Genomic DNA, 144,179 nt, shown 5'->3' with positions numbered 1-144,179 from the left:
GATTTGACGAGAGCAGAATGGAGTGGAGACAGCTGGGTCACCATTCCACTAAATGGTATGCTGGACGTCTAGCCCAGCGCAGTAGAACAAGGTAAGGGAAAAAACATATAGGAATTGGAAAGAACTTTTTAAAAACTGGTTGTAATTTGCAGATGATATTACTTAGGTAGAACACCAAAAGAAATCTGCAAACAAATCTTTAGAATTAATAAATATTTCATAGCTACAGGTGTGATGGTACACACCTGTAGTCCTAGCTACTAGGATGTTGAGGGAGGATCATGTGAGCCCAAGAGATGAAGATCAGCCTGGGCAACATATTAAGATCTAGCCTCTAAAAAATTAAAGATGATAAAAAAAAACTTTAAAAATGTGTCATTTGTCTCCTCAATACTCTATTGATAATACTAAAATCAATTGTATTTCCATATATCAGCAACAAGCAATTAGAAAATGAAAAAACTAAAAGATGCCTTTAAAAAGCAACAAAAAAGACTTTAGAAAAAGTTAAATAAAATATTTTTAGAATAAAATTATAAACTTCATTGAAAGACATTAAAGAAAACCCAAATAAATGGAGAGACCATATTCCTGGGCAGGAATGTACCCCTATTATTGTAGAGTTTTTCTGAAAAAAATTTTAAATAATTCTCCCTCTGAAAATTCTTAATATTAGCAAAACGCATTCAAAACACACATCAAGAAGATAATAATATGGGCTGGGGTTGTGGCTTGGGCTGGATTGTGGCTCAGTGGTAGAGTGCTCGCCCACCACTGGGTTCGATCCTCAGCACCACATAAAAAAATAAATAAATAAAATAAAGGTACATGTCCATCTACAACTAAAACAATATATATTAAAAAAAGAAGAAGATAATATCCCATGATCAAGTAGGCTTCATCCCAAGGATGCCAGGTTTTTTCAACATACACAAATCAATAAATGTAATCCATCACTTAAACAGAATTAAGGACAAGAATCCTATGATCATCTCAATAGATGCAGAAAAGGCCTTTGATAAAGTCCAGCACCCATACATGTTAAAAACGCTGGAGAAGCTAGGAATGGAAGGAACTTACCTCAGCATTACAAAGGTTGTATAAAACAAACCCAAAGCCAACATCATAGTGAACAAAGGAAAATCTGCAAGTATTTCCTCTAAAATCAGGCATGAGACACACATGTGCACTCACACTTCTATTCAATATAGTCCTTGAAACACTAGCCAAAAGCAATCAGGCAAGAGAAGGAAATTAGAGTTACAAAGAGGAAAAGAAGTACAAATGTCTCCATGACCATGCTCCGAAATCTGGAAGTCTCAAAAAAACTCCACCAGAAGACTTTTACAGATGATAAATGAATTCAGCAAAGTAGCAGGACACAAGATCAACACTCATAAATCAATAGCTTTCCCGTACAGTGATTCAACCAAGGAAGAAATCAGGAAAACCAACCCATTCACAATAACCTTAAAAAAAAAAAAAAAAAAAAACTTGGAACTTTAATCTACTCCTCAAGGAATTGAAAGATTTCTACAATGAAAATTATAGAGGACTGAAGAAAGAAATTGAATAAGACCCTAGAAGATGGAAATACCTCCCATGTCCTTGAATAGACAATCAATATTGTCAAAATGGCCATACTACCAAAAGCAATATACAAATTCAGTGCAATCCCCATCAAAATACCAATGACGTTCTTCACAGAACTATGAAAAATAGTCTTAAAAATTCATTTGGAAGAATAAGAAACTAAGAATGACCACAGCAATCCTGAGCAAGAAGAACGATGCAGGTAGCACCACAATACCCGATCTCAAATTGTGCTACAGAGTTACAGTAACAAAAAGAGCATGGAATTGGCATCAAAGTAGACATGAAGACCAAAGGAACAGAGAGGACCACACAGAGGCAAACCCCCCCAGCCTTCTGACACTTGACAAAGTTGCCAGAAATATAAATGGCGAAGAAAGCGTGCTAGGAAAACTGGATGTCCATATGTAAAAGAATGAAACTAGACCCCTAGCTCTCACCCTACACGAAAGTCAAATGTCCATCAATAGATGAATAGATTAAGAACCTGTGGTGTGTACACACACACACACACACACACACACACACACACACACTCACACATATATACACATACACAATGGAGACTGAAATGGAGTGAAGCAAATTCCATGCATGTATGGCTTGGTCAAAATGAACCCAACTTCTGTGTATAACTATAATGACCTAATAAAAAAATAAAATAAAAATAAATGATTTACTATAAGTAAACCATTTGATCTGTAATCAAAGTTTCTAACCAGTCGTGGTCTATACTTGGGAATCTTTTGAATGGAAATAATCTAACCTACCACCAATTGTTTCCAAGTGTAATTACTTCTACGAATAATGACCTTTTATCAATTAATAATGTCAGCATAATTTTCAGTTTGTTAGCTTAACCAAAGGCTGCTTAATTTTGTTTTATTTGTTTTCATAGTTTGAGGTCCATCCTTTCTTCTTTTTCCCCTCTTAAAGTTTTTCACCAGTCCTCTGATAGTTCCTCAGCCCCGGGAGAAGTCACCTAACAGATAAAAGTACTTGCAGAGGGCAAGAGGCAAAACAAGTGAGCTCCGTGCAACAGCAGAAGCCCCCTCAACCCCGAGATCCCGGGCTCTCAGGCAGCTGCCATTGCTGAAGTGCCGGAGCCTGAACCCAGGTGGGAGGGGGGAAGTCCTGAGGCTCTGAGGGAAGGGGAGAGAGGAGGAAAGGGCGAGAGGCAAAATCTACTTCAAGGACACATCAGTGTCCTGCCTGTGTGGTGGCAGAGGGTCCCCTGTGAGGGAAAGGCCAGAGAGAAGCTGCCAGCCCCTCCAGGCTGCCCAGAACCTGCAGGCTGTGCCCTGGCCTTCTGCGTGTTCTGTTTGTGCTACAATGTGTGTCTAATTCAAAGTCAACTCATAAGGCCATGAAGGATTCTGGCTCTACTGAATTTGGGATGATGGGAGACCACACAAAATCCAATCATAGCAAGTAGAGAAGTTCGTATTAGAAACTAGGTTGTCAATTGCAGAAGAATGGAATCCTACTTAGGCCTTCTCAGAGGATTTAATTAATAAAAGTCATTTGACGGAGGTTCCAGGGATTAAACTCAGGGGCCTTAATCACTGAGACACATCCCCAGCACTTTTTAAGTTTTATTTTGAGAAAGGCTTTCACGGAGTTGCTTAGGGCCTCATTAAATGGCTGAGGCTGACTTTGAACTCTCCACTCCTCCTGCCTCAGCCTCCCGGGCTGCTGGGATTACAGACATGCACCACCACGCTTGATCAATAAAAGTCAATTTAATAATAAATGTCTTAAGACTTAAAAATGGCAGGCATTATTATTGTCCTTACCTTACAGATGGGGAAAATGAGTCCGACAGAGAATCGTAACATGGTTTGTAGGGGAGATTCAATAGCAGGACTGGACGTTCACCATGAGACAAGAGGAAAAAATGAGGAATTCAGTATTTTAAGTTCATTGTCTTTTTTAATGAAGACTTTTTTTGTTAAGCTTAGCCAAGAAGTTAAAAGAAGAGTGACTTTATTTTTACTCTCATGTAAGAAAATTCTCAGTAGACACATGTTCTCTGCAAAGCCTTAATGCAATATTGCTGTAGCATCATGCTGGGCATAAATTGCTCATTTTCACAAAGCATGACTCAACTAGCACAACAAGATTTTTTTTTTTTCCTCTTGTAAAGTCCTTGGAGCTTTAAAGAATCAAGAGGAATCACTCAAAGAAGAAGTGATTTTCAGATGGCAAATTCTTTGGGGAAGAGGATGGCTGTGTAGGACACAAGATACCACAGAGATGTGAAGACCGTTCACACCATCAAGGCTGCTACCAGCCTTCCCTGGTGACACTCTGGAGACACCTGGAGCAGGTCGACGATGCCTGACATAGATCCTCAAGACCAGGCCCTTGGCTCTGCCCCTTCCCACACAGCCAGGAGGCATGTGGCCACAAGGCCACGAAGAGGACTCACCTGCCACCTGCCAACGCTGGTGCACAGCCCACCGGCAAAGGTAGTGCTGTCAGTACCCCTTCACACCCTCATCAGAAAAGTGTGTGAGCCAACACTGCTGTCGCACCTCAGCTGGGTTCATCTAAAACCACAATCACAAACTGCTAATCACACTAAGTAGATCAAGCACTGTTCACAAAATTGAAATTTTCAAAAGATGAAATAAAGAATTTTTTAAAGAATTTTTATTTTTTTCACTTCATCCTAAAAACCCTGTCGATCACACACACATGCCAAAACTATTTTGCTGATATTTTAAAATCAAAGTCATGAGATTAGACATGCTTCATTATTTTGAACATTGATTTAACACCTCACAATAAAGCAAGGTGAAGTTCTGTTCTAAATGGTGTTTATTTGTTGCTTGCATTTAATATCTATCAAAGTTGAAAAAGAAATGACCTTAGAAAGATCCTTAGAGCCAAAGAGAAGAAGGAAAAAGGAGGAGGAAAGAGGAAAGAGGAAGGGAAGGTGAAGGAAGAAGAAGAAGAAGAAAGGATTGCCCAAGATTATTAAAACCAACTCCTGGTTAGGCATGGTGGCACACACCTGTAATCCCAGTGGCTCCCGAGGCTGAGGAAGAAAATCGCAAATTCAAGGCCAGTCGATAAAAAATAAAAAGGACTCAGTGATTAAGTGCACCTAGGTTCAATCACTGGTATCAAAAAAAAAAAAAAAAAAAAAAAGACCCACTCTTGAGTTTTCAATTGCACCCACCAGTTTTGCAGAAGTTTGTTCTGGAATTAATTTGCTAGATTGGCATCTCCCCAAATTGTTCTTAAAAACCAATTAGGAGTCATATTTATATTTGTAACAGTTGGGTTCAAACTGTAGTTTAAATCTTAGTTTGGAAGAGTTCTAAACAACATGGAAATTTCAACCTTTTAAAATCCTGGGATAAGAGAATTTTTATAGGTGACATAGCTTTAGAAGCAAAATCACATCAGATGGAAACATTTCCAGACATCCACCAGGAAGAGGTAGATTAAATATGTTTATTTTTCTGAAAATAACTATTAAGGTAGTATCCTCCTCTGTGTACATCTCGGACATCTGTCATTATAAATGTCATTGATAGCTGACTCGGTAGCACACCCCTCTAATTCAGCTCACTACTTGGAGGTTGAGGCAGGAGGATGGCAAGTTCAAGTCCAGCCTGGGCGATTTAGCAAGGCCCTGTCTCAAAATGAAAGATAGAAAGGGCTGGAGCTGGCGCTCAGCAGGAAAGAACGCCTGGGTTCAACCCCCAGTTGTGAAAAAACAAAACAAAATGAGGTCTGTGATTTGAATCAGGTCTCTGTGACAGAAAAGTGTGTGCCTGTCTTTAAATGTATTTAAATGCTTTTAGTTATTCTACCAGAGATAAACGGTAGACTATGTGAATGGTACAAAACATCTTCATGGTCACTCTGTGATGGCTTTTAAAAAGGTGCCTAAGTTTTCTGGGGTCTTCCACCCACCAACAGAATTTATGTCTCCTCCCCTTTAGCCCAAGGAGGTTTGGGGACTGCTGCTGTGGGTGGGTGGGTGGAGTGACTTTTGCCCTCAATGAGGAAAGGCCCTAGAGCTGTGCAGTTTTATCTTGGGCCACTTGCTCTGGTATCTCCAGCCACCACGTAGGAAGTTGGGCTGCTGGGTAGAGATGGCACAGGGAGGCAGAGGCCAGAGGAGCACCGCATGCTACACCAGCTGTCACCGAGACCACGTCAGAAGGCCCTGCTGGTCCGCTCCCACATCCTCGCCTGCCACAACAGCAAGAGACAGTGAGTGATGGTCGTTATCTACTGGACCTTGGGGAAATTGGTCCTGCCCGGAGGACTCCGCACACATAAAAACTCATTTAATCCCACAATAACCTACCATCGTTTTTTGAAATGAGGAGACTGGAAACTGCGCATCCACAAGGCAAAGAGCTGGGCATAGTCCCAGGAGTAAGGCCAGCAGGAGGCAGGGCCAGCAGCCAGGGGTCTCTCAGGTCACCCATGCCAGGCTGAGACCCATCTGGCCTCCTCAGCAAAACAAGCCTTGTCTGATAAACATTTGCACATTTACATATGCATATATATATGTATATGGGTGGGACAACTGGAAGTCTGCACATAACTGTATGAAGATGTTTGCATATAAAATACAGAAATTTATCCATATACATATGCAGCTAGCTGCCTGCCTGTGTGCGTCACCAGCCCCAGGAAGAATAAAACCCAGGTGTACAGGGTTCGATTCAATGTCTATGTACACAAATAAAAGAAAGTATATACATATATATATAATAAGTAATACAGTTTATAAAATATATTAATGTATGAATAAATGTAAATATTTCCCAAACGATAAAAATTAAGAAAATTTATTAATTAATAAAAATAAGGAAACGAGAGTATTGAGAGGCTTGGCTGTCAGAAGTTCCGACAAGATGCCAGGTGCCTGTGGAGCCCACGTCCTTCGGAAAGAAGGGGAGGAAGGCCAGCGGTGGACGCAGCAGAAGTGCTAGGATCAGGAGGGACACTAGATGTGGGAGATGGAGGAGAGAGTACCTGCAGAGAGAAGCTGGAGGTTTCTAGAAAACACAGGAGGAAAAGTAAGTTGAAGCAGGAAGGCTGTGAGTTTGGACGTCGTCATGTTTTTCTGAATGTTCCTCTGATACCTCAAAAAGAGATGGCTCACACGCAGCTGCAAATTCAGAAAGTCAGGGGCCGAAGTCAAGCTCGGGCATCAGGGGCTTTCTGAGGATGAGACCATAAAGGAAAAGTGTACTCGGCCAGGAGACAAGCAGCTGGACAGGGCCTGGGAGGGTCTCCTGGTCCAGCACATGAGGCACATTGCCCTCTCCATCAGTTCCAGGGCTGCCAGAATTTTTATTTTTACTCATTTCGTGGTCCTGGGGATTGGACCCAGGGCTGCTCTACCACTGAGCTAGATCCCCAAATTCCCTCCCACTTTTTTTTTTTTTTTTTTTTTTTGGGGGGTGCTGGGGATCAAACCCAGGACCTCATGCTTACAAGGCAAGCACTCTACCGACTAAGCTATCTCCCCAGCCCCCTCCCACCTTTTTTGAGACAAGGTATGGCTAAGGCTGGCCTCAAACTTATGATCCTCCTGCCTCAGCCTCCTGACTCTCTGCAATTACAGGGGTGCACTGCTGCAGTCAGCCTGTGTCTGGAGTTTGAAAATGCATGCTAAACAGCACGTGTGGGATAATAGCCTCCAAGAAGCAAGCAACAGTACTCATTTTACATTGGCATGAGAAGGTTTTGAAAATATAACGAACCCCCAATCGGCAAGGATTTCCAATTCCGAAGAGATTCTGAAGTGCACAGAAATATGCAGTGCGCTGCGCTGGCCAGTGCAGGGCCCTGGCAGGCATGAGTCGGTGTCATCTTCGGCAGCAGATGCTCTGACAGGCCCAGCCATGCCTCTTGGTTCTCTTCTCGTTGGCTTTTTGTTGCAGAGACTGGAATGTTAGACACTATTCCTGAGACTTGACGGCTTGAGTGCGAGGGGTGGTCTAGTTCCGCCAGCAAGCCTGTCATTTGTGACAGGAGTGAGCACAGGGAAGGGCTCTTCATGGCGGCATGATGCCAGAGGCCTTCGGTTATTCTGGGGCAGCTCTGGGGACACGTCAGTCCCGAGTGTCGCAGGCACTGAGGAGATGCGATGGTGACTGCATCTGTGACAGCTAACTCGCCTGGGAATTTCTCCTGGCTGGTTTTGCTTCTGTCTCTGTAGCATCTAAATCTTGGCCCAGGTCCTCCTAAAGATCATGCAAGCTACCCACAACCTCTTGGTTCTTTTCTTCTGAAACAAACCAGAAGAAATCCCTGATCGAGATCCACTCCATCTCAGACTTCACACAAACACTGCTGCGCATTCAGTATTAAAATTCTACACCATCGGTTTTATCTTGGATGGACAAATTGGAACAATTTGAAGCCAGATGTACTTTCCTAAGGTAATTTAGATAAGGTATTCATTAGACCTAAATATCTAATGGAAGCCTTGTACTTGACTTTCATTTACGGTTCTGGTTATAGCAGCCCAGGGCTACGATGGCTGTCGCTCGATGTCTGGGAATGGGTTGCATCTCTCCTGTTCCTCTGTGACTCTTAGTTCGTTGCTAGAAGTGATGTCTGCGTGCCTCCCATGTCCTTCACCAAGACCCTAAAAGGCATTCCCCCATATTTAGAAGATGAGGGGAAGGCACTGATTTAGGCTCTCCCAGAAATTTGCTCCCCATGGACTGGCTCCCTGAATCCACAGAAGCCTCTAGACGGGATTAGCGCCATCTTTGTTCAAAAGTTTGAGGCACACTATTCCCAGGTCTCCTAAAGTAGTGTTCTGGTCTGGATGGAGCTCAGCTGCAGGTCTTCATTCCTCCCCACCCACCGATGGGGATTATTTTGCTCACCAAAAGTCATGAGGTGAGTGGCCCCAGCTGGTACAGTGGCCATAGGATGTTATGGTAACCATAAGGCAACTCCAGCCTCCCTCCTCCATGACAGGAACAGGAAAGAGGGAAGCAGCCAGAGGAGAGGGCCATCCTCTTTACAAGAAAGAAAAATTCCCCAGGAAATCCCTCGCAGGCACCTGCTTACATATCTTTGGTCAGATCATGACAAATGGCCACACCTCACTGTAAGGGAGTCTCAGAAATGGTTGTCTAGTGGCTGTCTAGATCATGACAAATGGCCATGCCAGTCACACTCAGTGTTCTGCTAATACGAAAGAAGGAGTCTGCTGCCATATATAACTAAAAAGGACCAATAAATAAAATTTTTTTTAAAAAAGAAGGAAGGAAGAGAGGTGTCATGGGCTGAATTGTAGCCCTCCCAAAAAATATATTGGAGACCTATTCCGGGTACCTCAGAGTGGGACTTGATTTGGCAATAGGATCTTTATGGAGGTTATCAAGTTAAAGTGAAGTCACTAGGATGAGCCCTGATCCAACAGGACTAAGGAAATCAGAACCCAGCAACAGACGCACAGAAAGGAACTCTGTCCACAAGCCAAGAACACTCGTCTGTGAAGCTAGGAGGGCAGGTTGGAACAGAGTCTCTCTCTCAGCCCTCAGAAGACACTGACGCTGGGGACATGCCCAGCCTCCAGAACTGGAGACCATATGTTTTTGTTATTTATGTCACCCCATTTGTGGTACTCAGTGGTTGCAGCACCAGGACTAACATAAGAGGGAAGATAAATCGGGTAGGCAACCTGCAGTCTCTGAAATATTTTTTAAATACACTATTTTTAGAGCAGGTTTAAGTTTGCAGCAAAATTAAACAGAAATCAGAGTTCCCACATAACCCCTCCCTTCACACACACACACACACACACACACACACGCACACACACACACACACATCCTCCCCCACCAAATGTGGTCTATAGCATAGTGTCTACGTTGACACTCATAATCATCCAGAGTCTATTAGAGTCTATGTTAGGGTTCACCCCTGGTGTGCCTTGTATGGGTTTTGACAAATGCAGGAAGACATGCATCCATCAGTGGAGCATCATACTGAATTAGTTTTTCTTTTTTTTTTTCCCTAAAAATCCTCTGTGATACACTATTCATTCATCCCTCCCCCTTACTCCTGGCAGCCACTAATCTTTTCCCTGCCTCCACAGTTTGACCCTGCCTAGATGGTTATAAAGTTCAAGGGAAACAGTATTTTGTCTTTTCAGACTGGCTTCTGCCTGGTAGTATGCATTCTTTTCATGGCTCAGAAGCTCGTTTCTTTTTAGCACCATAGAAATCAGATTCGCGTGAGGTACGGTGGTGCATGCCTGTAATCCCAGCAGCTCAGGAGGCTGAAGTAGGAGGATTGCAAGTTCAAAGCCAGCCTCAGCAACTTATTGAAGCCCTAAGCAAAAAGGGCTGGGGATGTGGCTCAGTGTTTAAGCACCCCTGGGTTCAATCCCTGGTACAAAAAATGAAGAAGAAGAAGGAGGAGGAGGAGGAGGAGGAGGAGGAGGAGATTCAGTGCTTTTATATTTTCTGTTTCTTTCCTCATCGTGCTCATGATTTTCTTAACCAAACGGAGCACATTTTGAACTGCCTTAGTGTCTTTGCGAGTTCCATCATCCCTATCACTTCTGAGTCTTTTTCTAAGGACTGTTTCTTCTCCTGATTGTAGGTCAAGTTTTCCTGCTTCATTGCAGGCTTGCTAAGTTTTCAATGAGTGCTGTCATTTTTAATTTTACATTACTGAGTGCTGGGGAGTTGTGTGTGTGTGTGTGTTTATATTCCTATAAATAACATTGGGGTTTTGTTCTGGCACAGATAAGCTATTTGGAATTAGAGTCTCTCAAGGTTTGCTTTTAAATTCCAGTAGGGCAGGTCCTAAATTAACTCCTCTACTAAGTTAATACCCTCTGAGGATTCTAGCTGATGAACAAAGTCTTTCACTTTGGTTGGTGGGAATGCAAACTATTGCCAGCACCATGTGGGATCGGAATAGTATCCTTCACCTCTTTCCGGTGGTTCTGGACTGAGCCCTGGGTAGGTCCCACATGCACAAGTCCACACCCAGCAAAGATGGGGTCTTTCTGCATTTATCTGGTGCCCTCTCTATATACAACTCCCTCCTCTTCACCACTCCGCCCTTGGTTTCCCTAAATTCCAGTCTTGATCTTTTCGACTCAGTAAGACACCAAGGGTCTGACGAATTTCTGCCTTCCTGAACCATGGTCCAGCAACTGCTCCCAGTTACAGAACTCTCCTTTGACCTTCTTTCTGGATTTCAAGTCTTGGGATGCCTTTTGTCCAGTGTCTAAAAACTGGTGCTTCATACATTTTATCCAAAATCCTACCTGTTTAAGGCTAGGGTATCTGGTCCAATTTCTCCATCTTGACCAAAATGCATGGATTTGAGATCCATTCCCAAATCACTTAATAGTCCCCCAAACACAAAAGGACGCTAAAAGATAAAATATAAAAAATAAACCTCTCAGGAAATGAGCAATATTTATATGGAAATAATATCTCTAAATGTTCTTGAGGGATACAAAAGAATACTGGAACAATTGGGAAGAGCGGTCATGATTTTCTTCCCTCCCCTCCCCCTCCCCATCTTCCCTCCCCCCTTCCTTCCCCTCCCCTTCCCTCCCTTCTCTGTTTTTCTCTTCTCTTTTCTTTTCTTGCAGTGCTGGGCATCAAATCCAAGCCTTCCTGCATACTAAGTAAATTCTCTTCCACTGAGCTACATCCTCAGCCTGGGCCATCATGCATCGTGGTTTTGAATAAGAAGTCTTAACAATATACAATTATTGTCTTTAATCTCAAAATTGATCATTAGCCTAATGAAAATACAGAATCATTCTATACTAGACTTCGGATCCTGAACTGATCTTAAAGTGCCAATGGAGGACAGTGGAGTTTAGTGCCAGAGCACTGGCCTAGCATGTAACTTTAAAAGCATTAAAGTTACAATGGAAAAATGAGCAAAAAAATCAAGAAAAATTTGAAAAAGGAGAGTAAAAACTGGGAATGAACCTTACTAGATATTAAAGCAATAAACTGTAACTATTAAAACATAATGACAGGGCTAGGGTTGTGGCTCTGTGGTAGCACGCTTGCCTAGCGTCCATGAGGCCCTGGGTTCGATCCTCAGCACCACATAAAACTTAAATAAAGGTGTTGTGTTCACCTACAACAACAACAACAAATAATGACATATGACTAGCATAGAAAATTCAGAAGTCCCCAAACATTTAGTAAATGATCAAGTTGCAATCTCAAACTCAAGGAAGACAGGTTATTACAAATAATGGACCTTGAGCTGAGGCTGTGGTTCAGTGGTAGAGCACTTGCCTTGAACGTGTGAGGCACTGCCAGGGTTCGATCCTCAGCGCCATATTAAAAAAAAAATAAAGATATTGTGTCTGTCTACAACTAAAAAAAAATTTTTTTTAAATAATAATAGGCCAAGTGCTAGGCTAAGTAGCTGTCTCCTGAAAAAAGTTGGATACATAACTTATACCTTTCATTAAAACCAACTTTAGATAGATTAAAGACCAATATTATAAGAAAAGTGATAGGTGCACATCTATAATCCCAGTGACGTGGGAGACCGAGGCAGGAGGATTATAAATTTGAAGCCAGCCTCAGCAGCTTAGTGAGGCCCTACGAAACTTAGAGAGACCCTGTCTAAAAATTTTTAGAAGGGCTGGAGATGTAGTTCAGTGGTTAAGTGCTCCTGGGTTCAGTCTTTGGTACCAAAGAGAGAGGGTTGAGGGGAGAGAAAGAAATTGCTGGGTGTGTAGCATATGCTGGTACTGCAATCCCAGAAACAGAGGATGAAGCTGGAAGAGAGCAAGTTTGAGGCCAGCTCAGCAACTTAGCAAGATATTGTCTCAAAATAAATACAAAGGGAGTGGCTCAGTGATAAAATGCCCCTAGGTTCAATTCCCAGACTGCAAAAAACAGATAATAATAACAACAACAAAACCTAACATCATAAAAACACTACTAGGTTTCACTGCATTAAAACCATTTCCACACCCAAAACCATGATAATCTAGAGCCAGGAGGTAGCTCAATGATGGAATGTTTGGCACATGCAAGGCCCTGCGTTCAACCCCCAGCACCACACACACACACACACACAGATAAATTTTTAAAAAATAAGTCCTATCACTGGATCACTGGTCACATTTTAGGGAACCTGAAGTTCTTAAATTTATGGCAGGAAGGATTAATAATGAAGAGCTAAGAAGTCATGAAATGCCTTCATATACTCTTGTTAATTCCATGAAATGAATAATCAAAAATCAAATGTAATTCAAAGAATGTTGTGGAATTCCAAGGAAAATATAAAAAATCTTCTATAATTAAATTACTTTTAAAAATAATAAAAACCCCTTAAAAAGCATTAGAATCCTAAAGTTAGATCATTTTAAATCAGTAGTTTCATCTGGGTTCAATCTCTGGTACCAAAGATAGGGTGGGTAGAGAGAAATTTTTTAAAATATGGCAATTACAAATAATAGGAACCAAACTTTTGATAAAGGCAAACTAAAACAATATAAAGATCCAAAAAGTAAAACGAAAATCAGACGTTATTAAGACGTCTGACCTCAGACGTGTGCAGTGTGGCTAGCTCTGGGAAAGAACACTAACTGGTTCGTGAAAGTAAATTCTTGACCTTGGCCTTATCAATTTAATCCATCTTCAACTGCTGGGGAATTCTTTTTATTATTTTTTATATTTCTTTGTATGTGTGCTGGGGATTGAGCCCAGGACGTCACACCTGCTGAACAAGTGCTCCACCACTGAGCAACACCCCCAGCTGGGATTTTAGCAGAAACCTCTCAGCGCTGTGTTCTTCTGTGTGTGTCCCAGTTAAAGCTCTTTCTTCCAGGCTATCACAGTAAGCTGTCACCATGCCTTCATCCCCACATGTCCTTCCCACTGCTGCTGGAATTCCCAGCATAAATCTGATGATCTCACTCCCTTGCTGAATGCCTTCATTTTGTACTCATGAAGTATTAAAAGTATTAAAGTTCAAATGCTTTTGTGTGGCTATCTTCATTTTTCACTTCCTTTCCCCAAAATTTCTTTTCCCCCAAATAGGGAAATTACTTATCCTCTTCAGCTGTTGCTCTTACACCCGGCTCTAGCTGGGCACATTGAGTTCATCCTAGATATTTCAACTTGGGCTGGCCATCAGTACATTGCTCTTGGGACAGCTGCGGCACACAGAGGTTCAGACGCCATCCGTGGCCGTATTATCGGCCAACTAACAAGAAACATCCAGAAATCAGCTGTAAGAAAGAACGAAGATGCACAGAGATGCTGGGCTCAAATTAGGAACCCGAGTGCTGGACCCTGGCTCTCCTGAATCCACAGAAACTCTTATTAGATGTGTTACAATGTATTCTACCCTGTAGGCTGACATAAACTGTTTCTGATACCTGCACCAAAGTCAGCTCTAAACCCACTGCATATGGCAACTTGTCAGTTGAACCACATCCTATCAGCCAGTTTCATTTCCCAGTGTCCTGACCACACCACCACACCACCTGCTCAACATTAGCTATTCTCTCCAAGTTCAGTTCGAAGAGTCTTCTGGTGCACCCACCTGGGACGCTGCTTTCTCCTCTGTTACAAGAATACCTGACATCTACCTGAAGGCACAGTCTTATTGGTCTATGTAACTCCACCTTTTACCACAACTGGTGCACACAGGGCAGATGGCTGATTAGACATTTCAGACAATCAGCTTATTCCAAGCGAGTCAATCCTTGCCCCTCAGGCTCCCCAGAGCTGCTTCAAAAAGACATGACCAACTAATCGATTCAATAGACGACTGAGAAAGCAGTTTTTCACCAGTGCACTTGTTTGGACATAGAGGAAGTATGAATTAAACTGACCAGCAGGCAGCAGTATCAACTGCAGAGGCCAAAGCCCCAGGCTCACTCTCCTCAAGGGCCTGAATTACAGTCTTATACCTGGGACAGCTGCTGTCTGTCCACTTTTTTAATAGCTGCATCCATTCATTCTGCTAGATTCTTTTATGTCAAAATAGATGTCAACCACTTTTACAGTATTTGCTGCTTACAATTAAGTATTTATGAGTATCCCTACCCAGAATGCTTAGAACCAGAAGTATTTCAGATTTTGGAGGGTTTTTTGTTTGTTTTATTGTAGAATATCTGCGTAGACTTTACTAGTTGAGTACCTCTAATCTGAAAATCCCAAATGCTCCAAAACCCAAACATTTTTGAGTCGGAAAAGTTTTGGATTTTGGATTTGCAGATTAAGGATTTTCAACCTGTGTACATATATCATCTGGAAACTGAGTTGGGGGAGAGGGACTCCTTTTAAAAATTTTATATTCAACCCAGTAAACAAAGAAAACAGAACACCAGTTCTTCGTAGCAAAGATGATTTATTGAACTTCATGGAGAAATGTAACATATTTTTCTACAACAAAACTATTTAACTTTAGATTTCATGAGGAAATATGTTATTAGCAATGTATTTTCACTAAAGCATTGTTAACTACAAATTACATTAGATTCTGGGGTAGTTTCCTTTGGTGTTCTCAAAAAATTTTCTAAAACATATTTGATATTTCAACTAAAGGTGGAAGTTAAAATAAATTCACAGACTTACAAAATGTGTGATTTGTGCTTAAAAAAATTTATAACTAGTTGTTAGATAGTCACCATTTCAGAAGTGATCAACAGTCAATGAGATGTTTTATAAATATTCTGGAATATCTAAAAGCTTTATCCCCATTCAACTGATAACATACCAAAAATTAAAATGTAAGTTGGTGCAAATAATACGAATATTTTAAAATTAATAAATATTACAGTGAAAAAATAAGTCCTTTCAAAGAACTGTAAAGGACACTTCCTACTAACTTCTTATAAAACGAAAGTTAAATTACTTCTTTTTAAAATCATAAAACAGTACTGAAAAAACAGATGTGCTTTGAAAGTCTATAAATTTTCTTCCCCCACTTTAGAAAATGTTTTGAAAAGCAACAGATTCCCTTCTTTAAAAAACTATTACACGCATCACAACTTCTCCAGCTGTCATTTTACTATAAAAAATAGTTACAAATCAATGTTAATTTAGATAAAAGTAAAATGATTTTTTAATTTTAGCATGATTAAGAAAAATGGATTAATCTTTAAATGCAAATAAAGCCAATTTGAGCTCTAATACTTAAAACCGAATATTATAATTATTACTTTCATTTAGTTTATTTATAGAATGATTTTGTTTTTGTAACTAAATTATCCAGTTAGGATCACCCTAATGATTAAACAGAAAATCCTAAACTAGATCAGAGTACCTGTTTAATTGGTTTCCCACATTCTGAAAATATTTTAAGTACAATCATCTTTTGGCTTAATTTCATCTAAAATTATCAAGGGCAGCAAAGTGTCAGAATTAGTTAATGTGCACACTGCAGTTCAAGTCCATGGCTTATATTCCATTAATGTAAATAGCTTCAGAGGCAAGCGTGCTATTTTCTATGTGCAAAGTCATAAGTTCAAAATAAAAGTATTTAGGGCAAAATATTTTTGAAAACATTCTTTCCATCACTGAGACAGACAAGATACTTTTCAATATCTAACTTTTTTTTTTCACATTGAGGAATAACTGTTTATAGTGACCATAAATTTTAAACATTTTAAAAATTGATAACACAATACTATTACAGAAATACACATAGACTCAGCAATTAGAGTAATGCCCTCAGAGCTACAATCCAAACGCAAGCTGAGCTCACCCATCGCTTAGTCACTAAATTGCTCAAGGTGAGAGGGGAGCAAGAGATAACCGGAACCCTGTCACCAACAGTGTGCTCCCCCAAATTACAACTCTTCAGATGCTTTCAATTAGTTTTTTGCTGCTTAAAGAAAACAAAAGAAAATATAAAGCACCTTGTGAAGTCACTGCATTTGCCCTCAGTTGGACTTACATCAGGAGGCGCATCCTAAACAGAATTTCTTCTTCAGTCCCAGGAGCCTGGGACTGAAGGGTTCCTGACTGACAGTCCAGCATGCTCTCCCAGGAGGCCTCCTTCACGGGGCTCCCAGTGGAAAGAGGTGGTGATTCATCCTATCCTTGCTTCATGTTCAATCTCACTTCAAAACCAACTCTTCCCTCATGTTGTCACAGTGACAAACTCAATTAAGTAGATATACGATACAAAAGCAAGCATGACTATGGTAACCGTGAGGTGTCAGGATGATCCATTATATTTGAGATTAAATCTTAAGACTTATCACTCTCATTCTTCAAAAGCATTTGTAGTCAAAATGAGACACAATAAAGCTGTTATTTAGCACCAGCATGTCACTGCAGGCTTTGCTTCAGGTTTCAGGATGATTCCGTTATCAGGGGGTTGACTAAGCATTAATGGTTTGTGGCTTTTAAGCTTATGAGCCAAGGTCATAAATATAGCTTCCACATGGTCATTATCATTGGGGTTTTTGGCAGAGGTTTCAAACAAAGGCATACTGTGTGTGTCAGCAAATTTTTGTGCCAGGTCTGTGGGTACCTGAATGGCACTTCTCAAGTCACATTTATTCCCAACGAGAATCCGTGGTATATCATTTGCTAGCAAATGTTGTTTGCATTCCTCGATCCAAGATGGCAGGCTGTGGAAACTAGCCATGTTGGTCATGTCGTACACGAAGACAACAGCGTGCACGTTTCTGTAGTAGTGCTGCACCATGCTCTTCCTGAACCGTTCCTGTCCTGCCGTGTCCCACAACTGGATCTGAAAATGAAAACAAAGGAAAACTGAAAGTCTGTCAAGAAATGTCCTCATTTCTTCGTGGTCTCTGGGAACACCCCACTGGCAATGCCTGACTGCTCCCTCCTGGAGGCATCCAGTGTGGCCTCAGGGATCGACTGCATGACACTAGCTGAGTACCTCACAATTAAATCCTACTACAAGTGGCAGGACAAATATTTCAATTTGGTATTTTCTAAATTTCTTTTTTTCTTTTTTCTTTTGGTGCTGGGGATTGAACCCAGGACCTTGTGCCTGCGAGGCAAGCACTCTACCAACTGAGCTATATCCCCAGCCCCATTTTCTAAATTTCATTACATCAAATTTGTTCTGATAAAAATCATACCTCAAAAATTTATTTTAAAAATGTTAAGAGAAAAATATATCAGTTTTTAACAAACATTCCATTCCTATAAATTTGGTTATTATATGCTCCTCTCTACCTTTCCTAGTCTAACTTAAAATATTTAGAACTTAGGAAACATGGTGATAGGAGGTTCAGCCCTCAGATCAGCACACACACACACTCTGTGAGGTGTGAGTCACTTCAAAGTGCTAAAAACTCACTTATGTAATCCTAAACATTTCTACCAACAAAACTATTTCAATATCTCCTAAGGGGAACATGGAAGGAATTCAGGGAAATGATGTCCAAGGCTGAATATAAGCCATGTTATGATTCACATGAAACACTGAATTATGCATAAAACAAAGTTAAATGACGAGGGTACCAGTCACTGCAGAAAGGACTAGAGGCAGATTTGCTTAGATAACTTTATACTGAAAGATTTGCACGACGTTTAGACATTCAGAGAAGCGCTGAAGCCTGCACTCCTACCTCCTCACACGATGAAGTGGAAGTAGAGGGTAACCGCCTGAGGGGACTTGTACATGGCCAAACCCCAGATCAGAAGGTGTGATCTCCTCAGAACCAGCTGGGTGGTATGAATGTAAGTCCTCACCCACTTTTGTTGCTGGCAAAAATAAAAGATACTACACAATCTTGATTCCTTGGGCTCTCCTAGCACTGGGAGGTATTCTAGCCATGCGTAGGCATTATGGGTTTCCAGACAAACTATTGCTTTTATGACTTACAAAAAAAAAAAAAAAAAAGACCATTTGGGTCAGGCATGGTGGTGCATACCTATGATTCCAGCAGCTTGGGAGGCTGAGGCAGGGAATCTCAAATTTGAGGCCAGCCTCAGCAAATTAGTGAGGCCATCTCAAAATAAAAAAAAATAAAAAGGACTGGAAATGTGACCCAGTGGCTAAGTGCCCCTGGGTTCAAACCCCAGTACCCCCGGCAAAAAAAAAAAAAAAAAGAGCTTTGGCCATGTCCCCTGCTCCTCTCTTACCCTCTCCCTTTCTGCCTAGAATGGGATTCAATGCCTGGAGATACAGCAGTCATCCTATGAGCATGAAGCCAGGCCCACAAGAAAGGCAGAGCAGAAGCATAAAGCCGACATCCAGCTGATGGCTGCCATCAGACAAACTGCTACCTCTGATCTCCCAGGTGTATGGCAACAGCAACACCACAGACGGCTAGACTGCACAGCTGAGTCTCTCTTACATGTGGCTGAACGCAATCTTGGTCCTTCTTCCTCGCAGACCGCTTAAAACCCACACTCCTTACACCCACATAACTCAGAAAGCACGAGGTTTCTTGAGGACTCCACTAGACCTTGTTGCAAGGTAAATCATAATAAAATATCCATTTTGTGATATAAACAACATAATTAGTAGATGGGCCATAAAGACTCAGTGTCACATAAATCAGCTGTTTGCAAAATACACTAACTAACATCAACAAATACTTACTCAACACCTAGACAAACCTGTAGGTTATAGCTATACTTTTAGGCCTTAGTTCTCTCAATGGTAAAAGTAAAACTAGTTCCAGGTCTTATAAATGCATACTAAATACTAGTTACAGTGACTTTGCAGAGAGCCAATAGAGCAAACAAAAAATTCATTTAAAATACAACTCATTTCTTTTCCTTCCTTCCTTACCTCCTTCCCTCCCTCCTTTCAGGGCCTTGCACATGCTGGGCAAGTGCTTTACCAGCAAACTACAATTCCAGCCTTTTTAATTTTGAAAAGGTCCCAATAAGTTTCTGAGGCTGGCCTTGAACTTGCATTCCTCCTCCCTCAGGCTCCAAAGTACCTAGGATTACAGGTGCATACCCTACACCCAGCTACAGCTTTCCTCTTCTAAAAAAAAAATACACTTTTTTTCACCCCAGCTAGCATACTAAAAATAAAAACACTCTACATACAATTAAACATGTTTCAAACTATAGACGTCAGAGCTTCCTTTGGTCAACTGATTTTCAACAAGAGGGCCAAAACAAATCAATAGGGGGTAGACAAGCTATTTGAATAAATAGGACAACATATTCAAAAATGAAGTTGGATCTCTACCTCTTACCACATGCAAAACCTTTCTCAAAATGGATCAAATCCTAAATTTAACAGCTAAAGCTTTAAAGGTATAAGAAGAAAACATAGGGATAAATCTTTGTGACCCTGGATTAATGGTTTCTTAATATGATACATAAAGCATACACTGCCAAAGTAAAGGATAAAGGGGGCTGGGGGTAGGAATGATAATGGGATGAATCAGACATTATTCCCCTATGTGCATATATGATTACGTGACCTGTGTGTAACTCCACATCATGAACAAGAAGTTATACTCCATTTATGTATGATGTGTCAAAATGTATTGTCACATATAATTAGAACGAAATCAAAAATTATTAAAAAAAAGTTTCACCAGTCCCCCAAAAAATCAGATTTCGTCAAAATAAAAAATGTGCTTCAAGTCACTAACAAGGAAGTGAAAAGACAATTCACAGAATGGGAGAAAATATCTACAAATAAAATCTATCTCAAAAGGGTCAAGTAGATCACCCCTCAATAATAAAAAATAAATAAAAATTTTAAAATTGAGACATTGCTCCAAAAATATGCAAATGGCCAACAAGCACTCAACATCATCAGGTGTCAGGGAAACGTAAACCAAAACCACGATGGGGACTGAGGGTGCAGCTCAGTGACTGGTCCTTGCCTGGCTTGCACGAGGCCCTGGGTCCAACCAGCACCAAACCATCTACAATTTCAAAAGTTAAAATCACAATGAAATACCACTTTACCCACACAAGGATGGACCTAACAAAAAGACGATAACCAGTGTTGACAATGATGTAGAAAAAGTGGAACCTTCACACTTTGATGAGGAGGATATAAAAGAGCACAGCCATTTTGGAAAGGAGTTTGGCAGATCCTCAGGAAAGTAAAACAGTATATTATCCAGCCACAAAAAGCAAGGGGTATTGACACGCGCCACAGTGAGGGCGAACTCCCAAACAGGCTAAGTGAAAACGCAAGACCTTCGGTTTCTGTGAACTATATATAATAGACACATTCATGAGACAGCACAGAGGGTGGCTGCCTGGGCTAGGGAGAAAAGGACCAGCTACTGAGCGAGGGGTTTCACTCTGGAGGAAGGGAAATATTTTCTCACTCTACAGAGGAGGTGCCTGCACATCGTGCACAGTCTAAATGTCTCTGAATTGTTTCACCTGCAAACTGTTTCTTTTGGGGCTGGGGAGATAGCTCAGTTGGAAGAGTGCTTGCCTTGCAAGCACAAGGCCCTGGGTTCGATCCCCAGTGCCACTAAAAAAAAAAAAAAGGTTCCTTTTACGTTATTTGGATTTCACCTCAATAAATCAGGAGGAAAAACACTAAACAGACATGACATATGATCCAACCATCCGACCTCCAGGTTCATACCCAAGAGAACTGGTTCACACAAAAATGTGAACAGAAATGTTCCCAGCAGCATTATTCATAATAACCAAGAGGTGGAAAATAACCCAAATATCCACCACTGATGAAGGAACAAAATGTGGTGCATCTTCACTGTGGGACATTATCTGGCCGTTAACAAGAATAAGTACTGGTACACGTGCCATGGATGAAATCTGGAAGATTTGGAAAGCGGCTAGATATAAAGGGCATCAGATTCTAAGATTCCGTTCACGTGAAGTCTAGGCAAACCTTTGGGATCAAGTGGGTTTATGGTTGCCAGAGTTTGAGGGAAAAGGAACAGGGAGGGACTGTCAATGGGATGGAATTTCTTTCTCTAGTGAAATGTTCTGATATTAGACACTGACAATGATCGTAGCCTTGTAAATATGCTGAAAACACCAAACTGCATATTTTTAAGTACCAGGGATTTTTTTTCAGTTCTGGGGATTGAAACTAGAAGTGCTCTGTACCCGAGCTACATCAACAACCCTTTTTATTTTGAGACAGGATCTCACTCAGTTGCTCAGATTGGTCTTGAACTTGTGATCCTCCTATCTCAGCCTCCACAGTAGCTGGGATTACAGGCATACATCACCACTAAAGCGTGAATTTTGTGGTATGTCAATTATAGCTCAAGTTTTAATGATAAAAGAAACTTCAAGCTCTTTATTTAGCATTTAGAAGGACATTGATTTTGGTAACAAATTGAATGACCACATAAAAGCTATCCAAAGAAACTGGAGCTGATTTTTCTCCTTAAATAACGTTTCCTGGTGTTCGGGTGTTCAAAATCACTCAAATGATGAAGGACAATTTGCAATGTTTTAAGTATACTCACGGACTGGGATGGTACTCAGTGACAGAGTGCCTGCCTGGCATGAGCAAGGACCTAGGTTCCATCCCCAGCACCACACCCACAAAAGTACACTCAGGTTAAAAACAAACAAGTAGATAAAAAGAAAATACACCCAAACATGAACAATGGCTGTCTTTGCAACCCCCCCCCGTCGCCCTTTAATCCTACCTTTCTGAGTACGCATTTCTTTTATAAAAACAAACTCAAACTTGAGAATTTTCACCCATGGAAACCCCTTTGTTTGGGGTACTGACTGGGCAGCTTTGCACCTCTGCCACGGATCCTGCTGGAAACCCTATGCATCCTAATCCTACCAAGACTTCCAGGAAAGAAAAGTATGAGTAAAAACTTCAGGGGGTAAGTCGCTCGGCCTTTTAAGAGGCTATTCAATCTTAAAACCAGGGCTAACTGTGCTACATTATGCCCCCCACCCATGTGGCTACTGCCTTGGAGCAAAAAATCTCTCCCCACTTCTCAGGACTGGGGAAGGAACCCAGGCCTCATGTGTGCTAGGCAAGTGCTCTACTACTGAGCTACACACTCAGCCCTCTCTAAAAATTTTTTGTATTTTGAGACAGGGTCTCAGTAAATTATCCAGGCTGGCCTTGAACTTTCGTTCTTCTGCCTGACTGGAATAACAGGTGTGGCTGCACCCAGTTGAAAAGAGAAGTCTTAACTGTCCTTCTCCACCCTGTCCCACCCAGTTACTACCCCTCCTGAAGGAAGGAGCATTATTAATCTACTAATTATTTCTTTGGGGTTTCACATATCACAGGTACATTCCAGATACTAGGCTAGATCCTTTACATGCATTATCTTCCTATGTTCAGCACCATGGAGTAACGACCCAATCTTGCAGCAAAGTTGAGGAAGCCAAGGTCCACCAAAGTTAAGAATTCACCCAAGGTCACAGAACAACTACTAAGTCTTAAGACCAAGATTCGAACCTGGGCTGCCTGAATGTACAGTGTGCACAGTTGCCCCAAGTCTAACGTCCATTCCCACTTCTGTTAAAAGCACCTCATTTTCCTTGGGGAACCATCCTTCCGCTGCTTTCAATTCATATGAACCCCTGGCTCTTAGGCTGGGCATGTGACCTAGACCTGACCAGTCAGCACTGAACCCCACCCCGTCACTGCCCGAGTATAGGGCACCTAACTTCTGGCACGATGCAGGCCTTAGCACCAAACTCCAGCAATTCCTGATCTGTCAGATGATACCCAAACCAATTTCTGAGCCAAGGAGTCGCAAGATTCAAGAGTATTCTTCATAGGGTACCCCAGCTGCTAATATTCCAATTCACTGAATTCAATGCAATCAAACCAAACCACAAGGACCAAGTAGATCTTTAACCACCAACACATTTTAAGAGATAAGCATTTTTTTTTTTTTTTTTTTTTTTTGTACCAGGGATTGAACCCAGGGGGCACTTAACCACCGAACCACATCCCCTACCCTTTTTTGATTTTATTAGACAGGGTTTTGTTGAGTTATTTAGGGCCTCATTAAGTTGCTGAGGTTGGCTTTGAACTTGCAATCCTCCTGCCTCAGCCTCCTGAATCTTAATTCTTTTAAAGTACAAGTTGACTTCAAATTCTATTCTCTACAGCTACATCGTGCGTTTCATTCTCATCTTTGCTTCCACACTTCACCTTCATATCTATAACGACCTCCCCTGTGCTCCAACCCCAGTCAACCAATATGCCCCAAACACATGACCAAAACGGGCTTTTAAAATTCAAAGTTCCAGAGAGCGCCCTTGGTCTCCAACTGTGCCATCCTCATCTCCAGGTCATCACCAAAAGCTAGCTGGTAAAACCTCGGGCTTCATCTTCAAACTACCTTTCCTTAAACTACCCCTGTCTTTTCATAAGCTTCCCTTACCAGTTTGATTCTGCGTTTCCAGTGCAGCCTGCCAGTGGGTCTCTTGTCTTCCTACACTCAACACTGATCCCGGGAACCTACCTACTGCATGGCTCAGGACCTAGGCTAGACACTGGAAGTGCACGGGATTGCCAGACATGGATTCCGCCATCTGACTTATCAGGAGAGCACGACACACACAACACAGTGAGATGGAGGTCACTTGCAGGGTCTACAGGGAGTGCACAGAGGAGTGGAGAGGTGTCCTTGGTGGAGATCACAAAGTTGAACGAAGAAGAATGACATGTGATGAAATACGGGAAGGGGGATATTCCAAGCAAAGAACTGGGGAAAGAGGGGAAACACAGTCCAGCACACCTTTTGCTTGACCATAGCATCCGTGAAGGAAATAAATGGGAAATAACGTTAGAAAAGCAGCCTGGAAGCCAGGTGCCACTGTGGCACCACCTATAATCCCAGCTGCAGTGGAGACTGAGCAGGACAATCTCAAGTTCAAGGCCATCTGGGCAATTTACCAAGACCCTGTTTCAAGAAAAAAAAAAAAAAAAGAAAAAAAAAAAGAAAACAACAACAAACAGACTAGAAGAGCAGTCTAGAGCACAATGAAGGAAGACTTGTGCTATTATTTTATTTTTTTTGGTACCAGGGATTGAACTCAGGGGCACTTGACCACTGAGCCACATCCCCAGCCCTGTTTTGTATTTTATTTAGAGACAGGGTCTCACAGAGTGGCTTAGTGCCTCACTTTTGCTGAGGCTGGCTTTGAACTCACAATCCTCCTGCTTCAGCCTCCTGAGCTGCTGGAATTACAGGCATGCACCACCACGCCCAGCGGCTTGTGCTGTTTTAATAATTGGAATTTAATGAACACAATTTTAGAACCATCCAGGGTGTCTAAGGCAGGGGAAATTTATCTCCCTGAATCGCACTAGTCTGGCATCTTGGGCAATAATGAACAAAATAGATGAAGACTAGGTGTAGGAGCTCAGCTGGCTTGCGATGACAGTTCAAAGAGATTTGAAAAAACTAGAGGAGCTAGGGTTTTGAAGACAGGAGAAATTATGCAGATAGAAGACCAAGCGGCTTTAGAAAGCAAAGGAGAGGGAAGAAGGGCTGGGCCTCACGACAAGGAGGGTGACGCGGGGACAGCCCGGGTGAACTCTGAGTTTCCTAAGTTTCATTTGTCAGGAGATCTTACGATCTTTCCCAACCAGATACCGAACCCTCAGACTGGGTGTGCTCAGTGATAGAGCACTGTGTAGCACGCTTGAGGCCTTGGGTTTGACCCACAGATTGTAAAAAGCAGTAACATTTGAAAATCTTTCTGAGATTACAGGCCATAAAAACTGGAAGCAGACCTTTTTCGCTCCTCAAGCACAGTTCAGCAACCTTGGCTTTTTTTTTTTTTTTTTTTTTTTTGGACAACAATTACTCATCAAATATTTGATTCACCAACAAAGGCAGAGGAGCCCCTGGTTATTCCCCTTCAGTTAATATTAACATCTTATATTTAACATGGCAAAATTTCCTTCCTACTTCTGCAAATGAGGAAGCTACTGAAATGTTCAAGCAGGAGTTACTGACCCCAAACAGGAGGATGAATTAAACGGAAAGACACGAGGCTTTTATGATGTGCCTGTCATAGATGGGAGAAAGGAATATTGCTAGTCACGATGGGGACAAATGTAGGCAAGGAGCATATGGCTTAGAGTCAGGAGAAGAGATTTAAAAGTCAAATGCACCTTTATTTAAGGGATTACTTCTATAAATTCTATTCAACTCCCCAAATTCTGCATACAAGACTTTCTACTTTCAGTTTTACATACATAGTGCCTAGAATTAGCTTAGTGAATAGCATTTCATTTCGTGAAGCATTTTAACAGCTCCTGAAAGGGCACTGCTTTAAATCATGGACTGAAAATTTTCTAGCCCACAATTATAAGGACACAACACAATATCTCACTTTAACCGAACAAAAAATACATGGAATGTCATTGTACTAGTAAAGTAATATAGCATTTTCCACATTTAAGACCAAAAAATTTTAAGAAGTGCCAGTTTGATCTGGCTTATGATATTCTAAGGAGATATGAACACAACATGAACATTTCGCACTAAGGCTGAATCAAGGGTTAGCAAAACCAGGGCGATAGTAGCAAATGGGATAAAGATTTTCTCCATCCTTTTTCAGTTAAAAAAAAAAAAAAAGACTCTAAAACAGTTTTGTTCTTTCCAACACAGCTGTATCTCTTTCACAGCTGACTTCTCTACAGAAGTCTCAGAATATTTCTGTAACTTAATAAATCACAAAAATTCACCCATAAAATCTCAAGTCTTACTGGGCACAGGAGTACATGCCTATAATCCCAGCAACTCAGGAGGCTGAGGCAGGAGGATCCCAAGTTTGAGACCAGCCTCAGCAAATTAGCAAGGCCCAAAGCAATGTAGTGAGATCCTGTTTCAAAATATAAATATAAAAAGGGATGAGGATGCCACTCAGTGGTAAAGTATGCCTGGGTTCAATCCCCAGTACCAGGAAAAAAAAAAAAAAACCTCAAGTCTTACAGATGAAGGCAAAAGACAATGCCTAGGGTGCCTCAAAAAGAATCAACACACAAAACAAAGTTCTCAGCTCCATCCTGACTGTGGGTCTGGCCTACAGATCCCTGCCAGCCCTCACGCCTGTAGTTAAAAATCCTGACACTGAATAATTTCAAAGTATAGAGATTTACACAGCTACTACTTCCGGAGACTGGGAAGTACTCACATATGGAGCCCAGATCTGATGGGGGCCTTCTGCTGCACTGTAACAACGGGGAGGGATTGGCATGGTTGAGGCGGACCAAGCCTGCTCTTACAACAAAGCCACTCCATGATAACTCACTAATCCGAGAACGGACAAACCTCTACCTCCGTCAACCCACGAACAATTCATGAACGTATCATGAGGACAGAGCCTTCATTACCCAATCACCTCCCAAAGGACCCACATACATTAACATATGAATTTGGGGATAAAGTTTCCAACACATGAATTTGGGGGACACACTCAAACCATACCACTGTTCTTAACCTTTTCTTTTCTTTCTTTCTTTCCACTTTTTGTAATGGGGATTTAACCCAGAGGTACTTTACCACTAAGCTACATTCCCAATCCTTTTTATTTTTTATTTTGAGACAGGATTTCATAAGCTACTGAGGCCCTCATTAATTTGCTAAGGCTGGCCTCAAACTTGTGAACCTCCTGTCTCAGTCTCTCAAATCACTGGGATTACAGGTGCATGCCACCTTGTCCAATTCTTAATCTTTCATAGGTTCAAATTTGAACCTAGGTTGGCTGGGCCCCAAAGTCTGAGAACTTTCTCCTAGAACTCCTGTTTCTTGCATTATAAACTCTCAAACATCAGAAGCCACATTTTCTTCCCTGATAGGTTTCTGGGCTTACTCTAATTTTGGTAAATGTTCATTCTCTCCTTATTCTGTTTTCCTGTACAATGTTCACCCCCCCCCCCCCCCCCCCGCTAGTGCTGGGAATGAAACCCAGGGCTTCACGTGTGCTATGCAAGCACTATTGGATAATAAAAAAATATTGTACATTTAAAAGGCAAAAGGGAGCCAGGAGGGCTAGGGATATAGCTCAGTTGGTAGAGTGTTTGCCAAGCATGCAAACAGCCCTGGTTCAATCCCCAGCACCAAAACAAAAAGGCAGTGATGCCTGCCTGTGATCCCAGCTGCTCCAAGCCTGAGGCAGGAGGATCACAGGTTTAATGCCAGCCTCAGCAATTTAGCAAGGCCCTAAGCAACTTAGTGAGACCCTGTCTCTAAATAAAAAATAAAAAGGTCTGGGGATGTGGCTGAGTGGTTGAGCACCTCTGGGTTCAGTTCCTGGTTTAAAAAAAAAAAAAAAAGGCAAAAGGACCTAGAGATTTCCTTTACCTCAGCCTTTCTCCTTTACCATTATTAACAATAAAAGTCCTTTGTGGGTGGGGTAGGGCAGTAATTAGGGAACTGAAAAATGAATTGTGCTTGCCTCAAGGATACAAGGATAAGATGACCCAAGCAAGCCTGTTCCCACTCATCTCCAAGTGGCCTGAGGTAAAGATGACCACAACTTAAAACAGAAAGTAAATGTGTAGAGTAAGGGAAGACAGGGCAGTTCCTGGGCTCCCTATGCGCTAAGGAGAGGTATTGGGTGATGTTTAATGGGTGTTTGAAAGGAAGTATGTCTAAGGTGTACACTATCAGGACTCTGCCTTGTCACTGATCCTCAGTCTCCACCGCCTTCATTCCAACCCCTCAGAACCCCAGCCCTGCCCTCCTCAGGCCTAAGACGATCTCTAATATTACTCAGTGTCCCACTCTCCGAAGCCACCAATAAGGACTTAAAGGTAAAAAAAGTACTGGGAGAGGATCTGGGTTGGCACTGAGATATGCTTTTGAGCAGGGCACGGTGGCACAGGCCTCTAATCAATCCCTGCTACCCAGCAGGCTGAGGCAGGAGGATCACAACTTCCGGCTGGTCTGAACAACTTAATGTAACCCTATCTCTCCATAAAAAGTGCTGGAGATGTAACTCGGTAGTAGTAGTAGGGTGCTTGCCTAGCATGCACCAGGCCCTGAGTTCCATCTCCAGCACTGTCAAAAAAACAAACAAAAAATAAAAAAACAAAACAAAACAAAAACCTTTTGGCACCCAAGTAGGAATTATCGTACACAGAATGTTTTTGTGGGAAAATGGATTATTCCAAACAAATCAATGTTATACAGAAACTCCTGTAGCACAACTGTATGTAATTACCTAAGTACTTCCTCAAAGGCAACAAGCTTTACTTCCAAAATACTTTGGGCAGTGCTCAAATGAATGCTTAATAAGTAACATTTACTAAACAAATTTGCTCTGCTTGATAAATTTCACTGTTTTCCTTTCGGTCATATTCCACTGACTCCCAACCAGCATGAGACACAGTCAATGAGTCAGTGAATACGCTGCACATTCTTGATACTCAGAGAGTGGTCCACGGACTCGCTGCATCCGCATCACTTGAGGGGCTTATCAAACCAGAATCTGCATTTTTAAGAAACAAGATCCCCAGGCGAAGCGCATGCACGTTAAAGTTGGAGAAACATGCCTTAGAATTTTGCTCCCTATAAATTCTTCCCACCTCCACATCGGCGTGAGAAAAAAAGAAAAAACAGAGCATGCCCCGCAAAGGGCCAGAAATCAGCCCACGGAGGAGTTGGGACACTTGTCATGCGGGGTGTTCTTCTCCCTGACAGCCCTCACCCGCTCACCTTGATGCGCTCCCCATCTATCTCCACCGCTCGCTCTCGGAAATCCACCCCAATAGTGGCCTCGGTGCGGTCGGGGAAGCGGCCGGCGCAGAAGCGGTAGGTCAGGCAGGTCTTGCCCACATTGGAGTCGCCGATCACGATGATCTTGAAGATGCGGGAGCGGGCCGGAGGCAGGCACCCCGAGGCCCCGGACACGGTGCAGCTGGAGGAGAAGCTTGCCTCGAGCGACGACTCCATCTCCGAAGCCATTCTCCCGGCCCGCCTCAAGCTGAGGCGGAGGAGAGAAGCAGGGAAGGTGAGGAATTACGCCACCGCCACCAGCGCGCCCAGCCCGCTGCCTCCACTGCGCAACGTCCCGGGAGCCGCCGCCCGCCGGCCGCGCAGCGCGCGTGCGCACCGCCCGCCCCGCCCCGCACAGGTGTGGCGCCCGCCGGCGCCCCCACCGCACTCGCGCGGGAGCCCGTGCGGCTGGGCGGCGCCGGGCCGGAGAGCGGGGCAGGCCGCGTCCTTAGGTACTGCGGAGCACAGCGCCCCGGCCCCGCGCCCTGGCTGACCCGGACCCGCCACGTCCGAGGTTGCCGCCCTCCGAAGGAAGCCGCGCGCGTCCTCCGGGGCGGGGAGAGGAGGACCGCTGAGAGGAGGGAGGTGCCGCCGGGCTCTCTCGCGAGAGGGCCGAAGAGCCGCCTTGGCGGGGGCGCGCGCCCGCCCAGCGACGGTGGGGACGTCCGCAGGCTCGGCCGTCGGCCTCGGCGCCGCCTCCCGCCTGGGTTGCGCTGCCCCAGCCGCGAGCTGGCGCGGGCTCGGTGGCTTGCACCTGGGGCCGCGCGGAGCCTCGCAGTCCTCAGCCTCGCGGGCGCGTTCTTGGCCGTCAGCCGGCGGGGGTGGCGCGGAGCAGGTCCCTGGGCGTCGTCCCAGGGCCACGTGCAGGTATCCGCGGGCTTGGCCGCGGGTACCCCAGGCCCAAAGGGTAGAGCAAATCACATGTGGGCCACTCGGGGGCCTGTGATCCTGGACTGTCTGGTGAAAATAAAACCCATTATGCCCCAGTTAAGTGTTAGCGTCTGGCTGGCGATGATGTAGCGGTTAAATAGCAGGCACCCGGCTTGCCTTTGTCTACCTAAGGAAGGTGTTAGTAGACGGGACCGCGCAGCCTTGAGGGATGTCTTGGAATTCTTCCAAGGAAACCTACTACACGTTATCATACCAAAGGTCCCAAACTGCAGACATGCAGCTTTCTGTTAAGAGTATTGTCTTGTTTTGCAACCACAAGACTATTTTACTTTCTGTTTTGAGCAGGTGGTGATGTCATTTTGAAAGTCAAGGACTAGGAAAAGCTAGATCTTAGAGTGAGAGAACGACAGAACTCTAGAAGTTGTAGAAAAGGAGATAAGCAGCTTATCCCATGAAGTGAAAACGTAGAACAAATGAGTGGTAAAATCTAAACATGCCTAGAGTTGCCAGAAATTTACAAAATTCTTAATATAATTTCTGTTTCTGAAGAAAAAAATACAGTCACGAGTATACCAAGTTATGTTATCCAGAAAAAATGCTTACCTCGTTTAACAAGTATACCAATTGTGCTCACCTACTTTCCTGTCAAAGAAACTAGAGTATGGGCGGGAATATCAAAATTGTTATTGTTCCTCTCTAAGGTTATTTCCACAAAGATGAATCGTCTAGCTAGGCGTGGTGGTGCACACCTGTAAACCCAGCGACTTTGGAGGCTGAAGCAGGAGGATCTCAAGTTCCAGGCCAGCAGGCCAGCCTCAGCAATTTAGCGAGACCCTGTTTCAAAGTAAATAAAGGACTGGATATATTTTAGTGGTAAAGCACCCCTGTGTTTAATCCCAAGCACCCAAAAAAAATCATCCAGAAGGCCTTGGAATATATTATTCCCCTAATCTACTCTATTCCTGTCAAAGGATGAAGTCCAAAGATTTAAGGAAAAAGAACAGTTAAAGTATTCAAAGCTGTGGATAATCGGACTTTCAAAGGATGGTGCATGAACATCATTGCACCCCAAGACCACCTCTCCTCTCTTTTTTGTATTCTAACTTTCACTTTAGCTCTTAATAAACTGTAACCCAAAATCCTTTCCATGATTATGGTCACATTTAAAAAACACTTTATTAGACAAGTTTAGTGATACATATATCATTTTGTATTTATCTGGAAATACATAGAAAGTTTTCGCTGATAGAATGATGTGATTTGTGGTATTTTTTTTTTTTTCTTTTCAAAACAACCCTGGGGAGAATGGATAAGGTAGTGATGTGGGTGAAACAAATGATTGTGTTAAGTGATTTGTTAAGAAGAAGAGGAAGAGGGGCTGGGGGTATAGCTCAGTTGGTAGAGTACTTGCCTCACAGGTTCAGGCCCTGGGGCCAATCCCCAGCACCACCACCACCTCTCCCCCAAAAAAAGGGAAAAGGAGAGGGCAACAACAGCAAAGAAAATCTGTGAGATGGGCCATTATGGGAAGTTCCTCCAAGGAAGTAATGTTCAGAAGAGTCATTACACTAGTCTTGTTTGTTTATGATTAAATTTCTTCATAATAAAAGTTGCCTAAATAGAAATAAAATCCTTACCATGTTTTTCCAAATCTTATTTATTCTTCACACCCATCTCTGTACATCTCCCACTTGTTATTCCAAGTTGAACATTCTCTTCTTTATTCTAACCCTAACACACTTTTGGAGATATTGCTCATTTGGCCTTAGAATACACCTTTGCTAAGTTTCATTATACTATATTAGATTGTCAACTCTTGATACTGATTGGAAGTACATTATTTAGCAAATGATAAATAAATGAGTTAAGTGGGAAATTTCTTGTGTAAGAATCCAGTTTGACCACTTAACCAATTGTACACACACAGTTCAGCACCATTTAGACCAAAAAAAATATTGTTGACACTTGACATTATGACACTGCAATTTAAGAGTGTCCACATGTGACTACAGCATATGCTACTCTTCTTAAGTGATTAACCCCAGAGGCCCCAGAATTGACCCGAGAGGAGATTTTACTGTTGGGAAGAGTGGATGGTTATGTTGTCCTACTTCCTGAGAGTTTGTTTTGTCCTTAGAGTCTTTCACTAGCACTTGACCTTAAAGTATTAACACTTCCTTTAATACTTTGCTACACAGCTGGGGAGAAATTAAATTTGGATCCTTTATCAATAACTTAAACTAGAACATTATAATGGTTTAGGGTAAAGTGAGTATGTATTTTTCTAATAGAAAAATATTGTATATTTAAAATAGAATAACAAGGATAAGCTTGTTATAAGCATAACAAGACTATTTGAGCTGCTTTTCTAGAGATGCTGCCTCCCTATGGTAAAGGCCATTTTTTTTAATGGTCTCACTCAGCAATAACTTTTAGACAACTTCACTCTTTTGGTTCGGGTCTACATAGTACAAGGGAAAATTCCCTTAACTGTCTACCTCAGGGTTTTTCAATGTCGATGGAATTAACATTTTAAGCCTTGTTTTAGGTTCCTTCCTGTGCATTGTAGGATGTGTATCAATTCCTTTGACTTCTATCCAGTAAATACCAGTAATACCCCACGCCCAGCTATACAACCAAAACTCTCCTCTCTACTGCCAAATGGCTCTGGAACAGACAAACCCCTACTTCTGAGCCACTGGTCTACATAAGATCTCTTCTCACAATTCTGATTCCCTGTCCATCCCAGGTGATGGTAGGAATTCTCCCTTAAAAACGGAACTTCAGTTACCCAGAGAAGTATAGCACTGGTCTTATTGACCTACCAGATTACCGTATCACTATGTTTAATAACCTAAACATCATGGAAGAGTTTTAATTTTAGCATGGTAAATACTATCATTTTATAGGTTAGCTCACAGAGTTTTAGAATTCTTTAAGGCCTATCTTCATAAGAAGGGTCACTGAAGAGTTAGTGGAATTTGAACTGTATACTCCACACTATGCTAGTGATTGGGGGAGGGGAAAGATGCAAAATAAAATGTGATTTTAGCTCATGAGGAATTTATAATCTAACTGCAGAAGCAAGTTAATATGTAAACACTAGTAAATATCAGAACAACCAGAATGCTGAATTCTACCCTAGAGGTGCTTCGCCTGGACTTGAAGAATTCTAGATAGGCGAAGAAGCATGCAGTAAGAAGGGTTGGAAATGGCTCCTTTCACCTGGAGGCAGACTGGGAGTTCAGATGGCAGACCTCCTATAGAGGACTGTGTGCTGGATACCTGTGCCTGTGGAGGAGCCATTCCTCATAAACAAACCCAAACTCTCCATAAGCAAGCCTTGCAAATATTTGATGTATGTGAAAAATTCAATTGTGATGGCCTCTGTTGTTTGCTCCTCCCTCATTTTTATTTCTGTCTTTAAAGTGTTTCATTATTTAGTATTTCTGTATTTGAAACCTCAGCAGGCAAGCAATGGACAAATTTTAAAAGGACTTAAGTAACAATAAGATTTAGCAAATGTATTAAACTATAACTTGCATATGGAGAAGACATGTTAATGTCCATGAAACAGTTGTAAAAACTGATTTTTAAAATTAAGCTCCACAGAAGAATATCAATGCCACGTAACACTTTCTGATACCAGACCACAAAATACCACCAAGAAAAAAAAATCCTAAGGTGGGGAGAGGAAATCCATCTAATTGGAAGCTAAAAAGAGAATGTCCTAAATAATTCCAAGTCAGGAAGAAAATCACAACCATAATTGCAAATTCACAAACTATTTAGAAATTAGTAACTATAAGAACAAAACAACAACTAAAGTAAAAATGCAACACAATTCAGCCAAAGGATACTAGATACTTGATCCTGTATAAAAAAATAAATAAATAAAGATCTTGAGCTGGAGATATAGCTCAGTTGGTAGAGTGCTTGCCTAGCATGTGTAAGACCCTGGGTTCAATCCCCAGCATAAATAAAGGTCAATCTCAATAAAGGTAAGTGTGTGGGTAATTATAAAAGCTAGTACTATTGTAATGACAGTGAAAATCTCTACCTTTTGTTTTATACATGCATGATTTAAGAGACAAAGTACAATTGACCTTTCAAATTATTATTCCATTCAATGGATTGATCCACTGATTAAGTTATGGCTCTTATAATTGAATAATTTCACCTCAACATTTTGCATTAACACAGGAACTTTTGGGGGACACCTCATATCCAAACCACAGTATTCTTCCCCAACCCCCAAAACCTCACGTCCATCTCCCAAGAGTCCCATAGTCTTAACAGTTCCAGTATTTAAGTCCAAAGTGTCCTCTGAGACTCAAGGTAACCTCTGGGCTTTGAGCCCCTGTAAGATCAAAAGCAAGTTATTTATATCCAATACATAATGGCATAAAGTAAACATTTCCATTACAAAAGGGAGAAATCAGGGTATAGAAGAGACGGAACCAAAACTGGGCAAATATTAGGTCCTGTAGCTCCACGTCTGGCATTGGGACACATAGTGTTGTGATGTTATTTCTAAAGGGACTGGGCTGCCCTGTTCCTATGGCTTTGCCTGTTGCAGTGTACATGGCCTCTACCTTAGGCTGTGTGTGTCCACAACCAGTAGCTTTCTTGGACAAATGTGCCACTGCACTGTCATCTCTTAATCCCAGGGATCTCCATTCCAGTTTTGGTTTCACCTTCACAGCTTCATGCATCTCCTTCTTAGGGGCATCCTACAGGGATCCTAATCCTGCTATACTTTTCCTGGCCTCCCAGGCTGTCCTTTGAAATCAGCAGAAGTTGCCATGACCCCTTAACTCCAGCATCCTGCATAACTACAGAACCATGTGGATGATGCCAAGGTCTGCTGCCCCTTGAGCAGTAGCTGGGCCCATTTTGACTTTGCTACAGCAGCCTCTGAGTGCCTGAGCTGCTAAGCACAGTGAACCAAATGAACCAAAACAATTTCTTAAGCACCCCATGAAACCACATCTTCCTTGACTCCAGTTTTACACCCACTCCTCTGGTCAAACTTCAAGTTTTCCTCACTGCTTTCTGCTCCTGATTATCACACTAAATTTGGCTAAAAACTGCCAGTAAAATGCATGCTATCTCCTGAATGCTATGCTGCCTTGAAATTTCCTCCACCCTAGTAGTCCATTAGCTTTAAATTCAGCCTCACAAAGTAAGTCTGAGAACATGAGCAAAAAGCAGACAAGTTCTTTGCCAGATTGTAACATGAATGGCCTTTAGTTCAATTTCCAATAGGCTCCCACTTCCTCTCTGAAACCTCATGAGCGCAGTCTTTACTATCTGCATTTCCTCTGGCATTCTGGTCTTCTGAGTTAACACCAGAATCACCCATTAAACTCTGCTTACAACATTGTAAGGCTTCACTAGCCTGCATCACCTAACTTCCAAATTCTTCCTGCAAACCAGGCTTCTGAACCACATGGTGAGGCTAGTCACAGCAACAATCCCACTTCTTGGTGCCAATTTCTACATTAGTGTCAGTTTCTCATCATTGTGACAAAAATACCTGACAATAACAACTTACAGGAGGATAAGCTTATTTTGGCTCATGGTTTCAGAGGTCTCAATCCATGATCGGACAACTCCGTTACTCTGGACCCAAGGTGCAGCAGCACATCATGGTGGAAAGCCATGGCAGAGAAAAGTTACTCAACTCTTGGTGGCTGGGAAGCACAAAGAAGGAAGGACTAAGGGACAAGACATAACACCCAAGGCATGTCCCCAGCAACCCACTTCCTCCAGCCCAGCCACACCCCATCTTTCTACAGTTACCATCCAATACAGTAGTCCTCTCCAAGTATCAATCCATCAAATAGGTCAATCCACCTAACAGGTTACAACTCTCATAATCTAGCCATCTCACCTCTGAACATCCTGCATTAGCACAGGAACTTTGGGGGGACACCTCATATCCAAAACACAACAGATATAATAATTCTAAATTTTTTGTAACTAATAAAATGACCTTTAAATATATCGAGCAAGAAAAACAGTAGAATTTTCCACACAATTCTCAGTCGTTGAAAGTTTTAGCAAATAAAAATCAATGTATGGATCTAGACCCTGGAAATAGAGAGTAAACAGGCAAACGATTGCCTTCATGGAATGTCTGCATGGTAGTGGAGAGATAAAGAAATTACCAAAATTATAAATTTGGGGCAATAATAAATGAAAGAAAACAAAGCAGGATATAAGGTTAAAACATGATGGAAAAGCTGTGAGTAATAAGAAAAGGATTCCTAAGGATCTGACATTTATGTAGAGATATGAAAGAAATGAGGAAGCATATATATATGTATGTGTGTATATACACACATATATATACACACATTTATATATACGCACATGCACACACACACACACACACACACACAGGAAAATAGCTTTTAAGAAAAAGGGAAAGGGAATTGCAAAGACCTTGAGGAAAACAATAGTTTCAAATAATTCAATTACACATATTTATTACTATCATTATTGTTATTGCTACTGGGGATTGAACCCAATGGTGCTTTAACACTAAGCTACATTCCCAGTCCTTTTTATTTTTTATTTAGAAAAAGTATTTAAATTGTTGAGGTCTCACTAAGTTGCTGAGGCTGACTTTAAATTTGTGATACTCCTGCCTTAACCTCCTGAGTCACTGGGGATTTCAGGCGTGCACCACTATGCCCAGCTATTATTATTATTATTAAAGTGCTTGGTGTGGAACACAGAGTATTGTACATACTTGGCAAGTACTCTTACCACTAAGTTATGCCCCCAGCTCCATACTTAATTTTTTAAAATTGACTTAGAATAATTTTTTCCTATTCTAAGTAGAATGGAGAAAACTTACCTTTGTATAGGTGCAATTACCTCTCTCCTTATGTTATAGTTGTTATTAGTTAAGTCTACCCATGTTGAAAACCTCATAGAACAATGCTGTCATTTTTGCTTTCAGCTATTTTAAAGAACTCAAGAAGAATTTATTACGTTTACAAAAGTATTTGCCATATCTGATGGTCTTCCTTTATGCCTGATGTTTCAGCTTTCCTTCTGGTATCATTTCCCCCAATCCAAAGAATTTTCTTTAGCAATATTTCAGAACAGATCTACTGGAAACAAATCCTTTCATTTTTCTTCATCTGAGAATGCCATTATTTCACCTTAATTCCTGATGGATCTTTTCAATGGATATAGTATTTTGTGTTGATGGTTCCTTTCAGAACTTTAAAAATGTTCTGGCTCATATGGTTTCTTTTTCTTTTCTTTTTTTTTTTTTTTTTTTGCAATGCTAGGGATTAGAACCCAGGGCCTTGTGTTTGTGAGGCAAACACTCTACCAACTGAGCTGTATCCCTAGCCCTCATATGGTTTCTAATGAGAGTTCTGTAGTGATTCAAATTGTTCTTTTCCTATAGATAATAGATAATATATTTCATTTCTCTGGCTGCTTTCAAGGTATTTTATTTTTTAGCATTTTGATTATGATAATGTTTGGGCGGAAATTTATATGTGTTCATCCTGTTTGGGGTTAATTGAGTTTCTTATATCTGTAGCTTGTTTCCCAAATTTGAGACCTTCTCATCCATCATTTATTTTGAAATTTTTTCTCTGACAACATTTTTTTTAATACCATGAATTGAATCCAGGGGTTCAACATCCCTATTTATTTATTTATTTATTTATTTATTTATTTATGGTGCTGGGATTAAACCCAGGGGCACTCTGCCACTGAGCTATATCCTCAAGTTTGCAATCCTCCTGCCTTAGCCTCCCAAGTAGCTGGGATTATAAATTGCTCTGTCAACCTCGTGTTATGTCCTGCAGATCCTGGAGCTTCTATTTGTTGGCTTTTAAATTCTCTTTTTTTTTTCCTCTATTGTTCAGATTGGTTGATTTCCATTGACCTCCTCTCACGTTCATTGTGTCAAGTTCACTCTGCGATTGAGACCATTCAGTGAGTTTTTAAAAATTCCTTTGATTCTTTTTATCTTCTATTTCTTTACTGGTAATTTCTATTTTTCCACTGTTTTCAAAAGTGCTTATGAGGGGCTGGGCACAGTGGTGCACGCCTGTAATCCCAGCAGTGGGGAGACTGAGGCAGGAAAACTCCAAGTTCAAAGCCAGCCTCAGCAACAGCGAGGTGCTAAGCAACTCAGTGAGACTCTGTCCCTAAATAAAATACAAAACAGGACTGGGGATGTGGCTCAGTGGTTAAGTGCCCCTGAGTTCAGTCCCCAGTGCTTATGATTGCTGTGGGAGAGCTAAGAAAGTCAGGAACTTGGACAGGTCTGCCATTTTAATAAATTAGGCTGCCACAATTCCATAAGAAGAGGCAGAAGGCATGAGACTCCTGGATCAGGGCTAAAGGACAGTTTATTACTCATCTTAACAGAAGGAGGAAAGGTTTTAGCATTTATACCAGTTTCCTGAGTCCTGGTTCCCAGAGAGTGATGCAAGTAGAGCCCAGTGACACCTATGTATGTAGTGGGCTTTTATAGGAGAATAACTGTGGGAAACTCTTAGCTTTATAAAGGGCCTGCAAACCTGCCCAGCCTCATCTGGGAGTGAGACATCACTTTTTCAATTTTTAAAATCCTAAACAGCAAATAAATCTTGACCCCAGAGAAAAAATTATGTCTATCTCCAAGGGTAGTTGTTATACAAATCTTCCTGAAAAAGACAGTCCAAAAAAAAAAAAAAAAAAAAAAAAAAAAAAAAAAAAAAAAAAACCCAGCTAATGCTTTTGCCTAAAAGATATATAGAAAGGGACAAGGGACAAATAAACAATTTTCTCCCAACAACCCAACAAATGGTTGATTTAAAGCCTTCATCATCTGGGTTCTCTCCGTGTTGGTATCTTTTTTCCCTAGGTGAACTGAGATTTTCCTGGTTCTCTGTATGCTTCATAATTTGGGGTTATATTCTGGACATTTTAAGTATTCTAAGACTTCAGTTCTTGTTTAAATTCTGTTGAGAATGTTGATATTTTTGTTCTGGCAGGAAATTAACCTGGACAGCCACGCTACAGGTTCCATCTAGTCTTCTTTGGATAAGAAGAGGCACAATGGTATTATTACCTACCAAAAAAGAAAATACAAAACAATGTCTATTAAATTCCAGGAAATAAACTAGAGAATAAACCAAGAGAGACCCTCCTTCTCCCTCCAGAGGAACTTTGCTTACCTTTCAAGATAATGAGTAATCTTGCCAGGCATGCTGGTTTACGCTTATAATCCCAGCAGCTTGGGAGGCTGAGGCAGAAGGATTGGGAGTTCAAAGCCAGCCTTAGCAACATTGTGAGACCCTAAGCAACTCGGCAAGTCCCTGTCTCTAAATATAAAATATAAAAAGGGCTGAGGATGTGGCTCAGTGGTAAAGCATCCCTGAGTTAAATCCCCAGTACTCCCCAACACCCACACACAAAAAAAGAATAATTTCTTTCCTGAGTGGGGAATGGGTAGTTTGCCAGCAACTTTTACAAAAGCTTAGAGCTTATTAAATTCAGGATCCTTCTGTGATAATGGCCCTCTGCAGTTGAAGGAAGTAACTGGTCCCCACCCAGTCACAACATAGGAATTAGGGCACAGGAACTGACCCCAGATATCACTGTAAATGCTTTTTGTTTTCAATAACTAAAATTTTATGGCCCTACCCCAGAGGTCTGGAGTCTTTGTCAAAATGTATATGCAAAACCATGGCAGGCTGTTAGCTTACAAGAAGGGTAGTCTCAAATATGTCACAGTTTATGACTTAAAAGGGAGAATGTGGCAGGACATGAAGGTGAAGAAGTGGCAGAAGCAAGTCACTCGGGACCACAGCTAAGGTAACAGAGGGACTGCTGGTGTCAACAATACTGACAGCAACACCCTTGGAGAGGAGGACAGGACGAAACATACTAAGCTTTTTCCTGATAAGTGACCAGAAGGACAGCAGATGACAGTCAGAAGAAAGAATGATATAGTCTAAAAGTCTAACAACATGCACCTCGAGGGAACTAGGATTTTGTAAGGAAGAAAACATGTTCTGAAATTGGCAACGGGGAGTAAGCAGCACACCGACTTCATGTGGAGGTCTTGTACGTGGGGTGAGTATTGCGTCAGAAGCAATATTATGAAATGACTAGGTTTTGATTAGATCACAAAGATGAAAGGAATGTGTAGAAAAGTGGTTAGCATAGAGGGGATTTGACTGCAGATGGTGCAGTGGAAGGATCAAAATAGGTGAAGAGGAGTGAAAGGCTAGATTAAAGCATTATGGTGTTCAGATTCTACATAATGAACTCGAGCTGGTGAGAGGTAAAGAGGCAAAAGGTATGATGCATGAAGTTATTTCTAATTGTTTAAAAGTAAGTTCTCATAGTCCTCTGGGATTGTTCTCTTAAAGGAGTTTATAGCTTTTTTGTTTTCCTTAGAAAAAAGGGAAGGAAGGCCTTTGAGTTACATCCCCAGTCCTTCATATTTTTTTATTTGAGACTGGGTCTAAGGTGCTGAGACCAGCCTTGAACCTGGAATCCTCCTGCCTCAGCATCCAAGTATCTGGGGTTACAGGCATGGGCCACCGTGTCTGGTAAGTTTATAGATTTTAATTCTGTCTCTCAGAACTGTTCTGTGAGGCGGTTTGCAAAGGTGAAGCAGGTGGATATTGTGATTTGGGAGGGCGAAGCAGGAGCACAGTGAATTCTGTGGACCTGTCAAATCATCTGGGGTTGTGACTGGGAGAACTCTGTGTGGCTTATTTAAATCTAAGAACATTGGGAATTGCGGAGGCTTCCTCTGCAGATTAAATCTTGGGTGTTGCTGCAGCTGGACAGGCAATCTTCCAGGAGCATAGAAGTCTCAATGGGAGTGGGAAAGGACTTGGTGATACAAACATCTACCTGGGAAACCCAAGAACAGCAAAAATCATTTGAGATCTCTTCTCAAACTTCATCTTATCAAAAGGGGATTATCTGAATATATTACCTGAAATTACATTTTGCCTGGTCACTTGCCATCCTCTTCCAAAGCTCCTCCCAGCCTCCATCTTCTCAGCACTAATTACCACCTGTGAGGTGTTTGTCCCTTTAGGATTTCCTTTCAGTGGAGTATAAAGACCTTGAAAACAGGACCCAGAATAGTACCTGGCACATTGTACTCACTTAATAAGTATTTATAGAATGAAAGAATTTATACATAAACTGAAGAATATTAGAACCATTAAGCACCTTCAGTAAAAAAATCAGTAACTTTAAAATCAATAGTTTCTATATACTAACAAAGACCAGTAGTTTCTATATACTAGAAAAATACAGGAAAAAATAGTAACAAAACTTTAAAATAACCAGAAATAAACTAATTAGAAACTAAATAGCATTCAAATGTTACTGACAGAAGAACTGAATGAATGCAGAAGAATACCATATTGCTTGATGGAAAAACATAATGCTGCATAATACTGTAATGATGCAAATTCCCTCCAAGCTAATCTATAAATATAATAGGATAGCAATCAAAATTCCAGTGGAATTTACAGAGGAAAGAGGGGGCAAAATTTGACAAAATGATTTTAAATGTACATAGAATTTGCCGAGACACTCTGCTTCCCCGAGAAACAGGTAGGAAAGGCTATTTACTGAACCACAGTACGTAATGCCAAAACAAGGGGAACAGTCACTACTTGACAATTAGGGTGTGGTTTAAACAGATTACGATTTAGACACATACCTGTGGAATATCATGGAGCTTTTAAGAATGATTTTAGGGGACTGGAGTACAGCTCCGTGGTGGAGCACATGCTAAGTATGTGCAAGACCCTACGTTCAATCCCCAGCATTAAAAAACGTATGTGAAGAAAAAAAAAAAAAAAACTGGACGATCAGGTTCTGTTGAATGAAGGAAATGAACCAAGGGCCTCACACATGGTGGGCAAGTGCTTTAACACTGAGCTAACTCGTTTTCCCAAAAGTGGGATGGCAGTTAAGCTCTTCACTCCTGCCATCTGGTGGCTGTCACAGGAAGGTGTCATATTTTTTTCTATCACCTTAAGTAATAACACACATAACATCATAATTAATAAGTTATATTGGGCTGGGAGAGTAGCTTAGAGGTGGAACATGTATTTAACATGCAGGGGCTGGGTTTGTGGCTCAGTGGTAGAGTGCTTGCCTAGCATTTGAGAGACATTCGGTTAGATTCTCAGTACCACATATAAATAAATAAAGGTCCATTAACAACTAAAAAAATATTTTTTAAAAAATCTTCAGACTGGGCACAGTGGCACATGCCTATAAACTTGGCTGAGACGAGAGGATTGCAAATTTGAGGCCAGCCTCACAATCTTAGCCAGGCCCTCAGAAATTCAGTGAGATCCTATCTCAAAATAAAATGTTAAAAAAAGGGCTGGGGGTGTGGCTAAGTAGTAAAGCACTCCTGGGTTAAATCCCCAGTACCAAATAAAATAGTCTTCAGTATCTCCTTGTTCTAGACATCATTTTATAGTTGAAGTATTAAAGGGCAAAAAAAGTTTAGCCACTTGTCTAAAGTTCACACTGTTAGTAGAGCTTAATAGTAGCACACATTGGTTGAACCCTTTTTTCTGTGGGGCGGACAGTACTGGGGATTGAACCCAGGGGCATTTCACCACTGCACTATAGTCCCGGTCCATTTTATTTTTTGAGATCCAGGTTGGCCTTGAACTTGCAACGCTCCTGCCTCAAGCTTCTGAGTCACTGGTTACAGGTGTGTGCCACCATACCCTGCTGGTTGAGCCCTTTTGCTCAGTACTTTGTATGGAGAGTCTCAGTTGATCCTCACAGGAGCCTGTGAGGTAGGCTTGATTTTTACCCCTATTAGCCAGGCTAATAAGGCTCAGCGAAAGGAAGACACTTATGCAAAGTTGCATACTTGGGTAGATCAGACATTCAGAACTCTGCTTCCTCTCTGGGACCTCCTCTGCTGTGTTGTACTAACCCGGCCTCTGAATTGCCCTTGCCGCTCACCCCATCGCCTCCTCCCACAGTGTGTTGCTGACAACTCAGCATATATGCCCTGCCTTCATGTTATGCTCTTCATGGTTGAAAAGAGAATATAAACATTTACTGCAGGAAACAAATAATCTCACCTCTTGCTCCCTGTAAGACCTTGTTAAAATAGAAACTTCAACTTACATTTAATTGGTCAAGTATCCAAGCTACTAAGAACCTTTATAGATAGTCTTCCTTGAGTCCTGGCTCTAGCTTACCTGTGCTGTGTCCCCACCCATGAATCTTCATACATCAGAGCTTGGAGCTGATATCACCACGTGCCGTTCTCTCTCCTAACTTGGGAGAAAAGGGAAAAGGGTCTCCAGATATGGATCTTTCCCTCTTTGTATATCACAGGGGGGTTGAAGGTAAGCTCAGAAATAGAGTGAATGTTCAGCATTCACAAGGCCCTAGGTTCCATCCCTACTACCACAAAAAAAAAATAAAAATAAAAATAAGTGCATCTATGCTACTGAAGCCAGAATTGGGGACAGACAGTTAGTGTAGAAATAGGGGATGGGGTCAAATCGAGGAAACGAAGGCCATGAAAGCCATCTGCCTCTGGAAGTTGGAGACTGCCCCTGGGAGAATGGAATGTCAAGGATCTCAGGAGCCCACTGATTACCAAATTTACCTGCCTTTATCAAGGACTGCAAGCAAGGAGCTGCTGATTAATGCCCCCTGGGTCCTTGCCTGGCTGAATCACTTTGGCCCTCCCCCCGCCCCATTCACTTCTTACTTTTTACATCTCACCTGCAAAACCAGGCCTAGTCACTAGGCAGGAAGGAGAGATAAGGGGGGAGAGAGAACTGGAGAACAAAAGAGACCTTAACCTATAAAAGATGTAGGGTGCGCTCACTTCTTGGGACTTTAGAACATCAGTCATGGACCTTTAAATAAGGTATTATTACCTTTAAATAAAACCGGCTTAATATGCTTGCCTTGGCTGCTTCTCTAGTGTTCAAACTTCAACATTAGAGGAAGCAGAACTCGTCACCGGTAAACGGCAGTATCACTACTAAGTGTAAAAGTTGTGCAAAAGATAAATCTTTTATTTAAAAGCAGAATTAGAAATCTTAAATAAATATTGCCAGTAGCCTCTGAAGCCCTTGAAAACCCTAAAAGTATCTTTTAGAACTGGCCCTAAAATAAATACACATCTTTACATAATCTACCTTTTTTTTTTTTTTTTTGCGGTGCTGGGGATTTGAACCCAGGGCCTTATGCTTGCAAGGCAAGCACTCTACCAACTGAGCTATCTCCCCAGCCCCAGCAGTTTTAATTAGATTATGTAGGGCTGGGGAGATAGCTCAGTTGGTAGAGTGCTTGCCTTGCAAGCACAAGGCCCTGGGTTCAATACCCAGCACCAAAAAAAAAAAAAAAAAAAAAAAAAAAAAAAACTGCTCTTTCTCAAGAACAATTCAAAATACAATTTTTTAAAATTTTGTATTAGTGTTATTTCCTTTGTTTTTCAGTTGTATTTTCTGGTGGACTGGGTAAATTAGAGTTCAATTGTTACTCAAGCCAAAATGTCATCTTCTGACTACAACTTGTCTAAAGTGGATTAGTCACCCTATATGAAGATGATTCTGCAATGTTAATATATTGAAGCTGGAAGTCTAATTTAGTCTGTGCGAAATGATCTCCCAGAACTTGACCACCAGTGTATAAACTTTAAAAATGGAGTTTCTGACCTAAGCTACAAAGCAGGCCCCAACCCTGTTGTCTGCTATAATATACAATTATATGATGCAACCTGTTAGTCATATGCAAAATCATAACTACTATGGGTCACAAGGAAATACAACTGGTTTTGGTCTACATCTTTATAGGTTGATTTTGTTGATGGAAATTGTCTACAATTTTTACTAATCAATGTAAGGGCATGAATGCCTTCACAGTGCATTTTCCATGTAAGACAAAACTTACCCATTTAATACTCAGTAAGCATTACCTTTGTAGAAAGCCTTATGATTGGGGTAGCAAGGGACATAAAGCGAAATTCATTGGATACACTGGTAAACACCTGTAATCCCAGCTTTGTGGGAAGTTGAGGCAGGAGGATTTGCAAGCCAGCTTGAATGTCTCAAAATTAAAAGGGCTTGGATGTGGCTCAGCAGCAGAGCACTTGTCTGGCATGTGCAAGGCCCTGGATTCATTCCCAGTACAGAAGAAAGGAGGAAAGAAAGTAAAACACATGGGTCTTTGATCCTAATCTAGTTTGGAGAAAAGATCTCTACAAATAAAAGGTTAAGTCATCAAGAACAATATGAGCTTTCACAAACATCAGGTATTCTGAAGTTATGTGAGTAGTAAGGATAGTAAAGCTGAATTTCCAGGAGGGGAAGCATTTCTATGGGTTAAAATGCTTACATTTGCTTCTCAAACATCTTAGATGCTCTGACCACATTAAGAGTGCTCATTCCGATGCTTAGACCAGAAACCTGAATGGAGGAGCACAATATCATGGTAAAAATCCTACTTTTAATGTTGGTACAGGGTTTTACATAAAGTTCACATGGTTCCAAATATATTTAAGTGTTCAGTGAATGTATTTCCTTTGAAACCTTAGTACTGTTCTGTTATAGGTTAATGATAGAAATATAATTTTCTGCTCCTTTAAGTGTATTCACTCAGCAACAAATACTTACCAGGTTATCTACTATATATTTGGGGGGTTCTTTCCTATCAAGAGTTCGTAATAGTCTAAAAATAAGATAAATGCTCAAAAAAAGTTGATAATAATACACGTAAAAAATAACTAAAAGATGGAATGTCTTATGAAAGATCACAGATAGAATGATTTACATCTAGTTGAAGAGATCCTTAAAAATGGAACTTGCTTAGTGGCAAAAGAGAAACGGTGACTCCCGCCAGAGTGAGAAGCTCGAGCAAAGACCCAGCGTGGAGAGCAGGAGGAGCGTCTGCAGAGCCACGAAGAGCCCAGCTCTCGGCTCTTCTGTTCACAGATGACTGGAAAGCAGAGGTCCAGTTTTTAAATTATGAGAAGCTGATGTTCCAACTGAGAAAGACACTGCACAACAGTGGCAGTGGCTCTCTTGTCTTTCAAAGGTACTCTTTTTTAACAAACAGCCAGCTGGTCCTCTTCATGACATAATTAGTAAGATGAACCCTGAAGTTCCCACTAACAACAATGAAACAGCACACAAGGCACAACATTAATAGAAGCTAATGCCAACTTATTTTGGTAAGAAAGGTTTATTTAAATGTTTAAGAGGCAAAAGTCCCAGTGCTTGCTGTAATGATTTATTCCAGTAATAAGAGAAAGTTTTAAATTGGTTTTTCTAGAACATCTCCAAGGGAATACTATTCAAAAAATTTTGAAAAGGAATTAACCATTGCTATATACAACACCACAGATGAATCTCAGAATAATTACACTGAGCAAAAGAAACAAACCTCCCCGAGACGAAACAGGAAATACTGTATGATCTCATTTATATGGAACTCTGGAAAATGCAACAAAATCAGGGAGAAGGGAGGAATCACAGAGGACCTTTTGGGATGAAAGATTTGTTTACTACTTTGATTCTGGTCATGATTTCATAGGTTTGTATGAGTGTCAGCTGCACCATAAAATATTTAAAAAATGTACTTCCCTTTGAGGGCCATCAACTTCAACTCCTTTCCTTTTCTTCCTGTCCCTTCCCTTCTTTCTTCACACTACTGGGAATGAACCCAGCATGCCAGGCAAGGTACACCCCCAACTCAACCTGGTCTTTTATGCCATTTTATGTCAAATCTAAGTAAAAAATTAGTATAAGGCTTTAAGTTCTATGTGTATGTTTTAATTTATGACCATGTGAGACAATGACAGTGGTGAACTCAGAAGTGCTTACATGATAAATTTAGTGATAAACTATTATAGGTAAATGATTAGCAGCTTTGCATAAGGTAAAATGATATCCAATACTTTATTCCTGTAGATAGAAATTGCTCAACTCTATTAGGAAATAATAAAATATTAGGGAATATTTAAGTTCAGAGTATAAACAGTGGAATAGAGAGTCTGGTTAACTACTGCACGATAATGTAAAAACAAGCAACTCATTACAGACAAAGTCTAATTTTAATCCACTTCTTCATTTTGCTGTAAACTACAGAGACAACACTACCACGTTGAATATGGAGTATATCATTAAAACATTTTGAACGGTGTTCAAATTTTTTAGTTAGCCATTCAAGGATCGATCACACAGAAGTCCTCAACCAATTACATTTCTTTTCTAGGGTGTGATTATGACTACCATACTGCAGTCTGCGTTACCCTCAGGAATTACATGCCTCAATCCAAGCAGGTGATTGGTGATCCTATGACTACTCAGGATCAAGACTTCCCATGTAAGCCACAAACACACACACACACACACACAAATAAATAAACTACTTGATTCCTGCCCTAAGATTAGTCTACTCAAGGAAATAGACAACTAATAATTTGAATATAGTATAGTGGATGCTATTAGAGCAGAAATACAGAAAATATATGCCAATGAGCACCAGAAACACTGGAGGATTTAGGGGAGACTAGTGGAAAGTTTATCTAAAATGAAAACGTCAAGACTTGAGAACTGAGGAGGCTAGAGAGGTAAGGACAGAGCAGATTCTAGAAGCAAATGGGAAGTTTTTGCAAGATTTTAAATCAGGAAATGAAGTAATTAGTTTTGTGTTTTAGAAATAATATTCTGGTTGCAGTATGGAGAATACATTAAAAGGAGATACGATTAGAGACAAAAAGATAAATAGAGGTTGTTAGAGTAATTTAGGCAAGAGATGATGGTACTGTTTAACTAGGATTATAAAAGTAGAAATGGAGAGAAGTAGGTGGATTTGAAAGATGTTTTGCATATATAATAAATGTGACTTGCTAAAAGCTAACTGTGGAAAATTAGGAAGAGGGAAAGACCAAAGATAGCTTCCATGTTTCAGACTTGACAACTGAGTACATGGTGGTGCCCAGAAAGTTGAGGAGCAGGTTTTGAGGAAAGACTATAAAGCTGTTTTTACTGCTGTTGAGCTGGAGGCACTCATGGTATTTCTGAGAACAGATATATATTTGACAATTGGCGATATGTTCACTAAAGAGATGTGGAACTCCTCAGAACATAGATTATCACTGGCACCATGGGAGCAGATGAAAGGCACATCAGATCTCTTTCAGCAAATCTGCTCACACTGACTACAGACACACACAGACAGCAGAAGGAAGATGTTCAGAAGGAATAACCAAGGAGGCTCCCTGCCTTCTGCTTCAGGCAAGCAGGCAGGCAGAACCCACTGCTGTGCCCTTGGGCTCCCACCCTTTTCTGTCTATATGTTTATTGAAACACCCCTCAAATGTCCCGGAATATGATTATCTTTGTCTCTCCTATTAAAAGATCTTGAGGCGAGGGTCATATCCAAGAATCATCTCTGGATTCTCAGGACTTAGCATAGTGCCTGATAGATGGTCTTTTTAATAAGACTTTTATTAAACAATTAATGATGAGAAAATGTTCTACAGTACTTTGTGTTCTATGCATTTCATATACAAGGCCTATTATACCCATGATTGTGTCATATATAAAGCACAGATACTGATCCTTATGCTAAAGAGCAGGCAGCTCTATGGAGAAGAGTCTGGGTTATGTTTCATGGGTGCCGTAACTGCCAGAGTTTAGGGGATCAATCATATGCCACAAGGTAGTTCGGCAGAGACTACACTGAATACTCTTCATTTTTTGAGGAGCAGCCCTTGCAGGGACCGAGCAATTACTCTACACCACAAATCTAGAGACAAAGACAAGGCTGAACACTGCCTGGAACCTCCGGCTTATCAAAACAACTTGGCCAAAAGCTGAGAAACTTTAGTCCTAACTTTTCAGTTCCATTATATCTGTCACTTAGACAGATATAATGCCTTAGAAGGCATCACCCTTGCCATCCAAAAGCATCCTCCTTTCTTATCTCCAGAATAAAAACCTGGTAGTGCCCTTCCCCCACCCCCACAGAAATGTTCTTTCTAGCACGGGCTTCACAACCTGTTCCACTATAAACCAACTCCCCTGTGCGCTCAGTTTTTTGGATGAATGTCTTCCATTGTCTTGACTTCTTTCCAAGATAGTTTCCTTTGCAGTTCCTTCAAATTCTATGTAACAGAAGGTTCAGAATTGGTATTGCCATTATGTATCTCAAAGTCTCTTCTCAACCACTTCATTCTCCAGTAAAATCTTTGAATTTTTCAAAGCTCATTCCCTCCAATTGTCACCTTTACCCTGCTTTGTCCTTAGCCAACACCCACAAACCTGCAGATCTTTCCCCCACAATAATTTATATCTGGAACGTGTTACTACTTTAAACCCTAATTTATTTAAATCATTTACCACTAGATTTCACCCTTGATGTGACAAGTCTACTGAACACCAGGCACCAAAGGTCTAAACACCTTGGCCACAACTCCCCACTTTTTATAAACTGGTTGTGGGTGCTGGGTATGCCTGACCCTAACCTCATGAGTGCCTCCGTTTGTTCATTTTTCTCAACTAAGACAGGCAATGCTTTATTCATATCACCCAAAACAACGTTTCTTATAGAGGGAACTTAGAAGCAAATGTACAGATGAAAACTTTCCTTGCCATTAATATTGATTCCCTCTAAAATACTTGTACTACTTTGCAATTTCTTAGTACAAACTAAAATTTGTTGGACAGAGTTGCTCAGGATCAGAATGAAAAGTTTGCCAAAAGAAAAAAACCAATTGTTTAATGCTAACAAGTAAACAATGTGGTTTTCATTAACAACTAACAGCAACACCTACCAAAACCACCTAAGCTATGTACATTTTCACCAATGTCTGTTTTATCCTGGCATCACAAATGGAATGCTTCGGTGGGAAGTGTCATTCGTTACTAGAAATAACTGCAAGAATGTGAACACTCAAATAACAGGGCCTGTGTGGACCCCAGGCTGGGCCTTTCACTTGTGCTGTGTGTGAAGACGAGCCACAACTGTGTCAGCTCGTCACCTGGAAACATGGGTGCAAAATTAGAGCAGTTCTTACACCATCCGAACTTCAATAAACTGCCCTCAGGTTGGTGCAGCAGTGTGCCACACAGGCAGTAACACAAGCCAACTCTGCGAAGAAGTCATCATGGCTGTCTGCTAAAAAAAAGAGAGACCAAAGTGCCTAGGATGCTCCACAGAGCAGAGGGAGAATCCTCTTTGCCAGGTGCAGAACAGCTTGGGCTGCTGGCAGGCACATTCTCAGACAGCTTGTCACAGTACAGTGTGCTATCCACCTCGAGACTGCAACGCTTCTGGTTCAGCTTTACACCTTTTGGGGTGACTGATTCAATTGTAGCTGGCGACTCTGTGGACTGTGGCATAGCTTCAACAAAGGCAGGCTGGGAGAGAGCTCCTCCTGGCTCCCATTAGTGTTTGTGGCTCTCTTCCTTAACTGGAAGAAAAATTATAGAGGAAGTCACCTTTTTATACCAAGCTTGTTCATATGCATAGAGCAAAACTATCCGGAGAGTATAGTCAAAGGCTCTTAAGTCATCCACCATCACCTAACAAAGGCCCATGTTGTCCGTGGCCGGGATGCAACACACACTCATGGTGTGCAGCATGAAGGTGACAAGGCCTTCTACTGGCTGAAAAGGCTGCAAAACCCTTCCCACAGGATGGTGGGAAATGCTAGAAAACCCATCCCACAGGATTCCAAAATAGTTATGTCAGTGTGGCATCAAAGTTTCACCCATTTCCCTTCTGGTAATATGAACTCGTTGTCCTTGGCTGCTTCTTCACTTCAAGGATTTCTGATTATTGTTTTTTCCACTTCCCTTCTTGTTTGCAGTTCTTTCGCTTCAGTCTCCTCAACATCACTTTCTTCACTTATAGAAATAAGTCATCAGAGGGAATATTTACTGAGTTTTTGTCACTTTCTTCATGGGGGAGCTTTTTAAGATGAAGGTGACTCTGGGTGACCTGCAATGCTTCTCTCTCCTGTATTCCCAGGTGGGCAATGGTTTTTCTTGCCAATTTTTTGTGTAATCTTCAGACCTTTGCCCATTTATCCCAGCTTCAGTTCCAACCATTCTAATGAATCAGATATTCTGGAATCTCTTTCTCAACAATAATATGATGATCTTGGCGGTCACAATGACCTTGGGCGTCAGGTTTGATGACATTACATTTCATGCCTGCACACACTCTTTTGCTCATCATAGCAAAGAAGGAGTCTGGGTCAGGTGGAGCAAGCATGGTGGGAGCCTCTTCCGGTTTATTCTTGGCCCCCTTTCTTCTGTTATCTGGCCTAGATCTCTTAATTGGCCTCTACCAGAGCTTCCAATCCCCATCTGTATTTTCCCTTGCCTGCTGTTTCCCAACTCACATTTCTATATTCAGCCTGACACTAACGCCCTCAACTCCCTTCTGTCCTTGTCCTTCTCTCCTGTTATCCAACTCACAATTCTGAGTTAGTACTATCATCTGCGTGGCCCGTAAGCCATTCAGTTGAGGTTCCAGAAACAAACCTAAAATCACTTGACTTCCAGGATTCCGAAAATCAACAACAGTGATCAACACTGTTCATGAATACTTTGCCTCTAGTCAGCTCTACTCTAAACCATCTCTGTTCTCATCAAGCCCACGATCACCTTATCCCCTCCTAATTTACAAATAATCACCTATCACTTCTTACTTAACAAAAAACACGGAGAGAACTTAATGTAAACTTCTCTTACAACTACAAACTTATTAATTTACCCATTCCCTTGCTGTTCATTTTAGAAGTAGGTATCTTTTTCAAGGCTCACATTTTGCATCTTCTTCACGAAGGACCCAGCTCTATCAATTCCCCCTCCTTTTCTTAGAACTTTAATTCAAAGTACGGTCATGCTCAAATCTCTCAGATTGGCTCCCTTCATGCCTTTGCAGTCACATCATTTTTCTCACATGGTAGAGAAGGCCACAGCTTAACTCTCTTCCTATCACAATGCGTACTGTGCAGATTAAAATCCTGCCCAATGCTGAGGTAGATTATATAGGTAAAGCCACCCATGTCCCTCTCTCCTCGAGAGAACTACTGTCTCAAATTTTGTGTTTATAATTCCAAAGCTTATTTTTACTTTATATGACTATATATATGAACCCTATTTAGTATTGTTTTGCATTTTAAAAAAATTTATCTGTAGAATATATCATGTCAGTTAACTTGCTCTTTTGGAGATCACCATTGTTTTGGAAGGTCATCTTTGATTCACTTAATGCTAACTTATTCATTTGAACAGCAGAACATATGACTATAGCACAAAACGATGAACTTTTTTTTTTTTTTTTTCGGGGAGTGCTAGGGATTGAACCCAGGGCCTTGTGCTTGACAGGCAAGCACTCTATGAACTGAGCTATATCCCCAGCCCTGAACTAAACATTCTTGCACACAGTTCTCTGGAAAATGTGTGGGGATGTTTGTAGCGCATAGACCCAAGTGATACTGCTGGTTCACAGGATATGTATGTTTCATTCTGCTTAATAGATGTTGCTGAGTTCCTTCACAGTGATCATTTTATATTTAATTTCTATCAATTTATCATTTTATATCAATTTCTATTTAACAGTGCCTGAGAATTCCTACATTGTTTTACAACATCCTCAACAAATTGATACATCTTTATATATATATATATATATATAACATATATTTATATATTTATACACACACACACACATACCACACATATATATCTTGGTACCAGGGATTGAGCCCAAGGGCAATTAATCACTGAACCAAATCTCCAGCCCCCAGCCCCAGCTCCAGCCCTTTTTAAATTTTGAAACAGGGTCTCGCTAAGTTGCTGAGGCTTTGAACTTTCCATCCTCAGGCTCCCAAGACACTGGAATTACAGGTGAGTGCTACTGTGCCTGGCTTTTTCCTAGCTTTCTGACTATGGTCCTTTGGTCTCTTTTGCCAGCTTCTCTATGTTCAGTATTTTGGAGTAGTCTTGTCCAGCCCATACCCCACACAACTTATTCAACTCATTTCTTCAATTTCGGACCAAGCTGACCATCTAAGCATCTTCACTTAGATGTCCCAAATGCATCTAAAATTGTCAGAAATGGAGCTCTCCTTCCCACTCAGTTTCTTCTTCCCAGTTTCTCTCTTTAGAGACAAAGCATTAAGCCAAAACCCTGGACTCAGTCCTACCTTCTTGAAGAACTCCTATCTTCTTGCTTTCCTCTCCATATTTATGATTGTTGTCCTAATTACTTCTTTTCTGGAACATTTTATATTATCCAGTTTTTAGAAGCAAGCACTTTGCAAGTAATACACAACCTGGGCTTGACTCCAGATGTTATCATTTATAAACTGAATCACTGGCAAGTTACAACTGCTTCTTTGACCCTTTTTCTTTTAATGGCAATACCACCTAACTCCTGTGGGGTTTTGGTTTGTTTTCTTCTTTCAGTGATTTAAATAAAGCTAAATGCAAAATATTTGCCTAGCACACAGTAAGAGTTCAGAGAGTGAATTACTTTTTATGATCACTTATTAGCCCAACTATAAAGTCTCTAGATTTGTCTTTGTGCCTTCAATCTTGCTTCTTATCTTATTGCTAGCAGGATCATTTCAAATGTGCACCATCTTCAATTCAACAATTGTCCTTCATTTAAAAAAGATAAACTTAGCTTCTTTCACCTCATCCCCAGACCCCCATCTCCAAATACCACTGATTGAATTCTAACACTGAGCTTATCCCCAGATCTTTTGTTTTTTAATTTTGAAACAGGGTATCACTAAATTGCCTAGGCTGGCCTTGCAATCCTCCTGCCTCAGTGCCACTGTCCTAGGCTACATGCGTTCTCTGAATACACCATCCTGTTCTGTACTACCAGGCAAACAATCTCATCCTGAGTTCCAGCTATCCTAGAATTATGGTTCCTTTCATGAGATTTATAATAGTGATTCATTCACTTATGGAAAATGCAGTCCTACAGGGGAAAAAAGAGGCACTAGATTCAGGTTAGGTATGTAGTTTCATGGAGTAATGGATCTACCTGTTCTTATTGAAAAAACCTGCTTATTCTGTTTGATCTGGTATTCATTCACTTAAAAACTCAAGTGCCTATCTATGGCAATTATAATTAAAAAGTTGTTTGAATGGAGTCATTACCATTCATCTAATAAAACTTGAGAGGTGATTGTTTTTTTCTCTCAGGTAGAATAGTTACAGCATGAAAAGCATGGACTGTGAAACTAGAAAGCTCTTATCGAAGTTCAAGCCTACATTCTGCCACTTACTGTAAATCAAGTCAAAGTTTAATATCTTTGCACTTCCATAGTTATTTGCCCTTTGATCCCTTGGGAGGGGGAAACCCAACACTATAAAATATTTCAGTTGTTCTCAGTTATGGATCCCTAGGGACAGAAAGGGTCAGGAGAAAAGGAAGGGAAGACAGAAAAAGGCAGGCAGGCCAATCACCAACAATCACTCCAGATCATTTATATCAGAATCTTTGCTAGTGGGCCTGGGCATGTGAGTTCCCTTAGGACTCTTAATATATAACAGTGTCAGGATGATAACTTAAAGGATTCAATCATCTAACCCAAGTTGAGATCAACTACAAGTCACAGGCATTGACTGTGATGGACACTGGCTCTAAGTGTCCAGATAGAAATAGTGGACTTGGACCTTGGGTGTCTTTCCTTATAATGATTAAAAGCAGAGATACCAGGCTATTAAAAATGTTTTCTACATAGGTGGTGTGTGTTATTAGTGTCCTTCTGTTATTTGAAAGATGAACCTTAACAATTCTTACAGTAACTTAATTGCAATGGGCATGATGTTACCTGGGTGGCTGGTTGCTAAAGATATGAAGGATGAGTAGATTCACTGCCAACCAATGCCACTAAGAACAGACAATAGAGAGTTAGAGGATGGTTCTCCAGGCATCTGCTTCCTACAAGACCAATCACACCATTCGTCTGAAAAACTATAGGGGAAAAAAAAAAAAAGATTACATGTGAAAAATATATTCTTAACACAAAGTATCAGGGATGGTAGTATTTTGAGGGAATTCCTTAAGTTCAACAGAGAGGGACAAGAGGAAGATGAACAGGAATACTATACACCAATTATAGATAAGGATAAAAAATTTGTGAGACTTTGCAGGTGACCTGAAAGTTAATAGTACTTTATTGCTATTTTCTACAATCTGTAGGGCAATAATATTCACAGCAAGCTTAACAAGGGTTTAAATATCTACTATGCACTGTCCTAGTCACTATCTTTTTATACCAAAATGTACCCAGTGTAAATCCTTAAGATTTCACACATCACATTAAAAATGGATTTACATGAGTCTGAACCAAAGCATCAATCATTTCACTTCATATTGTACTTTTTCTCAATTAAAAAGCATCCTAGCAGGTGAATGGGAAAATGCTATGTTAAATGGAATGTTTGAAAAAACAAGCAGGCTCTTAAATTTTTTTTAAGCCATAAAAAATTACAAGTGAAGCAGTTGGCTTATTCTTAGGTCTATTTTAATGAGTTTCTGAACAAATGTTAAGTATACAATAATGCTAGCTAAATACAGGTTTTTTAATACTTCTATTAATTCTTTTTATTAAAAGAATGAAGAATTCAAATTTAGTATTCTAGAGTTCAAACTTGGAAGGAAGACTAATCTAGGAGAGAGGGATATTATTACCTACTTCTTTAAATGGCCATCTTTTTATTCTAAAAAGTCAAGCAGCAGTATGACTATTTGAAGGCAAATAAGCAGTTCATAAGATGAGAGGTGGTAGTTAGTTTTCTATTACTATTGAAGTTTTAGAAGAACACTTTACCCACTTGTGGTGAAACATTAAGCACACACCATGGGCCAAAAACTTGTAAATCAAAGTAAACACTGCAAATTTATAAAAGCCCAAAGTTAGAATCCATCTATGGTAATTTGGGCTTAGAATGTTAGGAAGAAAGACTTGTTTTAATGCATGGGAGAAGATAAATTTAATTATTATACTGAAAGCAAGCCATAAAGACCCAGAACATACTTCAAAAGTCTCTTCACTTTCTGTTATTCCTAAATGAGAAGGTAATTTGTACTTTTTGAGGCCAAGTTAAAGATTTAGCAGCAGTAGAAATCTGTATATCACAGATAGAAAAAAATTCAAGCATTTCATGATCATCAACTTTTTTCAGGTAAAAAGAATTATACCACTTGTATGGAATAATGCAGACACTTAAACTAAAGGAAAAGGCCTAATTTTTAAAATGTGAAGTACCACAGTATGGTTTTGTTAGATTGCTTGTATTTTTGGTTTAAGTAGCCTTGAAACAAAGTCCAGGTTTTGCTTTTGGCAAACAGAATTCGATAAAGAGCTCTGAAGACTTCCAATCTTGTCTATACTTGTAAAGTTAGTAAAAGTTTTAATTTATATAGTACCATTTTTTTTTTTTTTTTCTTTCTTCTGGCTATAGTACCAAAATGACAGTGTTTAAAGGCAGCTGGATAAACCAACAGCTAGAAACTTTCAGGCATTCTTTCTTATAAATATACTACTCCCTCTCCTTCTGCTCATTTATAATGTCATCATAAGGGGGTATGTCCTAATGCAAACAGCAGTTCATATAAAACCTAGAGTATATAAAAGATAACTCTTCTGTGCTGCTAAAACAGAGCATTCTTTTCTCTAGAATCTCCTCATACTACCAATATTTTGACATCCATTTCATAGGCTGCATGCTGAAAGTTGAAAGTGCAATTTGAAAAATAATAACTTTTCCAAAAATGTTTTATTGCTACAGGTTGAGAGATTTTTTGAACATCAAAACTGGAACAAAATTTAATGTTTTGGCTTCCCATGTTGCAACACAGCCACAGCCATTGCACGGGACCTTGTTTCTTATTTAAACTTAGCAGTGAATTCAGCAACATTTAAAGGACAGCAGAATATAAAGAAACCTTATCTTCAACTTAAGAAAGAAAAAAAAATAAAAGGAGCATAAGCTACAATAGGAAGACTGCATTCCATCAGAAAGTTCTTTGAATTTTCTTATTAACTCCAGAATTCAAGGATGGCAATTTTCAAAGACAAGTGTATACTCATCTTGTTCAAGTCTCCACTTTTTAGCTTTCCCCACACACACACTGCACATGGCAGCTGAAATATTCCTAAAAGTTGTACAGAAAAGAGATTTCCCTGCCTTTATCATAACCTACCTGAATCTGGATCATTCTTTTCTGACCTCTTCATTATCAGTTTTCTTTTTACAGCTCTAATAGCAACATTCCACGAAGTACGAACACTGAAAAACAGGGCCAGATAGAGCCCACAGAAAAGCTCTTCACTAACATCGGCACTACTTTTAGTCATGCCATGATAGATCATACTTTATTGTTGTGCATAATAAATACAGAAAAAATGGTGAAAAAGTATGACTCAACTATCTAATTAAAGCTGAGTAAACTACCCTACTCAGATTTTAGTCTTTCAATGAGAAATGACAAGAGTAACTGAATATAAAGAAAAACAAAAAGAACTTTACTTTCCTATGTTAATACAGGTCAAGGGACCCTTTCTTATCAAAAGGGTTGATAACACCAGTTCTTAGCAAGAAACATAAGGCACTTGTTTAGATTACAACATCACTGCAATTTTTTCCACTTGTTTTTCTAACCCTGTTTTTCCCCCACAGTATCATTTGAAATTAATGAATGAGGCAAATATGAGATGATTTAGTTGATACTACTAAGAGCAAGAGGGTACAGTACAATGTTTTAGGGGTGATGTCTGGACATAAAATGAACCCAGTCAAGGTCCTCTGACACCAGACAATGTATCCACTATCAAGTAAACCTGAAAGAAAATAAAAGATTTATTCAATAGTTCCAGTAAAATCGGGTTGGAATACAATATACATGTTAGGAATTTAGCTCCTCATGGGTGGCATCTGCATTTAGAGTTCTGAGTACTTTTCATTCTAAGACAATCTACATCATTTGAACATTGTCAAGACAGATAGATGAATTTCATTTCAATATACAGTAGAGTTTAAACAGAATTCACACACATACCCCTACATATGGCTGGTGCCTCCTCCAAACACCTCAATTAGTGGCAGAGGTAGCACTAGTGTTCTTTCCCAACAATAAGAACTTCTGTTGCCACTCATAGGAGAAGTTTAAAAAAAAATTTAATTTTTTGCCATCTGTTAAGATGTTCCTGAGACAGGGCCAGTTAATAAAACAAAACAGAGCACTGGAGTTCCGTTTGTAATTCTCTTTATATCACTAAACTGTTAGACTGGGATATGGAATGCAGGTCATGTACTATGAAAGAATCAATGAAACAATCAGGACTTCTGAAAATTCCCTTTAGAGTATATACTCTATATACTAAAAGTACTACAAAAAGTTCAATTATATATACAGCTGATTCATTTTACTTAACTTATTTGCTCAGATCTTGCAAATGCAATGAGAATATTGAGCCTGAGGCTAGTTCTCAGTGTACAGGTTTGACATGTTTAAGGCTCATTTTCCCAATCAAAAGAGCAGTTTTGTTTTCCTTTCAGATCATGAGTTACATTCATAGTACCTGCCACCATCCCACCCTCAATGAAGTCTTAACATCGGGGCACATTCCACTTCATTGTCGAACTTCCCTGACACCAGCATTGGCCCAGTCTAAAGAACTCCCGCTGCACTAGCTTGACAGTGCATTGCATGTTGCCTCTGGCTTGCACCTCTGTTTCCACCTGTGTATTTTCACAGAAGCCCAACACAGATTAGTGGAAATATTCACACAACTGTTTTTCAAAACAATTTATTGCATCATATTTGGTACCTTATGTTTGACAACAAAAAAAGAAATTACATCTGTAACTGCAGGAAAAAGAAGCTGGTCTGTTATTGGAAAAAAAAAAATCTTGGGCCCTTTAAAAATTACAAAGTCTTGGGCTTGCCTGAAACAACTGAGCAAGAAATATATTCTTAGAAATGTAGGGCTTCAAGTATTACAAACCTGTGACACTGTGGAAAAATTCCAGAGGTATCTAAACTGCAGCACTTTTTTTTCTGCATATCGTGAACAAGGCCTGCTGAGGTTTTAACTATTAGTCTCTTGATCAGTCATAGAATGGTAGTCAGGAGTTCTGTCTGTAACTTCAAGCCATGGTGGATTTTCTTTTTTTCACTCTTGGGTGAAAAATTCATGCTTGCTAATTAGTTGGTGCCACATCACAGTGCATTTGGTTCTTGCATTACAGTTTTAACAAGTTTGGCCAACACAATGCTAAAAGGTTTGCATTGTTATTTTAGTTCTTCAAGTTTTAGTTAAAATTGAGATTGTTCCAACTGGTTCCTTCAGTTAAAAACTGTGGTACAAGAACACCAAACTGATCATGTACAGTGAATTTTGGAAACACAACAAGCGTATTGAACACCTCCTAGGTTTCTTATAATCCTGCTTGGTATCTATATGTCCCAGATTCTACAACATCAAGCATCTGTTGTAGATTTCTCCGTAAATAGTGATTCACATTGCATACTTCCTATGGTCAGAATCAACCCCGTAACAAAATCAGTCAGATGCTAAAGCCCCAACAACTCTTTGTGCTCAGTGAAAGAATCCAGTGCTAAAACAGCATTTATGCTGTCTGAGATATAGTAAAATCTCACAAGACAAATTTAAAGTAATATTTCTGCCACACACCTGCTTTGTTAGCTGTAATAGCCTCCAGATTTTATATAAATTAGTTTAAAAACATGGTGGGTAGGTAGGAATAGGATAAGGTATCTTTTTTTTTAATCCCTCAATTTTAGCAGCTTTTAATTTTTTAAGAAACTGAACCTATGTCCTGTAATGTTAGATATTTTATATATACTTTTTCAGCAGGATAAAAAACGTAAAACACTATTTGAAGGCAAGAACATTTACTCCTCTCATTCTTTGTAAGTTAGAGCAATGCAGCAGGTGCGTGACAAAAATATTATACACTAGATATGGTCCAAAGTCATCCATTTTCTTGTTTAATGATGTTCAAATTTCATTGGCCAGTTCTTCAGTTTCTGCAGAACTATCTCCATTAACTGTGATCTTCATATCCTCTTCATATCCAGGAGGCATAAAAGCCAAAGCATAAGGGAAAAGCTTATGACAACTTGCTCTATAAGCTTCAGCAGCTTCTTTACAGTCTCCTAGGCTACCAACACACAAGGCTTCTAATACCTCCATACAAGTCTAAAAAGAAAAGAAAGGTCATGTTACATCTTGTTCAAAAAAAGGCTTTACTGCAAATTCATGAGACATTTTGACATTAACAGATTTCCAAAATAAAAAATAATTGCTATTTCAAAAAAAGGTGGGACAAACTTAAGGGGAAAAAATGTACTCTTGTGCACCCATTCCATCAGAATGTTCTTTAAGGCCTTCAAACCATTTCTTTCAAATTGCAGGGTTTATACAAAAAGCATAAATAGAGACAAATAAATAAACAAGGTCAGGACTAAGGTGAGGCAAGCAAGTTATACAGGGTGCTGAATTTAAAAGGATACTCAGCAACTGCACGACCCTTCACTTCATGCCTAGCCTAGCCCTCTGTATAAATGTTAAAATTTACAATGCCAATGTCAGTGAATACACAAAGGCATTCTGAATATTTTGGAGGCTTACAGCCACCCAGCAAAATCAAATACTGGTTCTCAAACTTTGTATTCCAATTAAGGAACGCTCTTAAGGACTATCCACAAACTAAGCACAAACCAAGAAAAAGTAAGTTCATGAAAAATCAATGATTCTTTCAATCACTCCTAAGTCTGTTTGTTTCTTGTATTTTTAAATGATTCATGCTGACTTGCATTTCTCATGTTTTCTTTCTTTACCTTTTCACTCGGAAAACACTACTTAGGCCAGGCACACTGGTGCACACCTGTAATCTCAGCAACTCGGGAGGCTGAGGCAGAAGGATAACAAGTTTGAGGCCAGCCTGGGCCTCAAAATAAAAAATAAAAAGGGCTGGGGATGTAGCTCAGTGGTAGAGGACCCCTGAATTCAATCCCCAGTACCAAAAAAAGAAGGAAGGGAGGAATGGAGGGAATGAGGGAAGAAAGAAACCAGCCCTAGAAAACACTATTTAGTTTCCATATGCATAATATTCTACAAACTTTGAAAAGCTACCAAAGACCTTAAATTCAGGTTCTAATCTAAAAGATGCATTAATGTGCAACCAACAAGTTTAATTAATATTTCTTAAAGATATTTCCTTTGATATTAAATGAATATACAAAACTACCTTTCATTAACAACTTCTCTATCAGGCTGATCATAACATGAGGCAGCTGTCCTTTGTTTTTAAACTAGAATCAACATTTTGCCACATCCTCATAACATATCTTTTGCTCTATTTAAGTTTTTTTTAACTTAGTTCCTGGTATATAAATTTTAAGTAGGTCAGAATCTTCACTGAGACCACTGCTTGCTCAGAAAAGGCAACATTAACTGAAACTCAGAAATAACTATGGAGTCTCTGTATAACTTTACTAAAACATATCTCTAAAATAGTTATTCCGGTTTAAAGATGTGAAGCTAGTTATGAAATGCCAGGTTGTCTGGCACATGCAAATACACACCCTAAATAAATTTAAGATAACCTAAGTTTCTGTCACAAATTCATAATGGTTTGGATAATAGTATACATAAATGACAAAAAACAATGATTTCTCTTGGAGATAAAGAAAAGGTAGTTAGGTTTTCTTACAGACAAATTAATTAAAAACTCTTTACCTGGAGGTTTCTGTTAGTGAGGGATTCATCAAGGGTTGTTGCCAACTCTATAGCTCGTTTTTGACTAGAAGGATCTAAATAATATACCATTTTGGCAGCTAAACGAGAGGAGAAAAAGGACATTTATTTTAAGGTGAAAGCAATATCTTATCCTCTACTCAATCAAATATAAAATGCAAGGTATATGTACAAATAATGTATTACATTTAAAAATGGGAAGACATGCCAGGGGTGGCACATGTCTGTAATCCCAGCAGCTTGGGAGGTTGAGGCAGGAGGATCACGAGTTCAAAGCCAGCATCAGCAAAAGAGAGGACTAAGCAACTCAGTGAGACCCTGTTTCTAAACAACATAGGACTGGGGATGTGGCTCAGTGGTTGAGTGCCCCTGAGTTCAATTCCTGGTACCCTCTCCCCAAAAAATAAAAAAATTAAAAATTAAAAAATGGGAAGACATTGTTATTTAAAAAACAAAACAAAAATCCTGAGAAAGAGTCTAACTTTCCAGAGTAGGAGTACAGATTAAGATATATTATCCAATAAAATACTATGGAAATGTGCACAAGGAGATAAAGAAATACAAATATTCTAATCATATTTGCCTTTCTGTGGTGGAACCATGGAAACTTTTCTTTCTAAAATAAATATAATGATTTGGTGGTGAAGGGAATACTTCATAAAATGCAAGTGGGAGAGGGAGATGAAGGAGGATACCAATCTCCATGGTATGAGACAAAAAGCAGAGTTCAGGTTACCACAAGGCAATAACAGCTGCTGGGCTTCTTAGTCAGGCATTTAGAAAGCATACTATTAAAGCACTATTCACAAGGTACCTCAAAGTCCAGGCCTTTGCTCATGGACACAGACCTTTACCTTAGATTTTTGTGAACTATGAGATGGTCTTAGGTGTTTAGCATTGACAAATCTAATACCTATATAAGCATGAGAAATGGAATATGATGGTCACAGGGAGAGAATTTTAAGAGTACAATGATAGAAGAATAAGAAAGCAAGCTCCACCTCCATTGTTATGTACATGTTTAAATTCAGTTATACTTGTTTATAATGTCAATGGTGAACCAAGAGAAATAAGTGATCTTGATTCACAGTAAATTTTGTCTGAAGACTTTAAAAATGTATAGGAAGCAAATTTAAGTTGCCTGTTTTCATAGAATTAAAATATAACAGCCACCCCACCACCCTGGCTGTTTTCCTCCTGAGCCATCCCTTCCACCATGATGTTCTGCCTCACCTCTGCAATCATGAGAAAATAAACTTTTCCTCCTCTAAGTTGTTCTTGTCAGATATTTTGGTCACAGTGATGAAAAGCTGACACTAACACAGAAATTGGTACAAAGAAGTATGGTTATTGTGACTAACTTACCAGATCTTTGGAACTGGTTTGTAGAAACAATTTGAAAAAGTTTGGAGACACAGGCTAGGGAAGCCTTAGAATGCTGTAAGCAGAGCTTACTGGGCAATTCTGGAGTGAGCTTAAAAGACCAGAATGCCAACAGGAATGCAGATAGTAAAGACTGTGTTCACGAGGTTTCAGCTGAAGAGGACAACTCTACAGACAAACTAAAACCGTTCATGTTACATTCTGGCAAATAACTTGTCTTCAGTTTGCCATGTCCTGAGACTTTGTGAGGCTGAATTTAAAAGTGACGTACTAATTGTTAGATTTGGTGGGGGAAATTTCAAGGCAGCACAGTATGTGCGGAGTGGGGCGAGGGGGGCATGGGTATTGCTGGAAACTTTTAGCCATCCTCGTACACTGTGAGAAGCAGGAGCATAAAGCACAGAAGGTTTGAAAGTCTTATAGTTTGGCTAGAAAAAACTGTAAAACAGGTGCCAGGGAAAATGTGATTTCTGAATAGAATGCCACCACTAAGAAAAGGTCGGTGCTTTGCACAGACACAATAGGAAAGATGTCTTGAGGGCATGTTAGAATTGGCAAGACCTCACTCTTGGCAGGCTCAAGTATATATAAGTGAAAGCTTGTTTGGAATATTCTACACCAGGGCTTCCTGGAAAGTCATTTCCCCAGGATTCAATTCACCATGTTCAGCTACCCAGGTACTCAAAAGCTTCAGTAGCAATGATCCAAGGAGGCCCAGATACTGCTTTGAGCTGGCAGCAGACCTTGGCATCATCCACATGGTGCTGGTTCTGCAGGAATGCAGGGTGCTGCTACTAAGGGGTTACACAGGCCTCCACCCAGAGTTCAAAAGAAGGCCTCAGGGGTAAGCAGAGTGTAGTAGGGTCCAAATTCCTGTAGGCATCTCAATAGAGTGTTGTGTGAGGCATGGAAAAAGAAGCCAAAGCTGAAGTCAAGATCCCGGAGATTAAGAGATACCAAGAAGGTTGGTAGGAAAGCTGAAGGAAGTGAGCACAGACAGGCAAAGTGAGAGGCTATCTGGGCTACAACTGACCAGGTGACAGGAATGGGGCTGCCCAAACCTTTTGGAGATCATATCTCACTACCATGAGTCCCACATCCTGGATGTGGAGCTACAGGACATATCTGTCCATCTGGGTTTCAGACTAGCTTTGCCCTATAGCTTCTTTCTATACCTCTATGCTTTTCATTTGGAACGGAAATGTTTACTTTGTGCCACTATATATTAGATGCATGTAACTTGCTTTTGATTTTACAGGGGCTCATAGTCAAGAGTTTACCTTGAGTCTCAGGAAACTGTGGAATTGGACTTTTGGGTAACGCAGTTAAAGACTATGAAGACTCCTAGAGATGGACTGAATGTATTTTGCAATGTGAGATGGACATAACTTTTGGGGCCCTAGAGCAGGATGTTATAGTTTGAATCTAGAAATGTCCCCCCAAAAGCTCGTATTTTGAAAGCATGATCCCCAATGAAGAAATGACCAGAGGTGAATGATTAGATTATGAGAGCTATAAAACCTCATGAGTGGATTAATCCATCCAATGAAATAAGAATTTCAACGCACTACCAGGTGGTTAACTATAGACTGGTGGAGCATGGCTGAAGATAGCAGGTCACTAGGGGCATGACCTTGGAGATTATATTTTGTTCTTGGCTCCGACCACACATGCTCTGTTTTCCAGTTGCTATGAGATAGATGATATAGCTTCCTTATACCATGATGTTCTGCCTCATGTCAGGCTCAGTGCAATGGAGTCAGCTGACCATGGACTGAGATTTCTGAAATCATAAGCCCCAAATAAACTTTTGCTCCTCTAATTTGTTCTTGTTAGGCATTTTGTCACAACAACAAAAAGCTGACTATACAAATCCCTCTTCTTGATAAACAGATAACACTTACACCTCCTTATAGATAAACAGCCAGATCTCATCCCCCACCTAACACCTGTGCATGCTTCTACCATTTTTACAAATGGAAATCTGTAATCGACATGACTATTAGGTCTAATAAAAATGAAACATACTTGCTTTTTAAAAAAAAAAAAATTCATATTGCCTCTTTTGAGATTAACTTGTCACTATTTCATTAAAATTTTGTTTTAGAAAGCTGATAAAAAGACAAAGTAAGGTGATTACCTGATAATCTGTGAGGCAATGAATCAGAATTCCTTTTCAGAAAAGTTTCATTAAAATTCTTTGGATTCGTTGCTCCAAAAAGACGATTCATTTCTTGTTTTAATACTGTTCTAACTGTATCAGGTAAATCTTTACTTTCACACACTGTTGAATAAAGTAAAAGCAAACTCAGTATTTAGATACTATGATAAAGTTTGTAGTAATTAGATTATCTACATGATGATTTCAATGAAACAGCAATTATACACAAAGACCAATACCTATAGATAATTCAACATCTAAAGAGCATACCTATAAAAATTTAAATATGTAATATTGTTTTATCACTCTCTCCTCCTTCAGTATCTAATTTATCAATTAAAACAAAAATATATAGATGATTGACTTCAGTAATCTTTATCTTCAGGAACTATATAAACAGAGCTATTAATAAAAAGCTACTCCTTAAGAATCACCAAAGTTTGGGCTGAGATTGTAGCTCAGTGGTAGAGCACTCAGCTAGCATGTATGGGGCACTGGCTTTGATCCTCAGCACCACATAAAAATAAAATAAAGGCATTGTGTTCACCTACAACTTACGATTTTTTTTTTGGGTGGTGCTGGGGATTGAACCCAGGGCCTTGTGCACGTGAGGCAAGCACTTTACCAACTTGAGCTATATTCCCAGCCCCTTAAAGAATATTTTTAAAAAATTTTTAAAAAGAAAAGAAACATCAAAGCACTTTCCCATAATAAATATACTCGAGTCATCATATTCTTGGGATTTGGAGGTGAAAAAGTAGACCCCAAACTCTCCAGACTGAATCCAAGTTATGCTTTGTTTCATTGTTATTTTGGTACAAACAGTTTGAAGTTCTGTAGCCAGACAGACCTGGGTGTGGATCTAGGCTTGAATAAGTCATAATCTCCCTGAATCTATTTACTGGTATATATAATGGGGAAACAGTTAACCTAGAAAGACTACAGTAAGGAAAAGCTATGTATAAAAGTGCTAATTGGTATTCAATAAATTGTAGTGACTATTTTTATCACAATTTGAAAAATAACAAATAGATTTTCATTATGGCTAATAACTATGGTGATGGCTTCCAGATTTTGCCTTGCAATTATGCATCTGTACTGGGAAAAATATACATTCCATATCCATATTATGTGCAATACATGCTGGCATTTTCCATGTTTTATTTCTCTTTGAGGTTTTCAAATGCTAGTAGTGGTCCACTATTAGCTGATTTTATTGTCCCACTAATGGATCATGACCTTAAGTTCTAACACTGAACTATGAGGAGGTAAACATCTAAGTGAACTATTCTACATAAAATTATTAATTGAATAATTCATCAATATGCCCTTTGCTGGTTAACAGCACTTTATTCTATTGTTATATAGAACTGGATGGCCCAAATAGATGAGTTACTAAAGAATATACTGCTATACTTTCAAATTTGTTTTGGCAATTTATTAATACTTGTTTCTTGGGAAGAAACAAGTTTTGTTTTTTTAAAAGGTTCTGAATCTCTAATTTATTAGACAGCAAGGAAATAACAGGTTTGGATTATACTACAAATAGAGCTCAAACTGCTCATAAATAGCAACTGGGCTTACTTGGGGGTAGAAAGAAGGGGAAATTCTTCAGACTACTGCACAAGGACACAGAGACTCCTCACCCTAAACAAAGTATTAAAGAGTAAACAGGAAAATTTCTGGTAAGACAGAAAACAGAGAAATCCACATACTAAATAACATGTCCACAGTGACTTAACGCATCCCTTAAGGATAAGCATGCATTTGTAGGAAGCAAATAATACTTTCCATAGAAAGAAAAGTTGTCAAAATAGGTTATGGCCAATTAAAATGAACATTACCTTAAAAATTATAGATCTTGTATAAAATATAAGTTATTTCCAGGGGCCTGGGTGGTATGCCTAAAATGCTTTGGGGACATTCTCTCTCTCTCTCTACACACACACACACACACACACACACACACAAAGTAACTGTACAGTTTACATCATAACTGGGGGGATGGGGTGCTTTATGATTTTTGTTACCTACATTAGTTTATTTTCCTCAGACTAATATCCCCAGAAAAACTAAAACTGTTAAGAAAAAAAACTCTACCAAAATAAACACAAACTATAAATACATAGGTAATAAATCATACACATATCTATAAAATTCCATTTTCACTAATAGCTGCTTACAAAACCATACCTTCATTTATAATTTTACAAAAATTCATATTTTAAATCATATAGATTTTAAGTGTAATTTCCAGGAAGACAGTAACTGCCCCACATAAGGAATGCCTTAAGAAATTCCTTTTTATTCTTTGTACTGGAGCTTCCTACCACTGAGCTACATCTTAGCCCTTTGCTCTTGTTTAGTTTCATTTTTAAGTCAGGATCTCACCCTGTTGCTCAGGCTGGCCTCAAATTTGGAAGCCTCCTGCCTCAACCTCCCTAGTGGTTAGGATTACAGATTTGCATCACCGTTTCTGGCCGGCCTATGGAATTCTATGTAATGAAATTTTACCTCTACCTCTCAGAAAGGAGCAACAACACATGGGACAGGTTTATTAGAAGACCCATTACTGCTAAAGACTAGTGGGCAAAAAAGACAAAACAAAAATCCTTTGAAAGTAGTCAACTAGCAAAAAAACACTGGGGTTTCAGGAAAGCAAAAATGTCAGATAACCCAATTAATTGTCTTTCATAATTAAGAGCAAATACTTCATCAAGCATCCCCACCGGCCTGTAGTCCCAGTGGCTCAGGAGGCTGAGGTAGGAGATCACGAGTTCAAAGTTAGCCTCTGCAACAGTGAGGCACTAAGCAACTCAGTGAGACCCTCTCTCTAAAATATAAAATAGGGCTGGGGATGTGGCTCAGTGGTGTCCCTGAGTTCAATCCCTGGTACCAAGAAAATAAAAAAAGAGAGTAACTTTCATGAATCAAGGAACAATAACTGAGGAGGGGTTTGAGGTGAAACAAATAGTAAAATTTCTTCTAAGGAGTTTTTTATTTCAGTCCTATTATATCTTAAAATTGAAATAATGTTTGGTTCAAGCTATTAGTTTATCAGCAGACAGAGTTAATTAAGTAATCACCAATGGTTATAAGTCACAATGAGAAGAGGCGATTCTTAGCAAAAAGAATTGCCTTAAGTTACCAGGCTAGCTGTCAAAAAAATGCTCATATTTTCAAAGTCTAATAATCATGTGTTACTAGCTGGTAGGACAATCTATGAAATGATTACACCTGAAATAGCAAAATAAATGAGAATATTAAACAAGGATTAAATAATAATTTAATAACAATTTAACAAGGTTTAAATAATAATGATAAAAGATCAAAGAACATTTGAGGTGACACACACAAATACAGAAGAAAAATAATCTTGGCATATAAAAGAAAAATGAGGTTGTATAAATGAGAAAGAGAGATATAAAATTCACTGTCAATCCAGGCAGCCAGATAGTACTAATTTTTAAAGTATTTAAGAGAATATAAACCTGTAAGGAAATAACAAGATAAACTGAATACACAAACTTCTGTCTTTTACTTAGTACTGGTCAAAAATGTAATTAAAATTGCTTAAGTTTACAACAATAAGCTGGAGGTGGGGCACATGCCTGTGATTCCAGTGATTCAGATGAGGCAGGAGGATCCCAAGTTCAAGGCCAGCCTGAGCAACTTAGTGAGACCCTTAGTAATTCATTCAGATCCTGTCTCAAAATAAAAAGGGCTAGGAGGGTAGCTCAGTGATAGAGCTCCCCTGGGTTTGAACTCCAGTACCATAAGTAAAAATAAAAATAAAAATCTGATGAAATGCACGTTCACTTCAAGAAAATTTTACAACTAATAAAACAGGTATGTACTCTGGTTTTTTCCCTCTATACTCCCCAGAAAATTGTGCTCATGTGTGAAGGTTTTTTTATAAAGGAATTATAGCAATACTTAACATAATAAATGTATTCCTGAAAAATTACCTCTAAATCAAAGTACCTATTATATTAAGTTAAAGAAATCTTGGGACATAATAAAAATGCCCCCATTATCTTATATTCTGCAGTTTCACAAATATTCACTCCTCTTCTTAACAAAGGTAATGATAAACAGACTACCCAAATTCTTAAAGGCCTTTTAAGAGATGGCACATCTCTATAACTGCAAATAACCACTGCCTAAATTCAAAACAAGGATCACTTTTTAAAGTCTCTTTGTAACAATGGTTTCCGCTAGAAAAGAGCAAAGAGCATAGTATAGATATTCAATAATTTAACTACTTATTAATAATTCTAAGCCCATGAGCATTTAATTTTCTCAAATAACCTATAAAAAGAAAAGTCTGTTAATTACACTATTATAAGCAAAATTAAATAAATATGTAACCTTTAATACATTATTTAACAAGAACATCTCCAACTTCGAAGGATTATTTTCACCCCATTATCTCTAACTTTAATTTTCTGATTATGTTTTTGTTTTTTTGTTCTTGTTCATGCGTTTGTTAATGTTCCTGTGTTTGTTAATGTTCTGATTCATGTTGTTGTTGAATTTCTGGGGGTGGGAGGACAGTACCAAAGATTGAACCCAGGGGCATTTTACCCTGAGTGAGCTAAATCCCAGCCCTTTTAATTTTTTATTTAGAGACAGAGTCTCACTAAATCGCCCAGGCTAACCTCAAACTTGTGATCCTCCTGCCTCAGCCTCTCCTATTGCTGGGATTACAGGTGTGTGCCACCATACACAGCTTTAAAGTTCTTTATTAACACCCAAAAAAGACTAAAAAGAAGTATCCTTATTTCCCCTGAGGTATAGGTTTTCTTCATTTTCTATAATGTTATTTTAATATGCTATCTATAATATTATTACTTTGAGAAATTTTCAAAATTGAGAACATTTTTATGATTCCAATTCTAAATTTTAAATTTTTGACAAGCAAAAATATAATATTTCTAAAAGATTTTAATCTTTGTTTTATTTATTTGGTGCTGAGGATCAAATCCAGTGCACCTCACACATGCTAGGCAAGCACTCTACCACTGAACTACAACCCCGGCCCCTCATAAATATAATTTTAATAAGGATTTACTTTTTCTTGGAAGTCAAAATAAATTTAGCACTTTTTTGTGTGTTTGCAGGGGGCAGGGAGGGTTTGCTATTGCTGGGGATTGAACCCAGGCCTGTGCAAGCACTTCATCACTGAGCTAGACCTCAGTCCAAATTCAGCATCTTTAAAAAGTTTGACTGAAATGCCTGGTTTATTTTCATCACTTTTATATAATGTATGGAGCCAAAAATGAGAGCACAAATTTAATAGTATTTTCAAATTCTGTATATTGCTCTGTTCTCCTTTTCTAGTTACTTTAAAACTAAAATCCAAAACGTTTTGAGCACTGACAAATTGCCTAAATGGAAAATTTCTTATCTGTCTTTGACAGGTCACAAAACACTATTGCACTAAAAATTCTGTTTAAAATTTTCTTCAGGCTATTATGAGTTGTACATAATAAATAAAATTTTATGTTTACACATGGGCCCCATCCCCAAGATACTTCAATTTACATACATGCAAATTCATAAGACTAAAAAAAATCCAAAAGCTGAAACCCATATGGTCTTGAGTATTTCAGATAAAGAATATTCAACTACAAGAGGAAGAATAATAAGGCTCTAGTCCCTGTTTCATTACTAAGTATGTCTGTTACCTACAATTAATTCTTTCATCTTTTAGGGTTCCAGAGTTCTTAAGTATAAAAAGAGAGATAATTAGAAGGAAAAAAAAAAAAAACCCTTACGTTTTGGTCTCTAAAATCCATAGCTGTATTTCACATTAAAGTGAATGTATTGCTATGACTGTCAAAATATTTGAAAAGCACAGATGACTGTTTTGAAGTACAAAACAATTTATGACTTAAGTATGTTAAGCAAACCTAATTCATACAAATTGAGATCTTAAATAAGGAGAAAACTAATAATTTTAAAAGAGAGCCTTCAATTTTAAAACAATGTAGTAAGATGCTTTCTATAATGAAATATAATTTAAAACTTTAACTTACATGTGACAAAAAAAAAAAAAAAAAAAAGGTAAGTCTCAAATACCTGGACTAAACAATGTCAAAATCAGGTAACATCAGTAGCTTTAAAATAAACGCCTTTAATACAAACAAAAGAGCCCTGCTTTCCCCTCAGCTAACTTAATATACAACAGTTTTTAAATGACTGAGTTCATGATAACCTAAACTATTAACTACTATAATAAAATATTTTAGTAATGGAAAACAAAAACATACCAGTACTAAAGAGTCGAATCATACACTCATGAAGCCAGGGATGACTAGAATCAATAGCAAATGCCCTTTTTACTGATTGTAGCATCAAAAGAAATTTTTCTGTAAAAAGAAAAAGATACATTTCGATCATGTGATAAATTGCCTCCTGTGGGGAGCCAAGACCTTACAAATTGAAAAAATGAATTTAGATTCCATCACATCTGAACTGCAACATATGAAGTAAACAGTTTTTCTTCAATTAGCAACGTTAGCTAATATCTTTCATATAACATTAAGAAACAGGTCTTACAAAAGGGAAAACCTTCATAGCATTCAGAGATATCTGAATTAATGTCATATTAACAAAGAAACAAAATTTGGTTTTGTTTCATTTTATTTGTTTGCCATTTCATTTCCTAATTTCCTTAATCAAAATAAAGAAATGCACGCATGTCCTTTGTTTTGGTCTATGATTTATGAACGATGACCCTTCTGCCTAACCATTCCTTCCTTTCCTGGCTTCTGTGCCACCTCTATAGGTGTTCACCCAGGTTATATTTTGAGTCATTTCTGATTTTTCCCTATGCTATTCCGGTTCTCAACTTATATCTTTCCCAAGCTTCAGCAGCCTTTCTACCTGTTAAATGAAATCTTCACTTGAATACACAGTCCACTTTCAAGTCTTCTTTATAATCACCTCTTTGTTGAGACTTCCTTAATTCGGTGTCATTCTCTAAAGCACAAAACCTAAATTCTTCTGACAATTCCTTTTCCTTTCCCTACAACACTCAGGAAGCTAAAAATACCACCCTGTTCTGTAGGTAAATGTCATTATCATTTCACACTACTATAGTGGATTCCAAATGCCGAGTCCTCTTCTGAGGTCAGAACAAAGTCAAGTGAATGGGGCTTTAGATTACCCTTCCCCACCTTAAGCACAGCAGCTTCCATCTTGGGGTTCCATCTAAAAACTTTATTTTTTTGGTACCACGGGTTGAATTCAGAGGTGCGTAACTCCTGAACCACATCTCCAGCCCTTTTTTATTTTTTTTTAAGAGATAGGGTCTCACTAAGCTGTCGAGGGCCTTGCTAAGTTGTTGAGGCTATCCTTAAACTTGTTATCCTCCTGCCTTAGGCTCCCAAGTTGCTGGGATTATAGGCATGTGCTACTGTGCCCAGCATATCTAAAGTACATTTTTAAAGAGGAGAGCTATATTAAATGTAAAAAGTTTAAATATTGCTATTTATTAAAATTGGTATTTATTAAACTTGTTTTCTAAGTTATAATCACTTTGGAAAATTGGAAATATAGTAAAACTGTATTTTAACCACTCAAATTTTTTATCAAGAGACAATCTCTATTATCTTTTGATTTCTTCCCAGTCTCTTCCAATCTATAGTAATGTTTTTTTGTATCCTATTTCAAAATTGTGTTATGACCAGGCAAGTGCATGTAATTCCAGGAACTCAGTGAGACCCTGTTTCAAAGTAAAATATAAAAAGGGCTGGGGATATGACTCAGTGGCTAAGTACCAGTGGGTGCAATCCTTGCTACGAAAAACAAAAACAAACCAAAAAACCTGTGTTATGTAGCAACTTTTCCCCAAGAATTTAATTTAAAAAAAAAAAGAAAAACATTTTTTTAAAGAGTCTCAATAAATCACAGGTTGGCCTCCAATTGCTGGGTTCAAGTGATCCTCCTCTCTCAGCCTTCCAAGTAGCTGGGGCCAAAGGCATATCCCATCATGCTTGGCTTTACAACAATGACTTTTTTGATGTTACAACCTCCCGTCTTCATGAACAAAAGTTTCTCTTCAAAATGCATCACCTTTCTTTTCAATGAACTAGTTAGATTACACTGATTCTGTACAATAAAATCTTATTATTTACTATACATAGTCTCAGCATTCTGAGTCTTAAAACCAAGACTCTTATATTTTACCTTGCTCCAAAGCTATATGGACAACATCAACATATTCATACATTCTTGTGTTTTCTTAATGGGTACTCTTCCCTTCTATTTATCTTTGACTTTGGACATATGGTTCATCCTTCAAGATCCAGCCCCAAATCCCATCTATTTATAATAATTGGTAATAACAGGTAACATTTATTTGATGCTTACTAAGATTTAGACACTATTCTAAGCTATATATATATAATAGTTGATTTTAACCAATCATTAGTTATTTCACCAAACCACATTATTTGACTTTAAACCTAGTATACCTATTGTTGACTTTAATGTCTTAAAAAGGATAATTTTATCACTCTCATTCCCCAAAACATTCTGTACATAGTAGGCATTTTTGGGAGGATGCTGCAATCATTTGTCCAAAAACAGCCTACAAAGGTAAGGCTATCCGATGTGGGTCTCTATACCTAAGAAATACAGTGATCAGTTATCAGTTTTATCACTAAACTCTAATTGCCTACCTTTCCTAAAGTAAATTTCAAAGGCAAAAAGATGAGTTTCTATCTTGTTCTTCACCAAGTTCTTCAACGGTGTTAAAAATTTAATAGCTTCTTCCAATGGAGTTTCAACCTAACAAAAATAAAAGATATACAAATGGAAGTAAGATTCTTGGAGAATGTGATTTTATTCTATTAAAAATATTTGGGGGGGGGGGCAAAAAAAATCACTTACCAATCACCCAGAAATATATGTTCATATTTTAACTTCCTTCCCATAATCTAAACAAAGGAGATTCTAAACTCTAGATCTCTGTGTGTGTAGCAGTATTAGGGATCAAACCCAGGGTCTCATGCATGCTAGGAAAGTATTCTACTTGAACTCTAGCACTCTTGCTGATTTTTAACCATAGATGTTATATTATTCCTATATAGAAACTGTCCATCAAAAAAGTGGATAAAACAGAAGAACCAGGGAAAAACAACAGCTAAAAGGAGAAGAAAAAAAAAAGGATGTGAAATAGCATCAAAAGGAGTATGAAGAAAACTGTAGGCAACATTACAGAAAGAGTGAATGTTCTTTATAATCAAGATATTTAGATGAGTACACTATACATGCTGTCTTGCTTTGTTTTACTACAAATTCTACAAAAAAAAAATCTTTATTTAGATGCCATTCTAATGGAGAGATGATATCTGAATAGACTTTATACAACTCTGTCCCTGTCATCCTTACTAATCAGGTAAATGCCATGTTAATTATATACATATGATCACTACTAAGCAGATGTTCAGCATTTATCCCATGATGATGCTACTGTTATACTCCCAAACTGAATATAAAGACAAGGTACTCCCTGCACACTGGGGTGGAATGGGGAACAATATCATATTTATCACACTCTAAATTCTAGATTCACCTTCTCTCATCAAATAAGCAGTAACAATTTACTTTCAAAAGGAAAATGGATTTGCATTATCTATCCAACAGGCTTCTAGCAATATGATATCTGTGGTTTTACCAAAACAAGTTCTGACCAAGAAAATTATTCCACAGGATTAAAACAAGTTTAGCAATTAAGTGACATCTCTGGGATTCACCCTGTCCTAGCATGTAAAGCAGTTAGCCTTACAGGACAATAAAACTATCCATTAAAACTCTAGCTACCATTGCCAAATGGTGTTTATTTGAAGATGCATGTTCTAAACCAAAAGCAAACTTTATATATGGAACTGTCTCTCTAATAACTACAGTCAAGAACCAAGGGATAAAGGAGAAAATGGGGTCTTTATACATGTGCTTTTCTCACAATATTTTAAGTGTTTTGTTTCTTGCTCCCATTATACTATATTCCATTGGGTTTAAATTTGTGGTATTCGGGGGAAAATGTTTCTTTCTAGGAAAGGAAGAGAACGAAAACTGAAATTGCCAATCAGTTCTATCAAGCTTTTCATGCACCCAGGGGTACAGACTGAAATGAGGGCCAGTAATGTTGACCATGGTCATTTACTGTCAGGGAGACAGAACTGCTATTAAAAAAATGGAAAACAAGAAGGAATATAGGAAGGTGAATCCACTCAAGCATCAAGCATCATTATACTGTAGTAAAATCAAGCAATTTAGAGGGAGAAAACAAACTGTCTATAATTTTAATAAATGAGTACATATGTCCCCAAAGGAGATATGGGTCTGCTGAGACACAAGGTCTCAGTTTTTGTGTGCCATGATCAGGCAAGGTTTTGTGAGGGCAAATTTAATTGTTTAAATACACATACATAATCCCAGCAAAACTAATTACATTCTATCTTTAAACACAAACCATTAAGTACAGGGCTATACATAATTAAAAGCATGCAAACAAGAATGAGCTTCTAAAATTGGTGCTTAAGGTGAAGAAAAGCAGTCAAACAGACAAAAATATATAATTAGTTTGCATTAAAACAGTATCCTTAAGTACCAAAATCACAATGGTTATAGCAAAACTGCTGTACATAAGAACTGAGACAGGCTTAATGAATAGCAGTTGTGCCTTCTACCTCCTACTCAGCTGGGGTCCCATGTTAACCAAGTCAAAGTTTGGCTAGAGTTGCGAACATTATGCATATTCTTCTGTGTCACTCAATAAGTAAATAAGTAAATAAAATAAAAATACTACATGCAGTTGCAAAAGACTTAAATTCACCTAAGACTCCAGTGTACTTGATTGGCAATTTAGTAGGTCTTTTGCAAAGGCAGTCTTCAACATATACAATTTTTAAATTTATTAAGTGACTTGAAATCCCATGTCAAGACATGTCGGACAAGAGTCTCAACTCACTTCACTCACAGCATAGCAACAAAATGTTTAAAATGATTAAACTCTATATAGGAAGAATACCAAGCACTCACCGAGCACTTGGAAGGAGGGTGTGCAAAGGAACATAAGATGGGTAGTGTATGAGGGAATTCCAAAATACTGACTCATGACAAGTTAGAGAACAAGTGATACAGCTCCCATCAAGACCTCAGATTTATGCTTAGTCAACTGAATAATAATAAACTCATTACCTAAATCCCTTCTCATTTTTCTTTTATCCTTTTTATTTTTATTTTTTATTTTTTGCAGTGCTGGGGATTGAACCCAAGACCCTGTGCATACAAGGCAAGCATCCTACCAACTGAGCTATATATCCAGCCCTTCTTTTCTCCTTTTTAAAGGATATTACTGCTAACATGAAAATGCTTCCGTTTAATTTTATATATGTTATCCTGAACTGGTGACACTAAATTTGCCACATGGAAGAATACTGAAATTCAGGACAACATAAAAAAGCCAAAACAGACTGTAAACCCAGGTACAGCAGGCAACTTTTAAAACAGCCTACGATGCCACTCCCTGTTATAAGAGTTTGGAGTAATCTGACACTGCCACCACAATCGGGTATGGATGCTATTAGACAGGCATTTTGGAGCAAATCAGCCTAGGAAGAGAAGTCTTATGTGCCTAACAGGCAAGAATAGTATTACTGAGGAGCAGTCCACAAAAAGGGGTGCCTTCCACTACACTTCTTCCAACCAAAGCCATCAAAAACAATTTCTAAAGGCATTTTGTTCTGGGATGCTATAAAACCTAGCTACAAATAATTACACCACAGCTTGACATGTGGCACAAAAGCAATCAAATAGCCTGGATATAAGAAAGGCTAACAGTCTATAAGGAGGCTGGTATAAGAATTTTACTGTGTAAGTGCACTCTTTACTAGAAAGTGACAATACAAACATCTCTTCAAGAACTATATAAAGATATGGAAGAAACCTGAAGTTGATGTTACACCCCAAAGTTCTTCTGCAATTCTCCATGAGACCTAACCAGTGAATTTTCTGTGCTTTCTCACTTCCCAGTGTATTCTTCCAGTAAACTCCCAACAATAAAAAGGTATTATCTTTGTCCACAGTGATTATACATTTCTGAAAACACATCAGTATACCCTTGTGAAATCCAAACAAGATTTTTCTAGATTTCTTTTATTAATATTACTGTGTCTGTGAGTCATTATTTTCCTCCTGCTCTGACATAATTACAAAAATATTTTGTTTGACTTTGAATTTTCAGTTATTACTGAAACTAAAATTCAAGTCTGAGAAAATATACTTACTCTATTGCTTTAACATAAGGAATTATGTGATTATTTTCACACAGAATAGGGTGTCAAAGGTCAGAAGAAGTGCACTGATATTAACCAAAATTAATCAAGATGTTTCATGTAATGTTTTATCATAGTGCTTAAAAAAAACAGCAGATCAGATTCTGGATTGGGGAAAATATTTATAGGTTTTTAAGATATTAGGTTCAAAAGGAGAAGGCCAGTCAAGAAATACCATTAACTGACAATAAGGATGGTTGAGAGATACACATATAGTCTTCAGATTATAACAAGCTCGACTTAGCCTAGATATAAAAACTTTCATATTACCAAAATCATTTTTGTCTCTAATATTCATAAAATTGGCCAAATAAGACAGTACAAAAATGACAACAGCTGGCCATCAAATTTCACTCAACTGTGATAGAAACTACTAGGTACCTTGGCCAGCTTCTCTGGGATAAGTTCTTCTTTTGGCCCTCCGATTTCCTCATCATCGTCATCCTTCTTCTTTTTCTGATTTCTCTGCTGCTTTTCTTTTTCTGCATTTTTTTTCTCTTCTTCTATCTGGGCTTTTTTTTGAGCTCTTCTTTGTTTGTTACGTAGCTTCTTTAGCTCTTTGTCAGACATGTTCGCTGTAGGCAGTAAGTGTCAATGAAATTAAAAGCATGTTAATCAGATTGATCATTATCGACCAATACTTTTTACTATTCCCAAACTTCTTTAAAAGAATACAGCTCAGTATGCATGTAAATGTAAATGTGCCTACACATACCTAGCCTTTTAATGGTTCCATGTAATATAGCAAAAAAAGGTAACCTCTTTAGAATTGCTTAATTAGATAGGCAAAGCACACCAGTTCCTCCAGCAACATTAAACTATTTGCACTTCTTGAATACAATAAGCTGCTGCAGCATATCTCCATGGCTTTGGGTTATGTTCTCTCTTCAGTTATGCCTTCCCTAATCTGGCCAGTTATTCATTAACTTTCCAGTGCTATCACTATGGCTAATATACTCTGCTCATCACAATATTTTATTAATACACTCCTTGGGGATGAGATCCCACGTATATATTCTCATAATCTATGTATTCTCATAATCTATGTATCCTGAAGGTCTAACAGCAAGCTGAGCATACAGAAAACGCTCAAAAGATTTGTTGAGACAGAATAAATGAATGACTATGATAAATTTTACTAAAAATTCACAATAACCCTAACAGGTACAAAGTTCAGAATGTCTCAAAGGAATGATAAAATCACTGACAAATATGGTATAATAAAGTGAAAACTGTGTATTGTTTAGATTTCATGAAACAAATGTGAAAACTACATGTTCACTGTTTATACCCTGATTCTTCAGAGCCAAATGGCTAATGTGACTTCTGAATTCCTGATCCACAAAAACTGTCAGATGATAAATATGTCATTTAAAGACACTAAGTTTTTTAGTAATATGCTCTGTAGTATTATACAACAGAGCAGATGTTGGTATACAGAAGTGGAATACTGCTATAACAAAAACCTAAAATGTGATAACAACTTTGGAACTAGGAAGTAGGGAAAAGTGGACTTCAAGGAGAACTTCAGTGAAAGTTTGAAGAGTTTCAGACTATTAATAGAAGTCAGCTTTGAGGGGACTGCAGATAAGCGCTTAAAGTGTAAGTGATAAAAAACTTATTAGCAAGTGTTATAAAATAAACTGGTAATCTAGCTAAGGTGGTTTTCAGGCAAAGTGTTAAACTGTAGCACCTGATTGCAGTGCTTACAGTGCTGCTCAGAATAAAACTCAAGAGAAGAAAGAAACTAATTGAAGAACCAGGGATTTGATGGTTTTAAAAACTTTGAAAATCTCTTCAGAAATGGCAACTGAGCAAAGATCAAATTCAAGTCACTGCCAGGAAAACATGTCAAGATAGAAAGCAAAAGGTTTGGCTTTAAAATCTTTTAAAGACCAGAACTCAGAAAAATGTTGCCTTAGGACTGGGGATATAGCTTAGTTGGTAGAGTGTTTGGCTTGCAAACACAAGGCCCTGGGTTCAATCCCCAGCACCGAGCGGAAAAAAAAAATAAAGATGCCTTAGAATACTAGTCAGAAGAAAACTCTCTAAGAAGTTTTAAGGTGTGACTTGCAGAACATCTCAAACAAAGCTCGTAAGAAACTTGAAGGTACAAGGTGCATGTGGATTTCAATAAAGTTCACAAAAAAGAGCTCTGATGTTCTTAAGAAAATTCCAAGGACAGAGGCACACCAAGTTTGGCCTGACAAGAACAGAGACAGTACAAAATGCACATGGGCAGTTAGAAACTCAAAATTTTATTGGCACAAAGCAAATGGAAAAATTTTCAGATGCAAACAAATGCTACATACCTTTCAAGCAAAAGGAAGGATGACTTATAAGGTGGAATCAAGAACCCAGAGAGCAAGAGTTATATCCAAGCACTACAGAAAATCAGTCTTCTGTCTTTAGTCTAACCAAGGAACTGTTCATCTGTGCCCGACTGGATGTGAGAATTGACACAAAACAGTAAATTCTGTGGGCCTTTTAAAAATGTCCACCAGGGGGTCCAATGACTGTCCCAAAATTTTGTACGGGGTGTGTAGCTAATGATAACTTGTGTCTTTAGTTCACAGAATTGTATGTCAAGAACTATACTTGAAAAGCTATAGTGGAGAAGCTACATTAGCACCCGTACCTGATTCTTAACATCCTAGACTTTAAGCTAATGCTGCAATGGGATAAGACTTCTGATAGCACTGGGAGGAATAACTATTCTGCATATATACAATAATGTATATTATTTGTAGTCAAAATACAGTCCATGGCAGTTAAAAATATGTTTGCAAATTCTTCAATTCTACTTCCCTCAAGCACAGGTTGTACTTGGTGACTTCCTTTCAACCAATTAGGATGTAACAAGTAACAAGATGAGAACAGAATATTTTTAAGGTATTGTGGCTTCATGCTTGCTCTCTCATGATGCTACCACTTTTTAAGAAATTTTAGAAACCCTATGGAGAGCCAAAAGACTAAAGCCTACCAACAACCCTGGGAATAAGCTACCTAGGTAATGTACCTTTCCTTCAGTCCTCGTCAAGCTTTCATGAGACTGCAGGCCCAGCCCAAATCTTAGCTATAACTTCATAAGAGATCCTAAGCTAGAACCATTTAGATGCTTCTGAATCCCTGACCCACAGAAACAATTAAGATGCTAGATTTGGGGATAATTTATTATCGAGTTATTATTTGGATCTGCAATATTCCTGTAAAAGTTCATGTTTTAGACAATGCAGCAATGTCCAGAGGTGTAATGATTGGATCCTGAGGGCTATCACCTCATCAGTGAATTAACTACTGGATGAGAACTGTAGTCAGGTAGGGTATGGATATAGAAAGTAGGTCACTAGGAGATGTTAAGACTATATCCCTGCCCTCCTCCCCTCTATTTCTTACTCTTTCCCTTCTTTCTGGCTGCCATGAGCAGAGCAGCTTTCCTTTTCCACACACATCTGCCATGATATTCTGTCTCATCTTAGTCTGAGAGTAATGGAGTTGGACAACTATGGACTGAGATCTCTAAAACTGAACCAAAATAAACCTTTTCTTCTCCAAATTGTTTTTGTTAGATATTTTGGACACAGTGGGAAAAAAGTTAACAGGACAGGTCTCCACTGCAACTAAACTAGACTGTAGCACAGAAGTAGCCAAAGATAATAAGAAAGTGAATAGACTTGGCTATGTTCCAAAAAACAAACAAACAAAAAAACTTTTAATTATCAAAACAACACTGCAATGTGGATTTAACCTATTCTTTACTATCTGCTTTTTAAGGCACCGGCAGATAACAAAGAATAATGGTCTCAGTATGTTAATTATAAATTACTATTAAAAAGAAGAATAAGTAGTTACACTAACAGCCAACACTAACATAGAGTACCACACTAAATATGTAGTTAGAAATTTATAGTACTATAAAGTAATTAGCTGGGTAAAACATTAAATATGAAATTAAAACTTAATTGCTAAAGACTACTTGCAAATTAAATCCCTATTTATTTTTAAAGTATAAAAGTTAAGCAATATTTATCTTCTATTGCATAGAGAAATTCACAAAATATCTATTGTTTTATAACCCTGTAGAACATACTCCCACAAGATATTCAATAAGAAGCTGAGAAAAAACTGTATTACTCAAGACACAAATACATACATACACACATACACACATACACACACACACACACACACACACACACACCAGAACAAATAATAAGAAATCTTTGAATGTTATACCTGTGTCAGCTTCATGTTCTTTATTCTCATCTGTAAGGGGGTTGTCATGAAGCTTCAAATATATCTCTATAGCAATTCTTGCTGCCTTGAAGTAAAATGGATGCTGTCGAAGCACATCTTCTAGTTTTAATAAGTCCACATATGATCTAAGGGTAATCTTCCTCATACAGTATGTGTGAAAGTCAAACTGGTCGTCAGTGATTTCTATAAAATGCTAACAAAATTATCTTTTTATTATTACACTGAAGTATTGCAATGTCTAAGAAAACTATTAAGTCAAAGCCTTGGAATTACTTATTTCTTTGATATGAAAAATTAAGGAAAAAATATAAAAAATTACATTCAACATAAATATTTTGCCTATCAAGTAAGTAAATACAAACTGGTCATCACCTAGCAAAGGACATGACACACAGCAGGCGCTGAATAATTGCTGAATAAAAGGAAAGTACAATGCTTTTTATACGTGTGTGTGTGTGTGTGTGTGTATAAAATCTTTTTTTAGAACAATTTGTAAAGGATCATTATATGTACTATTTGGTAATAAAAATTTTTTGAGGGTATAAATCTGAAGCCTATGTAGTATGATGTTGGTATGTGGGACATAAACCAATTAGCTAGTAAGCCAGACAATCAGCAACTCCCCCCCGCCAACCAATAGGGTTCTGTACTTGACGATATTATAAATGTGAATTATACAAACTATTTTTATCTGTGAAAAACACACAAATAAAAACAGAAGTCCATTACTAGTGACAGAAATATATCTAAAGTGATGAGGACTAAGAAAACAAAGATTTTTGTCAAAAAACGAAGAAAGGTACAGGCTACGGACATATTGTTAAGGGTTTTGAATCTTGGATCTCATCAAGAATACACTGCTGCCATCCCAAATCAACCCCACAAGAAACAGGATTCTAGGATTATCTAATGAACCATTATGTATTACTGAAGCAGCACTAGCAATTCCAAAGACTGAAATTAAAAAAAAAAAAAAAATCACTAAAAGTAGCTAAGATACAATAACATGAAGTTTTAAAAAAGAATTATTTCAGAAAGAATATACCACAGCAAAGTTAGCTTTAAAAAAGTGTATAATATTTCTATTACAAAAACTGAAAACAGTGAATACTGACTTTGTGAATTATAAATAAAAGAGGGGGAAAAAAACTAGATTTTTCCTAAAACCTTCAATGTCTGATAAAATAAAAAGAGAAACTTGGCACTAAAACTGCAGCTCAGTGGCAGAGCACTTGCCTCATACATGTGAGGCACTGGGTTCAATCCTCAGCACCACACAAAAATAAATAAAGGCATACTGTCCATCTACAACTATGAAAAAGAAAGAGAGAGACTCATATATATACATAAAGTACTTACTCTCTCAATTTCATGGCATTTCTTAAGTGCTTCACCAAATTTATTCATTGCTTTATATGCCTGGGCACATTCTGTCTGGAACCACATGCACTGCATTTCATTCAAATTTTCAACCGCTGATGTTCCTTCCTATGCAAAAAAAATCACATGTATCAAAACCATTTCTTACCAAATACATCATTCCATCACAGGATTCAAAAAGGAAAAGTTGGCCAACTGATATGAGTTCTTTCAGAACAATTTGCTGGATTTGTACCCAGTCTTAGGGTAAAAAGGAATAGTTCATATGTGCAAGAAAATGAAATTACTTTTTTTAAGGGGGAGGATGGTAGCAGGGATTGAACTCAGGGCACTCAACCATGGAGCCACATCCCCATTCCTATTTTGTATTTTGTTTAGAGACAGGCTCTCACTGAGTTGCTTAGCACCTCGCTGTAGCTGAGGCTGGTTTTGAACTCCAGATCTTCCTGCCTCAGCCTCCCAAGTCACTGGGATTACAAGCCTATACCACTGTGGCCGGCTTAAAATTACTTTTTTTTTAAATTTTAAGATGCTGATAGACCTTTATTTTATTCATTTATTTATATGTGGTGCTGAGAATCGAACCCAGTGCCTTGCACATGCTAGGCAAGTGCTCTACCACTGAGCCACAACCCCAGCCCTTGAAATTACTTTTTAACCACCAAAAATAATAGTTTTGCAAATGATTAAACAACAAAAGGTCTATGTTAACTGTGCAGCAGAGATTAGTATAAGACAAATAACACCAGTACACAGCAGATACTCAATATATATTAATTCCTTTAACCCCTAAAAACTTCTTCTGGATATATACTAATCTAAACCAAGTTTAAAAATCCATCATGTAACTACATAAAAAGAAAATGTTTTACACTAACATTGATTTTAATGTCTTCTAATAAAATGATTTAATTAAAATCTGAACTATTTTGTCACTGAAAATATTAAAGACAAAATTTATAATGGAGACAGAATGAATACAGACCAGCTCAAGTCCTCTTTATTCACAAGTAAGAACACAAGCCATACAAACCCTTGTAAATTTTGAGCACATTTCTTCAGCCTCTTTAATCAGATTGGCTTTTAGCATGTATTTTGCACACTTTGAGTTGATAAATCTGTCTGCTGTGTCCAAGGCCTGAGCTTCATCCATCCATCTTGCAGCTTCTTTAATATTCCCAGCATGCTTACAAGGTACAAAAGCGAAATACACCAGTAAGTATGCTAATTTTACAGTTGATAAGAAATTAAGATAAATAAAAAAAGTATTCTCATGGCTCTTAAGATGCTACTCAATATAGAAGTATGTACTCCTCTATAATCAAGTTCTGATATCTTTTTGGCCAGCTATAATGCAGTTTCTCTGACAATAGAGACTGTGGTTTTAACTATTATCTTTACTGTTATCCTCATTATATATAGTAGTTCCTGGCACATAGCAATATTCAAAAATAGTTTTCAGGGGGCTGTGGCTATGTGTTCGATCCTCAGCACTGCATACAAAAATAAGCAAATAAAAAAAAAAGGTATTCTATCCATCTACAATTACAAAAAAAATTTTTTTAAATAGTTGTTAAATCTAAGAATAAATATTAATAGAAGTCTATAAACCAGAACAAAAAATGTATATATCAACTTAAAAGTCCTAAGAAGGAAATTAAAAGCCAATATCCACAACAAAGGAAATATGGAAACATTATTTAGGACCATTAATGGACATTCCCCAATGATCCTCATTCTAATCCACCCAACTAGTCCATTTGGCAAAGCCACAAAACTGGCTTTAAAGGGCCAAAGATAAAACATGATAAAACATAATGGCACAGTGCTTGCCTAGTGTGTGTAAGATCCTGTATTTGATCTCTAACACTGCCTACCCGCACCAAAATAGCACTTTACAATTAATTAATTTCATTATCTTCCTACTAAATAAACTATTGGTTTACAATAATCTCTCTCAAAAGCTCTGATTTATGAAATTGTATTTGCAACAGAAAGACGAACCAACTTTAAGGTAATGGTAATACGTAAGACTGAAAATTCACAAGCAGAGCCCAGAAGTCAAGTCAGAAGAAATAATATGTAGAATTCATCATAAAATCTTCACTGTTTCACTTCATTTTCACATACTGAGGTGACCATACTTCACTGTTAATACACTTTATAGCAAATAAAATTACCCTTGGATTATGTTAACTTTTATTTCCCCCAAACCAAGAGAATAACCAGATATGTGTGAATAAATGAGAAATATATACACACACATATACAGTACATACCTATATACATATATGAATAGCCTTATGTATGTATATGCACATAGACATAGATGAACGATCAAATAAGCATGGCCACATTTTAAACATAATCAGACTAAGAAACAGACTTCTTATTCCATGTTTTGTGTGATGTCATTTTTCTTACATTTAGAATCTATAAAATACAGAAAAAAATTATGACCAATATCATTACTTTAAGGAAAAAGGAAAGATATTTACCTTATAGATTTTAGCTTTCACAAGAAAAAGTTCTATCAATGTAGGTGTACTTTCAATAGCAGTATTTATGTATTCCAGAGCAATAGATGGCTGGCCAATTTTGTCATAATGTTGTGCCAAGTAGTACTGGACCCAAAGTAATGTAGTTGGTGGTTCCTCCTTTCCATCATCTTTAAGAAGTGAGGAATAGGGGAAGAGAAATCAATTGATTAGGTATTACACATATTAAGAGTATCCCCCTCAAAGTGGTCTCTATATTCATAAGGAAAGAACTTGAAAGCAGTTTGTGTATAAAACCACACCTTGGTATATAAGATATTTGGAAGGGATCATGTTTTCTGTTCTATATCCTTATAGTCTCTTAGCACAAAGCTTTGCATTTAAGAACTTTTCATAACACATAAGACTGACGTATAAGATCAATCATATAACTAATTGCCTTAAAAAGAAAACAAAAAGGAGTGAAGGGAGACAAATTGTACTAGAACTAGAGAATGCAATAATCAGGATGTTTTTTTACAAGGGGGGAAAAAATCAATAGAAAATCTCTAGTAATGTGAGGTTTAAAAGAACAACAACAAAAAAAGACTGCTTAATTGGGTTTCTATCTAATGTTTGCACTTAACTGTATATAAGTATGTTTGTGATGCAGCTATTTTGAATTTTGGTGATATTCTTAGTAATTTAATATTATGCTGAATATACAAAGAAGTATTTAGTCTGAGTAAAAATCTATATCCAAAAATGAGATGACATGTGAAAAAACACATTATATATTTTAGTTCATGATTTAATTTCAATATACTCCCAAGAAAATGTATAAGTTAAATATTGAACCCACATGTTAAAAATTTTTCTTAAACTCTAATTTCTAAAACTTGGGAACTGTTATTTGCTTTCAAAGAAAGCAATATATTGCTTATTTTTTTTTCCTAGTAAAAGCAAGATGGCTCAGTGGACAAACAATAGGAGTGGAACTCACCAACTCCCGATCTGATAGATCTGCAACAAAAGTGCTGCATATTCTTGGGCATGTCATTGAACCTCTTCCACATTTGTAAAATATGTAGGAAATTGCTGATAATCAAAGGAACATCATGATGATTAACCAATGAAACCATGGTAATGCCTTTTAAAAAGTATATTAAGATTAATCTGAGACTTAGAAACAATGACCAACTTAATGCAATGCACATCCCAGGATCCATACTGGACTTTCACAGTATAGAAACCAGAGCTCCTGGAAATACAATGATTCTAGATCTTCAGTGGCAGTGTACAAGATAAACTAGAGTATCTTGTCATATCAAATAGCAAAAAAGTTATCAACTACTACCATGGCATAAAAAGAATAGAACCACTTGAGACTGGAAATATCAACAGTGTTTAAATCCACAAGTTCATAACTTTTAAATTTTTATTTGCCATCTCTGAAGGATGCTCCTGGACCAATTCATTCCTTTGCAAACTGGTAGAAAAAAAACAAAACAAAACAAAACAAAAAAGGTACAGGGTAGAGGAGAAAAAAAGGCTATTTATCATGCTTTTCCTATACAAACTGAAATACTAGGTAAGCAGAAAAAAAATGAAACTTCTCTTTTTAATAGCAAGATATGCCTACTGAAAGGAAGAATATGCCACCTATAAAATAATCTTGGCTCACTCCTCTTATGTTTAAAAAAATATAGACAAAAGTAAAACAACTATAATAAATTATCACATCTAATCAAGCCTCAAGTTAGATCCACCTATTAGAAGGTTCTGAAATAATAGAAATTTTCTATATCTGCTCTGTCCAAAATGTTAGGCAGTATCTACTGCAGAGCACTTGAAATGTATTAACTGAGGACCTACATTTTTATATTTAATTTCTAAAACATTTAATTAGTCACTGCAGCTAATAACTAGCATACTAAGAACTCCACACCCCACCACCAACTTGCAGAAAATTAAGAGGGCAAAAGAATAATGTGCTAATATGTGGCGGTACATTCAAAATCTAAACTAAGAAAACAAAAAATTTCTTCAACAAGTAAATTTCAAGAATAAGAAACAAAAGAAATTTATAGTAAAGTATAAATCTTATCTGGATTTACATTCAGACAAACTTTAAAAAGGAAAGAAGAACGACAAATATAATGGGAAATGTGACTATGGACTGGATATTTTATATAAAGCATTAATTTCTTTAGTATTTCTTTCATAGTACTGGGGATTTACCCAGGAATGCTCTGACACTGAGCTACATCCCATCCCTGTTTTGTTTTTGAGACTGGGTCTTGCATTTGCCAAGGATGGCCTTGAATTCGAAATCCTTCTGCCTCAGTTTCCCAAGTTGCTGGAACTACAGACATGTGCCATAGCACCTGGGTAAAAGTATTAATTTTCAAGCATGATAATAGTAATCATAGAATATTTAAAGTTCTTTGTCTTTAGACATACTGAAATATTCATGAACGAAATGTGAGGTTCAGATTTACTTCAGAATATAGGAACAAAGGAAATTAGGTTAAGGCTGTAGATGAGTAAGATGAATACATTTAGACATGAATTTAAAATTACTGAAGTTGAGTGATATACATGGAGGGACAATACGTTATTACCTCTAGTTTTAAATTTTACATGAACTTTTTCTAATAAACTAATATGATTCTCTTCTAACAAAATAGCCTCACTCAATGTGCAAATTAATGGATCATAGTAGGAAAAAAAAGATCTTAATGTACCATGTTTGTACTAAATAATACTGACCTGATTAAGAATTTCATGATATATTAAAATTTTCAAGATGTTTTTAAAAGGTAAAGCTTAAGCACTTACCATTGGGGTTAAATAAACGGCAGCTTTTTAGAGAGGTTTCATAACCTACTACTAATTCTTCTATGATTGCCACCTAGAGTATAAACACACAAGCACAATTTAATAGAAAAATACATGGTTACCACTCTTGTGAAAAATTTGCTATTTACTGAATTAAATAAACACTCTAACACACACACACACACACACACACACACACCCTTATTAATCTCTTAGCCTCTGAGTAAAAATTTGAAAAAAAGTAATATATTTGTGAAGCCATGCATTGAGACATACTTTTTAAAAACATATTCATAAACTCCTTTTCCCTGCTAAAAAATAAAGCATCAGCTGAACCCAAAATCAGGAAAGGGAAAGATGCAGATGATTTACATCTTAAATCATTTTTATCTCAAATCACATAAATAACACCCACAAGTAACATTTGTTCTTTAAGAATCAAAAATTAAATGGTATGTGAAAAGAGAAGTTTTCATAAATAGATGGTTGTGATCAAGTGTCACTTTCAAAATCCAGGGGAGAACACTAGTTAAAAGTGAAACAGGGGCTGGGGACATAGCTCAGTTGGTAGAGTGCTTGCCTTGCAAGCACAAGGCCCTGGGTTCAAACCCCAGCACCGCAAAAAAAAAAAAAAAAAAGTGAAACAGAAAAGTGGAGCATCTGAGGCCAGGAGAATGATGTGATTTCTCCTGAGTCTTAACTATTCTCTTTTCTTGACTTCCTAAAGGATCGTGAATATTCTTATTTCATTAATTTCTTTCTTTAAGTTGTTATGTCATGGACTTGACTCATGCAAGGAAAAGAGAAAAATAAGTAAAGCCCATAACTTCAATCTTTCAATAAAGACTGGCAATACAAGATATACTATGTGTTATTCATTTTTAATGTTTCATTTTTCTGATTCTCTTCAATATAATTTTTTTAATCCAGCAAACATGTTTTGATGATAACTGCACTTTCAAGCAAATTAAATTAAGATTAAAACACCCTCTAAAGATCTTTCAACCCTGTAAGTATCTTATAACACAGAGCTGAGTTAAGCTAACTGACTGGGACAGTAAATAAACTCTTCTGACAATTTTTTTTTCCTACCAAAGAAAAATCAGAAAATTACTAAGCTAAAACAAGTTTAAAAAAAATCATTCGGACTTCTGAAATGAAAAAGGGTTAGAATAAATGTTGGAGAAATCACTATTTAATCAACTTTTCATAACCCACACGACTCATTAACTTATAAAAACAAAGGAATAAAAAGACAGAAGGATTTAAACTGCAAACTAGGAAGACTGACACCAGATTCACAGCACATGTACTATTAGGCACAGATAATCAAGACTCAATCACTGCAAATATTGAGTAAAGAAATGACACTAAAAGAAAACGATGTATTTTATTTTACCTTTTCTTTATCTTTGTATAAGGACCTCAAAGTATTGAAGACTGGTGGACAACCTTTGCTGAAATTCATCCTTAGGAACTTATCCAAACATTCTTTAAATTTTTCACCTTGAAAGAGAAAAATCCTGTTGGCTTACATTTGCTCAGACAACTCAAACCATGCATACCTTATTCTTAATATATGTACTCATACTTAAAACCAAGAAAAGAAACTTAAAGTTCCAACAGCATTTTCATTTCTTTGCCATTACTCTCACTTACCAGATAAAAAGTTTAATGGCAGCCTTCTTGGCACCAGTCCCCTGGGATATTTGGTCCAGGCCTCCTCATATATTTTTAGTCGTTCTAACATATTAGCTGTGGAAAAAGAAAACTTGGTTTTATATGTAATTATAAATTACACATTTTTCTGGCAAATTGTAAGTTTCTCAAAGTAATTAAAATAAGTAAAAAGACATTTTGAAGATAAGAAAATTATTTGTAATCTTACCACCTAAATATATCGTCATTAAAAATATTAATATTCGGTAATTTCTTTCCTGTCTTAAGTACCTATAACTACACAAAATATATCGTTTTCTTTATCCTATTCTGATTTAGGTAAGCTTTCAAAATCTGAGAACTTAGTACTGAAAAGGTTTCAGCTACTACATTCCCCTAATTGCTTCTCTACTATTTAGTTTCAACCTTCTTTCTCTTCTTTGATCTCTCCAGAGTTTTGGGACCAATCCCCTATCTTCCATTTGTCCCTATTTATTTTATATTTTTTCTTCTATTCTCAGTGCAATTGTAAAAAGGCTTTCCTCAGCTTAATCTTTCATTTCACTATTTTTTCTTTTCTCAGCTGTGACCTCTCTTCTATTCAGTCTATTAAGATTTTTATTTCAATTATAGGCTTTTAATTTCCTAGATTCCTAATGGATAATTTCTCATGACTATTCATGTTTCATGGCTGCAATGTCCTCTATTCATCTTAAACAACCGCACCATCTCTACTCTCCCCTTTGTAGGCACTGGCATTCACCATTCCACGCTGGCATTCCCATGATAGTCCCAGAATCTTTGTTACAAAGTATCTGCAGTCAGGTTTTTCTCTTTATGTATGTATGTATATATGTGTGTGTGTGTCCATATATATATATATATATATGTTATGTTATATACATATATGTTATACTTGTTACCATTGATATATATATATATATATATCATTGGTAACAAGAATGACTCATTTGAAGGAAATATCCTCATATCAGATCATTTGGCTAAGAATCCTGCCTATTTGTTTCTGGGCCTGACTCCACAAGTGGACACCACTTTTGGGAGAGGGTAACTGGGGGAGAGGGCACACAAAGGGTCTCTGGATCCAAGTTTATCCGAGTGATGGAAATTTAATCTCTTTCCACAAAGGAATAATACTGCTCATTCAGCCTGGCAATATGCATGTGGCCCTGGGAGGCTACTCTGCTGTAGTTGGTTTGCCACAGAGGTTATGCTTTGCATCCTTTCTTGAGGAAAACATCTCCATTTCTGCCAATCGAAATGTCCCTTTCAGGGCTAGGTTTGCAGCTCAGTAGTAAAGCACTTGCCTAGCATGCAAGAGGCACTGGGTTTGATCCTCAGCACCACATAAAAATAAATAAATATAAAGATATTATGTCCATCTACAACTAAAAAAAATATAAAAATAAAGAAATTTCCCCTTCATGATTTCGATGCTTCTGTGCTTTTGTGAGCTTTCTCTAAAAATGTTTCCAAGATTTTTGTTTTCAATCTTATCAGTTTGTAACAGAATCAAGATTTCAGAACATGCTCAATCTGTCATATGAAATGGAAGTATGCAATGTACTTTTGTATTCACATTCTGAATCAACTCAACAATTATTTTTCTAGCACATTAACAAAAGAATTAAAACAATAAAATTTAACAACACTACCTGGCTTCAGTGCTTTTTCTAAGCCTTTGTAATAGGCCCAGTTTTCAGGATTCCGCTCTTGTAATCCTCTATAAACATCAGCAGCATCTTCCAAACGACACAATTGCAACAGAAGTTCCCCTAATTATTAAACAAACATACAAAAGAATTAAAGTAGCTAAGAAAAATCTTCAAATTGCTGTTTCTACTTTTCCTCAAAATTTCTCTTAAAACTTCATTATAAATCAAAGTTGGGAAGTAGATGGATCTGGTTTCCTCCTGGAAATCCCAAATCCCTCCAAAATGAATGTTTACCATGATATTTTATTATCTCTTTTTCAGAAGTCCACATTATTTAGAAATGTCATTTTCTTCATATCCTCAATTTATTCAGGGAAGACTGTCCAACCCCAGGCCACAGTCTCCTGTTAACTGAACACCTACCACCAAACCATCATCTTCCTCAACTATTCCTGGTATCTTCAGAACAACTTTGAGGGCTGGGGTTGTGGCTCAGTGACAGAGCACATGTCTAGCATCTGTGAGGCACTGGGTTCAATTCTTAGCATCACATATAAATAAATAAAATAAAGGTCCATATACAACTTAAAAAATAAAATGAATTTTAAAATATATTTTTGACATCTAAATCAATGACCTCTTTAAAACTCTGTCCTCATGATCCCTTAATCAACTATAAAATAATTCTACAGTAGGAGTCTATAACAACCTCACCACATTCAAAACCACCTAGCTGGAAGCAGTGGTACATGCTGTAAGCCCAGTGGAACAGGAGGCTGAAGCAGGAGGATCACATGTTCAAAGCCAGCCTCATCAACTTAGTGAGGACATAAGCAACTGAGGAGTGAGACACTATCTCAAAATTTAAAAAAATAAATTAAAAGGGCAGGGAATGTGGCTCAGCGTGATTAAGCATCTCTGGGTTCAATCCCTGGTACCAAAAAAAATCCCCACTTAGTCATCATCATTTTATCTCTTCCAGCAACCAAATAAGCATCCTGTTTTAAGCTTAACTGTCTTGTTTTTCTTTCTTCTTGTCTAATTTTACTCAAATTTCAAACCATTCCCTTTTCTATAAGCAGATTACAGACTCACGCTTGCCTTCCCCCAGCAGTATAATAAATCACTACCTGAAAAAACATTAGCAGTAACAAGTATCAAAACTAATCTGAAAGCTAAGCCTTCCATGTTTATCTCACCAATTTTAAAGACTGGATAATTCTAACTGTTGTCTGCTGAACAATTTCTCATGAAGGAAGCAAGTCAGATATTCATCTGACAGTGGTTGCAATGGAAATCCATGAGCTCCAAAGTCATGAACATCAAACACTACTCAGGATTGCTTTCCCATACCATTAATCAGCTTCCATTCACCCAAAGACATTATTTTTAAACTATTATTTCATCTTCCATTCCATTCTTGTGTTGCATTAAGTAATTACAAATGAACACTTACTGAGTATTCGCTTACAGAGTATTAACTAATTCAGTTCTCAGAACTCTGAAATAAGTTACTATTATTTTTATTTTTAAAGCAGAGAGAACTTAAATAAACTTGTACAAGGATGTTTCCAAGAGTACTGGCAAAAGAATTTGAACCCAAGCAATTTAGCTAAAATTATATATTCTTAACATCTGTACCAGTGGTTCTCAACCAGGGTACATTTGGTAATATTTAAAGGAATTTTGGTTGTCATATTTGAGTAATGGGATCTACTGCTATCTATGGGGAAGAAGTTAGGTATGCTGCTAAACATCTATAATGCACACGAGTGATATTCACCCAATAACTCAGGCTTATAATACCAACAATGCAAGCTGTAGTATATTGGTTATTCTATATTAACCAAAGGTCAACTTCACTGAAAACATAAAAAATAACCCATAATTTACTACTCTATGCTATACCCACCCTCATTTCTTCCCCTTAATCTCCTCCCATCTTTTCAGTATGGAAGGGACTGATGAATTAATGATATAAGGAGTGGGGATATAGCTCAGCGGTACAGTACTTGCCTAGCATATATGAGGCTCTAGGTTGAATCTTGAGTTACTTACACACACACACACACACACACACACACACACAAGAATTAACTGTAAAACATTTTACCTATCTCTGCCAGATCATCAACTTCAGGAAGTTCCCCAGGTGATCTTTATCATCTCATTCTCTCCCCTCAACTACAACCACCAGAAACAATGCCTTTGCTACTAGAATTTTCAAAGATTAATTTCATTTTCAGCTTTCTTCTCTTTATATACCTGTCCCCAACACTTAACACACATATGTATATTGTGGAAGTGTTGAGGGTCTTACTTCTATTTCATGTAGAAAATGGAAGCAATGATGAGATAACTCCCAAATACTCACTACATCTACACCTGCTTGCCTGTGTACAACCATCTTTGTTACTGGGGATGAACTATTAGTTAATATTCTTATCTAAAGCTCATCTTTCAAATTACCCACTGGATCACATCCCTCCTACTTTATCAAGTATTCTTTTTTGTATCATTCCCCAATCAGCACAAACACATGCTGTCAAAAGAAACCTTTAGATCCTTTATCCTATTTCACCTACCACCATCCCATTGTTTCCTGTACAGCAAATTCCTTCTGAGTCATTTTCTCAACAACTTCAATTCCTCTACTCTCAACTTCATTTGAACAGATCTGATGTTTGGGTTTTTATTATCTTCCTTCAAGATGTTCAGAATATGTGTTTGTTAAGATGACCAACAAATTCCAAATTGCTAAAATCCATGGGTCAATTCTGAATCTGAATCCAACTTGACTGACTATTCTTCTCAATAATTAAATAATTAAAAGGATGGAAGAAAATATTATGCTTCAAATTACCTTGAAAACTGTCAGGTATTTCTATTAAGAAACTGAGGCCCTGGGCTGGGGATATAGCTCAGTTGGTAGAGTGCTTGCCTTGCAAGCACAAGGCCCTGGGTTCAATCCCCAGCACCGCAAAAAAAAAAAAAAAAAAAAACTGAGGCCCAAGCCTTGCTCTGGTAATACAGATACTCAGTGGCCAACAGAAGAACTTGTAATCTATTTTTCCCAGACTTGTGGTCTTCCATCATGGCAGACCTCCTCCCTTTATAACCCATAGACAACTAAGGGATGATCAATTCAAAGAGGGCTATCCTGGACCTACAGTTCACTTAGGAGCCTTATATGTTCAGTTTTTCTTGCCAGGAGCATTTACCCGTGAGCAAATAATGGCTATACTTACTATGCACATAGATCCTGTAGTTTTACACTGTCTAACTTCAAAGTGAACCAAAGAAATGTGAAACCAGCAAGTTTAAGCTCCCCAAACTAGTCAGGGCAAAGCAACATTTTAGATGATAATTCTTAAAAATTACTTTTATTTTCAATTACTTATTCTTCTTTCAATTTTTTACGATCATGTCATCAACTTTTAAAACTGTAGGTGTCCCTTTTTTTCTCAGCCCTCTTATAAGTAGTGCATAGGAACCATTTATTCAGGTATTTACCCCCTTCCATCACAATCTACACACACATATGAACCCAAACTTTGTTTCCTTTCCTTCCAGAATTAATCTTCTTTCTACTGACTCAGACATTCATATAAACCATAAAGACACCCAGGAACATCCTATGGGCATTTCAGTAAAGACTGATTTATCAATATTTATTACTGGCAATTAAGAAATCTGGCACACACTACTTACACTGTAGTTTTGCTAATAAGCTGTCCTAAGGTGTTTAACCCTGTATTTTATAATTGCTTCCTATGTTCTGTGTTCAAACCCTGTAATAATTTGTTTAAGGTGAACAGTAGAGCATGACCTTAGGCTGGATGATCACTTAAGCTCAGAAGTTTGAAAATATCTGGGCCACATAGGAAGACCCTATCTCAAAAACATCAGTAACAACACAAAAATGGATGCTTTATTGAGTCATTTCATTCAATGAATTTTTATTTGCAATTATTATTTCTATATTAACAATATCCATTAAGAATATATTTTACCACATACAAATTATTCAATGTATATGAATTATTGATTTTCCATCATCAAAGAGTTGAATTATACTCAGCTATCAGCTGATGACTGTTCAGCCTTGCTCTCTGACATAATTAAATATTAGAATAAATGACATTCTTTTAAAAATACCTTTGGTTTCTTCTACAGCAAGTTTATCACAAATCTGCTTTTCATAGGTACAAAGATGTTCCAAGGCTTCTCTATAGAGACCTGCTTCCCGAAGAACTTGATTTTGATATAAAAGAAGTTCGCTATATTCATAATCCACTTTATCAGGGGATGTCTGTACATGGATATAAGGAATACTAACAGTAAGAATTTTGTTTTCCTATTAGAAAATAATTTGCACACTCAAAAGTCAAAGGATAACAGCTATCTGACATATCGAAATTTTGCTTAATTCCTCAATATCTGTCTATGGAGCAATTAAGTAAACAGAAACATTAATTTATAATGAATTGAATCAAAAATAATCTATACGTTCTTATGTACAATAAATAAATATGGAAGAGGGGAAAACTCTTAACAGGAAATGCCTAATAACAAATCTAGGTATAAGAGTTAGAGAATTCCCATTTAATTTCATAACTACTACAGTAACTGATTCAGATACGAATCACAACCAATGAATGATAAAATTAGTGATGAAAGTTTGATAAGAAAAAGGCTATATAGTTTCAAGTTGTTTAATAAACATGTAGAGAGAAAAAAACAACTTTATAGTTGCAGATACCACCTTAATATAGAAATCAAATGGAAAACAAGCCATCACGTCTCTCAATCTGATGAACTGAGGATTCATCATTATGTCTAAATTATGTCTAACTATTAGATATGCATAATTATATTTGATAATGAAGAAATATAAGGACATTCTACAAAAGCACTCCCTGTACTCTTCAAAAACATCAATGTCATGAAATACTATGAACATCTTTAAAACTGTTTCAGATTAAAGAGACTGAAGAGAAATGATAATTCCATGCAAGATATGGTTCCAAACCAGATACCAAAAAGGGGGAAAAAAAACTGCTAGAAAGGATACAATAAAGACAATTAGCAAATTTTCAATATGGGCTATATCTTAGATAATAACAATTTATCAATGTTAATCTCTGATCATCTCTGTAGCAGTACCTACAGAATTGACAACTATAGAGTTATTCCTAGGAAAGACACACTAGAGCACTTAAGGGTAAAGAGCATGATGTCTGTAATTATTCTCAAATGTTTAAGGAAGAAAATGCAAATAGAGATGCAGGTTAGAGATTTTAAAAGTAAATGCATCAAATATTGGCATTAGATAATGTGAGTGAACTTCTGGGTAGAGTTCTCTGTATTATACCTGCAACTTTTCTAAGTATAAAATATTTCAAAACAAAAAGTTAACCTGACTGTGTACACTTCTCTCAGTTATACTCAGAATCAGACCTAGCGACTGTTTTCTTGTTATTACCTGTTGTGTTTTCCTAAATTCTTCTAAAATTTTTGCCGCCATTTCATAATCTTCTAATAAATGGTAAGCAATAGCATAACCAATCCATGATGCTCTCTGTGCAGGTCGAAGTTGAAGTAATTGATACCGTGTTTCCTTCAAGGGGGAAAAAGTTTTTCTTAGGTTTACAGTTAAAATAGATGCACCTTTAAAAGATCACATTAATTTTCCCCACAACACTATATATTTTGCTACAAAATGCTGGAAACGGTGATAGTAAATAGATTGAAACATCCATATTGTACAGTTTTAGAGGCAAAAGAATGTGTATTAAGCACAATAAAGCCTCCAAGTTAATCAAATGACTTTTTTAAAAAACTCTGAAGAGTCAGGCACAGTGGCACAGGCCTGTAATCCCAGCTACTTGGGAGACTGAGGCAGGAGGATCACAAGTTCAAAGCCAGTCTCAGCAACTCAGTGAGATCCTATCACAATGAAAAATAAAAAAGGGCTGGGGATGTGGATCAGTGATAAAGTGCCCTTGGGTTCAATCTCCAGTACCAAATTAAAAAAAAAAAAAAAAAGTAAAGACCAGATACCCTTCTTTATTTCCAAATCTATCCACTCCAAGAATGAGGATGGTAAAGATAGTACAAAGGGAAAAAAAAAATTCAAAAATTCTTCAGAAAATAAAGTGCCCAACTCCTAATTGAAAATATATAGAGAAAACAGCTCAGCAGGCACTACCACGAAAAAGGAAAACGAATATGAAAAAGTTAGGAAATAATTAAATTCAAGACTAATTTAAGGGTTAAAACTGAAGCTACAGTATGACAAGGTGGTGGGTGACTCGGGAGGCTGGGCCTTAAGAGAACTACAAGTTCAAGGCCAGCCTAAGTAACTGAGCAAGGCCCTACCTTAAAAATAAATAAATAAATAAATAATAAAATAGATAAATAAATAAAAACTAATAAAGAGAAAAAATGGGGACTTGGTTCAGTGGTAAAGCACCCCTGGGTTCAACTCACAGTATACCCCTCACCAACAAAAGTAAATTCAAACTACAAAGACAGGTTATTCTCAAGGAATGTAAAAAAGAAAAAAACAAATGTGCTTTCCAGGAAAGTGGGTTGAGGATGTTGCACAGTGTAAGAGCACTTGCTTAGCATGCCTGAGGCCCTGGATTCAAACCCCAGCACAACAAAAAAAAGAAGGGGTGTAGGGGTGGACATAAATAAAAATCACAGTTACAACACATTAATATTGTAGAAAGGAAAGGAGCAATTTTTTTTTAGACGAATTTATTTAATCAGCCTGAACAAGAAAATAAAGTCAGATTTTAAAGATGCAGCTGTTCCAAACTGGGAAGGTGGGGACAGAGGGCGGGGGGAAGGTAGGAATGGAACACGATGCGTGCAATTACATTCTTTTCAAAAATGAAGTGGAATTTTATAAGAAAGTCCCTAAAGTTCTAACGACCAATATTTTTCTCTTAGAATTAAAAAAAAAAAAAATCTGTATTTTACTTACCCTGTAACCCTCAAGATCTCGCATTTGAATCTGTAGTAAGGAAAGGTCCCTCAAGATTTGAAGATTGTCTTTATCCCATTTTAGTGCATTTCTGTAACACTTAATGGCTTCGTCATACTTCTTGTCTGACCTCTGAAGAAGGCCATAAACATGCCAACCTAAAGAACTTAGTTAAGGATACAACCTATAATTCAAGAAAAAGTATTCCAAACAACCCTCCAGGAAACTACAACCACTGATAAAAAAAATAACTTGAAAAAACGTGGAGAAAGGAATACAATGATAAAAGGGAATTTAATACAATGGAAAAGAGCACAGAAGTCTTAATAATTAGGATGCAGGTAAACAAAACAGTCTCCAACATTCACAGAACTTGAAGTTTAGTAAAGGGCATAGCTAATTTGGTAAAATAACAATAGGTCATAAAAAATAGTACAAAATGGGGGAAGAGCCCATTCCCCTAATACAAGTCCTTTTCACATTGTATCTAAATCACTCCACAGTCACTACACCCTACTACCTTTGTCTCTCCTTTTATTCTATTCTACCGAAGTCATTTTTCTAAAACACACATAATCAAAAGGAAAAAACAGCTACTTCCCTTCCCAGAAACAGAATGTTCCTTTTTCAGATCAGGCTCAAACTTTTCAATCTAACAAATTTTAGACCATGGATCCTCACATTCAGCAATACCAAGTATCTAGGATGCCATATATAACTAAAAATACACATTTAAAACTATAAATATTAAAACTATAAAATCTTGTTTGAAATACAAATAACAAAATAAACCTTGACAAAATCCTCTCAGATGCTTGGAATACGGTTTTAAAAACCCAAGAGAGGGGCTGGGGAGATAGCTCAGTCAGTACAGTGCTTGCCTTGTAAGCACAAGGCCCTGGATTCGATCCCCAGCACCCAAAAAAAAAAAAAAAACCAAGAGCCACAGCCCTTTCTAATCTGATTCCTATTTGCTATCTTTCCATCCTGTACCAACATTTTTATCACCAATACCCTGTATTTTCAGGACTGTGCCTCTCTTGAGCATATCGACAACCTTAAAACTTATCTTGAAGAGTTTAACTCTTCAAAAAAATTAAAGTTAAGTCCACCAAGAGGAATCTAATTGTATTTAATGGTAAATGCAATCATTAAAAATGAAAAGAAGCCAGGCATGGTGGGGCATTCCTATTATTCCAACTCCTGGAGAAGCTGAGGCAGGAGAATTGTGAATATGAGACCAGCCCTGGCCACTTAGTAAGACCTTGTCTCAAAATAAAAATTTTAAAAAAGGCTAGGCATGGCAGTACACACCTGTAACCTCAGCTACTCAGGTGGTTGAGGCAGAAGGATCACAAATATAAGGCCAGCCTGGGCAACTTAGCAAGACCCTACCTAAAAATAAATTCAAAAGGACTGGGGATGTACATAATTCCATGGTACAGTGCCCCTAGGTTCCGAGCCCAAACTGTCAAAAACAAAAAATAAATGTAAAAAATAACAAAGGGGCAAGGGATGTATATCAGTAGGGGTGTGCTTGCCTAGCAGGGGTGAAGCTCTGGGTTCCATCCCTAGTACTACAATGTTCTTATTAATTAAGCCCTTGCTTACCTTTCCAGCCCTTTGGTCACTTAGTTCACACACTTCTGCTTTACGGGAATAATAATTTTTTTGAACAAGCCACAGCATTTTTTTTTTTTTTTTTTTTTTTTTTTGTGGTACTGGGGATTGAACCCAGGGCCTTGCAAGCACTCTACCAACTGAACTATCTCCCCAGACCAGTATTTTTTATAATAGTAAAAAATATTCTGTATATGCCTCTAGTCTTCCGTCACCAGACTATCAAGTCTCCTGAAAGCAAAATCCTTACTGTATTTGTATGTATGTTTTTTACTATGCAAGAGGTCTGGTAAACATTTGAAATTGTGCTAAATATTTTAGCTGTTAAAATTGTTAAGTCCAAAAAATAGGTACAAAATTACTTGTTAAAGACTATTTAAAATATAACAACCCATGATTTTTCTCCATCTTCCCTCATCCATTTCTATTTGATCCCAAACTTGCATTTTTCTTAACATATAAAATTTATGTTTTACATTTCACCATTATCTTTATGCCATCACAACGACATGGGTGAAATTACCCCCATTTTACACATGAGGAAAATGAACCCTAAATCACATAGAAAAGAAGCTAAGTTTGGTTTCAAGCCTACATGAAGTACATTATATTCCAAGCCTGTATTCCAAAGCCTGTGCTTTGAATACTTGATTCAAAGTATTGCGTCTCTCTACATTACTTATTCCATTACATACACACACACACACACACACACACACACACACACACACACACATACACCACACATACATTCATATTCTTCTCTAAAGTTATGATCATGATAAATCTGCATGATGACTCGGTCCATTCAGACTGCTATAACAAAATAGCTAGACAAAGTAATCTACAAACAAGACATTTATTGTTCATAATTGTGGAGGCCATGAAGTCGAAGACAAAGGAAATTCAGTGTCTGGTAAGGCTTGTTCTCTACTTCATAAATGGCACTGACCAAAAAGAGCAAACAAGTTTCTGCTGGCCTCTTTTTTATGGGCATTAATTCCATATATGAAGGCGCCACTCTCTTGACCTTATCACCTTCCAAACCATCACACCAGTAATTAGATGTGAATCATGAATTCGGGGGGACACGAACATATGTCTCCTCCCTCTTTTTTGAGAGTGGGAAGAGCTTTCATAGATATTTTTAAATGCAAGTCTCATTTATATGTGAGACAGACATAATGTTAAACATGGTGGGTCCAGCTGGACATCGTGGTGCACACTTGTAATCCAAGCAACTCAAGAGGCTGAGGCAGGAGGATCTCAAGTTCCAGACCAGCCTCAGCAACTTAGCAAGGCCCTAGAAGCTTAGCAAGTCCCTGACTCAAAAAATAAAAAGGGCTGGGGATACAGCACAGTGGTAAAGCATGCCTGTGTTCAACCCCAGTTTCAAAAACAAACAAAAAAGGGAAGAACAAAAACAAAAACAAAAATAAAAAAACCTCAAAAACCAGTCAGGTGCAGTGGTGCACACCTATAATCCCAGCAGTTTGGCAGCTGAGGCAGGAGGATCACAAGTTCAAAGCCAGCCTAAACAACTCAGTGAGGCTAACTAATTTAGTAAGCCTTTGTCTCAAAATTTTAAAAAAAAAAAAAAGGGGGGGTTGTGGTTGTTCAGTGGTTAATTGCCACGGAATTCAATTCCCAGTACCAAAAACAAACAAACAAAAAAAACATGACGGGTCTGTAAAAATGTTCCCTGAATGCAGGCAGTTGCTATTAGCTCAATTTCAGAGAGAACAACTTCTTCTGGAATTGCACAATAAGAAGAAACTGGACCTTCTGACTCTCACATTGCTGCCTTAGCTCAAAACACCCCACTCAATCATTAAATGTATTTCAAAAAGGATACATACATGACTCTTCAAGTCATTTCTTAAACCTCTACGAACCAATTCATAAGCTTCTTCCTTTTTTCCCAAACAGTTCAATGTTAATCCTTTCATAGCCAGGGTTTCTAGTTTTAATAATGGGGGTGGGGGGAGTAAAAAAGAAAAGAAATTAAAGATTACAAATAAAAATAGCAATAAAGCATAATCATACTCTTCAAAAACAAATGCTATGTTAAACTAAGAATTAAAAACTTGAAGGAGATTGCTGGCACTTTTCCAAAATCAAAAAGCTTTTAAAATTGACAAACCAACTAAGCAAAGATTTCTAGATTCCATTCTAGGAGGCTCTCCTATGTTTTCTTTTTCTCTTTAAGATTAAAAACATATAAAATGCATGTACATCTGATCAGAAAGATTATCTAGTAATACATACACTGACAACATGTAATCAATTACTCTATTACTGTTCTCAGGGGAATTCCATGGGATATCCTTTAAAATATGAAAAGCTATCTTGAAAACAGACTTTATTTCTATGAATCTAAGTTATGTAAAGGTTAAATTCACTCTTCTGATTAAAACATAAATATATGTTACCTACATTTCTGATTTTCATAAATTTATTTAAAAATGTTTTTAGGATACTGAATATATGAGTAAAAGATGTCCAAAATCTGCCATTTGCAATGAACAGATTCAAAGAGAGAACTGTGGCAAGTACTAAGTTTCCAGAAAAGAAGAGATTTCTAATTTTATACTGTGTATAACTGTAATTTATTTGCCTAATTTTAAGACAAAATTTACAAATTATAGAAAATTTAGTGAGGAATAAAAGATAAGGACTAAAGGTATAACTAAGAGGAAGATTAAACAAATACTGTTTTAAAATATTTTCAATGAAATTATGACACTTCACATGCACCTGATTTCAGATATGTTAAAAGAGGGAGATGCATTTTATAAATAATCAAACAATACGGGGGAAATTGTACTTCAAAAATGAAATATGGTACTTTTCTATACTTTCATTATGTTACTACTAAAAAGGCCACATTACCAGTATGCATACTTTAAAAATGAATATAAAACAACCTGATATCCAGCTGACAAGGAAAAGGAGATGCATTTAGATACTTTTATCAGCATTGCTTTCCATCCAAACAACTGCAGTAAAAGTAAACACTGAAATGCAGTGAAGGAGAAAGTACAGTAAATGTAGGCAGGTCTAAAGAAAGCTAATAGAAAACTATTATGCCCCTCCCCTCTTCAATACTAGCACACAGCCAAATTCACTACTGATGAGCTTTCCAAGGCCTGCACAGGTCACACCTGCAAAAGCTTATTTTTCCTTTGCCTCCTCATAGCCACACACTCTCCAGTTGCTCTACAAATATCCATTCATCTAATTTCATACTAGGAAACTAGTAAACCACCCCAACTTTATAATATACAAATGTCTTAATCATGACTCCCTTTTGAAAATCTAAGACAATATAAATATAAAAATGATAGTTCATAAGCAAAACTCAAAAAGGTCACTTTCCATATAAGCTTATTGTAAGGAAAAAAATTTAGAACTTTATAAAAGTTCTAAAGTAAAATTTTCTTATGACATAAATTTCACTTAAATAAGCAGACTGCCCTACTCAGTCCTTCTGTCTTTCCTATATAGCTAATGTTAGAATTAGAAATAAATCAGAACTCAAGTAGAATGTACTATCTTTTTAAATTAAAAATTCAGTATTAAATTTTATTTTCTCACAGGAGTAAAAAATAGGGTTCAATTTCTCTAGAAAATAAAAGCAGCTGGACAGTAGAGCCCAATAAAAGAAGCTAGGAAGACAAGCAGTAAAGCCTTATTTACTTACACTTTAAAGTATATAGTATTTGCTCTTACCTCCATGCTCTGCAAATTTGGGATTAGAGAGGATTTGTTTACAGAACTTCAATCCATTTCTATACTGTTTATGTTCATAACATCTCTGTCAAAACAAAAAGTTAAAAATGTGAGTTTACCAAGAAATGCAGGATGCAAAACCTTTAAATTCAATGTTAATTTTTTATAGTTAAGTAAAAATAAATGTTATTTCCATATTCTTCTAAGTTCCACTAAAATGCCACAATATATAAAAATAAAAAACATTCAAATACAGAAAGTAAAAGCTGTTGAGAGATAAAATATTCAAAACTCATAAGCTAGCTCCAGAAAAAACTGAGTGTTGTAGAAAGTGAAAATAATAAAAGATATAGAAATCAAATTTGTAAGACATTTTCTTTTTATGAAGAAGTCTTTTAAGCTTAAAGTGCTAAAGAAGTACTGTAAAATGTCTAGAATAAAAGACCCATGGGCATATCACAGTGAAATGTCCAAGTCTTGTAACAAAAAGAGGTGGATGGACAAATAAGTCATATTAAAAAGAGTATATAACCAGAATGACAGAACTTTTATTCCACTGTTGTACTCATTTTGGTGGTGCTAGCGAAGGCACCCAGGGCTCACACATGCCCAGCATGTATGCTGAGCCACACCCCTAAGCCCCTTTATTTCACATTAATGAAATACTGTTGCAAGCTACAAACAAATACACAGCCTTTAAATTCAGAATGAAAATTAAATACCCAGGAGGCTGAAGAGAGGATCACAAGTTCAAGGTCAGTCTCAGCAATTTATTGAAGCCCTAAACAACTTAGCAAGATCTTGCCTCAAAATGAAAAACTGGGCACGCTTGGAGTGGTGGCTCATGCCTGTAATCCCAGCAGCTTGAGAGGTTAAGACAGGAAGCTCAAGAGTTCAAAGTCAACCATTTGACCCAGCTACCCAACTCCTTGGTTTATACCCAAAGGACTTAAAATCAGCATACTACAGTGACACAGCCACATCAATGTTCTTAGCTGCTCAATTCACAATAGCTAGATTGTGGAGCCAACCGAGACACCCTTCAATTGATGAATGGATAATGAAACTGTGGTATATATACATAACGGAATATTACTCAGTCATAAAGAATAATAAAATTATAGCATTTGCTGGTAAATGGATGGAGCTGGAGAACATGCTAAGTGAAACCAGCCAAGCCCAAAAAACCAAAGGCCAAGTGTTTTCTCTGAGAAGTGGAGGACACACAAAACAAGAGGGGTGGGGTGGCGGGGGTTGGGGTTGGGGGTGGGGAGAATGAAGGAACTTTGCTTTGGATGGTATAGAGGAAAATGGGGTAGGAGGGGGTGGGGGAAGAAAAGACAGTAGAATGGGATAGACAGTATTACCCTATATATATGTATGATTACATGAATGGTATGAATCTACATTATGCACAACCATATAAAAGAAAAGTTGTACCCCATTTGTATACAATGAATTAAACTGCAGTCTGTAAAAATAAAAATTTAAATAAAAAAAGAGTTCAAAGCCAGCCTCAGCAATTTAGCAAGGATCTAAACAACTTATCAAGACCCTTATCAAAAACTTATCAAAAAGGGATGGGGATGTGGTTCAGCGGTTAAACACCCCTCAGCTAAATCCCTGGTACTAAAAACAAGAACAACAAAAAGCTTTCATAAAAATATTTTAAAGAATTACATTTGGTACCTATAAAGTTATAAGGCCTTTGATTTTGTGTTATTTGTATATCATGCTGTCTGATGTCATGTTTTGTGCATCAAAACTGAGCGCTCCTAAAATTAAAATTTAAAAATGGATCCAAATACTTTTAATTCACGTGATTTAAAAAGGTTCAATTCAAATTGGGTAAACTAATAAAAGTAAAATGTCTTTAAAAAAAAAAAAAAAGAATTACATTTGGTACAGGAAAAAAATATGTATCTAAAAGATAACTGGTGGCAGAATTCACTATCACAAATTTAAACAAATTTACTTATTTTTTTTGGGCAATATAGTCAAATCTGGGAAAGATAGTTAATGCAAGTATAAAAGAAAATACACAGAAACAAAACAGTAAAAATGTGAACTTTCACATTCAGCATGAAGAAATCAATTAAGCTCATGCTACAGCAAATTAGTAAGATGTATTCACCATCACTACTTGGTTATTTTGCATCTCAAATCTACTATCACAACACACTAGTTTTCTTCCCTAAAATGTATTCTTTAAGTCTTCACCATCTCAGTAGATGCCCTCACCTAAATGGTTAAGTAAAAATAAATGAATAAATACATTTAGTGTTTCTCCTTCCCTCATATTTCTATCCTCTACCAAGAACTGTTAGCTCCAGCTTCTGTGCAACAGCTTCCTAACCACTGTGTATACTTTCTCTACCCTCCAAGATCAACTATACACTCAGTAGGCACAATACTCTGGGAGATAAGAAGAGGGAAGAGCAGGAGTAACTTGGTTAAAAAAAATAAAATACAAGACCAAAAAACAATATTTAGAATTTCTATTTATTTATTAGCAGAAAGCCCAAGAAAAATTTGCTTTTCTTATAATACTAAAATGTATTCAAAAAAACTGTGATGTAAAGACTAAGCTAATTAAAAAGGAATGTTTTTGACTTTTTGCTGTTTCTGAAAACTACACATGTACAAAGAACCTAAGTGTTATTGTTCATAAAACCACCATTAGCTTATGAAAACTTATTTTCACAAAAACATAAGAAAGCTTTCTTTCTAAGATCTGGAACAAGATAAAATTGCCCACTTTCACCACTTCTATTTAACACAGTACTGGAAATTCTAGCCAGAGCAAATAGGCAAAAAAATTGGAAAGGAGTAAGTCAAATTGTCATGGTTTACAGATGACAAATTCTTACATGAAGAAAACTTCAAAGAGCACCAAATAACTTTCAGAACTAATAAATTCAACAAACTTGCAAGATACAAAATCAATGCATGAAAATCAGTACACTGCTATATGCCAATAGCCAATGATCTGAAATAGAAATCAAGAAAACCCACATATAACAGCTAAAAAAACCTAGAAATACATTTCACCAAGGAGGTGAAAGATCTCTATAATGAAACTATAAAACAGGGATGAAAGAAACTAAAGCAGACACAAAAAAAGTGGGAAAACATCCCATGTTCATGGATTGGAAGAATCGATAGTGTTAAAATACCCATAATACCCAGAGTTTCTTATTGAAGAGATTCAATGTGATCCCTGTAAAAATACCATTAACAGTCTTCAAAGAACTAGAACAAACAATCCTAAAAAATTTGTATGTAACCATGAAAAACCCTGAATAGCCAAGTAATCTTAATAAAAATGAATAAAGAAAGCAGTATTACATTGCCTGATTTTAAAATAAACTACAAAGCTATAATAATCAAAACAGTTAAGCATTGCCATACAAACAGTAACACACCAAAGGAACAGAATATAAAGCCTAGAAGTGAACACACATATATACAACTAATTTTCAACAAGGGTGCTAAGGATATATAGTGGAGAAAGGATGGTCATTTCAATAAATGGAGCTGGGAAAACAGGATATACACATGCAGAAAAAGTAGACCTGTATCTGTCACCAGTTACAAAAAGCAACTCAAAATGGGCTGGTGACTTAAATGTAAGACCCCAAACTCTGAAGTTTCCAGAAGAAAACAGAAAATGCTTCAAGGCATTGGAATGGACAAGGAATTTTTGGCAACACTCCAAAAGCATAAAACACAAAAACCAAAGTAGATAAATGGAACTGCATGAAACTAAAAAGCTTCTGCACAGCAAAGGAAACAATCAACAACATGAAGAAAAACCTACAGAATGGCATAAAATATCTGCACATTATACATCTAAGAGCAAACATCCAGAATACATAAGGAACTCCAAAAATTCAATAGGAGGGAGAAAAAGAATCTAATTAAAAAGGTCACCAGACATTTCTCAAAATTAACATTAAAAAAAAAAAAAAGCCATACAAATGGCCAACAGGTATGTATAAATGCTCAGTATCACTAATCATCAGGGAAATTCAAATCAAAACCACAATGACATATCACCTCACTGCAGTAAGAATAAGTAAGTTTATTCTGATCAAATAAACTAAATATAACGAATGCCGGCAAAGGTGTAGAGAAAGGAGAATCCTCACACACTGTTGATAGAAATGTAAATAAGTACAGTCATTATGGAAAACAGAATGAGGTTCCTTAAAATATTAAAAATAGAACTGCAATATGACACAGCAATCCATCTCTCTCCTTCCCCCGGCAACGGAAATGAAATCAGCGTATTAACAGATACATGCACTCCCATGTTTAAAGCAGAATTATTCACAAAAACCAAGAAATGGAAAAACACTAAGTGTCCACCAATTGATGAACAGTTAAAGAAAATGTGGTACATACAAGGGAACACTATTCAACCATAAAAGATATTAAAGTCGGTCATTTGTTACAACATGGATAGAACTGGAGATCACTACATTAAGGTGAAATAAACCAGGCAAAGAAAGACAAGAGTGCATGAGCTTACTTGTATGTAGAATATAAAAACATTGACCAATGAGGTGAGATTAAGCGGAACGGTGGTACCAGAGGCTGGGGTGAGTAGAGGGTAAAGCAGGGCGAGGAAAGGTTCACCAACTGGTACTAAGTTATGGAAGTTATAGAAGGAAGAAAGTTCTGGTGTGCTACTGCACAGTAGGGTGAATATAGATAACAATAATATACTATATATAAGAAAAGCTAGGATTTTGCATGTTTTCAGCAAAAAAAAAAAAAAGGCTGAAACAGATCTGCTTAACATGATTTGAGCATTACACAATGTATACATGCACTGAAACATCACACAGTACCCCAGAAATATGGATAATTTTTATGCTTTATGTGTCAGTTAAAAAACAAGGGGCTGGGGATATAACTCATTTGGTAGAGTGCTTGCCTTGCATGCACAAGGCCGTGGGTTCAATCCCAAGCACCACCACGGGGGGGGGGGGGGGGGGGGGGGGGGTTTACTTTAAATTTTGAGAAATTTTAAAAATTAAAAATAGATGACTCCCATATCTGGCAGGATGCAGTGAGGCTGAACATGCTTTTCCAACATAAACAAAACTGGATCAAGGATAAAACAGGCAACACAAGATAATGAACCACGAGGGAAAGAAATATGATAAGCTCTGGAAACCACACTGCTTTGCACCTGTAGGCACTTTGCACATTACAGTACAGGAAGAAAGATCCCAACAGAGCATACTAGTCCACAGGGTTAAACAGATTAAAGTTCAAAACAGCAGAGGTGCTCTGCAAAGAAGAGTACTGAAAATGATGTATATACAGGGAAAGAGATCCAGAAATCTGCACAAGGTGTCATGCATTTGTAGGACGAAACTTCACAAGGCCAGACAAAGAATGACCAGAAAACAGTCAGTGGTGCTGAGAGTTTCAACTAACGAGAATGGAGTGTCAACAATCAGCTGCAGGATTTCACAAACACTGCAGAAAGGCCACACCTAAGTAGTAGACACAAAATAGCCCTGGAGTAATTTTACTTAACATGGACAGAGTGACTTTATTTTTGTATAGCTGAACTTACAACATTCAGGAATCTAGTTTTCATGGTCTGAACGGAAACACCTACATTTGTTTACACCACCATATTTTCCAAAGGGATTCCATACATTATGTCATTTAATCTTCATGATAATCCTGAAAACTAAGCACAAAAGATTCAACCCTTATTGTATAGGGGTAAAATTTGGAAAACAAGCAACTTACCCAAGATTACATACCTAGTTAGTGGCAAAACTTAGACTACAATCTAGGTTCTCTGATCCTTGGTGGACGATTCTTTTCACCACATATAGAAATTATATTAAATGTTTTTTGTTTTTTTTTTCTTCTCATTTGAGCCGCCTGGGAATCGAACCGCGGTCCTTCCGCATGCTAGGCGAACGCTCTCCAAAGGAGCTATTTCTTCAGCTCCATTAAATGTTATTGAAATAAAAGTTGTTCATGACAAAATTTTAAATCTTTTAAGAGATCTCCTATTCAACAAGTTCAACTATTATTACCACTTCTTTGCTTACTCAGTTTTCAGTCAAGTGGATAATAAAATCACGAAAAATTAATTGAGAAAAATAAACACAGAAGATTACCAAATGGAAAATCCTCCCAAATAACTGAGTTTAAAACAAGAATATTAAGCTAGGTATGGTGTTGTGCACCTGTAATCCCAGCAGCTCAGGAGGCTGAGGCAGGAGAATCACAAGTTGAAAAGCCAGCCTCAGCAACTTAGTGAGGTCCTAATAAGCATCTTGGCAAGAACCCATTCCAAAATTAAAAATAAGATAGACCAGGGATATGGCTCAGTGTTTAAGCACAGTTGGGTTCAATCCCCGGTAACAAGCAAACAAAAATAAAAAAAAAAAGAATGAGTATGCAGGACTAGGTGTATAGGTCAGTGAAAGAGTACTTTGCTTTAGCAGGCATGAGGGTTTGATCCCCAGCACTGCAGAGAAGAAAAAGAATCAGTATGCACTTAAGTAAATAGATCTCATCTCTTCTTTCCCCCTAATAGCACTGCTTCTAAGAGTACTTGTTATAAATCAGAGTAGTCTTCCCATAAAGGAAAAAGTATCAACAGATATTCAAAGCATGGCTCGTACTATATTGTCTGATGACAAAGTTCAGTAATAAAGATACATAAGAAAAACAGGAAACTCTGCATCGTATCTCACTCAACAGTTTCTCTTTTACCACAAAGACATATAAACCAGCCATGGTGGCACACACCTATAATCCCAGTAACTCAGGAGTCTGAGGCAGGAGGATCACAAGTTTCAGCCCTGCCTGGGCAATTTAGCAAGACCCTATCTCAAAATTTAAAAAGTATAAAGGATCAAGGATAGCTCTGAGGTAAAGCACTGGATTCTAACTCCCATGCTGCCCCCAAAACAAACAAAAGAACCAGATATATTCAGCTTTACCAAGTTTTACCTAATTAAAATGTAACTTATAAAGGTCATATCATAATAGAAAATGAATGTTGGATCTTTTAAAATCCTCAACAAATTAGCAAAACAAATTCAATAACAAATTAAAAGGATTACACACAGTGACCAAGTAGAATCTATTCCTAAAATGCAAGATGGTTCAACATATGATAATTGATCAATGTAATCTAATATATCACATTAACAGACAGAAAAAAGTACATTTTCATCTCAATTTGTACACAGAAAGTGTTTAACAAAACTCAACCTTTCATGATAAAAACACTCAACAAACTAGGAATAAAAGGAAACTAGCTTTACATAATAAAAATCAAACATACACGAAGAACCCACAGGAAACATCAAAGTCCATAGTTCCTCTAACATCAGGAACAAGGATTCTTACTTTCATCATTTCTATTCAACATAGTACTAAAACTTCTAGCCAGAGCAATTAAACAAGAAAAGGCATTCAAATTGGAAAGAAGTAAAATTATTACCATTTGAAGATAAATTTTATATCTACAAAATCCTAAAAAACTTTGAAAAAAATATCTGTTGGAACTAATAAAGGAATTCAACAAAGTAGAAAAAAATATAAAGGTCAGTATAGAAGTTGTATCTCTATACACTAACAACAAACAATCAAAAGAAGGAAATTAGGATGCATTATGTACAATCAGAGAAATAAAAAGTTGTGCTCCATTTGTGTACAATGATTCAAAATGCATTCTGTTGTCACGTATAAATAATTAGAACAAATTTTTTAAAAAGGAAATTAAGAAAAGTTCATTTACAGTCATATACAAAGGAATAAAACACTGGGAATTAACCAAGGAAGCAAAAGCCTTATACAAAAAAGTACAAAAACATTTGAGGAAGAAATTAAAGACAGATCAAGCTCATGAATTAAAAGACAATGTCAATACTAGCCAAAGCAATCTATAAATGCAATGCAATCCCTACTGAAATCCCAATGTTTTTTAGCATCCAGAAAACATACACACAAACAACACACACTCAGAGAAATTCACATGGACTATGAAGGAACCCCAAACAGCAAAATAATTTTCAGGGGAGGAGACAAAGTTGAAGGACTCACACTTCATGATTTCAAAACTTACCACAAAACTAAAGTAATCAAAACAGATAAATGGAAGACCAGTTGAGAAATAAGTCCCACCAAATATGCTCAAATCATTTTCAGCAAGGGTGCCAAAACCATTCAACGAGGACAAAGGAGACTGTCAATAAATGGTGCTGAGCTGGGGTTGTGGCTCAGTGGTAGAGCAATCGCCTAGCATGCATGAGGCTCTGGGTTTGATCCTCAGCACCACCTAAAAATAAAATAAAGGTATTGTGTCCACCTACAACTAAAACAAAATATATTTTTTAAATGGTTTGTTTTTAAAAAAAATAAATGGTGCTACGAATCTGGATATTTGCCTGTGAAAGAATGCAACTCATTTCTTACTTAACACCACATATAAAAATTAACTCAAAATGGATCCATGACCTAAATGTAAGACCTAAAACTATAATACTCATAAAAGAAAACAAAGCCAAAACTTCATAACATTGGATTTGGCAATTATTTCTTGGATCTCAGTCCAACAGCACAATCAATAGATTTTTTTTTTCTTGTGATATTGGGGATCAAACCCACAGGAATCCTAACACTGAGTTCCATTCCCCCTTCTTTTAAAGTTTTATTTTGAGATAGGGTCTCAGTAAGTTTTCCACACTAGGCTTTAACTTGAGAGTCTCTTGCCTCACCTTCCTGAGTGGCTGGGATTAAGTTGTTGCTCACTTAGCAATAGACAAACTTGACTGTAAAACTTTTAAAGCTTTGTATATCAAAAGATACTATCATCAGAATAAAAAGGCAATCCAGCAAATGGGAAAAACACATGCAAATCATATTTAATATTTAGAATAAAGAATTCTTAAGTCAAAAGCAAAATGAACCAATGGACAAAAAACTTGAATAGATATCTCCAAAGGTATACAGATGGCCACAAGCACATGAAAAGATGATCGACATTACTGATCATTAGAGAAATGTGAATTAAAACTATGAGCTATGGGGTGGGGGAGAGGGAAAAAATAACAGAATGAATCAAACAATATTGCCCTATGTAAATTTATGATTTTCAATTAAAATTTTTTTAAAAAGGTGTAAAAAAAAAAGAAACTTAACAGGAAAATATTTTCAAGAATAAAAATAATGCTTTCAAGAAAAAAAAAAAAAAAAAAAAAAAAAAAAAAACTATGAGCTAGAACCCATACCTATTAGTAGTATTTTTAAATGGGCTGGGGATATAAATCAGTGGAAGTAGAATGCTTGCCTAGTATGCACAAGGCCTTTGATTTGATACCCTGCACTAAGAAAACATTGGAAAATAACAAGTGTTGGAAAGGATGTAAAGAAATTGGAACCCACCAGGCACAGTGGTGCGTGCTTGTAATCCCAGCAGCTCAGGAGGCTGAGGCAGGAGGATCACGAGTTCAAAGCCAACCTCAGCAAAAGTGAGGCACTAAGCAACTCAGTAAGACCTCATCTCTAAATAAAATACAAAATAGGGCTGGGGTTGTGGACTCCTGGTCAAATGCCCTGAGTTCAATCCTTAGTACCCCCCAAAAAAAAGAAAGAAAAGGAAAGAAAAGAAAAAAACAACAACAAAAAAGAAATTGAAACCATTTTATTGTTTATGAAAATATAAAATGATGGTGTAACAAGACAATATAGCAGTTTCTCGAAATATTAAATAAAGAATCATGTGATTCAAGAATTCCTTTCTGGATATAGACTCAACATAATTGAAAGCAGGGTCTCAAATAGAGACTTACACACATATGTTCATGAGAGCATTACTTAGAATCCCTAAAATATGGAAGCAACCCAAGTTATTCAGGGTTAAAAAGTAAGGAAATTCTTCAATATTCTATGACATGGATGAAACTTGATGTATTATTCTAAATGAAATATGCCAGGCACAAAAAGAATGACAGTGTATGATTTCACTTACATGAGTTACTTAAAGTAGTCAAACTCATAAAGACAAAAAGTATAATGGTGGTTGCCAGCATCCGGGGATTGAGGGAATGAAGACGACTGTTCAATGGGTACAAAGCTTTAATTTTGCAAAAGAAGAGTTCTGAAGATGGATAGTGCTGATAGTTGCACAACAAAAAGTAGGTTTATTTGCTTATTGTTTTTAGATCCTATGTGACCCTACCACTGAAGTTTTATTCTACAGAACTATATGGGAAGATAAGTTTTACAAGATTCCTAATGCTGTAACAAAACCATTAGGTTTAAACTAAGTTGTTGGAGAACTTACTTTACCTTTTATTTTAGGAAAAGAGAAACAGAAAATACTCCATGTAGTATTTGAGTAAATCTTTCATATACAATTATTTAACACAGGTATTGTGAAATGACAGTAATCAGACAAATTTAATTCTACACAACAGAATCACGGCATTAAATAGAGATACAAGTCTATATTCCTTTAATCTGAAACTCTTGTTTGGGGAGTTCTTGAAATTGCAGAATTGTGAAAAGGGTTCCCTGGTATGGACTGAATGCCACAATACTCTATTTGTCCTCCTGCCTGTACCATGGTCATATGTTAGTTCAAAATTAAACAATTGTTTTAAAAATACTACAGCATTACAGTAATTTAAATTTTTAAATATTACTATTGTACTTTTGTAACAATGAAGCAAAACAGCATATAATTAAAACAGACTTGTTCTAATAGATAATGACATCCCATGAGTTAAATTCTGAAACCATACACTTGGGAGACTTTTGCTTCCAAATGTACAGGAATAACTGACACCAGATCAGGTTCTTGTGAAGCATAAAACTGGAAAGTACATACTGTTTTCAGGTGCTGGACAGAAGCCAACACAGGAAAGTGGTCTCAGAAAGAAGGCAAGGTAATTTCCAAGGAAAAAATAAAAAATAACCCTGTTTATACCTAAAGGCATTTTCCAGATTGCAGAATGTGGAGGGAAAACCCAAATAGTTCAGCAGTCTCACTAATGTGAACAGATACCAGAATGAGAAACTGTGGAACAGGTAGAATATATGGAACAGGGTGCCAGATACAACCATTCAGAGATGAAGCTTCAGAAATCTGCACAGCAGCTGGGCATGGTGTGCACACCTGTAATTCCAGAGACTCAGGAGGCTGAGGCAGGAGAATCACAAGTTCAAGGCCAGACTCAGGAATGTGGCAAAGTCCTAAGCAACATAGTGAGACCCTGTCTCAAAAGAAAAATAAAAAGGGCTGGGAATGTGGCTGTGGCACAGTGGTCAAGTAATTCTGGATTCAATTCAAAAGAAAGGAAGGAAGGAGGAAAGGAAGTAAGGGGAGAGAAGATGAATAAATCTGCAGAGCAATCTTTGGTTAAATATTAAGTGGGACATACACAGCAAGAGTCTACTGAAGTCAATTAAAGAACAGCTACCAAGAAGCAAGAACCTAACTACTAGTGCTTATACATGACCAGCAGATTTGTGAGTTCAAACAACCAGTTAAGAGACTTTGATTAAACAGTACGGAATTCAGCAAAAACCTAGAGCCCATTTCCTTACAAGTAAAGCTAATCTAGATCCACCTTTATATTAAAGCTTAAAAGTAAGTCTTGAAAAGCACAAGCTGATGCACAAATTAACCCCCTATGGAAACAAAACTATTAAGAAGACAATAGAATCCACACATTCAATATTCAAGTATGCATCAGATCCAAAATTATGGGGGTGGGAATTACTAGAAACATGTAAGCAGGAAATGGTGACCCACGATCTGTAAGGGTAAGAAATTAATCAATAGAAACAGACTCAGAAATAACTATGAGGGAAGCAGCAAAAACTTTAAAATAAGTTACTATTATGTAATAACATTTAAGGATTTAAAGAAAAACATCAACGATCAGAAAATAAGAATCTCAATAGAAAAATAAAAACTACTAAAAAAATTCTAAAATAGAAAAATATCTAAAATAAAACATTAACCACATAGGATTCAAATGTTAGACACTGTGATGATGTCACTGTGGTGAATATAAAAAATATGGAGCATAAAACCTAAAGTAGTTGGAGTAGAGTTGAAAGGATAATAGAAACTTGTGGCGGTTTCAACCCGGGTTCCAGGGTTATGCCACATGCATCTAAAGATGGTGACTGGCAGAGAGCAAACGGCATCCTGATTATGCCTGGAGACGGCAGGAAGCGTTTACAATTGGCTGCATGATAATCAGTTCAGCCGCCTAGCGTGGACAGATATACTTTACATGTATGCTTGACCTTTAACAGGATTGGATGGACATATCTGGTTACAACTGCTTATGCATAAGACTGCTTATATATTGAGGGTGTTATTTGAATAAAGCGGAAGCTGCTTCATGAACCTCTGAAGTGTTCGTGTCTTTCCGCCCGACCGGTAAGAGAAGCGGCTGCGGAGACGCTTGGAGCAGCCCAGGCTAAGAAGTGGCGGTTTTCTGTAGAAACTATCCAAAATGGAAGCCTAAAAAAAGTAACAGAACAGAATCTCAATGTCTTATGTAATAATATCAAGTAGTCTAATGGTCTAATACATGTGAAATGGGAATACCAGGAGAGAATAAAGACCAAAGAGGAAAAAAATATAAAAAATTCAGGATTGATGAAACTGAACCCTTATAGCCAAGAATCTCAACAAATTCTAAGCAGGATAAACAAAGAAGAACATCAGAGGTACCTCAAAATCCAATTGCCAAAAGTAAAAATAAAAAATTGTAAAAGCAAGGAGGAAATAAAGCCTATTATAAAAGATCAAGTAATTTAACTTAAAAATTAGAAAAATAAGAACAAACTATACACAAAGAAGGCAAACGAAAATAAAGAATAGTCAATGAAATTGAAACAAGAATACAGAGGACACCTGTGAAACTAAAAGCTGGTTCTTTTGAGAGGCACAATAAAAATTAATAAACGTCTAGCCAGTCATAGACATAGTCACAAAAATATATTGCACAGTAGAGTAACTGCAGCCAGTTTTCTAGTCGAAGAATGAAAAGAAGCACCTGAGGGAACCAGTATGATCACAGAAAAACAAAAACTGGAGAAAGCAACCCTCAAAAAGTTGTTTATGAACTTCTAGGTTCTCCCCTAAACTGCGCACCCATGAATCTGACTGATCCTGTTCATAACACCAAAGACTGTGAGAATTGGATTAACAGACATACTGCCCAGGACCAGACTAGCTATGGGGTGATACATATTTGGGACCCAAATATGAGTGCAAAGACTTTTAAAAATGAACTGATACGAGTCACATCTTAGAGGAGTCAGGACCTGCAGCTAAGCAAAATTATCAACATTGTCCAAAGGATTTAAACAGAACTCATCTGAAAAATTGATACTCAAAAAGGAAAAATTTCAACTTCCCTGGGAAAGACAATCAACAGACAGATTCCAAGCAGAGATAAAAGAGACATTTAAGACTTTATATTACTTACTGCGAAAATGCTTTAGGCATCAATAGTGAACACTTTGAAACACTTTTTTTTTTTTGGTGGGGGATGGTCATTGTATGGATTCAACAGAATGGCAATAACAGTAACAATTGTATACTTGGTAGATTATCCAATCTGAACAACAGAAAGAGGAGAAATGAGATATTTTTAAAAAAAATGAATACAGCCTTAAGCATCTGTGTCACAGGAATCCCAATAGGGGACCTAGTAGCTGGCCACTGTGCAGAGCATGAGTTAAAGCACTATGGTAGGATAAGAACAAGAAACCTGAAACTCACAATGTTAAGAAGTAGAACTTAAAATATTGATAATAATTCCATTGATCTTCCTAGAAAAATAATCTCCAATTTCACTAATAAGAATATGAAAGAGGGACTGGGGTTAGTTCAGTGGCAGAGCACTAGCATACTCAAGGCCCTGGGTTCAATTCAGAAAAGAAAAGAAAGGAAAAGAAAAGATTAAGAAAAGAAGTTAAGAGGCCTCCAAAAACAGTTGACTGCTCACATAAACAGCACAGCTGAACAAGCTGTTAGAAGCCCTGAAAAAGCTATGAAAGGTGATATCCTATGAAATAAAGTTCATTATCTTTTCCCAAGTCTTTGTTACCAGAGAAAAACAGTTCCCATAAAGTGCAGATTCTTACATGGCAAATAAAGAAACTTGACTATATCAATAAAACATAATGACACAAGAAATTTAAATAAAATACTATTATGCACTGCATAACAACATTTCAGTCAATAATAGTAGTCCATGAGACCATAATGGAGTTGGTGTCACTGTAGCTGTGATAGTATCCTAGAGCAATGTTATCACTCAAGTGTTTGGGGTGATATTGTGGTAAACAAAGCTACTGTACTGCCAGTCACATGAGTGTAGCACATAAAATTATATACAGTATGTAATACTGTTATTAATTTATGTATTTATTATGCTGTAGTCTTTATCATTATTTTAGAGTATACTTCTGCTAATGAAAAAAAAAAAAAACAAGTTCACCACAAACAGTATGCTGTGTTATGCCAGCAGCAGCCTTGCATTGTGTCTACCACACTTCTTGATTTCATCAAGAGGCCACGTGGAGGGCTGGGGTCGTGGCTCAGTGGTAGAGCACTTGCCTCGAATGTGTGAGGCACTAGGTTCAATCCTCAGCACCAAATAAAAATAAGTAAATAAAAATAAAGGTATTTTTAAAAAGAGGGCAAGTGGAGTGATCAACCTATAGCATTTAGGTTTGTGTGGAGTACACTATGATGTTTGCACAACAATGAACTCATCTAACAACACATTTCTCAGAACATATCCCCATCATTAAGTGATGGATGACTTGTACATGCAATTTAGATTCGGCATTTAGATTACATGGTAATTTTCTTTAATAGTATTAAATATACCTTTCCATTATTTTCCTTCAGCTAATATAAAAAAATAAAATCACATCCCTGAAACATTAAAAGAAATGCAGTATCAAATCAAGGTAAAGAAAAAAATTCAACTTTGCTGAAAGGAAGCCTGGGGTATCTTCAACATAATCAGAGGAGGTAGGAGTCATAGACTGAAAAGAATGAACCAAAAATTGGTAACTGTCAATGTGAGGAAGTAGGTTCATTATATTAATCTATTTTTATGTTTGAAATTGTCCATAAGTAAGAAGTTAGAAAGAAAATAAGTCATGAGGTTGGGGGTATATAGATCAGACAGAGTGTGCTTGTCATGAGAGAGGTCCTGGGTTCCATTCCCAGAAAAAAAAGAAAAAGAAAGAAAGGAAAGGAAGAGAAAACTAGCCTGAGGTATGACAAAATCAAATCAAGAAGCATTTATTAACTCTAGGTCTAGGAACCTGGCTGTCTCTTAGTCGTAGGCCCTGAAGAGGCAGAAAAGTATAGAGACAGCAAACTGCTTAAGAAATCTAGAGCTTGTAGCATTTAACATTTAAATAAATTAAATAGCATCTGAAATTCCTCAGTAAAGATCCTCAGTCATACTACCCACATATCAGGTGTTCAATAACCACATGTGACTAGTAGTGAATGTACTACAAGCCAGATATAGAACATTTCCATCATCACAAAAATTCTAGTGGGCAATACTGTCTAGAGTTTAAATCTTAGCAACTATTTAATAAATAGCTTTATAGCACGGGCCTAACATATTAGAGTCTCAATTGTGTTACCTGTAAAACGTGGACATTAACAACCTCGAATGGTTTGGTTGAGATTTAAATGCAAATGTACATCAAGAACCTGAGTAAGCACTCAATGAAAATGTTTAAATAAAGCGCTAAGATATCAGTTACAGCTTATAACTTTCGACCCAGTTTCAATGATTACACAGAAAGCTGAAAGTAGAAAATAATTAAAACAGTGCAGGAGAACAAAAGCTGATAGTAAAATTCTATATCTCAAAATTAAAGCAGCTGCATTTGTCACTAATATATGCATTTGTGTATGATAGAACATACACCCAAGACGTCATGCATTTCACTATGGATAAATGATACTTCAATTTTTAAAAAATGTTTTTTGAAAACAAGACTGAAAAATTACCGTTAGTCCCTTTCCTAAAATTCTTTTAGTTGGGAGTTTCTGTTTATAGATAGTGTTCTATTTTTGATATCTTATGATTTATGGCAAACTACCACAACCATGGGAGAAAAATTCTAAGGATGACATCTTTCCTTCTAGCTTTACACTATATTTTAAAATGTTTGTTTATTCCAACAATGTAAAACTGAAATAAGACTCACCAATGTAATGTTTAACAAATCAAGGCTTTTTTAAAACATTCCTTAAACTAAAGGAATCTTAAATGTCATCTGGTGTAAGTGATCACACAGCTCATGTTGGTGCCAACTATTTAACTACCAAAATGGTTTTAGATAAATGGACCCAAATTCCATCAACTTTTAAGTTGATAATTGATTCCAACTCTATAAAAGTTCAGTTTGCTGTTTTCCCTCTCTAAGCTAAACATCTTTTTCCTTCAGTTGTTCCTTATATGAAAGTTTTAAGTCCCTCTGATACTCAGATGAGTCTGAGGTTAATATAATATTGTTCCCGTATTTCTGTATTAAAAAAAAAAAAAAAAAAAGACTTGGATGCATTATCATCAATGTGACCAAAATACCTGAAAAGAACAACTCAGGGGCTGGGGATGTGGCTCAGTGGTAGAGCGCTTGCCTAGCATGTGTAAGGCACTGGGTTCAATTCTCAGTACCACATTAAAAAAATAAATAAATAAAATAAAATAAAATTATCATGTCCATCTACAACTAAAAAATAAAAACAACAACTCAGACAAGGAAAAGTTTATTTTGGGCTCACAGTTTCAGAAGTTCAGTCACAGTGGGCCAACTCCAGAGATGAGGAAGAGCTTGATGGCAGAAGTGCCTGAGGGGATAAGTGTGTGGTAAAGGAGCACTGCTCCATTGCTGGCAGCCAGGAAGCAGAGAAAGGGGAAGGAGGTGCAAGGAAAATGAACCCTCCAAGGCAGCACCCAGAGGCCCACCTCCTCCAGCCATGCCCCACCTGCCCACAGTTACCACCAAGTTAGTCCATTCAAACTTGGATGGACTGATTAGGTTATGGCTCTCATAATTCAAATGTCTCACCTCTGCATATTCCTGTATTAACACAGGAGATTTTGGGACACATCATATCCAAACGATAGCCTTGGAGGACTGAAATAAGTTGTGACATTTTTATTTTTCAAAAAAAAAAAAAAAAAAAAAAAAAACATTTTAAAAAATCTGTCATCAATATTTCACAAAACAAAGAATATCTTAATATTAAAAATAACAAATACAGAATCTCAGAATGAAATAGACAAGAAAGGTCTGTCAAAATTTGACACCAATATTTCTGTGGAGTGGCCATTACAGAGTCATTCACTGGTATGTATTTCTGGATATTCTGGACCAAGAAGTGAAAATTATAGATATATAATTTTATATATAGATACTCAGTTCTGTTAACATCAGAACTGATGTAATAATCTGCTTTCAGAATACTATACTCCTGTTAATATAAATTATAAAATGTGCAGCTTTTATTGTCTCTTTTTTTTCAATATTAAATTATGGTCATTTGAAAAACAAAAATTGAAAGGGAATTTAGGATTTCTGTTTATGAGCAGACTTCTCCAAAACTCAAGTATATTCATATGATTCAGTTAGCTATGAAACAGAACTTCATAATTCTTTCTTTCTTTTTTGGGGGGAGAGCGGGCAGGGGGTATACCGGGGATTGAACTCAGGGGCACTCAACCACTGAGTCACATCCCCAGCCCTATTTTGTATTTTATTTAGAGACAGGGTCTCACTGAGTTACTTAGAACTTCACTTTTGCTGAAGCTGGCTTTGAACTCGTGATACTCCTGCCTCAGCCTCTGGAGCTGCTGGGATTACAGGCATGTGACATGGAAAGCCCTTCATAATTATTTCAATGATAAATTCTCCCAAAGGAAACTAGAGAAAATGAAATGGCTATCGGGACACAGAAAGAGAAATATATACACAATAATTCAATTATATAAGACCTTAATTACAAATTATTTTAAAGCAAGTGTTATTTTCAAGCAAAACACATAAAAATAAAGATGAAGTTCCTATAGAATAATGACCACTTCCTAATTTCTAAACACTTCATAAATCATCATAAATACAATACAGGTTAATAAAAAGCAAATAAAACAACCTGCAGCTCATCCCACAACATAAAATGAAACAATTAAAAATTCCAATTCACACGTAAGTGCATAAATATCAACCGTCCAGAAAGCAATAGAGCAGGATCACAGAGGTGACTAAATACTATATACATAATGTTACCTAAAATTCACCCTCAGAAGAGGGCCCTATCTCTGAGGAATTATTACAGCAGATCTGATACATGAAAGAGCAATGGCACTGGGGAATCAAAAAGCACAGCTTCTGGGAGGATCTTAGAAGGAAGAGGTGGATGATGAAGGGAAGAAGTGCCTGGAAGACAAAGGCCCCACCAAAGCAAGGAGCAATAGCTGAGAAGTTTATTGAAAAAGCTGAATTCTAAGGGCCACGTGCAGTGCGATGGAGCATGCCTATAATCCCAGCAACTCTGGAGACTAAGGCAGGAGGATTTTGAGTTCAAAGCCAGCCTCAGCAACTTAGTGAAGCCCTAAGCAACTCAGAGAGACCCTGTCTCAAAATAAAACACAAAAAGGGCTGGAGATGTGGATTGGTGGTTAAAGCACCTCTGGGTTCAATTCTGGTATCAAAAAAAAAAAAAAAAGAAAGAAAGAAAGAAAGAAAAAGTAAAAAATTTGTTAGCTTATTTCCATAAAAAGCAAAAAACCTGAACTACAAATTCAAAAACCTGAACTACAACAGAGGAAAGATGTAATATAATACTTCACCACAAATTGCAAGTAATTAAATAACAAATGCAGACATAAAAACAAAGTCCCAAATCAGGAACTCAAAACAGACTGTACAAACAGGAATAAGTGAAACATGAACATGCTGAATTTAAATGAACTTACTAGATGCCTTCAGATATGGTAAGATAGAAAATGGGAATGTTATCAAATAAATGAAAAATAGAGGTGAAAAGAATCACAGAATAACACATAGAAGAGGTGAAGAAGATTCTACAAAGAACACTGAAGAATGAAACAAGAGAACCATTACTATAAGGAAGCTATAATTCAAGAAATTTCTTGAATTAAATGAAAACATCAATCTATATTGTAAAATCACAAATCAGAGAATTTATTCTCTATAGCAGACACAGAGACATATCCTCATCAAGAACTCAGTTTAGATAAAGAAAAAACCCTTGGATCCCTAAGAAGATAGACCAAGTCCCCCACAAAGGAAATAAAATCACATTGGCATGAGCAACATAAGTGAAAAAACAGCAGGGCAATATATTCAAGATGGGATGTAACTCAAGAATTTTATAACTAGTTAAGCTATCGTTCAAATATCAAGGATTGGGGCTGGGGCTGGGGCTGAGACTGGGGCTCAGTGGCAGAGCGCTTGCCTAGCATGTGTGAGGCACTGGGTTGAATCCTGAGCACCACATATAAATCAAACAAAATAAAGGCATCCTGTCCATCTACAACTACAAAAAAATTTTTTTAAATAAATACCAAGGGTATAGAAAAGTTTAAATGTGTAAGAATTTAAAAAATATTTCCACAAGCATTCCTGAGATAATAACCCTTATTCAACAAAGAAACCACTAGGAAAACTTCAACAAAAGGTCTATTGGTAAACATCAAGTATATTTAATTATAGAACTAAATCTAAAACAAAGATGTTGGGGTGTTTACAGTATGTAAAATGAAAGACTTTCTCTGGGCATTGTGGTGCCCATCTGGAATTGCAGCGACTCAGGAGACGAGGCAGTAGGATCACAAGTTCAAAGTCAGTCTCAGCAACTTAGACTCTGTCTTGAAATTAAAAAAATACAGTGCCCGGCATGATGGCGCACGCCTATAATCCCAGCAACTCTGGAGGCTGAGGTAGGAGGATCTCAAGTTCAAAGCCAGCCTCAGCAACTTATCCAGGCCCTAATCAACTCAGTGAAACCCTGTATCTAAATAAAATACAGAAAAGGGCTGGGGATGTGGCTCAGTGGTTAAGTGCCCCTGGGTTCAATCCCTGGTTAAAAAAAAAAAAAAAAAGTGGATGTAGCTCAACGATAGAGTGACCTGGGTTCAATCCCCAGTACCAAAATAAATAAATAAATCTCTCAATCTCTCATCAAGTAAGACTTACTTGTGTGACTTACTTCAAAGTCAGAAGAGACATGAAAAAAGAGAAGGTAGAATAAGATCATTCATTGCCCCGACACATAACTGGGCACTGGGGCATAGGCCTGGATTCCAGCAACTCAGGGGTTTGAGGCAGGTGCGTCACCAAGTTTTGAGGCCAATCTCAGCAAATTTAGCAAGACCCTGCTTAAAATAAAAAGGACTTGCCTCGCAAGCACAAGGCCCTGAGTTCAATCCCCAGTACCACAAAAAAAAAAAAAGGACTGGAGATGTCACTCAGAAGTAAAGTGCCCCTGGGTTAAATTCCTAGCACTATAAAAAAAATTTTTTTAAAGAAACTGACAAACCAAAAGCAAAAGCCTAAATAAGAAAAAGGACTAAGATAATTTTTAAGGAATAAATATAAAGTTAACCAACAAAAATATAGGCTAAGGTGTAGCTCAACAGTAGAGTATGTGAGGCCCTGAGTTTAATACCCAGGGGTTGGGGAGAAATACATATTTCTTTCATATCAATAACAAAAGTAGAGCAAATAAAAAATATCAGATAATAAGATATACAGTTAAATATAAGATCAATTCACTGAAAAAGTTGAAGCTCACAATAACACACTATACATCTCATTACTTTAAAAAAGTATTGTTTTTCTTTTTCCCTCAGATTTGCCAACTGGTCTTAAAGAGAGTAAATGACAACCAAGTGCAGTGGCATACACCTATAAACCCAGCAACTTGGGAAACTGAGTCAGGAAGATGGAAAGTTAGAGAGCAATCCAGGCAACTTAGCAAGACCCTATCTAAAAATTTAAAATATAAAAAGGGCTGGGGATGTAGTTGAGTGGCAGAGAACCCCCAGGCTCAACCCCCAGTACTATCTTAAAAAAATAAAATAAAATAATAATAATAATAACAACAACAACTGATAAAACAAGCAGAATCAGACTCTAAATTTATTGCTATTCCTACACCAGGCTTCCTCCAGTAAGTATCAAAACTGATTCAAAACACAAATTAAATAAATGTGTAATATTTTATTTCCTTGGTTTTTAAAACATTAGTCCCCCCACAAAAATATTTACAGTGAAATAGCTTGTATCAAAAGCTTTTCTAACAAAGGAAACTCTGGAAGAAGCTTAAGTCACCCTGGATATCCTTCAGTGGCAGTAGTAAACAATATAACCCCAACACAGATACTATGTACAAAAAGACCAGGGGCTCTAGCTTAGTTAATAACCATACTGAGAGAAGAGTTACCCAAAAACAGGCAAGGTGATCTTTACAATACTAAGGTAATGAACAGTAAATTCTGCAATAATGCTTGTTTTCAAAACACACATGGGCTCCAACATGATTTTAGGGGCCACTCTTTAAATTTCATGCTTTCTTCTACAGGACCTCACAGGCCAATCCTAGGTGAAAATAGAAAACAGTATCCAGCGGAAACAAGTCCTGTAAGCAGGCATAGCACACAGACACATCAAACACTTACCAGCTACCTCAGTTCACCTTCTGTGTTTTCAGCCACCTGAAGCCACACCCACCCACCCACCTCTAATGTTACCACTAGTCAGATTTCAAATAATCCTTCCACCACTTCTCAACAATTCACAAACTGCAACCCTTCAGACCCCACTTATACAAGCAAGTTTTAGGTGTTTTGAAGTGAAAGTGCAACATTCACACAGTAGTATTAATGCATTTGTTAACCATTAACGTGTAAAACTATGCGACCATTTTTACTGTTATTTTTTAATGTCACTAATATTTTTGAATGCTATGCCCTACTCCATTTTCCCATTTTATTCATGATTATTGAATATTTTAGTCATGATTTTGCAAAATATAGTGACTTTTAGATACCTATGTCAAAAAAAAAATTGAACCTATGTCCTGATACAGCAGAACTGTATATATAACAATTTGAAATATCCTTTTAACATTGCAGTCCTAAGCAATGCCTATACTTTCTATAATTCCCTTAAAGGAGTATCACAAGGTTTATATCAGCTAACATATACAAAGTCAAGCATAAAATCTGCCTCAAAATATCCAATAAGATACTAGTTTTCCATTCTTAAAGATTTTTTATTCAGTCTACAAGCACTGATAATCAAACATGATCTTGTAATATCCAATAAGATCTCCCTGAAAAATATTATCATTTTAAGTATAAAAAATTATCATGGAGGGCTGGGGATATAGCTCAGTTGGTACAGTGTCTGCCTCGCAAGCACAAGGTCCTTGGTTCAATCCCCGGCACCACAAAAAAATTATCATGGAAAGGAAAAAAAATTGCTTTTAACTGAATTAGCATCCGTGTGAAAGTAGACAACCATGCCTAAAGTTAGGCTTTTTTCTCTTAGGTTTATAATTTTAAAAGCAAATTTTCATTTCTCCTTTAATGCAATCAGAGAAAACCTCAAATAAGATTATAGTTTCTCCAGGAGATCTTAGAGAAATTTCAACTTCTCTCAACTAAAATTTGTTCATACTATACTAACCAAAGAAAATCTCAGTGGAGTAGAATATATTAAAAAACATTGGCCTCTCCAATCAATTATTTCTACGTGGAAATTTTTATGTACTTTAAAAACAAAAAAAAAAAATGTTCTCTTATTATTATCTTTTTCCCCCAGAACTGGAGACAGAACCCTGGGCCTCATATATACTAGGCAAGGGCTCTACCACTATACTACAGCCGCAACCTTTTTGGGTTTGTTTGTTTTTCCCCCTGAGACAGGGTCTCACTAAATTGCCTAGGCTGGCCTAAAACTTGCAATCCTCCTGTCTCAGCCTTCAGAGTAGCTGGGATTACAGGTGTGCACCATGGTGCCCTGCTTATCAAATTAAAAACTTAAGGAATTATTTTAATATCATAGTGAAGAGAGAGCAATACAATTTAAGTACTACCTAGGAGGGAAAAAAACACAAGCAACAAGTTAAAATTAGTATTTTTTAAATTTACAACTTAAATCCAAGTTTGTACAGCATGTAGGACAAAAGAACTTAAATGTTTAAGCATATAGCTGACATTCAAGGGAAATTCCCAAAAGTCAAAAATGCCACCACAGCATCCAACACCCTAGTGTTTACATAAAACTATCACTCATCACTTTTTAAGACTCTTCTTCACTTGTGCTTCCCAACATAAGAAATGACAAATGACATTCTTTTAGAACCATTTTTCACTCAGAATCTAAATTTTTCTCTTTTCATCAGAGATAGCCCATAAATAGAAAGCAAAGTTGTACATAGACATGAACACTGAGGATAGGCTCACTGATGAATTAAGCAACTTGCTTTCTTTTCCACACTGAATTCCCAACACACCCTGCCAAATTCTAAGAAATCAACTTAAATTTACTGGGAAACACTTATAACACAACCCTAACCTACAAAATTTTCTCTATTGCATAGCCCTGTTTCATAGTATCACATACAATGGTCCTCAATCCTAACTGTGTAAGAATCAGCTACACAGCTTTAGAAGCAAGTGACTGAAGCCAGGCACAGTGGCACATGCCTGTAATCCCAGCGGCTCAGGAGGCTGAGGCAGGAGGATCATGAGTTCAGAGCCAGCCTCAACAACAGCGAGGCACTAAACAACTCAGAGAGACCCTGTCTCTAAATAAAATACGAAATAGGCCTGGGGATGTGGCTCAGTGGCTGAGTGCCCCTGAGTTCAATTCCCAGTACCAAAACAAAACACAACAAAAAAAAAGAAGCAAGAACCAACTAGAGATTCTAAGTCAGCAGGCTCCTCACAACAAACCTACCTAATGTCCTGATACCATGTTTTTCTCCAATGTTAAAACAACCAAAAAAATAGTAAGATTTTCCTCTTATTCTGTTTTTCTGAGAGAAAGGCTATTTACACAAACCAGCACCATGATTCATTCATAAATGAAACCTTCAAGATCTTATCAGATAATATAGGTTCTGTTGCATATCCTACAATTACCTCAAATAATAATGTAGTGTAAAATGCCAAGGGACAGCTTAACTCCATTCTCCAAAAATATTTATACAAGCACAATCCAAAAAACTTTCTCTAGCCCTATAATTATTATTTCAACATGTCATGCAACAATAATAACATTCACTATATTTATCTATTAATATTTATTAATATTTGCTATATTTACATTTACTATAGAACACTTAAACAAATTTGAGTATAGCAATTAGTAAAACAAAGTTCCTATCCTCATAAAATCCACACTTGAATTGTGAAAGCTATGTGATAAATATAGAAGCAAATATACGTCAAGTGGTGATAAACATATTGGAGAAAAATAAAGCAGGGATAAAAGAAATAAGGGAGTACTCCTGGTCAAAGAAGACCTCTAAATAACACTTAGAGGACACCTGAGCACAGACCTAAAAGAAATAGGAGAAACGAGCCATGCAGTTAGCTAGGGAAGAAAATTCAAACAAAATCCTTTGCATATGATTTTTTATATGACCTGGCCTTTTATGTCCAAAAATGCTTCTGTGAACAAAGAAGATATATTTGAATCAGTGCTCTGTCAGACTGCATTGGCAGAGGCAGATATATTAAAGGAAATGAGAACACACACTAGGAGAAAGATCCATTCCGTTAAAGTGGGTTGGTCAGTAGCCCTCCAGACCTCCCTTCTTCCCTCCCTCCCTCCCTCCCTCAGGGCGCTAGGCATGCCTCTCAGGAAACTGTCCCTTAGCCAGTGCTCCAATGCAATAGTTGGGATGACCCAGGAGGACTATAAGGCTTTGACATGCCTATAGAATGAACATTAAAGTCAGTTCCCTATTAAGTTATCATCTGCTTTCCTGAGAATATAGCATTCTCTATTACTACTGAAAACTAAACTGTACTCATTCATTAAACACCTTAATTCCCCCCAAATAATCTGCCAAATAAGATATTTTTAACCTGCTCTCTTGAATCATTTTTTTTTAAAGTTTCAGGATTTCTAACACCATACACATTTTAAACATAAATTCTTTGTTAATTTAAATTTTTAAAAATATATTTATTGTTCACTCATACTACACCTCATTCCAGAAAGGATTTAGAGCAAAAGTGCCAAAGTAAAGAAATAAACAAAAGAGTAAATTTACCACATTATCCAAAGGTTGTTACCCCTCACTATATTTTTACAGGCTTCTTAAAAAATTTTGATTACAAGCACACACCTATAATTCCAGAGACTCAGAGAGTCGAGGCAAGAGGATTACAAGTTTGAGGTCAGCACCGGCCATTTAGTGAGATGATGCCTCAAAATAAAAAACAAAAGGACTGGGGATGTAGCTCAGTAGTAAAGCGCCCTGGATATTGATCCCCAGTACCATCACTAAAAAAAAAAAAAAAAAAAAAAAAAAAAAAAAAAAAGTAATTTTTAAAAAATAACAAAGTGGTTGTTTTAAATAACAGAGTATATTTACATTATAACAAAATTACGTTTAGCTTCCTCCTATTTTTTTCATTTTCTAAATTGTCTTTAGTTTTTTAATTGACACAATGATTATATGTAGTTATGGAAAAACAGGTATATTCATAACCTCACAGATTTATCATTTCTTCATGCTGGGAAGATTCAAAATCCTCTACTAGTTACTCTGAAACACACAATTAATTATGCCAACCACGGTTACCCTATTGTGCTGTAGAACACTAGAAGTTACTCCTCTCCAACTGGACCCCTGTATCCATTAACCAACATCTTTCCATCCCTCCTTCCACTCTGGAAAACTTTAAAGCACACTTTTATTCTATTTTCTGGCTGGGTGTGTGGCTCAGTGGTAGGGCACTTTGCCTAGCATGCACTAGGCCCTGGGTTCAATCTCCAATAGGACAGAAAGAAAAAACAAAAAAAATTATTCTAGGTTAAACTTTTGGTTACTAAGTATAGAAGGAACTTCACAGCAGGTAAAACATTGTTTCCATTTTTGTTTTTTCCTTGTTATATTCTAAACACAGGAAATAACAACCAAAAGTCTTTGGAAACCAATTTCAAAGTAACTATCTATATTCACTTGCAAAACTAGAATTCTATGACACAGAAATCTAATTTAAATCAACCTACCCAAGTCTGATCCCCAGTTTCACTCACATGCACAAAGTTAAATAAATAAATCAGTTAAACTTTCATGGGCACATGGAAACCTACTTGTTAACAATTCCTAATATGAATTTTTTTCAGCAACAAAAACTTACCTGTCTACAACTATAAAAACAGCCCTTTTTCCAAAAATCATATGAAATAATTTACAATGCGTGCAAACCTAACAACTACAACTCCTTTGTCTAAAAAAGAACCCTTCCCTCCTTTTACACTGCTACCCAAAACATCTAAACACTAAGACAAGTATAAAAGTGCCCTGGGGGAAAAAAAAAAAACCCAAAAGTCCGTTTCCTGACTCTAAAAGTAGCTGTTAACCTTAATCTCAATCTGTTTGCTTAATAAAAATGCCCATCTTAAAGAGTATTGAGAATAGCCAGGTACAGTAGTGCACACCTGTAATCTCAAAGAATAGGGAGGGTGAGGCAGGAATATCACAAATTCAAGGTAAGCGTGAACAGCACAGCAAGACCCTGTCTCAAAAACAAGAAAACTTCTGGCAAACACAATTCTTTAAACAAAATCTTACACAATATATATCATATTAAATTAACAAATTATGGATAAGAAACATTATGCAGATATTTTGACTAACTTGTATCAAAGCTTACTCAGAAGTAGAATAAACTGAAAAATCAGAGGGGCCAAATGTGCAACAGAATTTAATTTTAGATATCAACTAAACTAAATCAAGCTAGGCAAATCCACTGCAGAAACTGAAATTTTGCAAAATGATGTATAATCCAGGTTCCTGGTTGAAAAATTAAGGCCAAAACATTTTCATTATTTTTAAATTGAAGCTTCACATTTTTAGAAAGCATAAACTAACTTCATTTCCTACTTAAGTTTACAAACAAATATAGTGCAACAAATAAAGACTGCAAAAACTGAATGCTGCTGGACACCATGGTGCAAGCCTGTAACCCCAGTGGCTCCAGAGGCTGAGGCAGGAGGATCTTGAGTTCAAAGCCAGTCTCAACAACAGCGAGGCTCTAAGCAATTCAGTAAGACACTGTCTCTAAATAAAATACAAACTAGGGCTGGGGATGTGGATCAGTGGTTCAGTGCCCCTTAGTTCAATCCCTGGTATCCTAAATAAATAAACAGATAAATAAATAAAATGAATGCTGCCAGAATGATTTAACAGTTACCAACTTACTAACATTTGATTTAACCATTCGAGTACGTCCACCTTTATCATACAAGGAAAGGAAAAAAAGCTTAAAATAAAGAGCTAACACTGAGCAAGCAGAAGTAATCTGGAAAAAAATACTATCCTTCTGATTAATATTTTCTTCATTCCTAATATAAAAGAAGGATAAGGACATTATTTCTCTTTACTATTTCACGATTTTCACATTTCTTTTGCATATACTTTGTCACAGTAAATCACTGAGCACTGTGATTTTAACAATGAAATTAAAGATTTGCCCACTATCACTACAACTGAAGAAAAACTGTCTGAAATGCCTAAGAATTGCTGGACAGGAGCCAGATGTAATGGCGCACACCTGTAATTCCAGAGACTCAGGAGGGTGAGGCAGGAGGATTCCAAGTTCAAGACCAGCCTCAGCAACCTAGCAAGGCCTTAAGCAACTTAGTGAGACCCTGTCTCAAAATAAAAAATAAAAAAGGGTTGGGGATGTAGTTCAATGATAAAGTGCCCCTGGGTTAAATCCCCAGTACAAAAAAAAAAAAAAAAAAAAAAAAGAAAGAAATTGCAGGGCTGGGAATACAGCTCAGTGGTACAGTGCTTCCCTAGAATGCATGAGGCCCTGTGCTCAATCTGCAGTATTGGTAGGTAGAGGGGAGAACTGCTATTACATGTACGGTTAAACAAACTGGTAAATCCATATAATGGAATACTACTTAGCAATAAAAGGGACAAACTACTGATACGAGCAACAACTTAGATGAATTCCAAAGGAATTCTGCAGCATAAAAAGGACAAATCCCAAAAAATTATATACTATATGATTTCTTTATAGTAAACATTCTTGAAATGACAAAAATAATACAAGTAGCGAACAGATTAGCAGTGGTTACTAGAGGTTGGGGGCAGAAGGGATGGGAAGGAGATGAGTGGATATAGTTCTAAAAAAAAGGACATCAGGGGATCCTTGGTGTTGATGAAACTGTTCTATACCTTGACTGTGAAGGCAGAATCTCCACATGTAATAGCACTGCATAGAACTAAATACACATGCATAAATGAGTACAAGAAAAACTGGGGAAATCTAAGACTGATAGATTGTAATGATTATGAACTATAAGTTTTGCAAGGCATTAGTGTTAGGGAAAGGGAAAAAGTATTAAAAAAAAAAAAAGAAAGGGGGATGTTAAGATAAATTAGAATAAAACTGTGTTCAAACCTATACCTACATATCAATTAGTCTCTTTAAAAGGTTTTTTAAAGATTTAAAAAATAAAGGCAGGGCGTGTAGCTCAGTGGGAGAGGACCTGCTTAGAAAACCACAAGCCATGAGTTCAATCCCCAGCCCGATATATATATTACATTCTGAACAATGACACTTACGCTTCAATTACTTTGCTTTTTTTTTTTTCCTATCATGGAGTGAACCCAGAGGTGCTTAACCACTGAGACACACCCCCAGTCCTTTTTTGTATTTTATTTAGAGACAGGGTCTCACTGAGTTGCTTAGGGCCTCAATAAGTTGCTGAGGCCAGCTTCTAAATTTGAGATCCTCCTGTATCAGCCTCACTGAGATTACAGAACTGTCCAACCATTCCGGGTTTCCAATTAGTCTTAAAAACAAAATGCTAAAATGGATCTCAGGGTAACTGAGAGTTATGTGGAACTGGATAAAATTTTCTAATGTTTTAAACGTGAACTGAAATCTGACATGGATTATTCTGAAAAAAAAAAAAAAATCAAAGTTAGTTTGGCGTGAATGATTATTTCTAGGAAAACTGGAATCTCTGAGTCTCAAACTGAAATAATTATAATTGCAAGAGAAAGGATGAATGCTTCCACACACACCCTCCAAAATTTAAGACTTAAGTGTGGCAAGTTCAGCTAATTCTTTCATAAAGTAATGTTTGCAAGAAAGGGACAACCCACACACTAAATGCCAAACAAAAAATGTGATACAATGTATTAATCATAGCTCCAAGGCTACAGGGGCATATTTTACAATGTAAACAGTCCCTACAAATATCAAAGCATTTAATTTTTAAAAAGGGCAATCTGCACACATTTGAAATGTAGAGAATGAACTTGAGCCAGCATCAACAAGATCCAATTTAAAAGTTCTTGTGTTTCCTCTTCTGTTAAGTTTTTGCATTAGTGTCAATGCATTCAGGGAGTTAAGAAAGTCTGTCTAGAACGTCTCAACTAAAAGACTCAACTTTTCACTTCCTACCAGACCGCCCCCTCGCAATGGGCCCCACCTCCTGAGGAGGGTGATGGGGTGGGGCTGTTTCCCGCTAGGAAACCGAGAAATAAATGCCTCTTCCCTACTCCAGAAAGAAGGGAACCGGAGAGGACGTGAGAAGCTCCAAACTCAGATATGCAACCAACTATAAGGAGGTAGTAGACTGCAAAGCTTTCTTCCCTCCACTGAACTCCCGCCTCCTTTTCCTCCTCCCAGGTCATTCAATGACCCCGGGCCGGGCGGGGACAGGTGAATCCCAGGAGGGGAGAAAGAGGGAGGGACTGCCGATGGGGAGAGAACCGCGTTCAGGCAATGAATGAGTCGTGCCGCATCCGCACCACCTGTTCCTTCCAAGGGTGCCACCTTGGCCTGCCGGCAATATTCCTGCACCAACCCGGCCGCTACTACAGCCCGCGCTGCCCGCTTCCCTGCCAGAGGCCAGGCCTCTCCCCTCTTCGCTCGGGAAGGGTGAAAACCAACAGTCTAGAAGCCGGGAGGTCGGGGCCTAGTCCGGAACCAGGGCCTCGGAAGCGCGGGGACGGGAGAGGGAAGCCTGTGGTCCCCGGCGCGCGGGCCGAAGTGGGAGCCACAGGGAGGGGACGGAGGAGTGCATTCGGCCTCGCGAGTACTACGAAGGCGGGGTCCCGGGCGGGGGTGGTTGGGCGCCCGCCGGCCCGAGGCTCGGGCTGACAGGCCCGGCTGCCGGCTAAATCCTCCCCGCTGGCTGCCCGGAGCCTCACACTTACCAAGATCCGCTTGAAAAGCGCGTTCTCCTTGGGCGGGAGGCTCACGGCCGGCATCGTTCCGGCTCCTCCCGAGGCTCCCGCCACCACCCGGCTCGGTCAGTCTGTTTGTCCGACCGCCTCCGATGCCTAGCCACTTCGGCCCCGAATACCCCGATCCGCCGCCACCACCAGGCTTCGGGTGTCGCCGAGTCGCCCTTCCCGGACACCTCCTCCTCCTCGTTGTCTTTTTTCCTTTCTCACTTAACGCTGCCGCCGCCTCCCTCCCCCCACGGGTCTCCGTCGGCGGTTCACGTGGTAACTGAACAGACCGACAGAGGCAGCCAAAATGGCGGACGCGGAGGGCTTTCCCACCCGGGTCACGCCTCCTAGCACGCAGGCGCGGTGACCTTCCGTCCCACCCTCGCCGTCCCGGAGCTTGCCGGGAACCCGGAGGCTGGCCGGCCTGCGGAGGTGGAGAGGGTCTGGGCGGGCCTGGAGCGTCCTTCGCGTGAGCCGCGCCTGGGAGGCGCCCGGGGGAGGGACGAGATCGCGGCCAGCGATGCTTCCGACCGCCTTGTCGAAAATCGCCTTTCTGCTCCTTCTTGCTAGACTGGCTTTCATGCATTGAGTAGCCTCTCCCACACCGTGTGGTCACGGTTTGAGCCTGAAATGCAGGTGCAGGTGTTCAAGAAGCGCTCTGGGTCATGACCGCAGCTTCAAATTAGGGAGCAGAGGCGGAGGGGAAAATGCAAAGGCTACAAGGCTTCACCGCAGTGGGGACTTGTGAACAGACCTGGAGAGGAAAGGGTTTAATCGAGTGTGAAAAGCGTGAAGGACCTATTAATTGGGCCTGGCTGCGATGTAGGTGAATATTTCTTAAGATGAGCCTGAAGAGGTCTTTACCCAGACCTGAAGTGACCTACTTGTACTTGGCCAAAAGAGCTCCGCAGCCCGAGTGTATGATTTATTTCATTGTTGAGGCCAAACAATGCAAGGTTGAGGGATGGATTGTATGAGTCACCTTGCTGTAGTGGAGGGGTTCAGGGTCTGACCCTCGTGGAATTGGCTTGGAGCTAGTGTTTAATAAGGTGACTGTTGAGTTACCCATCACCACAGGTCATAAAACCTTAGACACAAGAGTATCGTGCAAGGATATTAGAGGCAACTGCTCCAGTGGGCAATGTCAGTCTAGATATGAATAGGACCCCTTCCGCATGTCGTTAACAAAAAAAAAAAAAAAAAAAAAACTTTTTTAAGTGGCATTCCACTGATGCTCTAAAAATTTTTAAGTCATAAGAGCTTTTTTGCCCTTGATTATCTCTCCAGATCCTGAATTCGATTTCTAGCGTTCTTTGCATCATGAATCATTAAACAAGATGTGCAGTGGGTTTGCTCTTTTAAATTTGTTTACACAGATACTTCATAGTTTTCAAATTGTTCTTTTTTACCCTTCTCTGAAAAGTTTGAGTTGAATAAGATATTTCCCAGTGGAAAAATCTTGAGGCTAAAATGTAGGTGTTCTGCTGTGTCGTTTGCCCTCTATTCACTTGGGTCATAAATAAGATTTTAGCAGTTAAATTCTGGAATTTCCTTGAATTCGCTAATCTCTTCAAAAGTTTGAGGAATTCTATCTACAGGAATTTGTGTTTCAGTTTGAAAAGTGGCCAGATTTTTAAGTTTTATTGTTTTTGTTTTTTGTTTTGACACAGAATTAAATCTAGGGGCACTTTACAATTACCACTGAGCTACATTCTCAGTTATTTTTATTTTTTTATTTTGAGACAGGGTCTCACTAAATTGCCAAGGTAGGCCTCTGACTTGCAATCCTCTTGATTCAGCCTCCCAGATTACTGGAATTGGAGGTTTGCACACCATGCCCTGCTTAACCTTAACTTTTTAAAATAGTATATATAAAATTAAGTACAGACTTAAAACTCATAAAAAAACAATTGTTATTTCGTAAATATCTGCAAAAGTCACTCCTTCCAGAAGCCTTTCAACAATCTGAACTATTAAAAAATAATAAAATTAGCTGGGTGCAGTGGTGCACGCCTATAATCCCAGCAGCTTTGGAAGCTGAGACAGTAGTATCACAGGTTCAAGCAAACCTCAGCAACTTAGCAAGGCCCTAAGCAATTTAGAGAGACAAAAGTCAATTCAGAATGGATCAAAGACCTCAGAATTAGACCAGAAACTATGCAATTCCTAAAAGAAACTATACAGTCAACACTCCAGCTTATAGGCATAGGTAATGACTTTCTCAATAGAAGTCCTAAAGCTCAGGAAATAGTGCCAAGAGTTAATAAATGGTAATCCCAGCGACTGGGGAGGCTGAGGCAGGAGGATCATGAGTTCAAAAGCCAGTCTCAGCAAAAATGAGGCACTAAGCAACTCAGTGAGACCCTGTTTCTAAGTAAAAATACAAAATAGGGCTGGGGATGTGGCTTAGTGGTTGAGGGCCCCTGAGTTCAATCTTTGGTACCCCCCCCCAAAAAATAGAAAAATTGTCTTTTTTGTTTTTTTTTTTTTTTTAAGTCACTAACTTGAGTTTCCAAATCTCTGGCCTCATTTTCAAAAATCCCTACAATATTATTTGCTATGGGTTTTTAAAATTTTTCCTTTACATAATATTCTCTTTCCCTTCAGGGGAAGCATATTTCTTGTCTTTGCCACAGTGATTTCTACCAGAAACTGAATACATACTTAAGTAAGGCAACAATAATAGCTTGGCAAATGTTCTTTTTGGCTGGTAACAAATAGTTTTTGTTGTTACTGCTTTGTTTTGTTGGTACTAGGGATTGAACCCAGGGACCCTTAACCCCTGAGCCACATCCCAGCCCTTTTTTCTACTTTTATTTAGACACAGGGTCTTCCTAAGTTGTTTAGGGCCTAGCTAAGTTGCTGAGGCTGGTTTTGAACTTTCCATTCTCCTGCCTCAGCCTCCCAAGCCACTGGGATTACAGGGATGCGCCACCAAACCCAGATTAAATAGCTTTCCCTCCTCCCCTCAGTCCTGGAGTCCTGGAGATTGAACCCAGGGGCTTGTGCATGCTAGGTAAGTGCCCTAATGCTGAGTCTTCTTGTTTCTTTTCTTTTTTCTTTCTTTTTTTTTTTTTTTTTTTTAATCCTCTGAGACAGGATCTCCAAGTTGCCCAAGCTGGCCTTGAACCTGCCATTCTGCCTCAGACTCCCAAGTAGCTGAGATTTGAGATTACAGGAACACACTACCAGGCCCAACATAAATAGCAGTTTTTAAGGTTCAGTGAATACTAGTCTGATTTCAAGTTAAAATGCACCTATAAATCATAGCCATCTGATCACACAGTGACTTGATAACCTGAACTCAACAATAAAATATGTACTCTGATCACCACGATTTGACAAATAGAGATTTCATTTGAGTTATGCTGTGAATGACTGCCGCTTCCAAGTTTTCGTAAACAAGGCTCTGTGATGCTGCAGCTGCTGCTACTGATGTTCAAACATCTAAACCTATATACTCCCATGTAACTGTGGTCAAAATGTCTCCTCCAGAGTTGAGGATGCAACTCAGCAGTAGAGCTCTTTCCTAGTATTCATAGGCTGTGGGTCCCATCACCAGCACTACACACACACACACATACACACATACACACACACACAGCTTCCAAAAAAATTGACCAAAAATAGATAAAATCATTTAGCTTACAGACTTTAATTCTACAAAAGGGATATATAGAATAAAAATTCTCCACCTTCATATATGTAAGATTTTCTCTATTGAGACTCATATCTGGATAACTAAATATTTATATTTTACAGAATAATGACACAAATTTTATGTATTTGTTACCCAGATTTAATGAATGTTAGCATTTTTCTATTGTCTTTGATTTTTTTTTCTTTAATAAAAACTTATAGATAGAAGAGGAAGTCCATCTCTCTCCAGGTCCAAAATCTGATCTATTTCTTTTTTTTTTTTTTTTTTTTTTTTTTTTCCCAGTGCTGGGGATTGAACCCAGGGTCTTAGACATGCAAGGCAAACTACCAACCGAACTATATCCCTAGCCACTTGATCTATACAGTTCTTACGTACCATAAATCAATAAACAGTGGTTTTTCATCTTATGCTATTTTCAACTCTTGCTCTTCTTTAATCCTCTCTGGAAGGTGTACATGAGTTAAGTAACATGTGTCCTAATGGAAAAATATTGAACTAAAACTTTGCTTTTCTAGTTGCTAACTCAAATTTTCTGTCTTCACCTGGGTCATGAATAAGATTTTAGCATTCAAATTCAGGAAATGACTTAAATGAATGTTATGAAGCATCTTCTACCAAAATATAATAGCTATTAGCTCCTAGCTGGAAATGCTTCATCAGGATTCTTTTCAGATGGAATTTCACCTACAGCTGCCTACTCCAAGTGTAGGGTTCCATCAGCTCTAACATGCTGTGAGCAATGTGCTTATACTTCATCACTTTCCCAAAATACACACTAGTAAAAGAATACAGGGACCAAAGCTCTGAAAAAGAACAAAATAGTCTTTCTTAGAACAGGTACTGATATTAGTAATTTGCTCACTGGTTCTAAATACTCTGACTAAATGTGGCTTCTGTTTCAACTTGTTGGAAACTGGCAAAAGCTTCACCAGGACAAGTTTCTGAGGGGTGGTGTAGAAAGGATATACAACTGACGGGTTGCTGAGTGGACAAGAAGCCAAGAAGCTGAGAGCCAACAACTGACTCAGCGCATTAGTTGGGTGGTTTGCTTACTAGAGCATGAGTCCAGGAGGCTCAAACTAGGTTACAAACTCTAAAGTGACTCACAATTTAGCAACCTATTTAGCCATCATTTACATCTTAAAAAGAGCCAGAAATTGTAAGACAACTATTTTACTCTTTGGTCAACACTTTTGGGTTTAAAAAAAAAAAAAGTCTTAAAATGAAATTGGTAAAAATATATAGAAGGAAAAAAACTTGCTAACATTTTTCTTTAAAATGAATCTAAATGGCATTGGTTTTAAAGAAATACTTTTAAGGGGTTAAAATGTATCATCTATTACCTATACATATGTTTACTTGGTTTTTAGACATCACATTTAACTGAGAATTGAATGCACAAAAATCTGGCTCAGTTGTGCTAGATCAGAACACTGATCAGAACAATGTCTTTCAACAAAAAGTTGTTTACTACTCACTTTCTTAAGCTTCCGAAAGACCTACAGGCTAGGTTTTATGTTCCAGATGTAAAACTGAGTACAGAGAGATTAAATTCTTGAACTCATACAGCTGAAATGTGGTGAGCAGGAGCGGTGGTTTGAACCCTGGTCTCCAGGCTCCTGGCTTCAGGGACAGTACAGGCCTATTAAATAGGTGGGCTAACAGGATCTCTAGAGCTGGGGTCGGAACACCTGGTACTCAATCTGTGTGATCCTGAGCCGGTCAGGGCACTTTCCCTTGTACAAGAATTCTCTCCACCTCTCAGTGTTATGAGACTTCAGTATGACCTTGAGTGTAAACACTTTATGAACTGTTAAAAAAGGTCTTTTCAAAAGCAGGGTATGAAATGTCGCCTTGGATGAGCCCTCTTCTTTGAGCTAATCTGTAAATTGATGATGATAATCGCCGGCATGTTGGGTGGTCCTGGTGAAGATGAAAAGAAAGAATGTAAGCCATATGGTGCGTTAATGCACCGGTCCTGAAACGCCCAACTCAAGCCAAATGTTAGTTGTTCCTCAGCACGACACTCGATTTTAGTTTTCTGGCTCACATAGGAACAGTTTGGTGAACCTTTTGATGAGTGCCCCTGGGAATGGGTGACAAGAAACTGTCAGAAGACCAGAGACGTGGGTAAACTACCTGCTCCCGCCCCTTTAACCTTTTCCTTTCTAACCCCACTTTACAGACAAAAGACAGAGGCCGGAGGCGCTGGGGAACCCTAGCTGGCTGGACTCCTTCGCGCTGCCCCGAGCTCCGGCGCTCCCGCCGCCAGGGGGCGCTGCGGCCGCGCAGACCCGCGGGAGGGCGGGGCGGAGGCGGAGCCTGCCCGAGACATGGCGTCGTCCGCGCTGCTGCGCTCCTGCTCGCGGCTGCTGGCCCCCGCCAAGCTCCCGAGCGGCCGTGAGTGTCCCTGCTCCTGAACGCCCACTCGATCCTCAGCCTTCCCTTGCCCAGGGCGATCCTGGCCCTCGTGGGCAGCAGGCGGCCGCAACCCGCGCTCGGCCTGCAGTGACCTTCGCGGGCCAGGGCCCGGAGCCCACCTGGTCCTCCGCGGTCCTCCTCCCGCGTTCTGCAGGAGGGGTCCTGCACACCCCAGGAGGGGACCCTCGGACCCCGCTGCGGCCCACCGCGGATCTGAGTCCCGCCCTTAGCGAGGCTTGGGGGCGCCCGGCTGCTGGCTGGCGGCGAGCTACTGCGCCTCTCAACGCGTTTCCTGCGCTGCTTAGTGGGGGTGGGGGTCGAAGGAAGAACTCAAAGCGATTACGCGTAAACGCGAGTTCTTTCTCCTGCAAGGCCGTAAGTTAGATCGTCTCTGTTCCCTTTCAGCTTCCGCACGGTCAAAGTTCTACCTGCGAGATCCGCCGAACGACAAACCTGACTGGCTGAAAGTTGGGCTGACCTTGGGTACCACTGGCTTCCTGTGGTTTTATGTGAGTAATTTAGTCCCCAGCACAGGTCCCCACACAGTGGAGGGCAGTGTGAGATTGAATATTGCAGTCGTAATGTTTGGAGACAAAATTCCCGTACAATATAATATTCATGTATCTCTAATAACTTATTTCTCCCTAAAGGGAATCCTAAAAAGGACTAAAAAGAAATTAAGATTTCAGCAGTATGCAAAAAAATATGATGAGGTTCAAATTTCTGTTTTTCATCGTTAGGTAGGATAGTCTTGTGAGGAATAGCAGTTTTACCAAAATTTTATTTCTTAATTAGTATTGAAAGTCTTTTGGGATTGAAGGAACCCCTTTCAATGATATAGCAGTGAACACATCAGCAGTGAAGAAGTTGCACAAGTTAAATTTCATTAGACGTCCAAAACATTAGGGTTTAAAAGTCTGTTGGTCTTGCCAGGCATGGTGGCTCATGCCTGTAATCCCAGCGGTTTGGGAGGCTAAGATAGGAGGATTGCGATTTCAAATCCAGCCTCAGCAACTTAGTAAGGCCCTAAGCAAATTAGGTAGACCTAGTCTCTAAATAAAATAAAATAAAGGGCTGGGGATGTGAGAACCTCTGAGTTCAATCCCAGTGCCAAAAAAGGTCCATCTTTTTTTTTTTTTTTTTTTTTTTTTTTTTTTTTGCCATGCTGGGGATGGAACCCAGGGCCTCTTGTACTAGACAAGCCCTCTACTATTGAGCCCCAAACATCAAAACATTAGGAATTAATCTATGTTTGCATAAATACTTTGTTGAAAATTGTACTCGGTGTATAGCAGAGTATTTGTTGATGCTGTCTTTATGCCAAGTGCTTTACTCCCATTTAATCGTTTTTATGTGATACATACTATTATTGTTGACCTCTTAACAGATGAAGAAGTTTGAAAGTTTGCTGAACCCAGTTTTCCCTTACTGCAGAGCCTTGCCACACCACTATAAAAGATTGCTTCTCTAGAGATAAAATTATTTTTTTTTAAATTGACTAAAAGTATCTGCTATATTAGTTGTTTTTGTTTTTGTGTTATGTACATAGGATTGAACCCAGGGGGCTTAACCACTGGGCCACACTCCAAGCCCTTTTTATTTTTTGAGAAAGGGTCTTACAAAGTTTCTTAGGGCCTGGGAAATGCAGGGACTGGCTTGGAACTTGGGATCCTCCCACCTCAGACTCCGGAGTCACTGGAATTACAGGCATGGACCACTACACTTAAATCTCTTATTTTGGATTTTCTCTTCAAAGTGGTTTAGATCAGCGAGGTACAGTGGCACATACTTGTAATCCCAGCTACTTGAGAGACTGAGGCAGGAGGATCCCAAGTTTGAAGCCAGTCTCAGATCTCAAGTTTGAAATCCTGTCTTTGAAAAAAAGGATTGGGGGCTGGGGATATAGCTCACTTGGTAAAGTGATTGCCTCATGTGCAATCACTTGGGCCCTGGGTTCAATCCCCAGCACCACAAAAACAAACAAAAAGAGTTGGGGACTAACAATGCATCTCCACATTAGAGCACCCCTGGGTTCAATCCCCTGTACCAAGAAAACAAAACAGAAAGTAAAGGGGTTCATATCTTTGAATGGGAAGGGATAGGAGATGTTGAAGGTCACTTACAATTTAACATAACTAATCTTTTTCAATATTTGTTATAATGGAATTTCTTTTCTTTCATTTTTTTTTTTTGAGACAGGGTCTCCCCAAGTTGCTGAGACAGGTCTCAAACTTGTGATCCTCCTGCCTTAGCCTCCCAAGTAGCTGAAATTACAGATGTGTACCACCACATCCAATGTATAATGAAATTTTATACATTCTTGGTTTAAGATGTGTCCTAAATGAAAGCTTGATTGCTGTTCAATCAAGCTTTGTCAATGATTTGTCATTAGTCAATGATTCAATCATTGACTAATGATTGAAACTGGATCTTTGATTGTCATAAAGGTCCTTATCAACTATTGTTCCAGTTGCATATTCTGTCAGTGGTTCTAAGAAAGTAACTGTCCTCTGACATCTAATTAATACACAGATAGTTGAGGGATGATTGGCATGCCACTCTCAGGTTCAAACTTCTAAGATTAGAAGTATAACCCACACTCACCAACCAGCCTGAATCTGTAACACTCAAGTTCTTTTGTGCCATGTTCATTTTGTCTCTCTGTGGTAAGGCTTTCCATTATATTTATTATCCACCAAGTAGAATAATATTTTTCACACAATTTCAATTTAAATGTTTAAGGGTTATCTTCTCATATTTAGTATGTCAGATTGTGGTCAACAAATGTATTCCATTCATGGTTTTGGAACTTTTGAATCTCTTAGCTTTTTATTTCTCGCTAGAATAGCAATTAATCCGTTCTGTTCCTATTATACAATGTAAGCATCATTACTTAGTTTCCTTCTCTTTAGGTTGCCAGGAAGACTACATTTCTAATTTTAACTGTTAACTTGTAGCTCATCAAACAACATAATGAAGATGTTTTAGAGTATAAAAGAAGAAATGGTTTGGAGTAAATTTTGGAGTTACTACTATAGTAAGTATACATTTCCTATAGGTTATGAGATTATGCAAGTTAATTT

At 37.9% G+C, this 144,179-nt stretch overlaps 3 protein-coding genes across 3 annotated transcripts in view; 1 reads left to right on the top strand and 2 right to left on the bottom strand.

The window, feature by feature from the left end:
• Window positions 1–14,935: 14,935 nt before the first annotated feature.
• On the bottom strand, window positions 14,936–29,839 carry RAB33B (RAB33B, member RAS oncogene family). Its single transcript, XM_079154841.1, has 3 exons — window positions 29,725–29,839; window positions 29,171–29,438; window positions 14,936–17,310 (listed from the first exon to the last, which is right to left on the bottom strand). Exons 2-3 carry the CDS (start codon window positions 29,417–29,419, stop codon window positions 16,870–16,872), a joined length of 690 nt encoding a protein of 229 aa, XP_079010967.1. The 5' UTR covers window positions 29,420–29,438; window positions 29,725–29,839; the 3' UTR covers window positions 14,936–16,869.
• A 28,157-nt stretch (window positions 29,840–57,996) lies between these two features.
• Window positions 57,997–135,285, bottom strand: NAA15 (N-alpha-acetyltransferase 15, NatA auxiliary subunit). Its single transcript, XM_079154823.1, has 20 exons — window positions 134,997–135,285; window positions 104,477–104,561; window positions 102,600–102,704; window positions 99,125–99,282; window positions 97,616–97,750; window positions 96,289–96,442; window positions 92,131–92,250; window positions 90,455–90,550; window positions 90,195–90,301; window positions 88,796–88,868; window positions 85,976–86,145; window positions 84,511–84,663; window positions 83,457–83,585; window positions 82,077–82,290; window positions 78,222–78,415; window positions 74,181–74,289; window positions 71,766–71,864; window positions 65,470–65,613; window positions 61,929–62,026; window positions 57,997–60,386 (listed from the first exon to the last, which is right to left on the bottom strand). The coding sequence occupies exons 1-20, from the start codon at window positions 135,048–135,050 to the stop codon at window positions 60,186–60,188; spliced, it is 2,598 nt and encodes an 865-aa protein (XP_079010949.1). The 5' UTR covers window positions 135,051–135,285; the 3' UTR covers window positions 57,997–60,185.
• Window positions 135,286–140,860: 5,575 nt separating this feature from the next.
• The window catches only part of NDUFC1 (NADH:ubiquinone oxidoreductase subunit C1), a 4,961-nt gene continuing 1,642 nt past the window's right edge, over window positions 140,861–144,179 (top strand). Inside the window, exons 1-3 of the mRNA XM_079154852.1 lie at window positions 140,861–141,075; window positions 141,502–141,605; window positions 144,054–144,133. Coding sequence (XP_079010978.1) covers window positions 141,009–141,075; window positions 141,502–141,605; window positions 144,054–144,113 — 231 coding nt within the window. The 5' untranslated portion in view covers window positions 140,861–141,008 and the 3' untranslated portion in view covers window positions 144,114–144,133. The remainder of the gene's footprint in view (window positions 141,076–141,501; window positions 141,606–144,053; window positions 144,134–144,179) is intronic.

This window comes from Sciurus vulgaris (assembly GCF_902686455.1).
Source record: "Sciurus vulgaris genome assembly, chromosome: 9".
Lineage (NCBI taxonomy): Eukaryota > Metazoa > Chordata > Mammalia > Rodentia > Sciuridae > Sciurus > Sciurus vulgaris.
Note: the sequence above shows the minus strand (reverse complement) of the source record. Positions and strands in the feature narration are given on the sequence as shown.

Bases quoted from the DNA above. Each gene is read 5' to 3' on its own strand.
- NAA15 (XM_079154823.1), bottom strand. From the start codon at position 135,050: ATGCCGGCCGTGAGCCTCCCGCCCAAGGAGAACGCGCTTTTCAAGCGG. The intron at 83,586-84,510 runs GTTTGTATGGCT...TTTTTTGCATAG, and splicing joins TGTGCTCAAAATTTACAAGG to GAAGGAACATCAGCGGTTGA. The intron at 74,290-78,221 runs GTACCTAGTAGT...TATTTTTGTTAG, and splicing joins TCCCAGAGAAGCTGGCCAAG to GTTGAAACTCCATTGGAAGA.
- RAB33B (XM_079154841.1), bottom strand. From the start codon at position 29,419: ATGGCTTCGGAGATGGAGTCGTCGCTCGAGGCAAGCTTCTCCTCCAGC. The intron at 17,311-29,170 runs GTGAGCGGGTGA...TTTCATTTTCAG, and splicing joins TAGATGGGGAGCGCATCAAG to ATCCAGTTGTGGGACACGGC.